The sequence below is a fragment of the Cyprinus carpio genome, chromosome B25 (genome assembly GCF_018340385.1).
Source record: "Cyprinus carpio isolate SPL01 chromosome B25, ASM1834038v1, whole genome shotgun sequence".
Taxonomy (NCBI): domain Eukaryota; kingdom Metazoa; phylum Chordata; class Actinopteri; order Cypriniformes; family Cyprinidae; genus Cyprinus; species Cyprinus carpio.
The window spans coordinates 8385164-8529342 of NC_056621.1; the positions used below are offsets into that span (position 1 = coordinate 8385164).

At 36.5% G+C, this 144179-nt stretch overlaps 4 protein-coding genes, 1 long non-coding RNA gene and 3 pseudogenes across 12 annotated transcripts; 4 read left to right on the forward strand and 4 right to left on the reverse strand.

The window, feature by feature from the left end:
- Positions 1-13431: 13431 nt before the first annotated feature.
- On the reverse strand, positions 13432-25814 carry LOC109063907 (serine/threonine-protein phosphatase 6 regulatory subunit 3-like). Of its 6 annotated transcripts, none has more exons than XM_042753653.1 (26): positions 25609-25814; positions 22887-23062; positions 22517-22750; positions 22229-22415; positions 22016-22153; positions 21733-21798; positions 21146-21258; positions 20895-21008; positions 20683-20812; positions 20251-20403; positions 19981-20139; positions 19817-19881; positions 19588-19703; positions 19423-19508; positions 19209-19295; positions 18872-18918; positions 18467-18521; positions 18234-18364; positions 18029-18150; positions 17758-17932; positions 16369-16466; positions 16098-16281; positions 15771-15788; positions 14806-14913; positions 14097-14183; positions 13432-14018 (listed from the first exon to the last, which is right to left on the reverse strand). In XM_042753653.1, the coding sequence occupies exons 3-26, from the start codon at positions 22741-22743 to the stop codon at positions 13967-13969; spliced, it is 2718 nt and encodes a 905-aa protein (XP_042609587.1). In that variant the 5' UTR covers positions 22744-22750; positions 22887-23062; positions 25609-25814; the 3' UTR covers positions 13432-13966. The 6 variants fall into 6 exon arrangements, with proteins under 6 accessions (XP_042609587.1, XP_042609586.1, XP_042609584.1 ...); XM_042753652.1 differs by having other exon boundaries at positions 18872-18951; XM_042753650.1 differs by having other exon boundaries at positions 18872-18969.
- Positions 25815-28508: 2694 nt separating this feature from the next.
- LOC109078130 (low-density lipoprotein receptor-related protein 5-like) lies at positions 28509-94778 on the reverse strand. Of its 2 annotated transcripts, XM_042753449.1 has the most exons (24): positions 94531-94778; positions 85407-85607; positions 82945-83164; positions 76764-76961; positions 73699-73895; positions 71224-71355; positions 68586-68982; positions 68321-68492; positions 47331-47547; positions 45791-46080; positions 43924-44150; positions 41864-42048; positions 41441-41764; positions 39988-40184; positions 38649-38851; positions 36244-36434; positions 34478-34686; positions 33332-33458; positions 32983-33219; positions 32122-32232; positions 31793-32026; positions 31547-31689; positions 31280-31377; positions 28509-30708 (listed from the first exon to the last, which is right to left on the reverse strand). In XM_042753449.1, exons 1-24 carry the CDS (start codon positions 94610-94612, stop codon positions 30447-30449), a joined length of 4854 nt encoding a protein of 1617 aa, XP_042609383.1. In that variant the 5' UTR covers positions 94613-94778; the 3' UTR covers positions 28509-30446. The 2 variants fall into 2 exon arrangements, with proteins under 2 accessions (XP_042609383.1, XP_042609384.1); XM_042753450.1 differs by lacking the exons at positions 85407-85607; positions 94531-94778 and adding an exon at positions 83485-83621.
- Positions 94779-99003: 4225 nt separating this feature from the next.
- On the reverse strand, positions 99004-107647 carry LOC109062429 (uncharacterized protein C11orf24-like). Of its 2 annotated transcripts, none has more exons than XM_042752651.1 (5): positions 107377-107647; positions 106687-106819; positions 106009-106203; positions 100652-100804; positions 99004-100440 (listed from the first exon to the last, which is right to left on the reverse strand). In XM_042752651.1, exons 2-5 carry the CDS (start codon positions 106736-106738, stop codon positions 99653-99655), a joined length of 1188 nt encoding a protein of 395 aa, XP_042608585.1. In that variant the 5' UTR covers positions 106739-106819; positions 107377-107647; the 3' UTR covers positions 99004-99652. The 2 variants fall into 2 exon arrangements, with proteins under 2 accessions (XP_042608585.1, XP_042608586.1); XM_042752652.1 differs by having other exon boundaries at positions 106779-106819; positions 107377-107646.
- Positions 107648-107834: 187 nt separating this feature from the next.
- Positions 107835-111942, forward strand: LOC109062432 (AP-3 complex subunit sigma-2-like). Its single transcript, XM_019079521.2, has 6 exons — positions 107835-108018; positions 108403-108494; positions 108651-108762; positions 109111-109182; positions 110800-110907; positions 111445-111942. Exons 1-6 carry the CDS (start codon positions 107950-107952, stop codon positions 111568-111570), a joined length of 579 nt encoding a protein of 192 aa, XP_018935066.1. The 5' UTR covers positions 107835-107949; the 3' UTR covers positions 111571-111942.
- Positions 111943-113241: 1299 nt separating this feature from the next.
- Positions 113242-124881, forward strand: LOC109062422 (annotated as a pseudogene).
- A 1131-nt stretch (positions 124882-126012) lies between these two features.
- LOC122142433 lies at positions 126013-137014 on the reverse strand. The gene is made up of 3 exons (XR_006158602.1): positions 136877-137014; positions 127609-127680; positions 126013-126495 (listed from the first exon to the last, which is right to left on the reverse strand). It is a non-coding gene; the product is annotated as an uncharacterized LOC122142433 (long non-coding RNA).
- Positions 133910-140838, forward strand: LOC109062423 (annotated as a pseudogene).
- Positions 140839-141160: 322 nt separating this feature from the next.
- Positions 141161-142901, forward strand: LOC109062424 (annotated as a pseudogene).
- Positions 142902-144179: the final 1278 nt, after the last annotated feature.

Sequence of the window (144179 nt, forward strand, 5' to 3'; positions counted from 1 at the left end):
AGTGACCTCATGATTCTATCCCACTCCAGGTAAACATACCAGCTGGCAATCATGAAAATAACAATTATTCCCAAAATAATGAACAACATGAGAAGAATTCTGATGGCTTTTCTCAAAAGGCTTTGTTCCTTCTGATGGAAAGGACTCTCAGCTTTCTCATTCTGCTTCTCAGTTTCTTGAGAGCTGCGATCTTGATTATCTGGAGGACATTTCTTCTGATGATGTCCCTCACCAATTGGATGGATGACGGAGGCTGTTGACGACGAAGCCCTTGATGAAAATGGAACAGAGTGCATACAGTTCATCAGTTAATACAGCTGTGTATGGTGTGTTATTGTAATCTAGAAAAACACTTTTGCAGGCATTTTAGATGAATAGGCTACAAAATGAGAAATGTATGATATATTCTGTATTAGATCAATATAGCCTATCTAATTAATCTGCACAAGAAAAAGAAGCCTACCTGTAGTCATTTGCAATGTGTTCCTGGTTTAAATCCGGTTTTGGTGTTCTGTTCACATTAATGAGTATTCCAAAAACTGCTCGAGAACGGCAGTGTCCAGGACAGCAGGATTTCTCTAATTTTAGTAAGTTTACTGAGTTCATTGCAGTATTGACCTATGAGACAAACATTTCAATATCATTCCATTTGTCATTCAGTATAGTTTCAGTCATGATGCGAATTATAAAATGATCGTCTCTAGAAATGCATAGTCACTTTGGGCCAATTACAGCTAGCTAACAGTTAAATGTCAAACAGATACCAAAAAGCATTTGTTATATTTTAGATATGTTAATACATTAAGCTGGTACACAATTACAGTAGCCTACTTGTCATGATTAATCGGCGTACAGAATAAAATAAAAGCACTGGAATGGCGTAATGTTTGCTATGGTTACTTGATGTGAAAAATCTGATCTACAAAAATGAGCAAACTTTTGGAAAACTTTGTCATTACTGAAACATTTGAACACTGTTGAACCTATACATACTTTGCACGCTGTTTTTAACTTATTTCATTCAAAATCAAAGGAAATAAAAATAATAATAGTCTAATTAGCCTTAGTTACTGGTCACAATAGTGACTGTAAAAAAACGTTTTCATTAATAAAGCTCTAAAAACCTTACTGACGTTAGATGTTAAAATCTAAAATCTGATTTTAGTGGACTTTCTGCAAATATGGGAAAAATAAAGGGTCTCAATTTAATGTGCAGTTTCACATGGTTAGTGCACATTGTCAGATGACCAGAGCAGTTTATTTCCTGTTTGCACCATGAGAAGATGAAAACTGCATCAAAGCTCCAAAACGAAAGCCTAGTAAAGTATGTTAACATAAAGATATGACAAAGATTTTTGGTGCACATTATCTTTAAGGTGTCTACTATTAATATATGAATTCACATATATTCAGTTTTGTTGAGTGTGGTCATAGAATGAGAAAACATCTTGATGATCACAATAGTGAGCGGTGCATGGGATAACTGAACTTAGGTAGGCCTATATAAATCTGACTGCAGTTGAAAACATCTTGATGATCACAATAGTGAGCGGTGCATGGGATAACTGAACTTAGGTAGGCCTATATAAATGTTGCAATCAGTATCAACAAAAATATTTGCACTAAATTAAAAGTGTCGTTTTCACAATGTAAAATGCTAAAATGTTGCAATGAAAAAATATTGCACTAAATTAAAAAGTTCAAATGTTACAAATTATTTATAATGATAGATGTTTTGATGATATTTTGTTTATATATTATTGTGTGATTTTGTTAGCTGACTCCTGAATTTTTTGATATTCTTCATATTCTGTGTGGTCAGTTCACAGCAGTAATAAAAATTAATAATTTCCAACAAGTTTTATGGGCATTTTTACCTTTTAGCCATTTTCTCTAAAAGTGTGCACCATCTTTTGAGTCAAATTCTTGCATTTGGGTTGTTACCAAGCAAATTAAATCAGTATCAACAAAATCTGTCTTTTCAATGCAGAGGAAACACAGAAGCTGCATTAGAAGTGTCGTTTAGATGCATTTACACACTGTTTAATGCAGCTCTGAGGGACATTCAATACTTTAACCAGCAATTACAAATGCATAAATAATGTTTTGTTTTTTTATTTTTTGAATTTTGATTTTTTGTTTTTTTTATTTTTAAAATGTGAAGGTGTATTAAATTTGATGTTAATAACGCCAGTAGGTGGCAGCATAGAGTCACTCTTCGTTTGTTTGTTACTGAGTGAGAACCATTGTGATTGAACGAATCTGGTATGGAATTTAAATGTTTGATTCATTCAGGAAATGTGAAAACACCGCCATGTTGCTCAGAGACGTCAAAACAGCGCTGTGAAATGTTTTTTTGTTCAGGAGAAAAATAGAGAGCAAAAAACAGGATTTTTTGGTGTAGAGCAACATGTTGCTCAGAGACGCAAAACAGCGCTGTGAAATGATTTTTGTTGGAGAAATAGAGCAAATAAAGTAAGTTTTATTGAAAATGCTCATTCATTTTTCTAACACTTTTTTAGACTGCAGAAATATGTTAATCCAATATAAGTTACACATTATCCCACCAGTCACAGTTGTGACCGAGCATAAAACACAATTTTTCAAACACTTTCCCAAACAATTTTTAAAATAATAATTATTTTAAAAGGTTACTAATGACACACGGTTTGGATATTTTCATGTCTGGGAAAAATGTGGGATTAAACGGATTAATCAAACCCAGTAATTACCTCAACTCCATTCAAGCCCGTCTTCCGTTTCATGTCTGTGTTCTGTGTAACTGCAAAGGGACAAAAACAATTCACCAATTTGACAAACGACCGAGGAACATGTCAACTTGAAATCAGCGGCCTGGTGTTACTATGGTTACCACCTCACGCGAACACGACATTCTCACGTAAGCGTCTACTTTGCGTCAACTGAACGTACCCACGCTTACTTTTCAACGCGGAGAAGCAAGTAAGATTACATTAAAATAATATTTAATAATAGTAGAAACGAGCAGCAAAACGAGCTGCTTTTTAAAATGATGGAAAGCGAATGGTACCAGAAGCCATCCCCATTAAATTTACAAATGGTCGCTTCCGCTCTCACGAGAAAAATAAGGCGGATAAACTTAAATTTGTAATACATTTTTGGGGCTTATTAAAACATTGTTTGATAACAATCACCTTACCAGAACTCCTTCCTAAAATGTAAAGGCATTTTTAACAATATTGTAATTTATTATAAGGTTCTGATTGGTCATCCATCATTCAAACCCATGGAACTAAACGTGTTTTCAGCAGCTAAACCTGTTTCTGAGGGGTTAACTTAGCTGTTCAGGCCTCTATAGTGTGAGCAGCATATCAATTTCAGACTATGTTTCTCATTTATTAACCAAGAACTGAGAGTGTTTAGTTTTTATGTCCTAAATTAGCATGTTAGCATTTTATAGCCATTAATTACAATGCGTCTCTTTGTCCTTAGGCTGATGATGCACGGGGCAACTTTTTTTGGGCACTTTCCCTTTGAGAATGGGTAACGAATTTTTCTTTGGATATTTAAGATCAGTTGTGGGCCCTGTGTCTCACCTGGTGGCCCGGCAACATTGCTCAAAAAGTTGTCCAGTGTATCATCAGAGTTATGGTCATTACACACTTGAGCCCGAAAAATGTGTTATTTTCGTTTTCGTCATCCTTGATATGATTGGTTGAATGGTAAGCTCGCATCTGATTGGCTAAAGAGTACGACAGATCCACGTGGGAAGAGAGCTCTGCCAGGAAAGTCTCAAAAACACACACACACAAATCCGAGTGGATTCGTAGTAAATGACGATTTGTACATTCAGACACTCGTACATTTTAAACATTCAAAGGTTTTTGTGCACAGTTGTATATCTACGAATTGTGTTTTGCATTTGTGAAATGTATTTTATGAATATATAATTTTATTTTGCGCATGTGAATTGCTTTTTATGAATATTTATTTTTTTCACGCACGTGAATTTTTTTTGTGTGTACGTGAATTAGGTTTCATGCATGTGAAATTGTCTACGCATGTGTGAATCGTGTTTTTTGCGTGAATTATATTTGAGACTAATCTGCTTCCATATGTAAGGTCTTATTTATTCTTTAACGTGTTGAGATTTCGGACTCAGAGACCTTTAGAGTCCATTATGAGATCAAAGAAAGCCCTGATTTGACTCATAATGACGCATGATGTCCTGAAGACCACAACTGACTCACAATTTTGTATCAGATCTGCAGTGGACTTTCTTTTCTTTCATTTACAGTGATTCACATCCAGCATCATTTCAGAATACAATGATCATCGGCCTGTTATTCACTGTTAGCCGTTTCAAACGAGCGAAAACAAATTCACTGTTCTCGCCACATATTTGTTCCTTTTATGTGTGTTTAGATGTGTCTCTATGGAGACCAACCTGGTGAGTACCATAAACCTTTTTATTTTAGTAAAATACGTTTATTTTAGAGTCCATTAACTGGCATTTCCTTCTTTTGCGTCATTTAACATTATTGTCACTTTTGATGGATATCACCGTTCCACACAGCTGTCTGTTTCTCACCTCTGCTGAGCATATTTGCTTGCCACATTTCCGATGGATCAAAAGATACGCTCTGCGTTGTGTTTAGCTAGAGTGAGTGGATGAAATTACAAGTGCAAGACAACACTCTTAAAAATAAAGCTTCTTGGCATTTGTGGCTCCATGAATAGCTTTTAACATCCATGGAACCTAAAGGTTCTTTATAGTGGAAAAAAATGTTCTTTAGATCATTAAAATGTCTTTCACACAACAACAACAACAAAAAAATGTTCCTTTTAGGAACTTTTCACCGAAAGGTTATTTGAGGAAACAGAAATTGTTCTTCTATGGCATTTACTATGAAAACTCTTTTATTGGAACAAACAGCTAGGAATAGGTTACCCAAAAATGGAAATTTGCTGAAAATTCAAGATGTATTTTCCATCCAAGATGTAGAGAAATGGTGAATGGGTGCCGTCAGAATGAGAGTCTAAACAGCTGATAAAAACATCACAATAACCCACAAGACTCTAGTCCATCAATTCATGTCTCGTGAAGCCAAAAGCTGTGTGTTTGTAAGAAACAAATCCATCATTAAGGTTTTTTTTCACTTTAAACTGTTACTTCTGACCAAAATATGAGTCCTATATCCATAATAACACTTACTGCAGTATAGTGAGAGCGATGTGCAATGTGCTGTCTGTCTCAGCAGAATATTTTATGGAAAATTGCAATTTATTGCATTAATAACTGTTATTTAGACAAAAGAAAAAAAAAGGACTTTCATAGTTATGCTGCTTTTAGCCTCTAGCATACAGACAAATAATTTAGACATTCATTTGTACCAAATTGGTCTGACTCCAATTTGATTAGGTCGATATGATTAGGTTATACTGTACACAGGGTCAAGAAAAAACTCTTATATGAAACATAACATAATCAGCTGTATAATTTTGTTAGCGGTGAGAAATGGCAATTTAAGTAAAAATTCTTAGCCTCTCCAGATTGTCTGTTTTTTTGAGACAGTACAGTTCAGGTGCACTCAGGAGAACTTACAGCACGAATACTCATTTTTATGCAATATGGGATAAATACCAAGCAATATAAACTTTCTTGCTCTCAGATCATCTAGTCTTCACAATGACTACTTAAAAGTATAGTTGATTTCCCTGAAAATGATGCAATATCCTGTCTCTGTGAAGCAATAAAAAAACTGAAAATCATACTTTTTTGGCACAGAAATTCATAATTTATAAATATCTCTTAAATATTTCATTTGTATGCTGTTTAAGACCTATATAATTTATATTACAAATGTTTTATCTCAAAACTTATTTTTTAAAAAATTTTTTAAATGAATCATAATTTTTTTGTTGTGTGCGTATATATATATATATATATATATATATATATATATATATATATATATATATATACATATATACACACACACATATATATGTATATATATGTATACATATATATATATATATATATATATATATATATATATATATATATATATATACTGTATATAAGATATTTATTGTTAATGTTGATTTCATTTTAGTGTCATTAAAATGCTGCTATTATTATTATTATTATTATTATTATTATTATTATGTAATATGAGATGTTTTTAGTGAACAAATAAAAAACTTAACATTTAAATATTTTTAGATTTCATAAATATTTACATATTTTTGTTGTTAAAAGATATTTCTTGTTCATTTTTATTTAATTTTACAAAAATGGTATAATGATGTAATAATTAGATTGTTTTCGTTTTTTAAACAATATTTAAATATTTTAAATGTGAATATATATTTTGATATTTTATAAATATAAATTTTTTTGTTGTTAATCTTATTATTTTTATTCAAAATTAATTTCATTTATTTTTAATGCCAGAAAATTGGGACATCAGTGGCTCAACTTCAATTTTGCGAAGCTACGAGAATACTTTTTGTGTGCAAAGAAAACAAAAATGAAACTTTATTCAACTTTATTCCCCCGCCCCATAAACAATGCTGATTACGTTCATGCACGCTTTTCCCCCCTAATGTAAACAAATTAAACGCTAAATACATTCTCTCCAAAATGGCAGAAGACTTAACTAATAATTGTTATTTTGTTTTCTTTGCACACAAAAAGTATTCTTGTAGCTTCGCAAAATTGAAGTTGAGCCATTGATGTCACATAGACTGTTTTATCGAGGTCCTTGCTACGTTTCTGTGTCTGGGATGATTTCAGTTGCATTGCTGTCTATGGGAGGATCAGAGAGCTCTCAGATTCCATCAAAAATATTCTGAAGATGAACGAAGGTCTTACGGGTTTGGAACAACATGAGGGTGAGTAATTAATGTCAGAATTTTCATTTTGGGGTGAACTATCCCTTTAAAGCAGTGTTTCCCAACCACGTTCCTGGAGGCCCCACAACACTGCATGTTTTCCATGTCACCTTAATCAAACACACCTGATTCAGATCATCAGCTCATTAGTAGAAACTCAAAGACCTGAAACAGGTGTGTCAGACAAAGGAGAGATGCAAAATGTGCAGTGTTGGGGGGCCTCCAGGTACGTGGTTGGGAACCACTGCATTAAAGAATTAGGTGTTTTTTTGTTTTGTTTTTTTGATCCAAAAATGAGTAATCACCAATGAAGCCCTTAATAAATACAAAATGTGTATTTAACATTTGTTCTATTGACATTTCAGGCGTCAAATGTAACTTTTAAATCATGTAATCGGCTTGATGAGAGTTCTTGATGCCCATAATGAGGGACATTTTTTGGACATACATGGCCATACCATTTCTTCTGTGAGGTGTATGATGACGAGCAAAAAATCTCCAGCATGTCAGGTCACTCTAGCACAGAGTCACTCAGCAATAACAAGCTAAAGCCTGCTGACTTTTAGTGCTTTTAGAGCAATCTCCACCGACGCTGCCATCAAAGGAAATGGGACACATCACAAAATATAAATGATTAGGTCTGTTATAAGGCAAGATGAGGCTTAAGATCAGGAGGGCTGGGTGAATGTACCATCCCATTGTCAGAGGACAAAAACAGCACAGGAACACAGGTGACGTCTGTAAGAACACGGTGGGAGACATTACCTCAAAGCTCCATTTCACTCGGCTGTGCATCTTTTCGGAAGCTACATATTACAGAATTAGCATTTCAATGGTAGAATGGTGACAATCCTTGAGTGGAAGCTATTTGAATAATGGAGCTGGATTAGGGATTTGAAATATGTATTAAAAACTGGATTTCGCCTCAGTGGATGCTCGTGATTCAAGTTAAAGGCAGATGTGACTTTAAGGGTATAGCTGAGGAAGACAACAAGCCTATGTCATGCACACTGCAAGTTTCCTTGAGATCGTCTAGAATGAGTAAAAAAGTGTCAAAGTGTTGACGTTTCACATGATAAGCTGAAAATTGATCTTTTACAGCCTTTATCCGTCCTTAAATATATTTCATTAAATCGATGTCGATGTAATGTCGATTTCTCTTCATTCAGATGATTTGCTATTACATTCTCCAGACATTAAACGGTCAAAGTTTCATGTCTAATGGACAAAACTGAGCCATATAGGTCAATGGGTCACAGAAACAGATTACATTTAATAAAAAATAAAAATAAAATAAAAAATTCAGTAAAATCGGTGAAATAATATATTTTAAATATTACAGTTGTATATAATTATTCTAGCTTATATATTTTCAAAATACATTCATATATTTTGTGAATGATAAAATGCATTTATAATTTCTTAGAAACACTAAATGTTGGTTTTCTGTGACGTGTGTGTCTGCTTGTTTTAGTTAATGAACTGCGCTGCACATTTTAGAACGCAAGGATGTGTGAAATCAATCTCGATGCTTATCATGCAATTTAACAGTTTACAATACTACAGTAGTATGATAGGTAAATCATGATGAGTTTATTTTGTACGTTATGAAGTGTAATGCTTTCAATAAAAAAACAAAATTCAGAAACATGCAAAATGTAGAATAACATATAAAATAAACATACTTAATAAAATAACGAAAGTACAAAAAGATTGTTAGTGTAATTTGGTCTTATTAGTCAGAAATAAACCATATATGGCTGAAGGAAGTAGCGTATATATACTTTCAAACATTGTCATTGAGTCAGGACAATGTACTTGCATGACAAACAGCCTGTGTCTTAAACCTCTTGTTCTGGACTTTAATGAAAGCTTTATTGTGTTTTGTCAGACAGTAATTCTGAGCAAATACCCAAAGTGTGTCTGCATCCTGTCAGCATCGACATAACAGTCTTTACCAATGTGCTTGAAACTTCTGTGCTGTTTTAAATTAGGTTTCAAAGGGTAAAGGTCAAAGTTGCATTTCTAAAGGACAAAAATGAGCTCAGTGAGAGGAAAAAAAGCAAAAAACTAAATTATATATATATATATATATTATAAAAAATTATTTTATGAAACTACCTCAAGCCATCTACTATACACACTCTTTTTTCTTCGTTCAAAGTAAGTGTGCCTAATTTTGTCTGAAGATTTTAGTTTAAATGTAGTCTCAAAGGTAATTATCTTCACATTGAACCATGATAGAAGACATGAAGTATATTAGCAAAAACCATTGACATGTGCAAATTACACTTGATTCATCTGTTATTTACTACCTTAGTAATAAAGGAGCATAACATTAGCAATTTCAAAACATTATAGTGTCACACTGCAATTATGGGTTATTTGAAAAGATAGAGTATAATAGCTGACACGCTCTCTAACACGTTTATCTTAGCCTGTGACATACGCTGAGAAAATGCTGTGCACCTCATAAACTTCTGTGTGGCTGCAATGCCATGGTGATTTATGTCATACTATTGTTCCTACGATGCTTTCAAGATGTCACTTTTTTTTCTTTTTTTCTTTTTTTTACAGCTTTGTTTTTTTTAATGTCACACTGATAAAATCATGTTTTTTTTTCCTTTCACAGACATTAAGTGGCTGTTTCTTTTGGCTCTGTGGACTTTGAGGAATTAAAGGACCCTAAAACACACTCTCGGTAGTTTATTTAATTTGTCTGCTGATATTGTCCAACACACATAAATGCAAAACAAAAAGCTTTTTTTTTTTTGTCTCAATGGAAAAAAGCACTAATTTCCATTAAATTACTATTTATTCTCTGATGGAAATGACTTTTTTTTTTCTAGAATAAAATGGACAACTTGCTCTTCACCAGCACAGGGGGGAATAAAAATAAGTGACAAAATTAATACAAATACATATACCTTATTTTCCCACAATAAATACTGAAATAAAATATTATTTATTTAGATTATTAAAGACATTGATAATCTTATACATTTTATAAATGTAATATTAACATTAAACATTATTGTAATTAATATTTTAATTACAGCATTGCTTTATGCATTTCAGAATATTTTAATGACACTTTTTATAGTTTAGGATTGAAAACCTGTGTCTAGACAAGATAGATAGATAGATAGATAGATAGATAGATAGATTCTCACCAGTTTATCCATGTGTCCTCAGATTATGATATTATAGGTGTCATTCAATAATGTGAAAGTGTGATACACACACACTTTCTCTCTCTCTCTCTCTCTCTCTCTCTCTCTCACACACACACACACATCAAAGAGCTGCTGTCACCCTCTCTCAGCACTGAGCTGATGACACACTCACTGCTGAAAGCAAATAAATGTCTTCAGTGATATCAGCACTGCATCACACTACAATAGTAATGTACTGTAATGCAACTTTACAGTATGTAAAACACAAAACAGTATTATACTGTATTTTTACAGTACTTTGTAGTTTTAACAGTACCTTGTAATACTGTTTTGCTATTGTGTCATATATATATATATATACACACACACACACACACACACACACACTCCTTGTGCATACAAAAATTTCACTGTATTATTACATTAGCAGATTCGGCACATTCACGATAGAAAAGCAGTGCTTTCCAACTACAGTAACTTCAGTATGGTATTACAGCTGTGAAATTACAAACAAAAAATACACATTCTGAGACATGAACTGAAATGAATTGTGAATTTGTTTTCACCTCAAATTTTGGGGAACCTGTATCTTATTCAGCTCAGTACTAAATAAACAATAACATGCATTTGGTATGATAATCCCTCTTATTTTGGTAAAATAATTACAATTTTGCAGATTATGCAAGGTGTATGTAAAGTTTGACTTCAACTGTAAATAAAAATTAAATCAATTTAAAAAAATGCTTACAAAAAACTACTTTGTAAAAAAGTGCCCTTCCCAGGGTGCAAAGACAAGTGGACCACACTGTAGAGCTGCAAGAAATCAAGTAAATTTGATTCAATAATGTGTAAGCCTACTTGTTGACGGGCTAAAATCACAGACTGTTGCCTATAACGTATTTCATACACTCCAACAATACAAAACAATAAAACAAAGTTATTAAAAACAATAATTTTATGCTTGACATTGCTGAAGATTTTGGCATGCATTTTACTTGCCTTTGTTGTCTTTTTATCATTAGTAACTGATAAAAGTAATTGACCATTATCATAATCATTTTTATCAATCACCATGCATGCTACAGAACTGGTCTCCCGTCTAAATATTTAATAACCTGGTAACCTTACCAATATCTCTGACCCCAAACCACATATTTACATCGCAAGTGAAGCTGTATTTCTCAAACATGTCTAAGCAAGTGACTAATTAAAGATGTATCCTACAGTTATTGACCGAGACCGCTGCTGCCGTCTTTTGTGAAGCGGATATAAATATATTTCTGCGCACTGTAAATGTAGCTATGTCTAAAAAAGTGCTCGTTTTTGTCAGCGACAGGCTTGAATCGGACAAAATTATAAAAGGGATTCCTAGAGAGAAAGATAATTGTTTTATCGTAATATCCCTTTTGTTTAAACCCAGACTGCTTTCCTCGATCTCCTCAAACCCAGACAAACATGGCAATTTTAACTCGCACACCATACAGTAAAGCAAGCTTCATTCAAACTCGACAGAAACAAAATAAAACTCCCCAAACCTGTCCGGGTTTGTCTTTCCTCAGTTCAAACAACCATCGACCCTAGTTTTGGCAGAAATAAACCCTAAGCTAATTCACAACGTTAGATGTGAAAATGTCGGAACAGCAGCGGGTGAAAGAGCGTAACTTAACTCGTGGAGTTTTGACTACAACTTCGAGAGAGGAAATTACAACGTTCACTGGCTAAAATTAAGGTTTCACACCACACTAAAAATCATGTACACTAGCATAAAAACATATCATAATCAAATTAACTTACCTAACTTGCATAAATTCTCCAGCAGCTGTGTTGTGACGTCAGGTGGCGCGCTATTTACAGCAATCCTGTATTATTGCCTGGCGTATTACAGTCAGGTTACAGTAACACTAAGCTATACTGTAAAATATTCCCACCAAGTCAAAATTACCCAGAATGCAATATAAATTACAGTAGTTTACTGTAATTAATAAATGTGGTGTTGTACTATAGGTTTTTACAGTAGTGTGCTGTTAAATCTACAGCGATTTCTAACAATTCTGATGGTGTTTGATGCATGTTGCATAACATTTGAGCTGCACTTCAATAATCTGACCACAAAAAACAGACATATTTCTGTATAATAAGTGTCTTTGATGAGAAAGCATAAATGTTGATATTTTGCAAGGCTCATTGAACATTATGATTCAACAAGCCTTGTAAAACTCAATCCTGTGATCGTCTTATTTTTAGCAGTGTTTTCATAATGCTGGCAAAGCAGTCATTACAATAAAAAAGCTTAGAATTAAGGAACATTTGTTTTGTTTTTGGAAGACGTCTCTTATGCTTAGGCTATTAGAACCAAAATCTGTTTGTCTAGTGTTAAAACCCTTACAATTTGAGTCTTTATTTACTGCATTCTGACAATTAGTAAATCCAACATTAGCAATCTGGTTGCTGTTCTTACTGATTTCTTTCATGTTTGTCCTCAGCCCTTTAGATTTGTACATTTTAGGTGTTTCTCTGGACTCCATTCAGGCCATTGTGCCACTAGTAATGAGACCAAGAGACAAACTGAAAAACTAATGAATGACAAATTCTGAGCTTAACCAGTCTGGGAGACTTTACTGCCACCTGTTGGCTTCAAAACATAAAATGTACTGTACTGACCTGCAAACTTGAAGTTTTTAAATAGTCACGCCTTTCAGCCTTTCCACTCAGCAAACTATGGATTTTCGAAATTACCCATTTTAAAAACTCCCTGGTTCACAAGTCTAACTGAAATACGCCTGGCTTATTTGGTAAACTTGTTTTATGAAACAGGCCCCGAGACTCAAGTAGGTCAGGCTTTGCCCAGATGAACAGCATAATCGATTATTGATCAGATGATCAGAAATATGTGCAATTCACAAACAGAACCTTTTCCTTCTTGCTGGCACAGATAGCGTTTTATTACAAAAAGAAAAAAGTTGATGCATGATCGTAGCATTACCAGGAATATGCTGCATTCCCATCACTCTTCAGGTAGAAAGGTTGACTTGTTTGGAGAGGATAATAGTTATAAAAGTTGGGCTGTACTGAATGCAGGCCCACAGGTAAGAATCACTCTTACTAGCTACATGCAAATGGAGACCCATCTGTCCATTCACTCCAGTTTTAAATTTCATCAAGGGGGGCGTGTAAATAACATACCATCTCTCTGAGAATAAATTAAGTTAAAAACTATACCAAAAAGTTTCTTTTGTCCCGATCTTTCTTATGTTGAAAGGATACAAGAAACATTTACAAATAACACCAGTGGCAAAATAAATCATTTCTGAATATCTCAAATCAGTCTCCCCTAACAATAAGCTTAAAAATAAAACAGACCGACATAAGTTGCCAATTTAAGATTCTGTGGTAGCTGTTGCTTTTACTTGGAAATTAAATAGCAGATGTGTGTGGGCAAGAGGAAACTCCTATCAAAAAGACAGCTTATGATTTGGTCACACATTGACGTTCCAATCGGTATATTTCGGTTTTTATCAATCCTCTGTTTCTGTATACATTTGTCTTTTATAAAATATTTTTTTTTTATTCATACAATCATTTTTAACTATAGCAACATTACTATTCACTTTTAAGTGGCAAGATGTCAGACAGATCACCTCATAAGAACAATAGTATATAAACGAATGCAAAAAAAAAAAAAATCATTAGAGTATGTTTCTCTTCATAACAGTTCAAATTTTCTGTACAACTGTCTAATATGAATATTGCTGGTCCTGATCTGGTGGCATCAGTGCAGTGCTGGAGTAAGAGACAGCAGCAGCAGCGGTGATGGTGGTTTCTGGGGGGCTCCAGTCTGGCACTGGCCTCTCCTGGTGGTCCTGGAGGAGGGGTGTGCGTGTGGCAGGAGCTGACTGACAGCACTACTCTCATCATGCCGGACCGTTCACTGCTGCCTCAGGGTTGGCCGTGCGCTGCTCTGATCTGGTTGGGAAAAGGAGAGGGGCTCGGTGTCAGGGGTGGAAGCAACACTAAACTAGATGTGGAGGGCACAGAACTCACTTGGCATCGTCCATAGCGGCTGCATCCTCAAGAGGACCGTTTAGAGCTTTGCAAGTGGCTTTTGCTTTCTCTTCTAAGTGCTTTAGACTGAAGAAAAAAAATTACAATGTTGGTTAAATGGAAAAAAAATAATTTTCCCTATACACAAAAGAATTGGAAACACACCCATTCGTGTGTCCAAACTTTTGACTGGTACTACATATAGAATACAGTATATACATAAACAGAATATATACACATGCACATTTTTTGCAATGATTACTCAAATGTGGTGATCAAACACTTATGATGTGACAAAGACATGTAATGGAGGCAGGGCATTTAAAAATTTAACAAACTTTATTATCCAAAATATGTCTGACATCAGTGCACTGAACAGTAAAGAAAACTGTAAAAATCTCATGAAGTGACTCTCAGAGCAGTGCTGTAGATTGTTTGTGTTCACGTAAACATATTGAGGGAGAAGAGACTGAACACACCGCAAGCATCACGCACGCTTCAGTATTTATATAGTAAATGAAACTGCACATCTGCACCATTCAGTCATACAGACACACGCAGAACAGATGATATTATTTCAATTAACAAAAAATATCTTTATCAATTTTAGTACACAATAACAACTCTGGTCCCTAGACTCTACTAAAAGCAAATGATTCATTTTATATTAATAGCCTACTTTACTGACTTTATAAATAAAGACTCTTACCCTGGTTTCTGACAGTTGCTAGGAGGACAGTTGCTTTTCTCCACTTCCCCACTCTCTGCAAACAATTTTGCAGATGCATCTTCAGAGGTAGATCGTTTCTCTTCCTCACTACAGGACGATCAGAGAGGACAGTGTTTTAAAAAGCTTTCATTGCCACTCTTTTAAAGAATAAAACCCCCTTTTTAAATCCCTGTATAAACATGCAGAATGGAACAAACCACATTAAAAGCAACGGGGCTAAACGGAAATGTTCTGGAATGGGATTTGGCAGACAAGTAAGATGTGAGCATGACATACAGAGACGGGAAGTGATTATGAACCACACAACAGCTGGTTTAGACGATGAACTTGTTTAGTATGTGAGTGTGAAATGGTGGTGTAAAATCAAAGCTAGCAATTTTACAAAGTGATTGCATGCCAGCCAACTTTACCTTTAGGGTGGCATCAGTACAAACAGTCATTTAATTAATTATAACCTCCTCTAAAGCCTCATGCCATGATTTCTGAACAAGGGAAGGTCTACAGAGATGCATCCTCCTTTATCAGACTGATTTACACAAATTAAAGTCCATGCATGGCCCAGATTTTAAAGGGCCAGCTCATACTCATAAATTTAGCCCTGCAAAAGAGCCATGGGGCCTAACCACAGCTGAGGATGAGAAGGGAATCCATAAATCTTCACCTGCGGTGTTGGAAAGACTGGGAAACATATGGGCTTGAAACTTTTGGGATCAGAATGAACTACATCTAAGGATGCATGGGGCATTTCATGCCGTTAACAACCAGCACATCTGATATTAACATGCAAATGGTGATGGATACATTACGGTTTAAAAGAAAACAAACAAACAAACATACTAACGAAGAAACAAAACATGGTTACATATCAAAACGCAGTGGCCAACATGGGAAAAACCAACCAAAAAAAAAAAAACAAGACACGCCCCCTGATTGGCTTTACATACCGATACGATTTCAACACTCTGAAGCCACACGCACACCAAAGAGAGAGAGGAAGCTCATGTTGTAAGAGTTGCAGTTCAAGAAGGACAGATTGTTCTTTTTTTGCGTTCTCAAACAGACAAAACAGATGTTACAAAGCTCTGCATATTAACAGCCCCTGTTTAAGAGAGACACAGTGGGCGGTCCAGGGCCTGGCTGGCTCTAGGTGCAGGAGGAGGAGGATACGTGACAAGATCAGGTCTACATGCAGAGTGAAGTGAAGCTTGTGTCTCAAAAGGGGAGAAGAGGAAATGATGCGAGGCACTGTGTGAGAAACCTGCAGGACTCACCTCTTGAAAACAGCAGTTTCAGTTTTGGCATCTACAGTAAGGCTGACCGTCTCCTTCATAGAGCCGTTGGTGACCGTTTCTGTGATGCGGTCACTGACAGGCTCTTCCTCGGGGTCCGAGCCGTCTCCAACCTTTCCTCTAGGGGAAGCCGGGGTGGTCTCATTGGGAAGCCACTGATCTGTGTCTAAAGAATTAGATTGTCTTATTCTAACCACTGTGTGTTAGAATAATGGACACATGGACAAGAGGAATCTTAAGAGTCTATTCTTACTTTCTTGCTGCATGGGTGCGTTGACTCCCAGAGGGTCCACCGTTTCTATACTGGTCTCCATGGCTACCGGGGAATTGCTCCTCAAAGGATCCTTGGGGCTAAATAAAGGAGAAAAAAATGAACATTAATGAATTTTCCACATTTACTTGTTCAGTGCTGCATTTTGTACATCAGTAGTGCAAGTTGCTTGCCCCTTCTATAATCAATAAACACGCATGACTTAATTTACATATTAAAGGGCACCTATTATGCTAAATCCACTTTTACATGGTGTTTGGACATAAATGTGTGTTGGCAGTGTGTGAACACAACCAACCGACAATGATTTAAAAAAAAAAAAAATAAATAAAAAATTTCGCCATCACCTGCTTTCAAATGGAGCAGCACTTAATAGACAGAGTTGTAGATCACTGACAAGCAAATCGCGGAACCAGATTCACTGACTAAATGCGCATGAACATATCGTTAGATATATCGCACAGCGCGGGGCAAGCTATGCAACATTGTGCCGTTTTGTTCCACTTTCAGAGCATTTTGCTTCCCATATGTACGGCTAAACACCAGTTCTCTAGCTCTCAGTTATGTTGCTTCTACCAGCTGTTTATATGCAATGTAGAGATGTCTACGCTACGCCCTCCTCTGGAGATGGGGGCGGGAATATGCAGCTCATTTGCATTTAAAGCGATACACTCCAAAACAGCTCTTTTTTTAGACACACCCAAAAAAATTACATTTTCCAGCAGTTAAAATAAATGATCTGTTGGGTATTTTGGGCTGAAACTTCAGACACATTCTGGGGACACCAAAGACCAATATTACATCAGGCAAAAAGGGGCATAATAAGTGCCCTTTAATAATGCCATTTTTCTGCAATTTTTCCTGAATCCTCAATTAATTTCGAAACGATGTAAAGATGACATTTTAAGATTTTGTTTAATGCCAATTTTTTACTAAGTACTATGAATGAAGGCAAGTATCGCTGATACCAATACTGATATAAAATCATCTATTAAACTAATCTTTCTTATGAGAAAATTTAATAGGCCTCAGCAAGAAGAAGAAGAAGAAGAAGAAGAAGAAGAAGAAGAAGAAGAAGAAGAAGAAGAAGAAGAAGAAGAAGAAGAGGAGGAGGAGGAGGAGGAGGAGGAGGAGGAGGAGGAGGAGGAGGAGGAGTTAGTAGGGTTTGAAATGAAAAAAAATTTGTTATGATAAAAATCACATTATAGTTTTGATCACATCACAGTGTATTTGTGGGAAAAAAAAAGGCAATAGCTATATATTTAATTATATATTTTGTTTTAAAAATAAATAGTTCTACATCAAAAAAATATATATATATAAAAAAACTGGTGCATTTTAAACATGCATTCAGATGTCAGGTGAATGTACCTGACAGGTGTGAAGCTGGAGAAGTCAGCCCAACCCGACTCTGCATCTGTGTTTGGAGAGTTCCAGCCCGCAGTTTCAGGCACTGCAGCTGGTGAGGTGGACACAGGTGCGCTGGGAGCCATGGAGCTGCCCGTGTCCATAGGGATGTCATCAAAATTTGCCGTCCATACCGTTCCTTAACCAAAGCATGATACAGAACAAGGATGTGTGAACTAACTTACTATAGAAATAAATATTATTAGATATGGCAGCTAATCATTTATATTCTGACCATCCCCAGAGTCCACTTCCATTCTGTCATCAGAGGTGGCATTGGCAGAATCAAACGGGTCTCGCTTCCCATCCTCCTCCTCAGAGTCCGTACTCTCCTCGCTATCTGTACTTCCTGAGCTCCTGCGTAGGAAGAAAGCCATGGAGAATCAACACACCGGCATGATGAAAAATGCTTTAGAAGTCTGTTCCAAGGATTACAATACCTGGTACGTCTCTGAGCTTCTGGAGCAAAAGTGACGTCCTTCTCATCCCAGATATCTTCCTCATCTGATCCAGTGTCTTCAAACTGCTGGATCTTCTCCTTACAGCAGGCCTCAAAGAGCGCCATGTTTGCCTATGAGCACAGCAGGAACAAACTATGAAAACATACCATGAGCTTTTCAATAAATTCAACTAATAATACACATTCATTTGAGCAAATATCTGACATACTTACACTTTCATTTGTATTCAAGGAAAAATTGATGTCTGATATTCTATCAAAAGGAATACTGCAAGATTAAAAAACAAACAGATTTTAGTATGGTTAAGCCCTTAAGACAATGCGCAGCACCCGTCACCCACAACATCACTGACTGTCACCATGTACACCACACCAGTCTATAAAAACATGGATAATCAGAACGGAGACATTTAAGTGATCAGATGAAATCTACACTGTATGATCCATGATTTATCACACACAACCCCCCAAAACAGGCTTTGTGAGTTTATTGAAAAGCAACATAACCCTAAAAATCAACCAAAGCCCCAACTTACAACGCTAAACCTTCCCCAACTGATTTGATACCAGCAGAAAAGGCGGCAAATCTGAAAAGCGTCATGCATGATGGGTACTTACTCCCCGACATCATCCTGATCGGCAAACTCTTCGTCATTGAAGCCAAACTGCTCAATAAAATTGGACGTCATTTGTTGCATCTGATAATCAGAAAAGGCCTGGCAAACCCAGGACCAATGATAATGATATAGTCTTGACACTACAAAGAAGCTTCATTTCAAAACAGCTGATAGCAGTTAAGCGTCTTGCCTCAAAAAGCACTCAAAGGACTAAACAATTATAAATGTAGTCTAAACACAACTAGATATATTTTGTATATTTAGCAGTACCATAAACATAAGCAATCAGATATTACAATAGCAGCAGCTTTTGTGAGCTCATCCTGGCACAGACTTACTTGCTGTAGGGAGGAATCCTGATGAAACCCGCTGTCTTTGAAATCTACCTCATCATCGCTGGATGAGTGTATGTGGTGTGTGTTAACCTGAGAATGTTTAAAAAAAAAAAAAAAAAAAAAAAAAACCTTAGTTTTGATGTCAAACACACATTTATGAGCATTGTAAGACAAAAGCAATTGTTTCAGTAGACAGTGAATAAAACAGCATACTTACTAAGTCTACAGTGTTTTTCTTGTTTGTATCTGCTAGCTGTCCTGAAGTAAACGCTTCCCATCGTTCCTTATCCTCCTCTGGAAGCTCTGAAAGTGAGCAAATATGAGTGGAAATGCCTATAAAAACAGTCTGATTTTTTTTTTTTAAATATGCGTTTAAACAAACCTGAAATGAGCTGCTGAATTTGTGGCCCATTGGGGCCCTTGTCACTGTTATGGACTATAGAGTTTGCTATTCTGGTCAGGTGACCCATGTAACCTCTCCGCCGCCCACCCTCAGCCCTAAGGAAAGAGAGACGGAGGATTTAATAAAGACCTCTCCAGACAAAACCACAGATGTGTAAACAGGATGGTTCCTCTTCACACGTAAGCAATCAGTTTTATAAGTTACTCACTGCTCCTTCTCATTTGATCCCCAGGCATCAAGAATTCTTTGTATTAACTGGCACTTCTGAAAGAGCTGCAGGTCAGAATGGAGAAGAACACATTAAACTTTGATGTGTGAAGCAAACAGCTTGTGTTTCAAAGAGCGAGTGAGCGGAAAGCATGATAAACTCACATGTTTGATAAGGATGTTTTCTCTTATGGGCTCTTGGTCGTTTTCTCTGTTGATTTCAGGAGATTCACTTTGGGTTGAAGGCATCGCTAAGATCATCGCCGTACAGATTTCTACTTGCGTGTGCAGGAAATTATTCCATAAGTATTTGAAGTACATGTCCTTTAGACAAAAGAAACAAATTATTTACTTGAGAACATTTATGGCATTCAAGCACAGATTGTATTGCAAATAGATGTCACACAACTCTTTAATTGTATCTCAGTCACTCACTAGTATGACTCCCAATGTGTTGAGGGCAATGAGCTCCTGGTTGATGATATGCGTGTTGGTCTGAAGAAGGCTGGTCACTAGTCGCACCACATTTAGACGAGTATTTCCCACTGGTGGATCCAACACTCCCCATGTGGTATTCAAAACCGTTTTCTAAACAAAAACAATGAAACAGCAAGATGAGTCTGGATGTTGATTTAACTCTAAAAACAACGATACAGCATATAACAACTATAAAATCAACATTAATTCAACGTATATGGCTGTGTTGGCAAGACAAGCAGCTCTTTAAAAGGACAAGATTCTGCCAGGTTATATTTGTACAGGCACAAAGTGTTCTTGTTGTCCAAAGCTTAATGTAATTAGGAATTTGGAGATTATGGTCTAAGTTAGGTCAGCTGATATAAAATTTAGCCAACACAACGTTTTCACCTTTGGGGGCTCGAGCAAAAGCTGGTGAAAATCTTTCAGCCTGGGTCTGACAGCATCTAGAATACTCTGATTGACAGAGAATGACGGATGGTTCATTCCAGGGGGGCAAATCTCCAGATGACCTTCAAACCTGAAAGGAATAACCAAGGATGATATTCAGATATCAACAAGCACCCAAAAAGGCCAAAAAAAAAAAATTAGAATGCACTTACGCTGGTCTCCGTGTCTCAAAGAGGGTTAGAAGTATCTGGATCACACTGACAATGGCAGAATCATTCTTCTCTTTGTCAAAGATGTTTGACAGCAACTGCTCTACTGTCTCTTGTCTAAAAAGGAAGACAAACAGTCCATTCAGTACTACAGCATTAGCGTGCCTGAAACTAGAGCTCAACTTCAATCCTCCCAAAAATGCCACCTTCCAGAAAGTCACTAGAAAGAACTGTATTGACTTGGACAAACTCACTTCTCCAGTGTGGCCAGCAGAGGGTCAGGCTCCGAGCAGCCCTGCACCTGGAACATTTGATCTCTGCTTAGCCGAATGATCTCACAGAGCGACTGGGACGCGTTTGAGTGCCTCTGTGTGGACGGAACAAGTATTTACTGTTACGGAGCTAGCAAGCAGGAATGGGTCATCAGGACTCAACAATAAGGGCCGGTCAGACATTTAGTTAAATTTTTTTTTTAAATTTAAATTCCAACATTTTCACTAGCTTTAAATCACAAAAATATTATAATTAAACATTTAAAAATATATTATATTTAAAAAAAACAACAATTTATATATTTTTTATTATTGTATTTTAAATCAAATTCACTGTAATACTTCACTGCAAAGGAAAAAAAAAAATTAATATATATATATATATATATATATTATATATATATGAAAAAAAAAAAAAGAATATATATATATATATATATATATATGCTTCAATGATTTGTTTTTTTCTTTTTTTTCCTCTAAATTTTTGAAACATTACATTTAAATAAAATAATTACAAATAAATTAAGTTGTTGTTCTTATTACATTGCTTTACTGGCTACACTTACATCCTCATCTTGTGATGGCTGTACCATGTCAACCAGCCGCTGTATAACTTTCTCTTCATTTAGCCACTGCAAGAGAGATGAAGAGAAAACTTTAATGTTGTTTTACGATGACAGTGAGTGGATTACTTGACTAATCTGTGTTGAATTTCCTGCTGTATTTAAATGAAAACATCCATATCTACAAAACTAAACATTGTGCATGCACAAAGCCAAACTGCTTTTTACCCCAACAAAACAGAGACGCAACATCATGAAATCCTCTCTTGTAGGTATGAAAACTCACATTTAATACATCTTGTCTAAGCTGCTGTGGCTCGATGCAGGTGAGCATCCTGAGCAGGAGGTCCATAATAGCCGAGGTCCCTATGTGCTTGATCATCAGATCCACAAAGTCTTCCCTCTTCCTGAGGAACTCTACAATCTAGATGCAAGTCAGGAGATTTAGTTCACTCTTACGCATCCATAAGGACACAATCCAGTAGGTCTGATGATGTACCTGCTCTGGTTTCCTCCCAATGAGGATGCTCAGGACCTTGCTGAAGAAACTGGCCAGCAGCGGATTGAGGGGAGGCTCGTTCTGTAGGAAGCTGTAGAGTTTCATCAGTAAATTTTCATCTTCACCCAGCCTGTCATTGATCTGGCTAACATCTGAGGTCAGGAGTTCACAGGATATGTTGGGATACCTTTACATAAAAAAGAAACAGTCATGAGGAAGCTTAGCACAACAATTATTTTTTTTTTGGAATAAATGTTTTTGTGCAAGCATCAAACATGTTTTTCTTACTTGTATTTGATCTTCTCCTCCACATCGTCATTGGGCTCCTGAGTGATGTATCCCACAAGATCCTCCATGCACTGTGGCCTCACCAGGAAGTCCACGAGCTTGTGGTTTTGAGCCTTGCACTCCTGTAAGACATCCTCTTCGTCCATCACCTCAGTCAGTGTAACATCTTCCTTCTCCAGGAGCGTGTCAATGTGGGACGTCGTGTGCAGATCAAACTTCCAAAACATGGTGCTGCTGAAGAAAAAACAAATGGGAGTGGTTTTCAGATACATAAACTAAAAACGAAATTAGGTTTTTGGTGAGTTTTGCATGATCATTATGACTGTGAAGACGCTACATTTAAAATGTGACTAATTATGAAAAAGCTTACCTGAGTGAAGCAGAGACCAGAGGGTAAAAACTCTGATTAAAAATAAAATAATGCTTGTGCTCTTTGGGACTTTTGGCCCATTACAGGCACCACAGGCAGTAGAAACTGGACAGACCCTTAAATAAAGGACACATGCAGCAGAAATGTCCTCTGCCACAGCAAAAACACTCAAACACCTGCAACAGAACAAACAGGAAAAAGAGGGTTATACATAACATTACACATTTGTGTATAAAAAAAAAAAAGGGAAGTCAAATATATCTCTCAAAGATCAGCCACTTCTATAAACAGACCTGCTCTTGATCAAATGATCAATACTAGCCACGGCATTACAAACAAATATATGTGTGACCCTGGAGCACAAAACCAGTCGGAGGTCTTTGGTGTATGTTTTTTGTTTTTGGCAATAGTAAATTGTATGTTTTATGATTATAGGTTTTTCTTTTATGCCAAAAATCATTTGGATATTAAGTAAAGATCATGTTCCATGAAGATATTTTGTAAATTTCCTACTGTAAATATATCAAAACTTAATTTTTGATTAGTTATATGCATTGCTAAGAACGTAATTTGAACAAAAGGATGTTTTTCTTAATATTTCAATTTTTTGCACCCTCAGATTTTCAAATAGTTGTAACTCGGCCAAATATTGTCCGATCCTAATAAACCATGCAACAAAGGAAAGCGTATTTATTCGAAAAATTGACCCTTATGACTGGTTTTGTGGTCCAGGGTCACATATTACAAAACACATACTGCTAACAATAACAAGAGACCTTTTCCAGTTCGCCAGGATCTCAAATAGACATCATTCAAACAAACAACTTCCAAATGTTGAATTCTTTCTAATTCTATGAATAGAGCCTGATTTAATACAGAAACAATGCACCAGTTTACAGTGACAAAACAAGCAGTAGTTTTCTTTGTGGGGGAAAAGCAGATGAATGTTTCAAGAAACCCAACCAAGTTCCTTGTTGTGACGTTGACAACCTAGCAACACAACAAATACAGTTGCACTTTCACCAGACTAACTCCGAGTTAGTAATTGTGGTTTCATTTTCTTTTCGTTTGTTCTTCTTACAAGGAAAGTGTGCATAATCTCTAACTTAAGACACTCAGTTATGTTGGGTTTAATCTAAATGTCCATTTGACAGCTCTGGCATCAAATTGTTTTAATTGGAGACAACAACACGCAGCTATGCATTATTAAGAGAATATTTTTCCAGTCGGTGGATGGATGCACACCACTGAGGTGAAAGGTTACCAAGCTGGCAAGCAGCCATCTTGACTTTCATGAATGGCTAAGAGGAAGGAAAGCTTATTAATAGACTAAGGGGGTGGGGCTAGGCTCACCCGAAAGAGCTTTGACATCAGGCTACTTCCATTCACCAGCAAACATGCTTTCCGCCAATTTACACAATTTTAAAAACATTGACAAACAACCCAAAATTCTTCCTAAAAGAGCTCCTGCTGTCAACGTCAGATTTTAAATAACAAGCATTAAAACATCAAACTGCACAATGAGATTAACCTGAAGTCTTATATAGATACAATGATGATCTTTCAATTCAAAAGTATGTGGCCAAATTACTACACAATACTTCTGTAAATCTGTATTACGTTACACACATATGCATAAATAATAATTTTCACAGTATTGGCTTTTTAACTGAATTGATCAAATAAAAATGCAGCCTTTGTGAGCACAAGGGGCTTCTTTCAAAAAAAAAACAAAAAATGTAGTGCATGTCTAAATTGCAGAAGTATAAAAATAAATCAAGGAAACCTAACAATACAGTCCATCAAAGTGATGGATGATTATCTGCAGCACACCCTCGATTCTGAACTCACTAGTCATCAGTGACGCATGTATAGCACTAAAGATGATCTGCCGGAGTGAACCCTAAAAAACGTGCTGCCATGTCAAACCAACCTGACTGTTTACAAGAGCGAGCGATCTGCTCATGCTAACAGTCTTCTAGGAGCTTTCACATGCAATCACATCACACAAAACTAGAAATAAACAGCCAGAAGATTTTAGTGGTGTTTATATGGATGTGCCAAAATAAAGGCAAATACAGAGATCTGTGATACAAACAACTCTGCAGAGATTGAGGACTCTTATCAACACTTGTAATGAAATTACATACTATACTAGAAAAAAATGACATTTTATACCCAAATCAAACCTAAGCATCAATGATCCTTATTAAACACATTAATAACAATCTTATATAACAACAGACAGTCCTGTTTCAAAACAGAATGAACATTTCCAGACGGGGTTTCTGTTGCTGTTTTTGGCTGTCTCAATCCCCAGTGAACTAACGTTACCTACCTAACGTTAGACAGCATTTTGGAGCACCATAAGCGCGTTTGAACATCCCAATACAACCTTCATATGCACTTGCACTGGTCAAAAACGTTGTCTATGTGGACAACTCAATAGGTTTTGCCTTTGTGTCTCACTTTCTGAAGTTTTTCGGCATGTCGGGCCCCGGCATCAGCCGACACTGAGCTTCCGCCGGAACAATATTACAGATTTGACACTTTCTCAGAGTCTGGGTTGGTTTAAATACGTGGTAGTCCCGCTAAATGTGAGAAAAATTCAGTTAAATGAGAGAAAAGGCTGGAAATTTATGCTGTTCTGACTCGGCAAAACAGAGAAGTGGTAACTGGCTAACGCTAGGCTAACAGAGACACACACCACACAAATACGTACCGATTAAGAAAGCGGAATCCTGCCAAAGCCCGGCATGAAGACTGGCGAAGCTTTGAGTAAAACGGTCACCGGAATAAAAAAGAAAACTGGGGCGAGGTATGATAGAATGAGGTGTTTATAACAGATTGTGACAGGCGCGAAAAGAGAGACCATCAGAGTTCACTTTTCAAGATGGCGGCGTTATCAACTTCAACAACCCCAACCCCCACCTGAGCTAGAGGAGCTGTCAATCAAACCCCACTGCTGCGCGCTGATTGGCTACAGTGGGTGTCAATTATAGCTGGCGTGTTTGTTAATCTCGGACTGTGTGGGGTACATTTTTGATTTATAAATTCCACGAAAACGGAGATGATTTTTACAAACGTGTGCCCTTTGTCAGAATTAAATAAATGTCATAATTACACATTTTAGAAGCAATATTTAAGCGAAACCGAATCATTAGACACGCCCACACGGCAGTTAAGCCCAATAGAATTTAGTTGGATTTAAAATACCTCGTCTGATTGGATCACGAGAATGTCAATCAAGTAGCGATTTCTAAACTAAAAAGTATGCTGATATCAAAACCCACATATCGCTTAATCTTACCTTCTTTGTGAGAGCCTGTCCCTTGAACGTATTCCTTAAATTTCAACATATCCGAAACATAAAGACAGCGCGGTTATAGTTCCTTCACAATGTTGCACAAAGCAGCCCGTTCACACTTTCAGAATTGCTTTAACCGGCTCGGTACTTGCAATGCCCTAGCAACAATAAGACGTCACGGTGATTGATATCCCGGTGGTCCAAACAGCTTCGAGTGCATGAACCACATATTACTGAATGGAGCTCCATTAAATATGCATGTTTTTTTTTAAGTTTATGCAAATAAAAACAGCCAGTTTGTCTAAATCTTTTATTTAGAATTATTTATTGGTGAACTATCTCTTAAGGAGAACCTTATATAGTTTGAATTTCTTGTGCCTATTGATAAAACATGGGTCAAGAGGTCCGGGGCGCATCTCTGTGCTCTATAGCCGGCCGGTGCAGACAGGCAATTACGGGTTAAGTGTAGCATGCCAAATAGGATCTGACGTGTGACCCTTATGTTAAATGTGATGCATAAATCTACAGCGTCAGGCTGTGGAACTGATCTGTTACAGCTGATGACGGCTGTATTTCAGACATGCGAGATCTATTCTGTGCTGCGTGTTCCATAAGTATAACAAAATCTGCAGTGGATTCATTGTATAGAGCAAATGCAGCCCGTTGTAATTTTTCTCATATGGGTCAAATTAACCCTATGATTCCACTGTGTTTCTGATTACAGACTGCCATGTGGGTTTCTATGACAAAAACCATGATTTCACTAAAGCGGTTTTGCTCTAGTTAAAAAAAAATGAATCAAACATGTGCATATGATTGTCTAAAAAAAACCTGCCTCTACTAATCAAAGATCATGTCATGAAAAGTGTGTTAACTAAATGTTGTGGGCTTCTGGGGCCGTGCGAAAGATGTTTCTCATGTCATCTTTCATCAGACGGAGGCAGTTATCACGATTGTGGTCCAGTTTTTTTGTTCTCTTTATATATCTGCTGCACGCCATTGTGAAACAAGCAGCTCTCAGATGAACAGCACTCGAAGGAACGAAACAAAGAATTGCATGTTCACACAAGGGAATTAAATAATAAAAAGTAGTTTATCTATTGATTTTATATGTTACTTTCCAAAACCTTTATGCATTTTTAAAAAAAAAATTATTAGACATTATTTATTATGTTTATTAACTGCTCCCCACAATTTTCAGGTTTTCTTGTCTTTATAGGAACCATTGGTCCCCGCACACATGTAGCAACACACTTTTTTTTAAACATATAATCAGAAGATCCAGAATGCTGACGTGCTTTCCCTCCTGACATGTAGAAGCGTGTTTTTAGCTCCTCTACTACACGGATCATAAACAAAGACAGACAGATGGGTACACCGAGGGGTGTCGACATCACCCTCCCTCCCCTCCCCTCCGCCCAATCAGGAGCCTCATAACATGTGTTCACTTCTGTCATGTGCTGAAGACAGGCCTTTAAGATGAAAAATGAGAAAAGAGAATGTACATTTAGTTCCCAACTGCTGTATACAAGCTTCGGGCCCTGGGCCTCTGTGAAGTGACATTTGTGATACATTCATAAAATGCTGAAAGTTACTTTTCAGTGTACTCACTTTATTTGAAACATAGTTTGTTCTGCAGATATCATAATCAAGTTTTTAATAAATGCATGCAAAAACTCATTAAAAAAGGTAATTAACTGCATAAATAATAATGCATTACCGAGTGAATTTTTATCTATCTATCTATCTATCTATCTATCTATAATATATATATAACATATATTATTTATTAATTGAAGTGTCATTTATTTATTTAATATATTCATTTGGGGTGAAAAATGACACTAATACAGGAATAAGGTATTATTATGAGTGGGCCATCCAAACCTCTTTTATAATATTTTTTTGGTTGTTTTTTTCCACATGAGGGCAGCAGAAGACAAAACTCCTGAAACCCCGATCGGACTCCTGGCAATGATCAAACACACATTTATTTTATTACCCGAACATGCAGTTCCACCACAGCAATGTCACGTTCAACAATAACATTTCGTAACGCTCTGTTTAGAGTGATCCAAAGTGTTTCTGCATTCTTGCTCATGTTTGTTGGGTTAACACTGGAGTGAGATGCACCTTGCTCAATTCAATTAACTATAGCTTCATTGAAGCCTATAGGGCTCCTCGTTCACTGTAAGTATGGGATTGGAAATAACACACTTGCTTCCAGCAAGCCATAGGAATCCTAAAATGGAAAGTTGTATGCCTAAATATAAGAATAATGACAAGCACCGTGATGTTAAAAGACGACAATAATATTACATTTCTTAAAATAGAACCTTTATTATATATAAAAATGCTTTTGATACAAAAATTGTCACAAGTGTGCATTATATGAGGCATTTTTGTACACAAAACAAAGACAATGGTGGTGCACCAAAAAGCTAAAAGCTCCTAGGTGTGAGTGGATGGGACGATCCGAACAGATTCAGTCAATCCACTGATCTGCCAAAGTGGTATAAAAATCCAAATAAACTCCATTCAGTCACATTCACAATGTTACCTTGAGGGCAATGTAATGAGATCAACAGCTTGAAACATAATCTGCATCATCTTTTGCATTCGTTTTCTAGAATGGCTATTTTATTTCATCGAATATTTGCCTTTAAAGACACCGTTTTGTGTCTTTTTGCATGGCTAACTGTTAAAACACAACTAATGTAATCAGTCTGAGTTAAGAGGGAAACTCATTTTGTATCTTCTTCTACATCTAGAATTCTACATGCACGTCTAATTTCCGTAAGTGCTCAATTTGGCAAGAAGAAAAACTATTTCAAGATGGTTTTGATCAAACAGACGTACAATGTGTGCTACAAAACCTACTCTTTTGAAATAACATTTGAAAGAGGAAAAGAGTTTGATTCTTCAACTTCGCCAAAAATGGGGGGAAATGAATCTGAATTTCAATTTCAAAACACACTTTTCGTCGAGTTTGTTACCGCATTATCATGGTAAGATTAACCACATATCCTTGTTCAAATCATAGCTTAGTTTTACTGTATTATTATTACCATAATTATTATTTTAGTTTTTTACAAAGCACCTAAAATGAGTTCAGTCCATGAGATGTGATAAAATCCATGTAGTTCACTACAAAGCAGGTGACTTTCTGACCTTTAAAGAGACACTTTGTCATCATTTACTCACCCTCATGTTGTCCCAAACCCTTACGGCCTACTTTCTTTTGTAGGACACAAAATGAGACGTTTAGCAGAATGTCAAAGCTGCTCTACAATAAAACTGAATGGTGACCATTGCTACCTAAGTCAATAGACTTCTTCAGAATATAGTGGAAAAGTCTCATATATGTTGCTTTTTTGACTGGTCACCATCCACTTTTATTATGGAAAAGAGCAGCTTGGACATTCTGCTAAATGTCTCCTTTAATGATTTACAGCAAAAATACAGTCATGCAGGTTTGGAACGACAAGATTTTCATTTTTAGTCAAACTGCCCCTTTAAAACGGAAGTCTAAACAAGACAATATCTCCTTCAAAGTAATGCGTTTCACATGTAGATTCAGATATGACTATATACAACCGAAGCTCTTTTGCTATGAGAGATTAATAACAATTTTAAAATGGTCTATGGTCAGTTCTCATTATATAAACAAAACATTTTAACTGGCTGTTTTCATTTGTCATTATTTACAGATGTATGTACAATAGCAGCAAACACACTTTTGGTAAACAGGACAAACCAAACATATGCTTGGAATCGTATCATATTCACATAGAACAGAATCAAAACAACACCTCGTGGCCGTTATGAACAAAATTAATTATTTACTTAATTACACATATGTACAACTCCTCCGCAGCAGATGATTTTGGTGACATTTTGACACTTTGGTTGGCATCAAAATTCCTTTTTAAGTGGTATTATGAAAAAAGAAAGATGATTAAATCATAACCATATTGAAACAATATGTCCATATTCTGACATATTGAAGAGCTCGTAACATGCTCATGGGGGACACTTATTAAAAAAATATCATAACACAATTCACTCGTGCAAGCACTGTCCTGGCACGACTGCTGTACATATATTCAGGAAGAAAATATCCAGAAAACCCTTTCCCGTTCCTGCCTGAAAAGCTGAAATGTTTCTTGAACAAAGCGTGTGGAAAATAAAATAAAATAAAATCTTTGCTTCTTCTTTTGAAACTATGTACAAAGCGTGGCCGTTGCCGGGTGTCATGAGGAGTCCGTGCAGGGCGAGGGGGGCGGGGGGCACAGGTGGAAGTAGCTGCGTTCGGTGGAGGGCGAGGGGGGGCAGCTCTCCTCCGCTGACATGTACTGGCTGCGTGGGGTGGGGGGTGGAGGGTAGGGGTCAGAGTCTGAATTGAGGTCCATGTAGTACTTGTTGCTTTTCCAGCGGCTGGTGGTGTAGTCGCTGTCACACACATCTGTGCTGCAGGGGGTGGTGGGGGGCGCGACCCCTCGCATCAAATACGGCCTGTGTAGGGCAAACATTTAGAGATCAGGAACTTGTGACATTTGCCTCCTTTAAGTGACTAACAGGTCTATTTTCATTTTGAATACAGAAATATAAAATGATTTCAATAACTGAAATTATACACTAAAAATGAAACTGAAAGTGACTGTCTTTATGAATGGGTAATCATCAATCACTGACTCAACTAGCATTGTTCAAAAACGCACGTTCATGAACGAAACACCGCTGTGTTTGCTTTTAGAGATGCGCAGCGGCTAAGCTGATACTTTATTTGGAACTATTTTCATTGATGAAATAGAGCAAAATCAGGCAGTACTATCTATCTATCTATCTATCTATCTATCTATCTATCTATCTATCTATCTATCTATCTGTCTGAAAGCACATCCAAATATCTACCAAACCATATTTATAAATTGAACTATCTATCTACCCACCTTCCCACTCATTAACATATCTACCCTACCATTTCAGGAATGAGCTGTCGACCTTGGTATGTACCTATCAGCAATCTACCCTACCATAACAGATATTTCATCCATGCATCCAGGATCTCTGGGTTAAAACACACCTGTAAGACCTGGTTGTCGATGGGCTGTTGGATGAATAAAAGACTTCTGCGTTGTAGAGTGAGCGATCTGTGGCTGGTGATGGAGGAGGGTTGAGCATCTATACACAGAAAAGTAAAAAAATTTAAAAATTCAGTTATATGGCATAAACCACAACAAAACAGACAATATAAAATATATGAAGAAGCCTTTAACTTAAAATACAAAAAAAAAAAAAAATTTCTATATGGAATTTAGCAATAACAATAAACTAATGCATAGCACAGTACCTGAGGGTAAAAAGCTCCTTTGGTGCTGGAAGAGCTACTGGATGAAGCTCCCGTCACATGGTTCCTGTCGTAGAGAGGTGCCCCACTGCTGCTGCTGCCCATGAGACTCACTGAGCTCATCATGGACTTCCCACAGGAAATACCTGGGACACAGCGACAGACCCATCACACACAAAAGACTCATCACAGGCAGAGACATTATTCACCTTAAGAGACTGCAGCAGCTATCAAACAGCAGACCTTTACCTGTAAAAGTACCGTGCTGTGAATTTGTGGGTGCGATGAAGTTGAGGGGCACGTGAGGGGTCCCGCTTATGTACTCGTGTGGGAAGCCTCCGTTGGGGCCCTTGTAATGGCGACACACGACTCTCTGACACACAAAACACATGCCTCCCATCACAAAGACAGAGAGGATGATGCCGATGACGGGGCCGATGGTGCTGGTGTGACGTGGAATGTCGTTGGGGGGCAAAGGTAAATCTGTGAAGAAGCCAAACAGGGATAAATATATCATAATTCAAGTTATTGCATGCACGGTCAAACACCTCATGCTTTTTTCGGCATGGTAAACGTACCGCAGAAAAGCTCGTCAGATTTGTCTGTGCAGTCTGCGAAGGAGTCACACTGCTGTTTCTTCAGAATACACTGGTTGTTGCTACATCGGAACTGATTAGGCATGCAAATGGCTAAAGGGAAAAATGCGAGAGGATAGATCAGTGACTGACACAACAATTAGTTAACTGAAAAAAATCTAAATGAAGCAGCATAAATTTATGAATGCAACATGTTGTGGATGTGTATCTGTAACTATACACAGTCATATGAACACCAGTCAGTGATTTAATATCAACACTACAAGGGTTTTCAGCTCACTTCAAGTTGCACATAATAAACTGCGATTAATTATTAATTAAATACTTATTATTATTTGAATAAGTTTGTTTTGAGGACAGCAAATTGACTATGTAGTATTTTGTTCCAACTTATATTTTTCTCTTATTCTCAGGGTTTTGCATACAAGCACATTCACTTTTTTTTCACATTTTTGTCCTTCAAAGTATTTTTAACTACACGCTATTGTACAAATCTTATAATGCATTATCAGTTCACAGAAAGGAGGAAAAGACAGCATTTCACCACATTTGGAACAAAAGAACATTACGAAAAATGGTCAATTACACTTCAGTTGCCTGCCAAAACAATGGCGTAAGGGTTTTCAAGAGACTATAAATGCTGTGTGAAAGTCAAAAACCTTGACTTCATTTGGAGACAAATCTTGTAAGTTTATAGTATTTGCACATACTGTTGAAAAAGAGAGCTGCTTGTCTGACTTGTCACGCTCATAACCTCAAGACTGTGTGTGTTTTTACAGAATCAGTCACAGGTGGAAATTTTGGTAAATCAGCAGGTTTAAACTGCGTAACAGTTGGACGTACTGTCGCAATCCTGTTCATCAGAGCCGTCCGCGCAGTCAGGTTCTCCGTTGCAGCGCATCTGAGAGTCCACGCATTGGCCTTTGTCACACTGAAACTGGAGTTCGGAGCAGATGGGACAGTTCATCTCGTCGCTGTGGTCTGCACACTCTGCGATCCCGTCACAGCGCCACGCCATGGGGATGCAGTCGATCTCGCCAGTAGCGCAGGTGAACTGCTCACTAGAGCAGGTGGGAGGCTCTGAGGGGGGTTGTGGGTAAATATGTGATCAGCACACATGCATGAAAACCAATAGGTGCATTTTTGATTTCATGACACACACATATGTGTGTGTGTATATGTAAAAATGTACCTCCACAGCTGAGCAGATTTTGAAGCAGCACTAGGTGCATGGGACACGAGCAGCGTGGTGTCCCATCACCCTTAGCAATGCAGATGTGGGAGCAACCTCCGTTGTCACGGGAACAAGGGTGGGATGCTGTTAGGAAGATTAAAGGACAATTATACTCTTTAATCACAGGAACTCTGAGGCCACATGGTCTTTAACTATGTAAATTGATTTTGACAACATATGATTTTTGCAACTCAAACAAGGTTAAATGCTGGTTTAAAACACTCAACTACCAGTGTAAATCCGTTTAGATGTTTTTGACTAGTCTGGCAATTCATTTAGGTAGATAAAAAAAGAAGAAACTGGGCTCTTTTTTACAGGTTTCAAGACAAGCAAGCAAAATTTTTTTTTTTTTGCAAAAAAGATTATATATAATGTTAAAATACTGAAATATAATCTGATTAAATATAATTTAGGATATACTATTTTAATTAACTCGATTAATAAACACATTATTTAAAAAAAAACATTAATATAATGTAATCATATATTTACGTTTTTATTAGATGTGATTAATTGCATCCAAAATAAAAGTTTTTGTGTACATAATGTATGTGTGTGTACGGTGTATATTTATTATGCATATATAAATACACACACACGCATCTATATTTATATATAAAATACAAATTATATGAATGTAAATATATAGATGTAAATACATGAAAATAATTTTATGTGTGTGTATGTTGTATATTTATCATTGCCCAGCACTAATTTTTTAAATACATAATAAATATACACAGTACATGCACACATTATATAAACAAAAACTTTTATTTTGGATGCAATTTATTGTTTGAATAAATTTTTATTTTGGATGGTATTTGTAATTTTTATTATTGTAGATTAATTTTTATTTTTGTATATGTTTATAATGAATTAGTTATTATTTAAATAAATAATTTATTACATTCTATACTATAGTAGTTATTTTTTTTATTGTAGTTGTTGAAAGTGGAATTTTTTTTGCTGCCATCCATTTGTAGAATATTATATTGATTTTTTTTATATAATTTATTTATTTAATTTTAATTATAGTTATTTTATTTTGATTTTAGTTTATGTTTTTTTTTTTTAAATATAAGAAACATTTTTTTATTTATTATACTCCTCTGGCTCCATGTACTCCACCGCATGGATGCCGGTCAGGTACTGGAGTCGCCCCTGAATGCGGGTCCTCTTCTCTCCGGTCAGCTTATCCACACATTCGATCATCTGCTGCTGTTTGTCGATCCAGTACAGGTGATCACCCAACACAGTCAGACCGACAGGCTGAAGGATGTTGGAGTCCTGGAGAACGATACGATTGGCCCCTAGGAAGCAAACAAAGAGATCCGCAGATTCATAATTCAAGTTATTTCACTGTGTCACATTATAAATCGTATCTTTTGGGCCTTTGTGTTGGTCATTTGGCTGCAGAGGGGGGTTCTGTTGCGTAAGGAGATTAGCCATGGCTTAAGGTGTGATCATCTGTCTTATGCTAACATCAAACATCAGAGCTCAGCATCTGGAGAGACTTTGCTTTCTGGCAGCTCACTGGCAATAATAAAGCAATAGAGTGATTTTCTGACAAAGGCACTTAAATAACCTCAGAAGAATCAACTAAGATACAGTCCATCAAATTCTTCATTAGAGCTTGTCTATGTATATACCAGGTTAAGACAACTCAGACTATACTGTTTTGATTAGTTTAGACTAGACGGTATTGATAATATACAGTTCAAGTATAGATAGTGCCTGGCCTGTGCTCTCGGCCAGTATTTGTTTGGTTTCCATAGCGATGTCATTTGACATGTTTAGAAGATCAGATCTCATTGGAGAGGTCAGAAAGTTGTCCTTGTTTCATATGGTGTTCCAGAATACTGCAGAACTGATTGCAATCAATTTGCCCACAGGCGATACAATACAAGACAGGGAAAAAAAAAAACATTCTGCGCATTAAATTTCAGAGACATTTATAGTTACGTGTTGAGGGAAAAGACCTTATCTTTCTGGCAAATTTGTGACATCAAAATTGATCTTCGAAATAAATGACTAACACAGAGTTGCATGGGAACATTTAGTTTTTTAAGTCTTGAATCATGACGTTTTGGTATGATATTACAAACAACACGATTTTCGTTATTATGACTGCACAGATCTATTTTACATTACTTTCGTGTTAACAATTCATGTAATTTTTAAAACAAACTCAACTCTATAATTGTTTTACTGATTATTAGGTTTGCACAATATTTTGTTATTTTACTATTATTTATAAACCTTTACTGTATTTATTACTATTCTGAATTAGATTTTTTTTTCCCCAGTGGTCATTTTAATTTTAGCTTAAGTTTTAATAATTGTTTTATGTGCTTTTGCCATTTTTAATAGGTTTATTTTTTTCTTTTAATTTCAAAATATTATTTTATTTTTAATAATAATTATTTCTAACTTATTATTCTTTTATACTTTTTTATTTAAATTTTAGTTTTAGTAATTTTAGTACTTCTTCAGTTTAGACTTCAGTTAGCTGCCAAAGCAGCATTTTTTAATTTTTATTTGTTTTTAAGCTTAAGTTTGAGCGAATATTTTATTTTATTCCAGCTATATTTCAATTAATAAAAACTATTTTCAAAGTTTTAAGTTTTAGTTAAAATAATAACAACAAAGATTCATACAATATTTACATATCGGCAGATTTGAGCAATTTTTTTTTAATAAACATTGTAAATATAGCTTAATTACAAAAAATCTCAAAATGACTATTCACTGTACATTTTAATCTAGTGATTTTAGTTTTTATTTTACAGTGCTCAGACAAAATAGTACAGATATTTTAATAAAGGCCTTAACATGAGATATGCAAGCAAAAATGTATTAGTTTTTACCGGACAGGTCACTGCTCTCAATCCGCTTCAGGTCTGTGTCCACCCAGAACAGTTTGCCGAGCTTGTTGTCCAATGCCAGTGCAACGGGGCGGATCAAGCCGGTTGTGAACAGGGATTCACGCTCCGTCCCATCCAAAGATGCACCTTCGATTTTAGCTGAACGATCCTGGACAGTAGTGAAATACATGTATCTGTGGAAAAAAAAAGTTTGGAAATGACAAACCATTTTCCTAATGGTAAAAATATGCTGTAAAAATGTGACTAAAAATGTGGCTTTAATTGGATTATACAAACATCTTTCAAGATGTTTCAACATTTAATAAAAGTGTTTGTAGTAATTTATGTTATTGCATTGCATAACAAGCACATGATTTGTAGGAATGGATAAACATTCATTTGTTGAACAGAGGGAACATCTTTGATGGGGCCATGTTGTTTTGACTGTGTGGGAGAATTGGTGTATATCTTCACACATCCCAAAAGCCCTTTAGCCCTAATGTTATGTCTAGACTAGTCTGTGATAACTCTCAAAGGTGCGTTTTCTCCTTTGTTTCCAGTTGCTGTCTGGGAAACCCACAATTTGCATCTGTTAGCAATTTTTCTTGGCTTAAAAAAACAGAACGCTGATATTGATATCGTACAGTACAATGTCTTTAAAAATGAGATAAACTATTACAGCAACAAAGCAAACCACTTAAAAACAGTTACCTCCTTTGGGAAACATTTGGGGGATCTGCATTATATGTGATGCATTTCCAATGCTAAGATGGGAACAGAAGAAATGAATAAACCCCAAAATTGTTTTGGCTGATGGATCTGAAGATGCTTTTTCTGAGTCAGAGCACTATGGAGTGATATGTACTTGCTAAACATCTGCCAACGTCTGACTTTAGCGCGAGGAATGTAGCATATTGCGTATTAAATTTCCCACCTGGACGTTAAACAAATCCTTATGTGAACATCTTTGAAGATGTTTTGATCCCGAACGATTTGAAAAACTAGGTAAAGCAATGCTTCATCAATTTTATGACATTTTGAGGTTGTCCGATATGACAGCATTTTGGATCCCGATCAAATGACTAGCTTATGCAAACTTTCAGAGAGGGTCAGCACAATGTCTAGAACAGAACAAATAAGGCACACCTAATGAAATGAGGTAAAAAAAAAAAAAAATTGAAATGTCAGCGCTGATAATCTTGTGGGCAGCGTGCCAAAATACAGCGTGGTTGCGCTACGGGCGTCCAGAGTTTGAATCCAGACTTGAGGACCTTTCCCATTCCAGTTCCTCTCTCTCCCAACTGTCCTAACGTAATCAAAGGCGAAAATGCAAAACATAAATCTTAAAAAAAAAAGGTTAGAAATTAAATAAAATAAACATTTTGCCTTTTTATTTATGATTTATTTTTGGCATTTTCGCCTTTTATTATAATAGGACCGATCATAACTGACAGGAAGCAAAGCAGGAGAGAGAGAGGGGGGCGGGATCGGGAAAGGTCCTCGAGATTCTGTATGTTGGTGCGCTGCCAACAAAGCTATTGGCACCGACTTGCCTTTTTATTTAACTGCATTATATTTATACTGTATTATATTTTTAGTTTTACCTAAAATTACTAAGACTAAAACTGAAATAAAAATAAATGGAAATTAAACAGAAAAAAAAAACCAAATTTTTAAAATGACATAAAAAAACTAATAAAATATGCACATAACTAAATTACTAAAATGTAAAATAAATTAAAACAGCCCATTTAAAATATTAATAAACACTATAAAAATATATAAATAAAATTAAAAAACATGCTGATTCTATTTAGCCATGTCATAAACAAAGCAGCATAATCTGGTCAAAATGTGAGACTAAATATAGGGATAAATGCAATGAGCTTGATCTCAGATATGCCGTTTTTGTGCCATAATTTGTCTGTCCTGTCACTCTTGTGGGAGACGTCCCCTCCACCCCACCCAGACGAGGCTGTGAGGGTGAGACGTAAATAGAAAACCCACTGATGACAGTCACACTAACAATGGGACACACACAATTACAGTGCATGCAGCCAACGCCTGCGTATGGTCGACCCGCGAGCGAGCGCCGCAGCACGGGGACCACAGAGGGCCATCTGTTCCACATATTTGGCTATTGGAGAGGCCTGGATGAAATCAAGAGTTTTCCTACAATATGAAAGATATGGCAAAGCGCCCCGTCATTAGCGTATCCAGTTCTGTGCTGTAATTTCAAGTCCGCCGGCCATAAATCAATAAACATTTGATAAGTTGCTGTTATGTTTACAGAAAGGAGCCAAACCGAAGCTGAATAATAAAATCTGGCCCCGAGGTTATGGATGAACAGTGCAGGTTGTAATGATAATGACATGCCCTATATTTTATTTGCTAATTAATAATCGTACCCTTTCTCAGCGTTCACCACGATGGCGCGTGGCTTGTCCACGTCATCCTTCAGGACCTCCCCGATCACATGTCCGTCCATGCGATGGATGTTGATGGTGTTGGTGGTCTCGCAGGTCCAGTAGACGGTGCGACTGTAAGGGTCCAGACTCAAGTCATGAGGCTGCTTTGGGTGGAGGTTGGTTGGGGTCATCACTGTGGACGCCTGGATAATTCAGATGACATCAATTTAAATTAGGACTGCTAACATACAATTACATGATATGCCGAGTAATTAATCAATTTAATAAAAAAATCCATATCATATCCTATATCTCATGAAAAAAATACCAAAAGTGGATCGATAATGGTCTTAGATAACATATATTGAAATTATTTATTTAAATAATTAATAATAATATTATAACATAATGATGGTCATACAATATTTATTAATAAGAATATTTGTTACTATCAATATACTACTACTAATACTACAAAATATTTCTTAATTCTTTCTTAATTTTGGAATAGTAATTTATATATATATATATATATATATATTATATAATATATATATATATATATATATATATATATATATATATATCTATATATATAAGCTGAATAATTAAATCAAATTACAAATTCACATATCATATCATATAATACAAAAAGTGCATCAGAAATGGTTTTAAATAACAAATATAGAAAAATTTTAATTATTTATTTAATAATAATAATAATAATAAGTATTGTTGTTATTAATATAATAATGTCATATATTAAAATAATGTTATTAATGTTAATAAAAATATTGGTTATTACCAACATACTACTACTACTACTAATAATGCTAAAAAAATATTTCTTAGTAAAAACTGACCCTCTTTTTGTATTATATTAATTTTAGGATAATAATAATATACATAATTACAGAATAAGTGGAATAATTATTATTATTAATAATAATATAAATAATAATAATAATTATTATTATTATTATGATTTACAAGTTAAATATTATTATAATTAATAACAAATAACAACAACAAACAATTTTTTAGTAAACAATGACACACTTTTTGTATTATCTTAATTTTAGGATAATTATAATAATTTACCGTCAACATAATTACACAATAAGCTGAATGATTAATCAGATTAATAACAAATAACAACATGTTTTTATAATAATAATAATGTTTTTAGTTAATAATAATAATAATATATTTTTTTGTTTTATTTTTTTATATTTTTTCTTATTTTATTATTTTAATATATTTATTTAATTAATCAATTAATATATTGATTTTGCTATCATGATCAAGTGACATCAACATTGTTTGAGTGAACAGTCACCTGACTGCCGTCGTCCCGGGCCCTGCGGATGTTTTGTCGGCCATCCACCCAGTAGACCAGGTGTTCCAGAGGGTCAAAGCTGATGGCGCGCAAGTTCTTCATAACGTGGATAGGTAGAATCATGTCTGGACTCTGTTCTCCCAGGACCATTCGACTGATGGAGCTCTTCTGGCTGAAGAGCAGGAAGCTAGAGGGTGCTGTTGAGCAAAACAAGAGGAAGGCTAGAATGAAGGCTCCAAACTCAGTTATAGGAGCACAGGTCAACAATGGACATCTCAGAGCCAGCTCCATTCCTCTGATCAGAAGGTGAAGGTCAGCTAAATGCAATAATATGAACTAAACGCAATCAGCCTTTCCCTCCAGGCCATGAAAGAATGAAGAAACAAGAGGGAGTAAAAACACAAGTAGAAACACATTAGTGTTGCCAAGACCTCTGCACTCTTGGCCAAATGCTCTCACATACTCTCCCTGGCGCACTTGTCTAATCCAAGTTCTGTAATTTTTAAGCTTATAAGGAATTAAATGCATATGACTGAGTTTTGCATGGCCGGGAGCCATTGTTTTCTAACGCCGTTTCAATCTGCCAACAGCATCTTAAAACCCATGACTCACTTTAATGTCGGTAAAACCCAGTGAACTTCATGGCTGGGAGACCATAGATTACTTTACCCCTGATGGCTGCTAAAATCTCCAAACAGTGCATTTTAATAAGGGTTCAGCAATAAGGACAATATTATGGAATAATAACAATAATAATAATAATTATTATTATTAAGAGTAGTATTAGTAGTATAATAAAGTATAAATATATGTTCATACAAAAGTATTAATAATAGTAAATATTACATTTATAATATTTATATTTATATAAATATAAATAACACACACACAAAGACTGTATATATTATATATAATCTCTGTAATAATAATAGTAATCACAACATTATTATTACACTACATATAAACACTAATAAATAATTATTATTATAATACATATAAACATTCAATATATAATAATTATTATTAGTAGTAGTATACATCTGAACCTTACATAATGATTATAATAATAATAAGATTATTATTATTATTGATATATTATTATTATTATTCATTAAAATTATTTAAGAAGGTTGTCCTTATTGCTGAACACTGATAATTCACTGTTGTGATTATCATATTGCAATTATATTTATAATTAATAATAAATTACATAAATTGTAAATAATTCTAATAATTATTAAAATTATTATTATTACTAATAAATTCTGTAAAAATATAGGCAAGGGGGGGAAAAATCTAAATTAACTGCTCATATCGGCCAGAAGAATATTTATTTATTTATTTACTGTTGAGCCATAAAATAATGAGAAGCCAAAGGAGAAACAATGGTACAAAATGCCGTGAATTTGAACACCCTACATTTCCCTTCTAAACCCTCTGCGCCAAAACTCACAGCTGCAGTTGCGTCCGTTTGCCTCCAGGGTGTAGTGGGAAGCGCAGCGGCACTGGGCTCCAGAGGGTGATGCCAGGCAGAGGTGGGCGCAGTTGCCGTTGTTCTGCGAACACTCGTTGGCACCGTCTTGTCTGGAGGAGTGGAAAACCAGGATGTCCATGACATACTCCAGGTGCCCTTGCACCACAGTTCGGTTCAAGCCACTGCGTTTGTCGGCCCGCTCGATGCTGCGCAGGTTCCAGTCGGTCCAGTAGATGTAATCGCGATACTGAGTCAAGCCAAAAGGATGAGGGAGATCGTCAGCCACTATCTCTCTCTGCAAACCTGAGGATGATAAACCAAGAACATTGGAGGGTCTGATATCGCATGGGTTAAGAGGCATTTCTGAGGACTGTGGGGTTTTTAAAACCTATGATTTGTCACCTTGCATGTTTGTGGACTCAATCATGCAGGTGTCCAGGTCTGTCCAGTAGAGTCGCTGGTCGATGAAGTCAATTGTGAGTCCGTTGGCTCGGCCCACTTTGTCCACCAAAGTCACGATGTTACTGCCGTCCATGTGAGCTCGAGCTATCCTGGGTCGACCTCCCCATTCTGTCCAGTACATGTACCTGCAAATCCAAATCATTTACTTGATTACAGTTCTAACAAAACTAGAATGAACTTTACCCATCATCACACTGACAAATATGTGCTAAATGTAGCCAAAACTGCTCATTTTCAACTGCTGTCCTTGGGTAGGTTGATAAAGCAAAAAAAAAAAAAAAAAAAAAAAAAAAAAACATTCTACAAATCATACAGACATTCTTACTAAATATAAAATAAACAATAAATTAATCCGTCATTTCCTATTTAGTTCCTAATTTACTTGCATTAATAAATATTTGATAAATAAGAATATAAATAATATAAAACTGAGAAAACAGTTATTAATAGATACTGAAGTTACTAATATTTATTTACATGCATACAAAATATTTAAAAACATTTTATTACATTTTTAAATACCCTTCTTCATAAAATAGAGTAAATGAATGTTTTATCTAGCTACAGCAAATTAAACTAAATAAATACATGTCCTATTAATTTATTACTCATTTTTATTTGCTATGTAATTTATAAATTATTTATTAATCATATATTAAAACATTTAATTCATAATCATTCATAACAAATAAAAATGATAAAAAGTCTATTTGATTCTGAAGTTACTAATATTTGTTTATTTTTTATATATAACATTTAAATATTATAGTCGTGATATGTATTATTTATAAATAGATCAACATATACATAAAAATATAATGAATTAATAAATGACAAATGAATGTTAAATACACAGTAAAATTAAAAATAAATTAAATAAAAATACAATAAAATAATGTACTAACAATGTACTATTAATTTATTATTCATTTTATTTGCTATGTAATTAATATAGTTATTATATGTATTAACCATCCATTAATTAATACATATTCAATAAATAAGCATTAATAATAAATAAAATTAATAATAAAAATAGTCATATTAGATACTGATGTTACTAATATAAAAAACAATAATTATTGTTTAATTTATAAAATATTTAATAAATAAAGTCAATAAAAGAATGTCTACCTATAGCAAAAAATATATATATATATATTTGCAATATAATACAATATTAATTATGTTGTTTAATCATAATAATAAACTTTTCATTAAGAGGAAGTTACATTAATAACAAAAACAGTTAACAGTTATCATATTTATACATAATATTAAAAAATAAAATTAATATGTATCCGTTTATAAATAAAGTAATTCATAAAAAAAGAAAAAGAATAAAGAATTAATAAATGTTTAGTCTAGCTTCAGCAAAAGCTTGTATGATAGGTCAAAACCTAAAAGATTAGCGAGGCTGAGCTGCCAATGTTAAACAATACAAAAATGTTACTTTTCCCCCCATCGGGTAAGCAAGCAGTGAAAAGCACACCTAACCAGCCCCTCAGCCCACTCAATACACCACTGAGTCAACACCTCTCAGTGTTAAGGTGAGAAGAGACAATGCTGAAGAATGCGTTGGCTAATAGAGGCAGTCGTGCCTCAGAAGCCACAGGAATGCCTGCTGGGCGCTGGAGGACATGACTTCACTCCTCTGAGCCACATGCAGCGGCTGCGGCATGTTGGCACTTGTCTTCTGCCACACATACAACTCGATGCCCTGAGGACACGCTGTAATACCAATGAGTGTGTCTGTGTTGGAGTATGAGGGCGTTAAATCAGATCTTTAACTAGTGGTGATCATTGAGTAGCATACTTCCAGAGGGCTACAAAATGTAGGAAGCCTACGGTTCACCAAAACATAAGCGGATGGGTGAACACGTGAACACTAAACAGTGTGCATGCAACATGGTTAAAGTGATATGCAATGAATTTAAGGGGGGGTGGGGGTGTAGCTAAATGAATCAGACCAGGACGGATTTTAAAGCTAGTGTTCCTACCCACTGGCAGGATCCAGAGCAAGAGAGCGAGGGTTATCCAGGTCTTTGCAGACCAGCACTTGTCGGTACTGGCCGTCCAGACGGGCCACTTCGATACGGTTGGTGCCGGTATCAGCCCAGTAGAGGTTTCGACCCATCCAGTCCACAGCCATACCCTCTGGATAGTCCAGGCCAAACTCAATGACCGGTTCCACCAAACTGCCATTCATGAAGGCTCTGCTGATAGTCTAAACAAGAAAAGCCATCAAGGAAGTGACTAAATACTCAAGCTAAGAGTATTATTAAAAAAATATACACACACACACAATTGTGCAACTGTCACAAACTTTGTAAAAAGCCCAAAAGGCTATTTAAGATTATTAGTTAAGCAAGCTGCTACATGCTACTGCTAAAAATGTAAATCTTATTTGCCACCGGCCCACCGGTGGGCCTGTTGGCGCTCTTTTTTTCATTGTCACATATCTTAGTAATACTCATAACTTACATATCACTTGAAAACCTAAAACCTCAAAATTCATTCTGTGAAAAACATTTTGAAATCGGACATTGCGTTACCATGGAAATGTTATTTTAATATCTTTTGTCAGTCTCCTTCCCCTTAGTGGGTGGAGTCAGGTGTCATATTACAGAATCAAAACTTTTTATAATCTTGACAAAATACATATCGTCGGAAAGGTCTAAGTCTCAAGATTCTCAAGGTTATTTTGTGATATATGTAATATTGACAGAGATATTTAGACATTTGTGACAGAAAAATGCATTTAAAAAATTCAATGGAGTTTTGATGGCACCCGGTGGCTGTTTGTGGTATACCGCCCTGAATAAAATTTCTCAGGAACCTCAATTTTTTATATCAACTTCAAATTTGGAACATAACTTATTTAGACATAAAGCTTTCATTTTATAGCAACTTTGGATTCAAAAATATTAGAAAAATGGTACAGTGCATTTTCTTAACAGTAAATTTAAACTTCTTTAACTTTTTGATACTTTAATATTTTTAAATGATTCCATGTCTGCAATAATCTGCAGATTGATTTCTTAAAAACAGAGTCCAACCTTAGGTCTGTATTCCAAAGTGTCCATGAATTATAACAGTTTAAGTTTGAATAGTGCACTTTCACATCTATATTCAAAAATGGGGGGTGGCACTTAAAGGGTTTATATATACATTTAAATGGCATAAAATAATAAAATGCTTTACAAACATGACATTAAAATATATAACATTAATTAATTATTGTCACAAAATTAAAAAAAAACGGTTAGCCCTTCAGAGCTTTTAAAACTGAAATTAGCCACTAACTGCTAATGTTAAAAGCCTCAATGCTGCTTTGTAACAGATATTTTAGAGCATATTTAAAATGGTTTTCTTGTCTCAGTATCATATAAGAACAGCTCAGAATTTACATGCTGGTCCGACATGGTTTATGCTGGTTAGTGATGATTTAGCTGATGGATTAGTACTGCCATACTGTTCACCAGCCCAACACTTCTAAATATCTTCTTATAACCATTCTTATTGTTTTACAATGAAAGATAATGTTATTTTAAAAGTGCAATACAAATGTAATCATCACAAAAATGGAAGAAGACAGGCTGCTTTAGACCTTTTGAGGTGAAACATCTTGGACTTCTTTCCCACTGACGTTTTAAATCTGAGCGCAACAGCTGCTTTGGGTTAGAAGCTGATGGCATCGTTTTATCATCCTCCAGTGCGGAGGTAAAAATCTACAGCTAAACTTTTCAGAATCCTTGGTTTACTTTTACTTTGATTTTAATGTACAATTGCTCACTCAAAATGTCACAACGTTCTTTTTTCAGATACACTGAAAAAGATCAGGATTGACACAATAGTAGTCGGTACCTTGGTGATGACATCGGTCCAGTAGATCCTGTTTTCCAAAACATCAAAGTCCAATGCGGTGACCTCCTTGACCCCGGTGAGCGGGATGGGCACGTCATTGCTGTTGGTGCCCAGAGAGATGCTGCGTATGTCAGCACGGTTGGTGAAGAGCAGGAACGCTTCTGGAACCACACAAGTGCGCAGATCACTCAGCAACTCCAAGCCCATGGGGCAGGCGCAGCTTAGACCCGGAGGCCGATGGAAACACAGGTGACTGCAGCCGCCGTTGTTTTCTGCACAGCCGTTAGTGCCTGAACACACACAAATGGAGATCTATGGATCAGCTTCATGGACATTGGACATTGATCTCACAGTGATATAGTGTTGCTGTTTGAAGTCCTCCTATTAGTTTTGTGGCAGAAATAATTTTTTATTAAATTAACCTATTTATAAATTAAATATTACACAAATATAATTCTGTCAGGACCACTATGGTCAAAATGATTGACACTTAGCATACAGTTTGGTTTGGTGGTATGTTTCTGTTCTGGGCAAAAACTCCCTGCACATCCATGCAGCCTATCATGAATGAGCAGGGAGAGCAGCAATAATAACCCCGCAAGGGTAAACAGAACAGTACAAAGCAGATATCATTCATGTACTTAATGATATTTAAGTGTAACACATTATTCAAGATAAAAGGAGTCTGATTCAATGAGGAATATCAGAAAGACAAGTCCTGACTGTGGAGAAAGGAGGAGCTGGGGATGGAGGAGGGTAATTTGCTCCTGAGCAAGCAAAAAAGGGTAGATGTGATCAGCTGCATCAGCCGATGCAAGCTTGACTCACGTGACCTGCCAGAACTAATACGCTTAATAAATATTTCCAATATCAAATAATAAAAAAAATCTATTATATCTATTGTAATTTGTATTTATCAGTGTTATTTTAGTACAACTTTTACACTATATACTAGTATTTATTATTTCAGCTTTTTTTTCTTGTTTTTAATAGTTTGAGTACAAGTTATTTAATAAGGTATTTATAAAAAATTTATTAAAATGAATTATTCTAAACACTTTAACATCAATATTTTAAAATAAATGTATTATTATTACAAATATATTTGTTCATAAGTATGAATCAAGTCTAAAATATCAAATACAATCAAATAAATAATTTTTGTTTAACATATCAAATAAATAATAATTGTATTTAGCATATTACATATCTTAGTAAGTAATTTACTAAGATTTCAGGGGTATTTAAAATGAAAACAATTCAAAGGTGTTCCAGGTTTGACAATTTTTGTCCAGATTTCTAGAAGAATCAATAATTAGCAAAGATCACTGGATATGATAAACATATAGTATTTCACAGCTATGCATCTTAATATGTAATCACGCAATTAATAAAAAAAGTAACTAGTTACTAAAAAAGTAAATACATTCTAAAATGTAATCCAGATTACATGTAATCAGTTACTACACAGTACTGCATTCGGTTCTGATTTTCAATGTACCTTTCAGGTCAGAATAGTATTAAAAGTAAGAGGTCTTACCAAAGGTCTCCGAGACTTTTGTGGCTTTGAGACCCATGAGGTCAGGGAGCTGCTCGACGATGACCTCACGTGTGGCGTTGGCGATGTGAACTCTTTCGATGCTCCTCCTCTGCCAATCCGTCCAGTAGATATACTCTCCCAGCAGCGTAAAACCAAAGATATGAGGTAGTTTGTCCTCTAGAATGGTCATCCTATTAGTGCCATCCACATTAATGACCTGTGAAAAAAAAAAAAAAAAAAAAAAAAAAAAAAAAAATCAATAAGGTTTTGTCCCTGGTCACCATTCATCTTCACAGCATGAACATCTCCTTTTGTGTTCCACGTAAGAAAGAAAAGTATTACAATACATTAGGAAGAGAAGTTTTTATGTTTAAATGAAATAGGCCTATCTCTTTAAGAAAATTGACAATTGTAGGTGGTTAGATCAAACAATTTCAATTAACAGCAGAAAACAGGAAACAAATGAACAAATCAGCCTGGATCTGTTTACGTTCGCCAAACAGCTGTACACCACATGCACCATTGGACAGATCTCCAAATACTCAGATATTTGAACTGCCATAATTGCAGTATCCTAATCCAAACCAGCTAGGATTTCCCAATTGTGGAAAAAAAATCCCCAACCAAATATGTAACTGCCAAAAGAGTAGCTATTTTAAGTCATTACAGAGTACGCAAGCTTGAGCATGACTCTTTGAATCTCTACGCTTAGTGTTTTTTTTCACTCAAGAAAGGCTACACAATCATTCCTATTTCAGTGAACGTGACAAAATAAGATTCCAGTCGCAAGGGTTGCATTACAGGGAGGAAAATAACGCAAACTGATATAGGGAGTGGAGCCAGGACATGCCTGAATCTTAAAAAAAAGAGAGGGAGAAAAGCAAGAGAAAGTGACAGATGGGAGGTTGAAACCAAGTGGGTTGCTGGGAATTGAGTTTGTTTCTGAAAAGGTTGCAATTACCGTTTCTGGAAACCGTCCTGACATTACTACTTCTCAAAATAGACGGCTTTCCATTTTTCACATTTAGCGAACGGGTGTCAGTTGCAGAAAATGCTACCCACCTAATCAAATACATTCTGGAAAAAGCTTGAAACGGGCGAAATACTGGAAGGAAAAACCTCGAAAGCTACTAGCTTTATCCAGGCTTATTACGAAGGCCTGCAACTGATCCGAGTTCAAACACTTGCTTTCTCTTTCCAATACCAGAAAGCACCATTCATTGAATTCATGTTGATAAAAGAATTTCATTTTATTATATATTTAATACATGTAATGTACTCATCATGAAGTCATTACTGGAAAGCATCCATGCTTTTTATGTTGCAAAAGCTGTTGGGAGTTTTTGACATCCTATACCTGTGCAATCAGACACTAAGAAATGCAGAAGGCTTTTTTTTTTTTACTATTTTCAAACCGCCTGCAGCCAGATGTCTTTGTTTGCCGAATGAAACCCATGACAAGTTTACTCTATCATGTCTTCTTCCTGAATGATGAATGAGATTATAAACGCTCAAACGAGCGGGTCAAGATTGAGTGACGGGCGTATTAATGCAGCATATTGTTTCTGGGTAAAGTAGCTCTCCGAACAAAGACTTCCTGTGCGCTGTCTTTCCCAACCCAGAGTTCTTCCTGTGAGGACTGGTGGAGGGGGTTTTGGGATTGGAGCGGCTGCCAGGGAAGGGTGTCCACCTGATTTATTTCTGTAATGAAGGCCTGCGGAGTGGCTGACTCTCGGTCTCAGTAAAGAAAGCAAGAAGAGAGACGGAACAGAAATAAGTGCACATTATTTTAAATTGGCACCTTCCTTTCTCAGTAATTTCAGCACTATGGTGGAATCTTGTGGGGGGTTGGGAGGGAAACTGTATATTTGCCACCTCTGAGAAGGCAAAGGCTATGTTGGAAGTAGCATACGACCATACTATGTACAGTATTTTAGCGGAATGTAGTATGCATACTGTGCAAAACCCAGATAACATACTAATTTTGCAAAAAATACTAAATTCAGAGCAGAACCAACTGCATTAAGTACACGCATCCATTTTGAGAGTGACAAATAAACATAAAATATAAAAATGTTCTTCTCAACATTTAACAAGAGATTTTGACAAGTAATGAGGTCAAGCAGAACCAAAACTTTCAATTTTATATTCCATATCTTCTCACACACTATAACAAATATCAGAATATACTCCCTAAATAAACATGAAATGTGTTATTAGTAGGGCTGTGAATTTTTGGGTAGACAGCGATTTGATTCGATTCGATTCACGATTCATAGGTTTTCGATTCAATTCAAGAACGATTTTTGGTCATTTAGAATGATTCAATTCAATTCGATTCGATTATAACGATTCGATTCTGCATTCTTAAACTGCATTCACAGGATTATTTAAATGCTTCCCCTAAATTCTTTAAATGCTTAGCCCCGGGGGAAATTACACAGCAGCCTTTATGGTTACAGAACCATAGGTTAGAGAGAAGGAAAAAAAACACTTTTGTCCATTGCTAGATGCTAGTTTAATGATTCTATGGCATGACATGGCATATGTAAAAAATTATGTGAGCCAAGATTTTAAAAAAGAGCTTTAAAAGTATCATGCATAAGCTAACATTTATATATGTATGTATGTATGTATGTATTATTTTAATTATTATTATTATTTTTTTTACAAGGAATTATTTTCTTATCTATTACTTTGAATTTGCTATAAGAAATCAAATACACTGCTGGATAAAAAAATAAATCATTTGTAATCTATAATTTTTTCCTAATGGCAATTTTATGATTGTGTTATATACTACAAACATTTATTTAAATTTTCTGCACTTAATAATGTTGATTTTATGATTTATAGTTTGGTTGATGTTATAAATGATATGTCAATTAGCACTGCATCATTCATAAATTTAATTTATTTAATTTTTTTTTTTTATTAACGTTTCATCAGTTCCTTCTGCTTTTTATTCAGATTAGCTGCATTTATAGCCTGGCACGTCTATGAGCGGGAAATCACTTCTTTTTTAGTGCGAAAACTTCTTTATCTCATTTTCGTAAAATAAAATGCTATAGTATTTAACTTTTCCTCTCCATCGGCGAACGATGATTCTGAAAGAAAACGCCCCCAATGTCTGTTTGCTAAAGCAACGAACACTACTTTCATGCATCTGATTATCAGATAAACCTTGCGCTCTTATTTCAAGGTTTTTGTTAATGCTGTGGTTATTTTAACAGTTTCCTTCGTAAATTCGGTTCAACAACATTGTTAAAACACATTTATCATTCAATGGAACTGTGCGTATGCTTTAGACACTTACATTTCTCCTCCGTCCATGCAATAAATACGCAGATTTCGACTGCTCAGGTAACGCTGTCGGTAATATGCCGAAAGTAAAACTACTTCACTTCAGCATTACTGGCCACGAGTCCTTAGGAGAGATCACACATCAGCTGCTCAAAAAAGTGCGAGCGGTAAATAGAGGAGCGCGTGAAGGAGAGATGCGAGGCACGAACATTGTTCAAGGTATCCATTAATTCATGCTTGAAGTAATTTAATATGTATATATTTTGAAAGCATTGAATCACTATAGAAATCGTAATTAATTCAATTCTTAGCGTTTTAAATTGATTACAGTCCGAAATCGTCGATTCATGATTCAAAAATCATGTTTCAAGATCGATGCATATGCATCGTCATGGTTTGTAATCGATGCATCGATAAAACGAGTGATATATATAAAATTCTCCCTAAATAAAAAAATATGCTAAAATAATATTATAAAATATCTAACAATCTGTCTGTCTATCTATCTATCTAAAAATTGCATATATATAAATAATAAAAATATATATACATACACGTTTACACATACATAATTAAATTTATTATTTGTGTGTTTTTATACATGTACACAAATTGAAATTTAGATTAAAAATAAAAATGAATAAGAAGGATTGTATTATGTAGTATTTTAGATGTGATGACCTATAAAATAATCATATTAATTTCCACTGCTCAGGGTGTGTGTTCACGGTGTGTTCACTTCTCACTGCTGTGTGTGTACACTTGGATGGGTTAAATGCAGAGCACCAATTTCGAGTATGGGTTACCATACTTGACAAATGTCACGACTTTCACTTCACTTTTAAGATGATATCTGGATTAGAGCTGCACAATTAATCGAATTTCTAATCGCGATTACAAGTATGGATGCCACAATTACGTAATCATTCAAAGTGACAATTAATCGTTCAAAGTCCACTTATGTTATTCTACATGCTGAAGATTCATTTTTTTTCTTTCTACATGTTATCTTAAGGGTGTTTCCCATTATTTTAATTTTAGTTTTAGTATAACATTATAATACCATTCATATTTTAACTTTTAATAATTTAAAGAAACTAATCCGATGTATATACTTGACATTTGAGGCTTAATACTATAGAAAAGCACTAAAAGTTTTTCAGTTAGAGTGTTTTCAGCTTATTTTCATATAAAAATACAGCATGCGGCTGCATCAAACAATGGTATAAACATCATTCAATGTAAATTGTGATAATTGTAATTAATCATCGCAATTACAATTTCAAGGGAATAATCGACAATTATGACATAAATTAACGTTTGTTTCATATTGCACACTGTTTCACATATTACTTAAGATTAATAATAAAAAAGGTTTACTTTTCCAACATTGTGTACATATACTGCTTTTTATTAAAAAAATGGCACACAGTATATACTAGACCTATGCATGCAGATACTACATAAGCATTGCATACTGAACACAAATCACAGATGATTTCTTTAACAGAGAAGGAGGTGTTTTGGTACTTGGAGAAGGGAAAGAGATGTGAAGGGAAGTTGAAGCTGTTGTGAAAACCTCCTCTTTCCTCACAGTTTGAGACAGCGGAGGCGCTGACACTCTGGAGGAATGCTAACAGACACAGACTGTGGGCTGAAACCACAATGGTACATTTTTCTTACACTCCTCCTAACACATAGATGTCTCGAGGGTTTAAACCAGGCGCCTTCCTGCAGGATGCAGACTTTTCTCAACCCTAGAGAAAAGGTTAGAGGCCTACAGCACTGCAGAAGCATGATGAGATTGGCCAGAACTTACACCATTGCTATATCACAGTACCACCACAATACTTTTTTTTCCTAAGGAGAACATGCGTTTCAAGCTGCCTTCTGTCTTCTAAAAAGGCCACAACAGGGTTTTCAACGGAGGAGGGGCCCCAGACAACAAAAGTGTTTGGTTTTTCCCACCTCCTTCACAAAGCCATTGACACATGACGTGACAAAACGGTGTTTCTATGGCACCCATGCAGAGCAGAGACACAAAACACACCCATGGACCTTCCTGGAGGCCTGTCAGCCATCTTGTTTGTTACCAAAAACATAAAAAAATATTAAGCACCACAACTGATAAAAAAGAAATGATTCATGAACACCAAATCACCATATTAGAATGAATGAAAGATCATGTGACACTGAAGACTGGAGTAATGATGCTGAAAATTCAGGTTTGCCATCACAGGAATAAATAATATTTTAAAATCTATTAAAACAGAACACAGTTATTTTAAATTAGAAAAATATTTCACATTTTTACTGCTTGTCTTAACTGCATTTTTGATCAAATAAATGCAGCCCTAGAAAGCAAAATAGACTTATTTAAAAAAATACTACAACCTGACTCTACCGTTTTAAAGGGTTACTCCACCCCAAAATGAAAATTTTGTCATTAATCACTTACCCCCATGTCGTTCCAAACCTGTAAAAGCTTCGTTCATCTTCGGAACACAATTTAAGATATTTTGGATGAAAACCGGGAGGCTTGTGACTGTCCCATTAACTGCCAAGTAAATTACATTGTTGAGGTCCAGAAAAGTATGAAAAGTATCATCAGAATAGTCCATCTGCCATCAGTGGTTCAACCGGAACGTTGCGAAGTGACGACAATACTTTCTGTACGCAAAGAAAACAAAAGTAATGACTTTATTCAACAATTAGTCTCCTCTTTGTCTCTCCGCATCACCGTAGCGCCATTTTGGAGAATATGAGCAGTACGCAGGCAGCGTATGCTCATCTGTGCCAGACGCGAGTTATGTAAATACAAAATAAATATAACTATATTCTGTTACAGTTACTGAGAAAAAAATGTGTCATTAAATTAGTTACTTATGAAAATGTTAACAATTACTAATGGGGTTACATCTGAATATTTTCACACACATACAGATTTCATTTATTTCTTTCTCAAATTGCATGGACTGCTCTAAAATATGAGAAACCAATGTTTCAGGAGTTTAGGACACAGAATAGGCCATGCTTATTTGATTTCAATGAATGATTTTAAATCAGTATTTAACCTCAGAATGATCTCAACGTAAAAAAAAAGAAAAAGCGGTGCTAAAACTGATTTTGTGGTGGCTGTGTTCTAAAATTACATTTTTATCATTTTAATTCAAGTGACAGAGGATTTTGAATGTCTGACAGGAATAAGTGTTGAATACTACTTTAAGGTTAACCCTGCCTGGTTTAAGTGTTTGACTGAAATGAATAATAAAGCAATAAAGTAATTGAAATAGTTACACTACTTATTACATTTTAAATAGGGTAACTTGTGTAACTATTACATTTCCAAAGTAACCTTCCCAGCACTGCTTTTAAGGTTTAGGCCTACATGGTTTTAAACACACATTGTTTTCTCAAGCTTCAGAACAAAAAAGCAAGGTTTGGCCCAATTTTCCCACAGCCGCCTTTAAGTGAAATAGGAATTCTTTCCACTTGTGTAATCAGGAGTTTTATTGGATGGCATACCTTGCCGACATCTGTTTCCCCTTTTCTGCACAGCGTTGGACATTGTTCCTCTTGCACTGACCCCTCCTGTCCACTCCACCACTGCATCCCAGCAGCATTCCTCAAATCCCGTTCTACAAACTCAAACTAGCTTGCTCGTTTCTGCGGGAGTTGAGTGAAAGGGAAAGGGTGGAGTGCTACAAATCTAATTCAATGATCTCTTGCAAAACCATACATGTTTGTTCAAATTCAAGTTCAAGTTTGCAACTGATCAATTTAGAAGCCCAGCGAAGTTTCTGGAGTATTTCTGGAGTGTTTAAGTGGGATGGGACAGTGAAATGAGGGGAAACTGACTGGGGGAAGGTGAGGCCCAAAGAAACGCATGGCTGCCAGTACACACAGAGGCTGTGTGTGTTTAAGGAGCGGCCAGCTGCCGAACCCCCTTTAGAACCCGGCAAACACAGGAAGGTCTCTGGAGGTCACCCAAACACACAAAAGCAGGCACTGGGGGGACTGAAGACTGAGATTTTAGATACAATGCTAAAAACTAGTAGTACATAGAACACTAACAGAGTAGCTGAATGTGCTTGCGGTGTAGCTAACAGGAATGAAGAAGTGCAAAAATAACTAAATCAAGTAGTTAAAATAGTTCTTTATATTTTCTGAAAATATATCTTTTAGTTATTATATATCAATAAGCTTAAATAAACAAATAAACAAATAATTGCACATTATTTATAATAAAAATGATTATGTATAAATACATATATGATAAAAATTGAAATGTAAAAATATTAAGCAGCTTTTTTCAACATGGATATTTATAAATTTTGACAGTAGCTTTTTAAATGAGAATTTTTGTTTGAATTGGTTTTCATGTGACGCTGAAGACTGGGGTAAAGATGCTGAAAATTCAGCTTTACATCACAGGAATAAATTACATTTTAAAATATATTCAAAAAGCAAAGTTATTTTAAAATGTAATATTTTACAACATTACAGTTTTTACTGATTTTTAAATCAAGTGGATGCAGCCTTGTTGAGCAAAAGAGACGTAAAAAACTCTTAAAATTAAACCCAAACTTTTGAAGCAGTTGTGTGTGTATATATGCTAAATAATTAAAATAATATTTTTTTTCAAATAAAAGAATTAAAAAAAAAAACAAATAATGATCCTTGTGGTAATTTCAATATTTTTCACACTCCTAAATTCACAGCCTGTCTAATAAATTGTACCACAAAAACTTGCACTTTGATAGTCCTCCTGTCAGCAGGAGTCTTTCTTCTCGCCTTCAAAAATGCTATTCATTTTTTAGAGAGACAATTAGACATGGCCATCGAAATTGAAAGAGGGTGTGCCTTTTTTCTCTTTGACTGCCTTTTTTCGCTTCACCGAGACTTATGTGCTGAGAAAACAGAGTGCGAACCCTAATTTTTATGAGGAAAAACATAAAAAGTACACAACAAAGACCCCCAAAAAAGTCTCATCAATAACGACAAAAAGTCAAGACGCTGAGTTTTTTTTTTCTTCAAAGCCAGATTGTAAAGAGTGTCCTGGCACCAGGGTGCCATGCAAATTCAATATGAAGGCAAACGAGGTGACAGCATGGCCTCCGAAAACACAGAGCCATTGAAAAAGAGAGAAGGACACAACAGAATTAAATGAAGGCTGAGCTCATCAAAAAAACATTTCTATGTATAATACAGAAATGCTAAACTCATAAAGGCTGTTTAACGCATCAGGATTGCTTTTTGTAACTTTCATGGTGCGAGTGTCCTTTTAAGTGATTTTTAATGGTTTCACTCTATGCCAAAATATTTTATTATATTATTTATTTATTATTATATCAACAGAATAAAATGCATTAAAATTAAAACTATTTAAAAATCTATTTTAAAATGTATAAAATGTAAACATTTTACAAAATGTAGTTTACTAAATATTAAACTATTTTAACTATAATAAAAGTGAATTTATTAAATTACAAATTTTGCATAAATATGAAATATATTTATATAGACTTTATATATTTTGCTTATTATGTGTCAAACAAGACACTATCACTCACAGCAACATATAATTTGAGAAACTCACTGTAGATAAACTAGAATGCATTGTAATTTTGAGATAAGAGAGGGACATCTGTTTTCTTTGTTGTCCGTGGGATTAAAGTGTGTTCATGCATGAAAACAATTGGACAGCGCACGTGAAACCTTGTAACATAGAATATACACATCCACAATATAAAATCCTGCAAAATAACCTCCCCTTTCTGCGTGAGTTTTGAAACATCATACGATTTCACCTGAGGTTTGGCCAGCTCTTCTGACAGGCCGACTCAGCTGTGGATGATATTATCTTTTTATCTGTTTGCTTGTGTAGGCCAAGAACAGCAGAGCCCTAATTCAAACAGAATGATCGGCCGCTGCTTCTCTTTTTTTTTTTTTTTAAACCCAAGAGTCCAAATCCTCATGCCTCTCCGTTCTGCTCAGCGCTGCGTCTGCACTTCCTCTGACTTTGATAGAGCTCGTGGAGACAAGCGCTGAGAGTTTCCGATGAGAAGAGCTGGTGGATCAAAAAGTGAATGAAAGATGCGACTTGACGGTTGTGAAATTGCAAAAATATTGACTCATGTTCCTGCAGGTCATCTGCTCGCTGACGGATCCCACGGACTACTGGAGCCCTGAGAGGGAAGTTATCATTCCCATGGTCTCAACTGACAGCATACAACAGAAATCAGCATGTTAAACAGTCAGTCTCTAATATTTATTATAAGAGCCACATTTGAGACTTTTTTTGGATGTCTTGAGAGATAAAAGCGAAATTTAAATGATATTCTAAATATTTTATCTTGCCAAATAAGCTGTCTGAAGACAAAAACAAAAGATAGACCAATGTAAACAGAAATTTAAATTAAGTTACCATGTCAATTAACATGTTAAACACTAGTTTCATTGAGTCTGCGACGCTTTCAATTTGGACGTAATGCCTCTGAATCTTGCTGGCACCATCTCTGGATTTAAGGAGACACATAGACCAACCCCGCAAAAATGCTGGTATCCTGTTTACTCGATTCATAAACAGGCCAACATAAGTAAATACATCAACATCCGGTGGATATCTGACATGACTTTGAGATGGCCGACGCTTCTTTGGAAGGGAAAAATAATAATAATAAAAAAAAATAAAAAAAACACACACGCCCAGACTCGGGGAGTGGAGCTCTTATGTTTTGACAAAGAGCAGTAAGATGAGAAGGTCAGACAGTAGAGACGAAAGTATTCATCTTACCTAAACTGCCATAAATGCTACATTTCCGTTCATATAAATGTGACAGCAATGAAGCATCAAAAACAAATAAAACTCAATAATATTCTCTTTGCTCACACAAAAAAAGTAGTGAAATACAAATAAGAGATACACTGAGATAAATGTCAATGTTTATATCAGGGGTGGCGAGCTCCGGTCCTGGAGAGCCACAGCCCTGCAGAGTTCAGCTCTAACCCTAATTAAAACTCACCTGCCCGCAGCTTTCTAGTGACCCTTCAGACCTTGATGAGCTTGTTCAGGCGTGTTTGATTAGGGTTGAAGCAAAACTCAGCTCTCCAGGACCGACGCTTGCCGCCCCGGTTTTATATATATATATATATATATATATATATATATATATATATATATATATATATATATATATATATATATATATATATATATATATATATGTATATATATATATATATATATATATATATATATATATACTATATATATATATATATATATATATATATATATATATATAATATATATATATATATATATATATATATATATATGTATATATGTATATATATATATATATATATATATATATATATATATGATATATATATTTATATATATCGATATATATGCCTTTTATTATACAATATATGTATATGTTTTTTTTTTTATTTATTTGTATATGTATATATATATATATATGTATATGTATATATATATATATATATATATATATATATATATATATTATATATATATATATATATATATATATATATATATATATATATTATATATAAATATGAATATAAATATAAATATATTTTAGTGGTCGACCGATATTGTTTTTTTTTGACAGCTGATGCCGATATCATGGAAAGTAGAGGGCCGATAGCCGATATAAAGCCAATATAATATTTTTTATGTATTTTAATTAATATTTAAGAAATTTGAAATCATTTGACAATGGATTAAAAAATAAATGTGTAAAATAAACATACTTATGCTTTAGATGACAAAGTATTCTTCACAACTAGATAAATATTTAATAAAAATATAGTTAAAAAGGAAGTAAACACTGTAACCAAAAGGGCACTCAGTATTCTGGGAAGTTTGTGTGCATTGGGAATCATATTTTTCAATTAAAGCAAACGTAACAGTCATTTTACATTGAGCACACAGAGAAAATGACATGAATTTTAACGACGACAGCCAACAAGAGGGAGAATGTGAGCTGTGTGTGCTCAGACGCTGCCTTTCTCAGCACCGTCAAAATAAAAGTCCAGTCTGCCTCGAACACATCGGCCAAGCATAAAAACTTAGCGGCCGATGCCGATATTTGAAAAATGCCAAATATCGGCCGATACTGTATATCGGCCTTGGCGATATATTGGTCGACCACTAATATATACATATATATTAAATCATATGCGATACAAATTCTTTTGTTATCCACAACCCAACATACAATTCCTCAGTGTATGGAGGGATCATTCACCCGAAAATATAAATTGTGGTTCATCATATAAAGTGATTGTCATATCTCTTCACAATGCATGGATTAAACGGCTTAATACATTTTGGGTTTGGACCTTTTTGGTTATCTAGACTGTTAATAGATAGACTGAAACCTCTCAGGTTATTGTCATTTGTGTTTTGAAGCTCAGCTGAAGTCTTAAAGGGATAGTTCACATAAAAAAAAATGAAAATTCTTTCATTACCTAGACCTATTTACCCTCATGTTGTTCTAAACCTACCAGACCTGCACACAGAAAGTGTTCACGTAGCTTCATAAAATTAAGGTTGAACCACTGATGTCACATGGACCATTTTAACGCTATTCTCTTATAAACTTTTTGGGCCTTGAACATGATAGTAGCATTGCTGTCTATGCAGGGTCAGAAAGATCTTGGATATCATCAAAAATATCTTAATACTTGTTCCGAAGATGAACGAAGGCCTTACGGAAGTGGAATGATTCTTTAATTTTGGGTGAACTAGTGTCTTTCATTAATAGACCGTGGATCACTTTCACAAACCCCTGTGAAGCACCACCCTGACTGAAAGCAATGTGCTTTGACTCACGTAAGCTTTAAATGTTCCCACCCTGATCTGTCTACAGTAGTATGCTGCTCCGCCTGGGACAGCCAAAGGTTTGTCTAACATGACCAGAAAGCTACAAGTTGAAATGGTGTCTCAATTGGCTGTAAATTCGGAAACAATGTGTTTTCTCTGGGGTACATATGTGATGCATTGCAAGCTGACAGCTGCCGGTGACTGCTTACCACAACACTGCTGCAAAAAAAAAAAAAAACGTTAATAATCTGTGAACATCTCCAGAACAGGAGCGGAGAGCTGGGCGTCTTTCCCCTTCACTACCCTCCCGCTGACAGATGTGGGACAGTGGCGAACATCCCTCAGGAAATGAGATGGATTGTGGTGGCAATAACTGAGCTACAGGACAGGAATGACTTGGACAGCTAAGTGAAACCAGGCCGTGGGTGCCAGACACTACACTTTCACAAGTCTCACTTGTAATGTGAGAAAATTTGCATGCGAAAGCATGAAACACTCATATAACATTCTAGGGCAATAATGATAAGTGATAATAAACAGCATTTTGTAGTTGATAAAACAACTGATAGATTTACTTTTTTGTGTTTTAAACCTTTTAGTGTTGCATAAAAGCTTAGAAACTGGGCTTTATAATGTTTACAAGCAGTCTGATCAAATCTTAACTCAGGGAACGATAAAAAAATTTCACTCACAGAGCATGATAATCATTTTAGCAGCAGGCAATAACATCATAAAGATTCAATTGTTATATCATATATGGTTAGAACAGTCAGAAACTGAAAATGGCAGAAACTGACACAGGTGATAGAATTGTTGAATTAAGTCAATATTTTTGTTTTATTTGCACACAAAAAGTATTTTTGTAGCTGAATAAAAGGTTGAGCCACTGATGTACCAAGGACTATATTTTAACGATATATATTTCTTACTACCTTCCTGGGCCTTGAACGTGATAGTAGCGTTGTTGTCTATGGGAGGGTCAGAAAGCTCTCGGATTTCATCAAAAATATCTTAATTTGCGTTCCAAAGATGAATGAAGGTCTTACGGGTTTGGAACGACACGAGGGTGAGTAATTAATGGCAGAATTTCCATTTTTGGGTGAACTATGCCTTCAATATATTTTGAACCTCTAGCAGAAAAGCAAGAGATTTTGGATTTGTTTTTCTATTATTTTCTCCAAGGAGCCAAAACCATCATGGAGGTCTACAAGGTGATGTTATAATAAGTATGGATGCCACAACACTGTAAATCTAGCACTGTGCTCTAAACAAATGCTAATGGTTCTTTTTCAAGGGAAACTGACTTGCTGGTCTTTTAAAATGTAACCGTTAAAACATTTTATACACACGCAACCATCTATTCTACTAATTCATTACGCTTAACAGCAATTTCGAGCGTTTCTGCAGTCCGTCAAAGCCCTGCTGGGCTTTAAAAATCTTACATTTGAGCGTATTCGTTTTCTCAAACAAAATTACTAAAAAAACTGCATGAGTGAAAGAATTGCTGGATAGTGTGCTGGATAGTGTGCTGGCCACAGGAGATGGAAAATATTACGAAAGTCAGGTGTCTTTTATACCCCTATAATTCAAGTGAAACCGTGTATCCTTGGAGCTTGGAACATCAAAGTTTAAGACCTCATGGTGAAACAGCCAGCAACAGCAACAAACTGTTACCAGGCAATTAACTATAGTGCTGTTTGGCTTGGACTACCGCTGGCTGGCTTTGGCCTGCACAGAGGCGCAAACTTGCAATTCTGTTGCGTTTGAGCGAATTCTAGTGAGAAAACTACAGCAGAGACCAGTCGCTGTACCTACATCATGGGCACTGGCTGTATGTTACAGTTTAACAGAAAAAGACATACTGTATGTGTATGTGTGTAACTGAGTTGTACATAATATTCTATTCAAACGTACTATAATATGCCTCCTTCCTGTCTGGGAAGGAAGTTTTCTGAATGTCTGCCAGACTTGTGTGGGACATCCATCACCTGTACGAACCGCATGTAAGCGGAGCAGCATTTGAAGCTCACAGCCTCTTCAAAGCAGCTTATTCTACCACTACCGTCCGAATCAAAACAGCCCTCGCTCTGATGGGCCTTGGATGTGCCACTAACTCATAGACAAAGGAGCTATCATTAGCATGGACAATGTTTTAGCGAGAGGCCCTTCGCTGGAAAAACCCTGCGCAAATCAAGTTTCACGGCTCCTGCTGGCCACAATGTCCCAGAGCCATTGGTGCAAACGCTTTGGGGGGACTTTAGAGAAAAGCATTATTGATCCTCTTCACACTTATGTTTTTTTTGCCAGCATCCATCAGCAGACGAGCCCTCGGCCACCTCACATCGTTCCGCCACAAATAAAGCCCTCTTTCAAGCTGTTGCTTTTCATTGTCATGGTGTTGCCATACTGAAGGGCCATCAAAATGCACTTTAGGATTCATTGTAGTCAAATGGCTTCATTGAGAGGAAAATTAAGACTTTTAGGAAAGGGAAAAAAGGAAGAATGTAGCTATTAAGCAATGTGAATGGACAGAATACAGAATAAATATACTGAAAAATAAATGCACATAAAATGAAAAACAAAGGGCCGACTGGTATACATCATGTATCTATAATTTTTCTGATTTTATTTATAATCTATCTGTCATTACGTTTTTATATTTTATTTTATTTATTGTAAAAAATAAAAGAATAATATGTATACTTATAACAAATTTATAAATATAAACATAATGTAAAAATATGCTATCAATTTATAAATATATATATACACACATACAGTTGTGTGTGTGTGTATATATTATATATATATATAGATATATAGAAGTGCTGTCAAACGATTAATCACATCCAAAATAAAAGTTTTTGTTTACATAATATATGTGTATACTGTGTATATTTGTTGTGCATATATATATATATATATATTTATTTTTCATACATATATGGTATATTTTTGTATATATTTTTATATTTTTTATATTTTTTATATTTTTTTTATTTATATTAATATTATTTATATTATATAAAATTTATATAATATATAAAAATAAAATTTTTCTTAAATATATACATGCACGTGTGTGTATTTATATATGCACAACAAAACACAGTACACGTTCAAAACAACAACAAAAACTTTTATTTTGGACGTGATTAATCATTTGACAGCACTAATATATATATATATATATATATACATACATATATATATATATATATATATATATATATATATATATTAGTGATATATATAATTAATATATACATATATATATATATAAATATAAAATATATATAATTCCCATACTATATATTATATAGGAACACACACACACACATGTATATATTAGTGCTGTCAAATGATTAATATCTACATAATTGCTCCACAAATGAAAAGACCCACAATTCCCATACTGTTTAAGGAAAAAACCTTCCAGTGCAAGTGCCAATATATCAATGTATATATATATTTATTTATTTAATGCCCACAATACAGTTCGAGCAAACTACCCTATGATGATGTCCCCTTCAAACCAGTGTACAAACTGTTTCCCTCAACAATATTTACATCTCTGCTTGAGACGACCCTAAAAAAGCCCTCCTGTTCTGCGCAAGTTCTGCTTCACTCTGTTCTACATATTTGTCTTTATGGGAACCCAGAGGGCACCCATGGCACTTCGCAATCAGGGTCACAAAAGACTCTGTGAAAGCAGAATCTACATAATTGCCCCACAAAGCAGGGGACTTTCTACACAAGGGACAGCACATCAGTCAAATGAGTTATCTTAAACATCTCTACACTGAGGGGGTGAATTGAGGGGGACTGCGGCGACTTCTAAAGGGTTCAAAGGGGTGTGGGGTGAAGAAGGGGGTGAGTTTGACTGCTCGAAAAAGAGGCGAAAACACACGGCGAGAGCGACAGAAATGAAAGCCCCACAATTCCCATACTGTTTAAGGAAAAACCTTTCCAGTGCAAGTGCCAATAATCAAGCCTGCTTTTCAGACGTACGGGACCTGAGATGAAAGGGGATGTTCTTGGCACACATTCAAAATGATCTTTCGGTCATTTAAGAGAACAGGCTGTGAACCTGAAACACCAGTTGGAGCTCGTATCATGAAGGTGAGGACATGTCAGGTGGTTAAACACAAAAGCAAATGTCCATCTATGTAGTGAAACATAAGGATAAAAAAAAATTTTAGTGGCCATTTACACCATTCAAGAAATAGTTTACCTAAAAATGAAGTTTTTGTCATCATTTACTCACATCCACAAATTCTGGAGACTGTGCAGGTCTGTGCACTTACAGTAACTGAAGCTTTTAAGCTACAGAAAGAAGGCAAAAGTACGATAAAAGTATCTTAAAAGTGGTTCATATGATTTATGCACTATATACCAAGTCTTATGAAGTCATACAATAGCTTTGTGTGAGAAACAGAATAATATTTAGATTATTATTTACAGATAATCTTCAGTGAGCTGTTAACTGCTGGACTGCTGAGTGAAATGAACTCGAGAATTGAATCACTGAATTCATTTTTATGAACAAATCATTGTGACAAATGCGAAGTCTTTGAAATGAGACACAGCATTAAAGGGTTAGTTCACCCAAAAATGAAAATTCTGTTATTAATTACTCACCCTCATGAAACAACATTGCAGTTATGTTGCTGTCTATGGGAGGGTCAGAGAGCTCTCGGATTTAATCAAAAATATCTTAATTTGTGTTCCGAAGATGATTTTAGGTTTCTTAAAATGGCATAATAGGGGCAGTGAGTAAATAATGACAGAATTTAAATTTTTGGGTGGACTATCCCTTTAATATATTCAAGATTTTCAGTGAAAAATGACTAAATATTGGTCTGTTTCTCATACAGCTATCAAATGTTTTCAGAAGACTTGGAAGTGGCGCTTTTGCATCTTTTTTGATGTTCAAAAGCTCCCGCCTCTCTTCATTTCTAATTGCATAAAAAAAGTGTGCAGACATTTCTTAATTTCTCCTGTTGTGTGCCACAGAAAGAAAAACTGAGCATTTCATAATGTCTTTGTTAATACTACCATTATTTCAGAAAAAGGAAGTAAATTGTAAGGAAAAAGAAGACAAAAATGAGGGTAAATAACAACATTCAATTGAGGGTTCAACTGAACTTATCCCAATAAAACCAAATATGACAGCCATATACAATAAATAAAAAATCATGTCTCAAAAGCAGGCTGGAGAAACTGCTACATGGTCCTTTCACAAACATGAAAAATTAACAATGGAAATGTCCTCAGCCCCAAATGCAATTCAACTTTTCAAGGAGGAAGGGTAAAAAAGAAGTTTTTTAAGAGGAGTATTATCAGCAGTGTTGTTAAAGGGGGAAAAAAACAAGAAGGCAAGAGGGAGGGAGGAGGGCCTGAAAGCCTCCATTCCTCTATTTATAACCATTCAGGCAGTGAGCAGCCACATTCCAAATGCCAGAAGGCACTTTTCAAAACTCCTCATTTAAAACTTAATGTTGTTTTCAGCTCCTAAAAAAGAGCCGCCCTCCCTCACACCCACCATCGACCAAAAGGAACCAAGCGGGTGAAAAAAAAAGGCAAACAGTAACATGTAAATGTGACTCTGTTCGGAGGCAGTCCAGAATCGGCCTTTTCAAAACAAAAAGGGCAGCTGAAATGAGGTAAGCGTGCATCAGTATGCAAAAAAGAAAATCTTTAATGAGAAATTACTGATGGTCGGGCCGTGCTGCAACTCCAGCGATTAGCACTTCAAGGGCTTTTCTTCCTTTCAGAGGGTAAGTGGGCCAGCTAAAGAATGGCCTCTGCCTTCATTAAGGTGAATCTGAAGAACCCTTGTGAGAAAGGAGAACAGAACACACTTGTCAGCTGCTGGGAGGCTGGGGAATTCGGCGCAGCCACCCAAAAAGTGCATCTGGTACAGGGGTGGGGTGGTGTGCGTGGATGGAGGAGGACCTCCGCGAGATTTCGCCCCTCTATTCTGTGCAGCTTTTGTTCTGGAGTAGGCAGGGGGTCAGCTCTGAACACATGACCACAGGGCTTCCCTCCTCAGCCGGGCAGGAGAAAGAGACACTTCCAAAGGAACAGTAAAATCACAAATGAGGCTTTTTAATATCTCAATTGTTTCTCCTACACAGTAATGAGATTAAATGGAGAGCAAATGAATAAAGTCTTCTGCTGAACAGATTTCTCTCTTTAGAAAAGGACCCTGTCCATTTTAGAGTTTCAGAATTGGTCTCAACAGAGGCTGAGGCTGATGATACACGGGGCAACTTTGGTTAATGTTGCCGTCAACGGGCAACCAGGTGAGACATAGGGCCCACGACTGATCTAAAGTATCCAGATTTTTTTTGTTACCCATTCTCAGTGGGAAAAACAATCCTCAAAAAAAAAAAATTGCCCAGCAAAATTTTTTGTGTTTACACTAAAAAGAACCATTTAAAACAAAGTTTATGTCGTGCAATAACAATGCATCTCTGGGTGATAATCTCAACAGGACAGAACAACCACAAATGAGATTTCTTCAATGTCTCTGTTGTATGTTGTTGGCCAGATGTTTCTCAGTTATAGCAATGAGAGGAAAAAGACCCAGAATTTCAGAGTAGATCTCAACAATGCCTCACTCTGCAGTTGACACTGACATGATACAAAACCAAAATTACAAAACAATTTTTTTGCATGTTGCAATTTTATTTTGTATCTTTGCATTTTTATTTCTCCCCAGGAATTTTAGGGAGAAACATCTTCTTTCATTGAGAAACAACCATGAATACAAGGTTGTAACTCAATAAAATACAACAGAGCTCTTCATTAAATCTCCTGAAGTATGAAAGAACAACCTTTGACCAATACAATGTTCCTGGGTGATGGTAAGTGAAAATTCTGTCTAAATTTCAAATCCGTCCAAATGTTGATTATATATATATATATTTTTTTTTCTTCAGATTTCTATAGCTGGTTGGCTGAACTGACTAAAACACCTACAATGCAAATGTACCAAAGACCACCTTGTACAACTCTCTCTCTTGAGGAAAATGTGAGGACGCTGTCAGTCAATTACACATTTTGATATGAGCAAAAAATACAAAATACAAATACAGCTTTAAAACAGAGTCCCTGTTCTCAGTAGTCCTCCATTGGGATGTTTGGGCGAGGATTATTCTAGAAGGTGTTGCACGTGGACTTCAATGAGCATCTGGCCTTTTACCGAGCTGGATCTGTCAGCAGGAGTGCCCTAATCCTCAACTCATTCAGCCCAGCATTAACACAGGAAAACAACACCTCACTCCTCCCTTTGACGGCCACAGAAAACACCTCTGCATCTCAAAGAGAGTAAAGCAGAGTGCACACAAACAGGGACTCGCTCTGAGTCGTGGTGGTTTTTTAGGTCACCCTTGCCCTGCTGTTCACCCTTGGCCCGCCTGTCCTACTGCCCCTTCTCTTTAAACGCCACAGCAGGGAACCTGGCAGATTAAAAAAAGCCCCGGGTTACAAACAGGTTAGTTGTGATGGCATTTTGGTGGCTGTGACTGTCCGCAAACTCACTGGGAGTTCAGTGCATCAGTAAATAATACCTACCCTTTAAATACACAGTTTGAAAGTTCTTACTTAAACTTGCCACGCACCTAGGTTAATAAGTTTATGAACCTAGACAACACAAGATCAACTGTATTGTTATGCAGTTCTAGTTTAAACCATAAATACATAAATTGACCAATTCGTAAACATTAGTCAATGCATTAGGTCCTCAGCTAACAAACAACATCTTTACAGCATTTATTAATATTAATAATATTAAGGTCAAATAAAAACACATTTGTAACTTCTTTTTCTTCATAGAATAGAAGCGATTATGTCTACATATCAGATATTATTAGTCAAAGTGTAGAAAGATATTGGGAGAGCCAGGTTTTGAAAGGTTGTTGAGAGTCAGCGTGAGAAGAAAAGCAAACGAGCTCGAGAAAATAAGAGGGGGATGTTTCCTTAGCTTCTTTTGTGTTTACACGACAGGCTTTCAGGCATACTGACTGAATGAAAAACCTCTGTATTATGACACCCAGGGACCTGTGCCTACAGGTAGCGTACTAATTACACAATGCCAAAACCACGAAAACGCCCAGACCGCGAAGCCTGTGCCACAAAAGAACAGACACTGAGGAAACAAAAACAGACGTGGAGAAATTACGACAGAAAAAAATCAAGACTTTTGGTCTGAGGCTTGAGTTAGAACGCAAAAACAGAGAAATCCTTTCAAATATACTTGAGGTTTCACAATGGGTAAGTCCTCAAACAAAAACAAAAGTGCGGGAACTGACCGGATGTCTGGTGTCCCGTTTTTTTTTTATAGATTACACAGTCAGTATCAGATTCCAGGAACACTTTACACTGAAACAACAGCTTGATAAACCTCAATGTCAATGAAGAATGTGCACTCAATACACTCTATAGAGTCTCACGGATATCTCAAGACTCTTTATGATGTATATTCATTAAATTCAATGTAGAGTGTCTGATGTATATATTCTGTTTGTTTTCACGGATAAACTGGATAATTTTCGAGAAATGCCCTCCAAAAGGCCATTAGCGAAATACAAATGATGATCACTTCAGAGAAGAACTTGAAGGACTAGCTGCTCACTTTCGACAGTATTCCTCACTTTCGACAAAGACACGGATATCTCAAGACTCTTTGATACTCCTCGAGTCTCAATTCAGCTGTTGTCGAGCATGGAACACCATAAAATTGCACAGCTACTCGTATATGCTTCTGGTGAAAGGAAATGTAATGAGCAAACATTGCAACAAGGTGACACCACCTTACCTCAATTTTGTCCGTTTTGGCATCACCCCAGTAAAGCTTTCCTGCGACGTAGTCAATGGCCAAACCATTGGGCCAACCAAGGGAGGTGTTGAGCAGCACAACCCTGTCAGTTCCATCCAGGTTTGCTCGTTCGATCTTGGGCATCTCTCCCCAGTCAGTCCAGTACATGTATCTGCATAACAGCAAAAAGAGGAAGGTAAATTACATGCTAATTCAGAAGGAATTCCCTTAGAGATTTTAGAAATGAAGTACATAACGTCCATACCCGTTTATGGGATCTAACACGATGGCTCGTGGTTCATCCAGGTTCTCAGATATGAGGATGCGTCGAGAAGTGCCGTTGAGTCTAGTCACCTCAATGCGATCAGTGCCGGTGTCTGTCCAGTAGAGGTTGCGCGCCACCCAGTCCACTGCAATTCCATCGGGATGGTTGATCTCATTGGTGACCAAAGTCTGGGCGTCGCTTCCGTCTATTCGGGCACGGCGGATGGCCCTCACCTCATCATCCGTCCAGTAGACGTATCCTTCCACTGGGTCATAGTCGATGGCAATTGCGTGCCGGATGTCACTGACTTGTAAGACGATGTCCGTGAAGTCAGGTAAATCCAGGGATATCCGCCGAAGGTCAGTGCGGCGAGCCAGTAGAAGCACCTGTTCCGCCCCTGGTAATAAGATTGAGATTTGCTCATATGGTTGAGAACAATGAAGACATCTGCTACTGCAAATGATTCATCACGGACCAGAGATCACTTGGCCTTTGACCTACAATGTCTACTTCAATTAGGAAAGCAGTAATTCAAAAGCAACTCACAAAAAGGTCTACAAATATGTGTATTAAGACTAGTACCGTGCCTAGGGCATAGATTCAACTCGTCAATGAAAACCGAGTCTGACAGTAGCAATTAGTAGCATGAATTGCAGAGTTGTCCCTGCAGACGGTGCACTGCAAGATTGCATTGCTCCATTACAAAAACCACATGCCAGGTTTAAATACCAACAGTAGAATCTGTCTAGAACCAATCTGTGGAAGCAATTAGGTCCAACCTTGTCCTTATTTAATCTCTCTTTGTAACCGAGCATGCTCCAGTACCCACAACACCAGCTGCGGTCCACGGCACCCAATAAGTAGTGACATCCATCAGCACTGACACCAATAAGAAGAGGAAAAAAACAGCTCCTCTAGGGTTTCTTGGGCTTTTTTTTTTTTTACTTCTTTTGCTTTTAATTTGTCCTTCGTTCTGCCTTGCATGTTATCAAAGCGAGTGGACGTCTGACTAAACCAAAACAAATGCCTTCAATTTAGCCATCCAAGCTAAACAAGTATGAGGTGTGGACGTTTGCTCATGCTAATCCTTTGTCCTACTGGAGCAAATCGTGCCCTTGCCGCTAATGAAAGTCCAGTACAATGGGCTATTGTTTGTTCTGATTAGTTGTCAACTTTTCTGGAGAGTTGCTTAATCCTGAGGTCAGTGGGAATATGTTTAATTTGGCCAGACAACCTCCCCTGTCCTCTTCTAATGCAACACTGGACAGCTCCATGTTTCAATTGCGCCACTGGAATGAATGCTTGAAGAATGCTTCTCATTGTTTCCTGGCCTGGGAATACACTGCCTCAGATTTGAAGGAGTTATAAATTCAAGTAGAAAGGCAGAGCAACTTGGGAAGGAGTGAATGAATTTTTCCTAATAAAAGAGCAGTCTGTCATTAGCAGGCTGAGTGCACAGATACAATGTACAAGTCTGTCCTGGAAAGGCTGGGAAATAAAAAAAACCTCAAGCAAGCTAGGGGGTGAAGTCTGATTTTAGAGTAGCCCTTAATGCTTAATGTACGTCCTCATTAAGAATAAAAGTACAAATGTATTCAAATTAAATTAGTCAAATGCATTTTGCTTTTGAACAAGAAAAGTCCTTTTTGGACATACAAATATGCCTGGATTCTTCTGTCGTTCTCAACTTACATTACTACAATTACTACACTCCCCACAAAGTTTCACCAATCAATTTCCGATACTTATTTTTATTAAAGGTTACATTTTTGATTTGAAAGGATCATGTTCATGACTTCTAAAATTTGATCTAATGCAATGACTTTTCCAGACCTGGCAAATGTCATTTTTAAATTCCCTGGAATTTCCAAGAACCCCATAATGACTACCAATTTACAACCAGGAAAGGGGCATTCCTTAAGGAGTCTGGAGATGAGGGAATGTATACAAACCGTGGAGTAATTCAATCAAACTGAACTGGACCCAAACACACAAACATTGGACTGACCCTTTCAGCCCCTAAAAGGCGACCTTGACATGGGACCACCAAAGGTCTACCAGCTCTTCATCTAGACTAAAATTCTCATTACAAAGAGAAAAAGAAGCAAATTCTGTCAGCTGTTCTGGAATAAGGTTATGATTCATGATTGCTGAATCAGAGGAGAGTGATTTTGACTAAATTGTAAACTCAAATGAACCACCATCTGTCAAGCATTAGTCTCTGTCATGGTCTTCTGTGCAGGACGGCATGCAAATGTTTTATAGATGCACAGTACGCCAATCCTCATACCAAGACCAGCCCATGAAAGGCCACAGTTCATAAAAATCTAATTTTACGCTCGAGAGCAAGAACATCATAATAAAATTACAAATGCAACAAAACCATTCCATGCTCTTTATAGAAAAGCAGCCATATCTGTCTATCTGTCTGTCTATCTGTCTGTCTATCTGTCTATCTATCTATCTATCTATCTATCGTATACTTTTTGGGTCTTTTTAAGCATTCAAACTTTTTGGGATCGTTTTTAAGCATCAAAATACATATATTATATATATATATATAATATATATATATATATATATATATATATTATATATATATATATATATATATATATATATATTTTTTTTTTTTTACCTGGTCGACAAGTCTTTCCATCCTCTTTGAGTTTAACCCCTGTTGGACAAGCACAGCTATAGAAGGGCGGCACAGGAGAGAGGAGACACAGGTGGGAACAGCCTCCATTTCTTTCACTGCATGGAGTTTGAACTGTGGAGCAATCACAGGGAAAGAGGAAAGCTATAAAACTGTTGTTTATTAGACATTACTGCAAAGAGCAATGACCTCTTGGTTAAAAAATGACCAGAAAACACAGTGATCTAAAGAGTGGGTGAATGTTTCACCAAATCCCCACCTTAATTTGTTTTTTTAGTTTAGTTAATTTAATTTAATTTGATAGGGTAATTGTTGTTTATGTGTAATAGAACTGAATTATATTGTAAATACAGGTCTGGTATATAAATAACCACGAATGCATTGAATGCATTAAACCTAAACTTTTATTGCTCAGGAAACTTAACATTTAAGTTTTTTGTCTTAGTTATGCTGTATTTAATTTAGGCAAACCTGAAAATCTCAAAAGGTTTATCACCTTAATTTATTAACACTGATGTCTAGGAGATCTAACATGTGATTTTACTTTACTTTTAATTGACCTGACGTGTTATTTTCGAAGTTTTCGAAAACTTCCTTTTCACCTGTGACATGACAGATTAGAAAAGCATTGCTCAGTTCCTAAACAAAAACTGCAACCATTGAACAAAAGCAGGTGGCAGCAAAACATTTTATTTCCTGTAACAGGTTTTTCCATTTCCACCAGGTCACGCTCTGCTCGTCGCAGCCTCTCAGAAAACGCATCTGCTCCATCAGGAAAACATAGGCGGCCCTGACCCAACACTTGTTATCCCCCTCTTCTCCATGCTGCTCGCAGATGTGGTGTCTGCCCAGCACACTGACTGATGACTGGTCCACAGTTCAAGGACACATGAGGAAATTCACAAAATACCAATACAGGCACATTTATGTGGACAAAGTATAATGCTTGTCTATGCAACTGCAATAATATAAATACATGTATATAAAAAATAATTTTTTTTATTATTATCACTGATAAATACTGCTACGAGTCATCCTCACAAAATAATTAATATTAATCATAATCATTTCTTAAATAGTTTTATACATTATCATATTATTCAAATATATAATGCTATACAATTGATTACATTATTAATCAATAATATTATTAAAATAAATAAATGTTCTACAATTAATTACAACATTATTAATTATGATATTCTGCTATGTTATCCAAACATTTTTTAGGATTAAATTAATTTACATTTACACTATTGTTGAAAACTTGAAAAGTTATTTTTTTGTTTGATTTTTTTAAGAAATTCATTATTTTATTCTCCAAGAATGCATTGAATTGATCAAAAGGGACAATATAGGCATTTATATATATATATATATATATATATATATATATATATATATATATATATATATATATATATATATATATTATAAAAGTATATGCACAACTGTTTTTAACAACGTTAATAAGAATAAAAGTTTTATTTTATTATTTCTGAAATATCAAGCAGACTAGAGTAATGCCCGCTGAAAATTCAGATTTGCCATCACAGGAATAAATTACATATTAAAATAGAAACTTTAAAATGCAATAATATTTCACATTATTCTATTACTTACTATAATTTTTGATTCAATAAATGCCGCCTTATTGAGCATAAGAGACTTTATAAAAAACAACAACAACAAAAAAACCTCATAAACAATTTTAACAATTTTTATTTATTTTGTCTTTTTAATTTATCAGCAGTATTATACATATTTTATAATTGCTTTTATCTGTTATATTAGATATTTAGGTTTAACAAAACAAAACATTTTTTCCAAGTGCCCACTGGAACCTGCTTGAACCACCCTGGTTGAAATCACTAGTCTCGATCTTCACTGTTTGTTTGCATGATGATTGATTCATCCTTTCTTTATCATCTTACACAACAAACACTTACCTAGTGGGGTCTCTGCAGGCTGTTAAATGTTTCGGAGCAATCCACACCCACATCCTCACACACACACACAGACTAAGGTGGGGGTGGGATCGTTCTGGGACTGTTCCCCGTCTCCAATGAGGAACTGTATTTATTTGTTCAGAGTGGAATGCGGGACACTTGAAAAATTTCATTCCCTGAGAACTATTCTCCCCAGATTGCCTCACGGGCCAAAAGGCCGACACTTTTAAAAAGAGACAGTACAGTAAGTGCTGAAAGAATGACCTAAAAAATTCAACATGGAATGTGAAGAATCTCTTGAGGGAAACTGACATTGAAGATTACTGATCCTTCACTAACATGGTTTGTGAAAATTTGATGTGTATTAGAGCTTCAAATCAGTCTGAATCTTAGGGCCAGCACTTAAACCTCATGGGTCCTGGGATAAAATGTGTATTTTGTTCTGGTTTGATAAAAACCCAACCATCTATCATCTAGTGTTGTGAGTTCCTGAGGTGAGTACACTCACTGTTGGGCTGCCGCTCTTGGCCCAGCACCTGGATGTCCATCGGCGAGTAAATGCCGCTGAGAATTTCTCTCCGTTTCTCTCCAGTATATTTGTTGCAGGCGTGGATGGATCGGGTCTGCCAGTCTGTCCAGTAAAGAGTCTTTTCATAAAGAGTGAGGGCGAATGGGTGAGTGAGGGAACCCTCCACAATGGCCTCCCTGTAAGCATCAACACATATATGTAAATACACACCCCACTTAAATGATCAACATATGTTGCACTTTGGATGTTAGATGCTTTTTTTTTGGTGATGGACGGCTGATAAAAGTGGTGTGTTTTTTGTTTTGTTAAGGATGGATTAAAGGTGACAAATCATGAAAATCTGACTTTTTCCATGTTTAATTGCTACAATTGGGTCCCTGGTGCATGTACCAACCCAGAAACCATGAACAAGAACAACCCAGTCATTTTTTTTGGTAAGCCTTTTTCTGCAAGCTTGTGAAAAAAAAACAAAAAAAAAAAAAAAACGAGCCGCTCAAACTTCGCTCCACCCATGACGTAGAAAGGGGATCTTATTATAATATTACCACCCCTTAATCTGCACGTTTCCACCCATGGTGCAGCCATTGTGTTTTTGCAAGCGACAACGGTGTAGCAGTCTTTTACAGACATAACCGACTGTTTTTGAAACTCATTTGTTTTTAACATAAACTTGTGTGTTTTTGACAGTTTAAGCGCAATAAGACATGAAAGAGAACTTAGTTTAGTACTCAAATGCTGTGTACCATGCTCTACTTAAAAAAAAAAAACCAATGTTCTTTGAAACGACTATTCATCAAAGAATCTAAAAAAAAAAAACAAAAAAAAAAACGCATCACAGTTTCTTAAAAAAATAAAATAGATCAGTCAGATGGTTTCATGTATTCATAACCACTCTGACTGACCAAAATTCACAAGTTAGACCAGCACTGATGGGTATTAACCAGCCTGGACCAGCTTGGAATGTCTAGTCTTTCAGCAGGGAACACACATTCCAAGCCAGGTTGCTTTATGAATCCTGTCGGAATTCTTTATATGTGAATTAATTCCAGTAAGGGACTCTGGTTGTCCTACATGTCTAAATTTCAAAGACATAAGAGGCCTACAGGTATTACCCTTTCCAAAAGGCATATAGAAAGGGAATTTAAGACCACAACAACAAGCCAACAACATCAACTGAGGACTGAGGTCTTTTTTAGACCCTTCAGGAAATCTGGAGCTCATGCGAAACCGAACCACCCCCACTCCCTTTGGGGGGCCCGTAGGACTTCTTTTCCAAGAAGAGGGGGGAATTAAACAAATCAGGCTGTCATCGACCTGTAAGACTGCATCTGTTTCGGTCGTTAGTAGGGAGTCATCCCGTTCTGTAACGGCACAGCTGCCCTTATTAAGTGAAGTTCCCCCGGAGTCCATCGGAGCACCCCGTGTCGTGTTTGTCTGGCCGAACGGTGGACTTCTGAACCACCGGACATAAATAAACAGGAGCGGATCAAAGCAACAAGTGGTCAGAACCGTAGTGCCGCAGTATTCGGAGAAGCGTGGCTCATCAATCACAGAGCTGTAGTGGGTCGAGAGGGGATAAATTTTCCTGGTTAGGTCGGGGGAGTCGGTGTGCGTGAGCATGCATGGAGGAGTTAGACTTGACATGTTGTTCACCCTCCTGATTTTTAATAGCGTGTGACGAACAGCGGAATGGGGGAGGGGTGATGGAGGGGGGTCAGCACTCTGGAAAGGTAATTACAAACAGATTTTTCACAGCTTTTGAAGCACTCTTGGTAGTGACGGAGATGTTTGAAGCCAACAAACTGAAAAGGCTATTAAACAAAGGTGTCTGGGCTCTTTTATTTGAAAAACAACCGAGTGTAAGTGTTTGAAGAAAAGCGCTAACAAATTTACATCACGACGTGACACTGAGCAGAATCCCTCTAAAGCGTCTATTCTTCAGCCAATTCTGTGTGAGGACAGCAGAACCTTAAGTGTCATTAAGATCTACATATTTACTTTAAGTTCAGCAGAACCCTTCTTAATTTGTTTAATAGACCTTTGACAGAATTACACTAATGCTCTGCACTGTTTTTCAGGTTACAAAACAAATGTGGGCAAAGTATACCCAAGCAAAGTAAATTATTACTTAAGAGTAAACATGAAAACTTTGCGAAAAACAAGCAATAAACAGAAAGACTGAGGATATGACTTGAAAATGAAGGAACCAACTATTAATTAAATAATAATAAAAAATAAAAATAAAATCATACTTTTCAGATTGACTATTGTTATTTTAATATTATAATAAATTAATAAAATTGTTACATATATTAATCTATTTGTTGAAATTCTAAAAATGTAAGTTATAAATGCATTAATTTAACTGTCAATTTAACATTTGAATCAATTTAATAAGTAAAAAAAAAGCTTTTCAGATTGACAACTATAGGAATGTGTATGCCATTAAAAATGCAAGACTCAGTGATTATTACAATTTTATTTAAATTTAATTTTTAACCAAATTGTAAAAAATTGCATCCCTTTTTTGGTATACTAGGAATGACACTTAATTTAATTCAGTTCTACTCTAAAACAATGAAGGAATCAATCGTCACGTCTCCATGATATTCTGGTCTCCAGATATAGGTCAGGTTCCTCCTTCAATGACGTCTGCTGGACTACAGGCTTAGCCAGACCATACGACTCCTGCAGATCGACTAGCAATGCAAATCTTAACATAGCAGAGGGTCCGACATACCTTTCTTTATTGAAGTTGCTACGAAATCCTACACACACAAAAGGAAATGTAACCCTTTGGCTTTGGGGCCCCAATCATACCCATAATGCCAGGCGGGATCGGGTTACAGAGGTATATGGCACGGAGGTCATCTCAAGTTAAGAGTGGGCGGAAATAGGGAGGGGGTCTCAAATTGGGCCTACGTGCAGGGAGTGTTTGGATTGGGCCACAGACTCCATACCATTCGGTTTCAAACCGGACGGGAAATGGAAAGAAATACAAGGAGATGAATTGAGAATAAGTGTGAAAGAATGAGGAAACTGACCGAGCCGTTCCGTCCAAGTTGGCCCTGTGGATGAAGCTGAGCTTGGCATCCGCCCAGTAGAGTTTCTGCTCCTCGAGGTCGATGGTCAGTCCATTGGGCCAGTAGATTTGCTTCTGGACAATGATTTGTCGACTGCTGCCGTCCATTCCCGCCCTTTCTATTCTTGGCTCCTCCCCCCAGTCAGTCCAATACATGTACCTGAGAAGAAAAAAAAAAACAGGCGTCAGTCAGCTGGTTTCCATTATCCCAGAGAAAACAAAGTGAAAACTAGTCATCCAGTCAACCCTCTGACAAGACGATAAAAATATATAGTTTTCACATCCATATATGCAAGCAGTATAACATGTAATCAGTAACAAAGAGCAAACAAACTCAAGTACAATATGACATGGAGACATTTGCAACGGTTTACGTATTGACTGGAAGTTGCTCAAGGTTAGGCAACATGGATTTGGAGTTAGACTAAACAAACGTTTCAAGAGCAGGCTGTTTTCAAAGCAAACCATATCAGTGTTATATTTGCCAGAGCCTGTCTCGCTTGAAACACTTCATATGAGAGAAACACAACACAGCAACCAAACCAAAGCACATGCTTAACAACTCGAAACTTTTTTGTTGGCAAAAAAGCATTTTTGTATCTGTTCAGGAAATACTAGCATCTTTACGCACAAGAAACTCACAATTCATTGTTTTTAGTTTCTCAGAGCAGCTTGGTTTGCAGTACAAGCTGCTCCACACATGAAATACTATGATGAGAATATTTCATAAATATATGCCCTTTACGTTGCAAAAGGTTTAATTTCTAGGGGGAAAAAAATTAACAATGAACCATTTAAATTAATTAAACAATTTAACTACGTGACATTATAATATAAAACCAATACTAAAATGTTCAGAAAAACATCCCTGTTAATGCACAAAGTTCCGGTTTTTGAATTACCATTTTATGTGTTTTATAATAATTTTACAACTTTTAATGTATGCAATAATATAAATCCATTAAACAACAACACCATTTGATCTAAAGTTATCAAACCAACTGTAAAATATACAGAATATTATTCAGTATAATGCACAAGGCATAGTTTTTCAGATTATGCCTTTATTGTTTTTATATACATTATAGAATCCATATTTTTCAACTGTTTTATATACTGTACCCACTTAAATTAATTAAACTCTGACACTGTTTGAGATAAAGGTATCAAACCAACTGTATTATATTCTTTATAATGCACAAGCCTTGGTTTTTTAGATTTTGCTTTTATTGTTTTTATATTGTTTTATTTTATTAAAGGATCCTGCAAGCACTTTAATGTATCCCACTCATACTACACAAAAAGTGGGTCAATGACGTTGAATGTTACCAATGTTGAATGTTATAATGCCTTGCTTACAGTATCGCAGTGAATCGCAGTATATCGTATCGCAAACCCTGTATCATGATACGTATCGTATCGCCAGATTCTTGGCAATACACAGCCCTACAAACAAGCACAGAAACATTGCACAATTTTTAGAAAAAAAAAAATTATATAAAAAAATTAATTAAAATAATATATATATATAAATATATATATATTATAGATAATATATATATATATATGTCTATATATATATATATATATATATATATATATATATATATAAAAAACACAATTCGATTTTTCCGCTCAAATCATATAACCCTACATAAAAAAGAAAGAATGAACAGTGGTGCAACATCAAACCTGGTGCAATGAGTCTTCACTTGCCAAGTCATAAAACATAGCGATTTTCAATGCATAGTTGCTTAAATTTCTGTCTTTTTCTAAGACAATGCTATTTTATAATTTTAGAATGGTTGTTTTGTATGAGTAGTTGATTTATTTTATGTATTTTTCTTGGAATATGGTATTTTTTAATTTTTGATTAAATATCTCCTTTTGTGTACCTCTGAAGAAAAGAGGTGAGAGTGTATAAATTAAGATAATTACACTTTTTGAGTAAACTGCTAATTTAAAAACACCAATACTATTATAGATAAGGGCACACCAAATTCACAAAATGGAATTACTTAAAATGTTGTATTCTAACTTAAGCACAGTTGAGAAACTGTGTTTTTTTCTTGACGACATTTCAGTGAATTGTTAAATGGTATGGACTGCCTTTATCAGCAATGGTTAAGTTGTTTTATGCATTCCTTAACCAGAACAATGCCCTGTTCATGCTATAAAGCATCATGTGTGTGAGTCTAGCTGTTTTTGTAGGTCACGTATAGCCTATTAGCCTATTTATGAGGGAATATGACGCAACTGAAAAATTTTATTACAGCAGTGCAGCTAAACTATATCCATGATATGTGTCAAAACGCCATCCAGTTGTCTAATCAACACAAAAAAAGCAAACCTTTTTTGAATTAAAGGAGAAAAAAATGGAGAATGAAGCCCAAAAAAAGAAAAAAAAAAGAAAATATGCATAAAGGGAAGCATTCGCCCAGGGAAGCCGTGATTACTTGTAGTGTACAAGCTACAACAGCAAGAGTGTCGCCAACGGAAACACTTATCAAATCTCATGCCAGCAGGGAGACCAAGCATGAAAACTCAACCAGCCCTTCCTCCCCTGAGAAGCATCCTATTAGCCTGCCTGTGGCTCCAACCGTTGTGCTGCATTTTTCTCAATTAGGAACTTTAGCATTACACCGCTCACGAAATCTGATGGCTGACAGAACAAAGAGGTGGTTGAACAATGGTTTTGCAGAAGGCCGTAACAAAGACAATAACTCAGAGTGGTCTGCTAATTGACCAACTGTCTAAGAAATGTGAAATGTATAGCCTTTAAAGCACCAGAGCTAGAGAAATCAAATAGGAGATATTATGTGGTATAATTTAATGGCTAAAGATGCACATTTACAATTTTCTTGTGGTTGACCAACAGCAAGTTGCTTGGTTTGAAATTTCACAGAGATTTCACCTCACATCTAGCAGAAGTTAGCACAACGGCTAACACAAAGAGCATAGTATTCCCACTCTTGCCATATTTATAACCAAAATTCTACATATTTTATTGTTTAGAGTACAATTTTGTCCATCTATATGAACATTAAGAAGGCAAAGTAGCTGTACAGTTCTAGAAAACAAACGAAGCTAAGTCTCATTTAGCTGTTGCTACAAAAACCAGATATCACATTAAAGAAAAATTCTCATGCAAAGACGTCAGTGGAGACAAACAACCAGCGTCAGCATCTCTCGAGTTTGTTGTGCTTTTGTCTGTGTTATTCACAGATATAAACCTGACGCTTGGCCACGCAACAGAGAATATCAACTGGAGCCACCCAAAGAAAGGAGATTGTGGAATGTCTACAGAAGATGGCAGAACGTCTCCAAACGTTAAATACCAGGTACATCTTTGCTATATAACTCTTGTCAGATATTTGGATGTGCCATGCCTCTCTGGCTATAAAAACAGTATTTTTTGGTCATACTTTAAAATTCAAGAAGAGTCAGCAAACTTAACACGGCAATAAATAAAAAAGATCAATTCTTTTCATCTGATGGTAAATTCAATCTTTTCACTCCTCCCAGCCTCTTTTGAGAGAATGTGAAAACAATGAATGTGTCCTTGAGAACAGACAAACATAATTCAGGGGGCCGCCTGCACCGCTTGCGGGGTTGCGTGTGCTCTCACTCTGAGGGGGTTGTAAAAACGCAGCAACCTCCTGCAACGAGAGCACCCCTTTCTGTGATCTGAAGCAGGGGCCCGACAGAGGTCTTGGATCTCCACGGTGAATCTCAACTCAAAGCTCTCAGGAGGTGACAATAAGAAAATAAAAGCACATGAAGCTTATATTAAGTATGTCTGCTCAAAAATGCCAGACATTAACTTTCGGATTCCAGTGTAACTGGAGAACGGATCTCTCCATCTGAAAATTTCTTCTAAACGCAACGAACTTCCAAAACAGGCAGCTAATGTTTTGAAAAAAAGCAAGCGGTATGGATTTGTTTCTTTAGGCTACAGGCCAGGAACAGTGTCTGGCTTTATTTTTAATGTCTTCATCATACACCGCACAAAGTGAAATGCATTCTGGGGAAAAACGTCCCAGCTCTTGGGTGTCATAAATACAGAATGAGCTAAAAGCCTTGTGTTCGCAACTAGGTGGATGATAAAAACGTGAAACACACAGTTCAGCAGCAGTGCATATAGCTTTTTTTAACCTCAACTCGGGCTGTCACGACCGTAAACAGACTATCACAGTCGTTTTTGTTCACTTGCAGACTATCACAGTCGTTTTTGTTCACTTGTCTTAAGAGAATCGCGAGGGTTGTGGTGAGGTTCGAGTCTCTGGAGTCGCGGGCCGGCAGGGAATGTGGGTGGGGGGAGTGAATGTACAGCGCTCTCTCCACCCTCAAAACAACGACTTAGGTGCCCTTGAGCCAGCAAGGCACTGAACCCCAACGGCTGCTACCCCCGGGCGCCGCAGCATAATAATGTAAAGCATGGGTGTGCTGCCCACTGCTGAATGGTTCTCGTGGTGTGTGTGTCAAACAACAGTGTTGTGTGTGGTTCACTGCGGCTGTGTGTGTGCACGGCCCCCGTCGGATTGGTTAAATGCAGAGCACAAATTCTGAGTATGGGTCACCATACTTGGCTGAATGTCACGTCACTTTTTTCACTTGTCTTAAGAGTGTATGCTAAATGCATACATACTCTACATATAACATAAAAAAGAAAGGTTGAGGAAATGCAGAGCTAGTATAAATATTATAGTATTAGTATTAGTATATTATTGATGCTTATTATAGTTTTAATGTTGATTTATATTTATAATATTGAAATGAGTGTATACATAAATACACACAAATATGTGAATGTGTGTGTATGTACATATGCACGCACACACACACAAATTGTGAATTGTATGTGACACTGGACATAAATATATTAATAAATATTTATTTTTAACTATTATATTTAGCAATTATTTTAGTAGTTTGTGACATTGTACTTTTTGTAATTTTTTTATTTATTTATATTTATATATTTATGAAATTTATATTTAAATATTTAGTATTATTTATTATATATTGTACTTTATACATCTAATTAATCAGTTTGTTATATATATATATATATATATATATACACACACAAACACATACAGTATATATATTTATACATGATGTGGTGTGTGTGCGATACGATTAATTGCATCCAATTTAAGTTTTTGTTTACATAATATATGTGTATTGTTGCATATATTTATTATTTATATATAGACACACATACAGCATATATTTTGAAAATATTTATGTGTATATTTATATTCATATATAAATATATTTAATATATAAACGTATATTTTCATATTTTCTGAAATATATACATGCATGTGTGTGTATTTATATATACATAATAATATTTAATATATTTATGTGTATTTTTCACACACATACATTATGTAAAAAAAACTTATATATATATATAAAAAGAGAAATATGTATATTATTTCAAAAAATATATAAAGTAAGAATCAAATATAAAATAAAATCTATGCAATTTTTATTATGCAATATTATTATTATTAGTTTATTAATATAATTAATAATATTGTTATTTTGATTACTGATGTTGTTTTATTTGACAGATGACAGGAATTTATTATTGTTAGTTTATTAATATTTTTAAAAATATTGTTGTGAAATTTGATTAGACGATATCATTGTTAAATCTGTTACTATTATCTGTTACTATAAGACGTGTCTGTTACAGTGACTCAAATTTAATAACATGTCTCAAGCCAAATACGTGCGTACAAGCTAAGCCAGGGCTTAAGTAATGCGAGTGAGAGCGATCTCTCAGAACTCAAGTTACACGTTGCATATAAACACGCCGACTCGCCAGCAAAGTCGGAGTGGACACACAATTGGAATCTACTTCGGGCTGGACACGCGGCACCAGAAGAGTAAAGGTTTGTCATGCAGGATCTACACACCGCACAACAACAGGAAACAGCCTGAACGCTACGTTGCATCTCAATCTCCCTTTTGGGGGGGAAGTTCTAATGGCCTATAAATAAACAACCAGGCCACGCATTAATGAACGCTGGGGGTCAAGGGTGGAAGGACGCATGTGAAGACCACCCACTGAATGGAGGATGGGGACGAGAGAAAGAGGAAATGAGAGCAGAGAGGAAGGAACTCACCTATGAGCTGGGTTTAGCGCTATCGCCCTGGGCTGGTCGAGATCTTGCCAGAAGAGCACCTTACGAGAGGTGCCGTCCAAGTTGGCCACTTCGATGCGGTTCGTCTCAGAGTCTGTCCAGTAGAGTTTGCGGCCGAGCCAGTCGCAAGCTAAGCCATCAGGAGAATCCAGACCTGACACCACCACCGTCTGCCCTTTGCCCAGTGTGGCCTCCTTCATAGCTGAGAAACAAGGCCTCCATTCAGTTCCACAACAGTATTATCAGTTTAGGCATTCCTAAAATGTTTCATTCTGCCTCCAGATAATGATACAACATTTTGGCTGTGCTATAGATTGCTGCACACAGAATGAATTAATATTAAAGTCCTACAGGACTGAAAAACTGTGCCAAACGGCATCTCGTTGACCAATCACATGCATAGTTTGAATATGTGGAATATATTTATAAATATAATTGTATTAGATAAATATATTTGATATATATTTTAATTTAGAAAAAAAATTCTGCAGTAATTTCCTCGTCACAAAACACTGATCTTACAGTTAGTAGAGAGGTTGTAGTAAGTCTGTTTGATGGCCTCTTCACTGACGTCTGTCCAGAATATCAGGCCCTCCGAGAAGAGGAAGTCCACTGCGGCCGCATCCTCAAGATCGCTGACAACTACAGTGGACTCCGTCCGGCCGTCTGCATCCACCAGCCGGACGTCCCGTCGGTTGGCGAAGAGCAGCAAGGGAGAACCTGGAGGCAAAAGTCAGATATGACCAAAAAATATGGGCAAGATTTCATTTCAGTTGGTTAAATCATCCATAAAAAATGAGGAACAGACAATAACATTTTCGTTACAAATTATGACTCGGCATTCCTGCTACCAAGGAATCTGCCATTTTCAAAAAAACGTGCTTCGCTTCCACTCCGTCTGTCTGCAGCAACCCAGGCTCCCTGTCCTCTAAATAATCAGTGTTTTTCATGAACTCATCGCACTAAATGAGAGGCACATGTGACACTCTCTGGGGAATGAATAGCAGAGGAAACAAACGGGAAAATGTCTGCCCTTCATTTGGCACCCAGACATCTCTACGGGGGGAACGCCAGGTTGGCACCTCGCACCAGTCCGCATGTGCCAGCAAGTGCCACTCACGTCGCAGTCAATAACTTCCAGGGGGTGAGAGGACATATGCCACAAACATTGTCATTAGATGCACAATGACTATGGTGAGAGTGCTGAGGGTTGGGACGTCCTGCTGTGTGTTACCAGCATGCCACTTTATTAAGAACCTTGTTACCATCGATAAGCAACTGTGGGTTTCTGTTATTCTGGGAGATGCTCATTAATAATAACATGGTAAAAACTCCTCATAGTAAATATATTATCCATAAAAAGTCTAGTGTGTCATATTTGGTAAGCAAATTTTGAAGGGCCTCTAAATTATCAACACGATCAAAAACCCTGTTGTACACAATCTACTACACCGCTTTCTGTCATCTGATTGAGAGTGTTATCATTTTTTATTTACCTTTTAGTATCATTCTAAAAGCTATTCAAAAATCGCATATTTTGATCAGTTGTGGCTCGAGTATAAAACTGAGGTGTTTTCCCTCCACAATTATGAGATCCATATTCTCCTAAATCACATAAAAGCCTGATGTATCAAAAAAAAAGGCTAAAAGGTTTTATTTCGAAAAACAAAGTAAGTTTTAAAATCTCTTAGAAGTAGAAATTAATGACATCTGAGCCATTCATTGCAAGTCTGCAGGATTTTTTTCTCACCCATTTCATCAGACTAGCTATATGTAAAAAAGTCATTTAGCAAAAGTAAACCAAACCACATGATTTCAGACATCATTCATGTCTGTAGCACAAACTTTGCAGGATGAGTTACACGCCAAAGTTTAATACCTGTGAGTAGCAGGTTTGCTTAGTAAGAGGCCAACCTAAAGTATGAGCAAAAGTTAACAGCCAATTCTTGCCTTATTTTAAGATTTTCGCTACGGTCCTAAAGTGGCATTTTCCCATCACGTGTATCGCAGCTTTCTGCCCGGTTCCGGAATCCACTAAGCAAGCAGTCTCACGAGACTAAACTAGTGCACGATATGTTGATTTGGTGTTATCTGAAAAGCAAACACCGCAGCACAATTTTTGGCTTGAGGGTTATTTTATCATGCAACCACCAGGAAGGAAAAATCCAGTCACGTAAAGTGTTCCTGTTTCATTCTGCCTCCAGATAATGATACAACATTTTGGCTGTGCTACAGATTGCTGCACACAGAATGAATTAATATTAAAGTCCTACAGGACTGAAAAACTGTGCCAAACGGCATCTCGTTGACCAATCACATGCATTGTTTGAATATTTGGAATATATTTATAAATATAATTATATTAGATAAATATATTTGATATATATTTTAATTTAGAAAAAAAATTCTGCAGTAATTTCCTCGTCACAAAACACTGATCTTACAGTTAGTAGAGAGGTTGTAGTAAGTCTGTTTGATGGCCTCTTCACTGACGTCTGTCCAGAATATCAGGCCCTCCGAGAAGAGGAAGTCCACTGCGGCCGCATCCTCAAGATCGCTGACAACTACAGTGGACTCCGTCCGGCCCGCCTCTGCATCCACCAGCCGGACGTCCCGTCGGTTGGCGAAGAGCAGCAAGGGAGAACCTGGAGGCAAAAGTCAGATATGACCAAAAAATATGGGCAAGATTTCATTTCAGTTGGTTAAATCATCCATAAAAAATGAGGAACAGACAATAACATTTTCGTTACAAATTATGACTCGGCATTCCTGCTACCAAGGAATCTGCCATTTCAAAAAACGTGCTTCGCTTCCACTCCGTCTGTCTGCAGCAACCCAGGCTCCCTGTCTCTAAATAATCAGTGTTTTTCATGAACTCATCGCACTAAATGAGAGGCACATGTGACACTCTCTGGGGAATGAATAGCAGAGGAAACAACGGAAATGTCTGCCCTTCATTTTGGCACCCAGACATCTCTACGGGGAACGCCAGTTGGCACCTCGCACCAGTCCGCATGTGCCAGCAAGTGCCACTCACGTCGCAGTCAATAACTTCCAGGGGGTGAGAGGACATATGATGTCATTAGATGCACAATGACTATGGTGAGAGTGCTGAGGGTTGGGACGTCCTGCTGTGGTTTACCAGCATGCCACTTTATTAAGAACCTTGTTACCATCGATAAGCAACTGTGGGTTTCTGTTATTCTGGGAGATGCTATTAATAATAACATGTAAAACTCCTCATAGGTAAATATTATCCATAAAAAGTCTAGTGTGTCATATTTGGTAAGCAAATTTTGAAGGCCTCTAAATTATCAACACGATCAAAAACCCTGTTGTACACAATCTACTACACGCTTTCTGTCATCTGATTGAGAGTTTATCATTTTTTACCTTTTAGTATCATTCTAAAGCTATTCAAAAATCGCATATTTTGATCAGTTTGGGCCTCGAGTAAAACTGAGGTGTTTTCCCTCCACAATTATGAGATCCATATTCTCCTAAATCACATAAAAGCCTGATGTATCAAAAAAAATAAAAGGTTTTATTTCAAAGAAAGTAGTTAAAATCTCTTAGAAGTAGAAATTAATTTAATGACATCTTTGATTTTAATTGTGAGTGTGTTTTTTTTTTTTCTCACCCATTTCATCAGATGTTATGTAAAAAGTCATTTAGAAAAGTAAACAAACCACATGATTTCAGACATCATTCATGTCTGTAGCACAAACTTTGCAGGATGAGTTACACGCCAAAGTTTAATACCTGTGATTAGAGGTTTGCTTAGAGGCCAACCTAAAGTATGAGCAAAAGTAACAGCAATTCTTGCCTTATTTTAAGATTTCGACGGTCCTAAAGTGGCATTTTCCATCACGTGATCGCAGCTTTCTGCCCGGCCGGAATCCACTAAGCAAGCAGTCTCACGAGACTAAACAGTGCACGATATTTGATTTGGTGTTATCTGAAAGCAAACACCGCAGCAATTTTTGGCTTGAGGGTTATTTTATCAGCAACCACCAGGAAGGAAAACCAGCACGTAAGTGTCCTGTAAAGCTCTTCTGTAGAAAAAAGTGCTAGCGAACCACCACAGATCTCCTAAATTTAAGAGTCATCAAATTTAACTTTATGAATCACTGGCCAGCTGGGATAACATAACAAGGTCTTTTTTTCAACTATAAATAAGTCATTCATAGATTGAAAGACTGGCACCAAACATTACAAATGAAGATAATTTAAGAATTATTGTGACTGATAAAAAAAGTGGATTCAAAACTAAATATAGTTTGTTTCATAGCCATACTATTATACAATTTATACAATTATTAACCTAATATTATCAAAAAAAGTTTACAAAATGTATATATCCTTAACCATTTGAAAATGCAAAAAAAAAAATAATAATAATACGTACAACACGAAAAACACATTAGGTCAGGATGAATTATTAAATGTGTTCATTTATTTAAAATATATATTAACATTTATTAAAAATGTACTTAAAATAGTCAGATCTATGACATTAGCTTAAAAAGTTAAACCTTAATAAATTTGATGTTAGAAGATCTAACTTTTTTGAGCTAAAAAAAGGCAAAACCTCTGAAGGAACTGAAGGAAGAGGAGATTTATGCCAGATGCTCAGTAGCTAGTCACGTCATTTCAATATCAGTGGCTTCCTGCTTAAGAACACACATAAGAGTTTTGGTCAAAATTTTAAATACACTTTGCAGTACCTGCAAAATTTCACCAAAATAAGAGGAATCATACAAAATGCATATACACACACACACACACACACACACACACACACACATATAGTCCACAAGAGAAATTCAAACAGTTGAATTTATAAAAATGACCCTGTTCAAAAGTTTACATACGCTTGATTCCTAATACTGTTTTTACCTGGATGATCCACAGCTTTTTATCTTCCTTTTTTTTTTTTTTTTGATAGTTTTTCATGAGTTCTTCAGAAAATCCTTCAGGTCCCACAAATTCTTTGGTTTTGAACCCTTTCCAACAATGACTGTATGATTTTGAGATCAATCTTTCCACACTGAGGACAACTCAGGGACTATTACAAAAAGTTCAAGCACTCACTGACGCTCCAGAAGGAAAAACGATGCATTAAGAGTCAGGGGTGTAAGTACATTCTGATTATGCTTAAATATCTTTTTTTTATTATTTAGTACTGCCCGTCAAAATTTGTATAATTAGTAGGACTCGAAGACAAAAAATAATTTCAATTTACCCTGATCTTCAAATTCAGAAAGTTTTCACCTCCAGGCTCTTAATGCATGGTTTTTGGTTCTGGAGCATCAGTGGGCGTATGAACCCTCTGTAATTGCAGAATATGAGTCCCTCAGTGTGAGAAGATGGATCTCAAAATCAGCCAGTTATTACTGGAAAGGGTTCAAATATGCAGATGCTATACTTTAACTGTTCAGGACAAACAAGGGACTCTTGAACAACTATCACAAAAAGGGCACAGGTAACAACACAATATTAAGGATCAAGCATATGTAAACTTTTGAATGGGGTCATTTTTTTTAATTCAACTTATTTTCTCTTGTGGACTGCATTTAAACGTCTTTTGTGTGAAATATCTTTTCTCGGTCAGTACTAAATTCATTTTGATCCCTCTTATTTCAGTAAAATAATTAACATTTTGCAGGTACTGCAAAGTGTATGTAAAATGTTGACCGCAACTGTATGTATATTTAGTCATTTCCACTCTGCGAAGTCAGATTTTATAGACACTTACCTCTATCCTGGGTCATTTAAAACTATTTAAGAACATAATTTCCAAGACAAATTACCAAATGCAAAACCAAACTTTTGAACTCCATTTTTCCTACAGTTATTGCAACCCAAATGCCCAGCTATAACCCCAAGAAGTGTCTTGCAATAATTTGGCAAGTTTAAACGCAACTTTAGCGTGATTTACAGTTGTATACACTTCATCCAAACACAGCACTCCGTCTACTAAACAGTGACAGAGGCGTGAAGTACACATGCTACGTAAGCAACAGACCCCACACATCAAACAATAATCACTCGTCCTCATTCCATCTTGCCCACGGATTGTTTCTTTAATCATTTCGTCCACCTCTTTCACTCCTTTCTTCCATCTTTCCGACTACAAAGACAGATGTACTCAAATCACTGTGAAAAGGAGATGCAGGTCTATTCTTTCTTCTTATCAGCTAGATTCTTCAAGCATGTACATATTACACAGTTTGGTGTGGCTACTGGCAATGTGCATGTCATTTAAGTGGCATAATTGCAGCATATGCTTCCATCTGCACAGAAAAGCCCTTGGAATGGTCCAGTAGAGCCTGGGAGGACTCGGACATCTCCCTTCCCGGCGAGCACAGAGCAGTGGGGATTAAAAAGATAACCTTGTCCCAACAGCTGCACTGTTTTATGAGAGAGACAGCCCTCTGCGGCCCAAATGTGCAAGAAAAAACACCACCACCACCAGCATGATGCAGAAGAACCACAAACTGCCCCCCCCACCACCACAATCTCCCACCCAAATAGACAAGATTACTCACTACAGTTCATTTCAGTTAGTACAACCAAACACATTAGCTGATGGATAGTTCAAGAAAAGTAGATTCTCAGTCTTATGTGTGTTTGGAGATAAATAACATTCTTGATGTTCATTCTAGGTTTTTCAAATTTATTGTTCTGGGTCTTTTAAAAAAAGATAAATACGTTTCATGACATTCACTATGGACAAATCATATTAATCTCCAAAGAATTAATGGATGGATGGATAGAAGGGGTGGAACGGTTCAACTTACTCACGGTTCGGTTTGTATCTCGGTTTTAGAGTCACCGTTTCGGCACGGTTCGGTGTGTGCTATGTTTAGACAAAAAACTATACTGTCAAATAAAAATAAAGAAAATAAGAATAATCTATCTAACTACAAGCAACAGCACTACTAAATACAATAGAGTAAAGATACAATTAAAATAAACAGTGATTTTCAGGTTTTTTAGGTAGGTCTAACTTTAGTTTTTAATTTTTAGTTTTTAGTTTTTAGTTTTTAAGCATGTTCTGAGGCGAGGGTTTGCTTGCTTCGGATGAGCGCACGCACAAATCTTCTCACTGCGCACGCAAGCTCGCGTCTTCTGGCTCTTATACGTTTAAACTGGCAAAGCTTAAATGAGTTTACTTTAAACACAGATATCAATGTGTGCTGTTCAGGTAACACCTGTGCGCGCGCGCTATCAGCATAATGATGGAATAAATGACTGCTCATAATCCAGCATACGACATTCACATTGAACAAGTGTGAATGGTTTGTCCATGTTTATTTCATTTTTTTTTCTTCTCATCGCTGTTGTTGTAATGTACTGGGAAGCCAGAATGTGCATCCATCAACACAAACATACATTAGCTGAATCCTGTTTGTTTTACGTGTTGTTATTTATAACAAACCATAATACACATGCGTTGTCAGAGTTAAGTTGAACCGCGGCCCTAGTGCGTGCCAAACTGTTTGTGGAGAACTGTACAGTTTTTTCCAAGAACCGTTCCACCCCTAATAGATAGATAGATAGACAGACAGACAGACAGATAGACAGATAGATATATAGTAGGGCTGGGCGATATATTGTCACGCACATTTCGTCAGTAAAGCTGGTTCCCTGATTACCGCTACAAGCTATGCAACATCGTGTTCATTATCGCAGATGAATCGCCTTCGATAACGAACGCGATATTGTGCAGCTTGTCAGTGATCTATGGCTCTGTCTATTAAATGCCGCTCCATTTGAAAGCAGGTGATGGCGATTTGGTGGTCATCAGGGAACCGGGTTTACTGACGAAATGCTTGTGACAATCGCATGTGATATATCGCACAGCTCTAATAGATAGGTAGACAGATAGATAGGTAGACAGATAGAAAGATAAACAGACAGACAGACAGACAGACAGACAGATAGATAGATAGATAGATAGATAGATAGATAGATAGATAGATAGATAGATAGATAGATAGATAGATAGATAGATAGATAGATAGAATTGTTTTGACAAACTTTACTTTTCTAGTTCACCTTTTTGCGAATTTCTGTGGTTTTACTGTATAGAAACCTAGAAGCCACTCAAAGGCTCCTGAAAGGAGTTTCTGCAAGTTCACAACTTCTGTGGACACAAATCTTTCTTACAGAGCACATCTGAGCTCACTAAGAGAAAGAAAAGGGAAAACAGATGAACTCCAGCAACTTTGTAATGGTTTTAGAGGCAACGTGCCAGAGATCTAGAGGACAAAAGCAAAGCGAGCCTTGTTTCAACGGACATTTAAACACTGCGGCTTACTAGAGGAAACAGAATCAGTCAAAGTCCAGCAATAAATTTCAGCCACAGCGTGAAGATCGCTAATCTCCCCAAACAGACGTCCCTAGGAGAACTCATATCCAGTGTATACCCGAGCACCCATATGACTTAGGAACTTCCGCTCTTCTCTGACTTTTGTAGTGCCAGGAGGGGGAGTTGAGAGCACCTGGGCCCACCGGGCTCCTCCTTTGTAGAGGAAGAGCACAAAGAAACAGCTGAAGGAGTCTGAGCTTGTCACCAGAATTAACCGTCTTCAGAAGGGAGGAGCACAAAGGAGGCTAGAGGTCTACGAACACGTGAAAAGAGCTTCAAATGAAAAGCTGCTCAGCTCATTCACTATCTCCATTTTCTTCCTCTGTCCTCAATATCCTTTTACCTACCTGATCTGCCTGATTACGATCAAACCCGGTCGCTCACTTCCTCCAACCCTTATCAGCAAGAGACCATACAGTAAAGCGAGAGATTGTGTTAAAGAAAAAACACAAGTATGCAAACATTTTTTTTTTTTTTAAATGTGAACTCTGAGACACCTTTTTATGATCCTAATAAAATAATTCACACCTATCTATCTATCAGGTATAACTTGCCTATAAACTTTTAAAAGAATTTTAAACTGAATTAACAAATCAAAACACAAAAGAAACCTGCAAGTCCCAGATAAAAAAAACAGGGACTGGTTGTTACATTTCCTTCACTTTCCCCCAAAAAAATCCTTTCATTCAAATGCAAAATTGTTTAATTAGCTTAAGAAGTGATTGACATTTTCTTCAACTGCATCAAAAGTTTTGTGGTTTTTGTTATGCTAATATTCAACAAGGCCTTTTGTTGTTCACGTGTGTTGAATTAGCATTACATGCAACAGATTTTAATCCATCGCTTTCATCTCGGAATGCAAACACACAAAAAATTTACAACTTATTAAATTTGCATTAATACTATAGAAAAACTCCAGAGGCAAAGCTCTGACATTTGCAGTGATGCTTGAAGGCAAATATTTCCAACCTTACATAGTGACATGTCAACAAATGAACCACTCGCTACTGACGTTACCTGAATAAAAACGTTTTTTTTTTTCTCATTTAAGAACACCGAGCCCAAACTCCAAAGAGAAATAACATGACAGTCTGTTCTCAACATTGCAATATAATAGCTTGTAATAACTCAACAGCAGCTGCATACACACAATTCAGGCCTGCATTAATTGAAGTACTTCATAATGCCAAAATCAGAACATTTCATCCAAGAAGAAGTATATTTTGTTCCCTCACTCTTAACATTAAAGGTTCTCCAATGGTTCTTTGCACCAGCAAGGTCTTCACATTACAACTTTTCAATTTGGTTTACTGTTCTCTAAAGCACCCATATATAAACGGTTTCCCACAGCACAAGATATTATTAAAGGTTTTCCAATAGAATCAGACTGTAAAACCTTTTTGGATCTAACAGGAACCTTTATTTTTTTAACAGGATTGGATTGAATTCATGTTGTTCTAACAACTTAGTAACACTATATTATAACGTTTAATACGAGTTCAATCACCAGCCATAAAAACTGCTTAACAGAACACAACACAAATTCATGCACAATCAAATCTCTGAAAACATAAATTTAGCATTTCTTACTATTCAACTGCACATTAACTGATTGTCTTGGCATTATTTATGCAAAGACTTCTCGATTAGAATACTTGACTAATCATATTTGCGCTATAAAGTTAGTTTAATTGGTTAAAAGACTAGTCTAAAAGAAACTAATCATCTTAAAGATTATTTATGGAATTAAGTTTGTTGGAATGAGTTAGAAGACTAGCCAAATACAAAATGGACCATGTAGCTGTTGGTAAACATTTAGAATAAAGTTCTGAATAGAAGATAAACAAATATGAGTTAAGGCACATAATATGACTCAATCCATCTGAATTAAACTATTCACACGGTTCTGCTTCCTTGCCCCAGAAATAACACCAAACCAGAGTTCAATCTCTCTCTAGGCGTGAATACAAACATCCCAGCAAACCAATAATGAGTACATGGTGCTAAAATTATAATTATTTAAGCACAGGCCTGTTTGAACGGCAATTTCTCACCAGCAACTGTCACAGGAAAGTTTTCAGTGATGCTTCTCTATAACACTATGAAACTATATGATATTAATCATTTGTGTCCAGGGTTTTTAAAAGAGATATTTCCATTTATACTTATTTCTGCTCATGTAAAGTAGCTATATATACTAGATGATATAATTCATAGAAAATTAAAAAGTGTTTAGCCTTTCTTTTATCATTTTTATGCATTTAGCATTTATTACCTTATGATATTGCAAATGCATATTGCATTTATTATTCTGCAGGTCCATTTTAAATGAACTAGTTAATATAGTGGGAAACTAGAAATGGTGACTAGTTAATGACAGACATAACATCTACATTTTAACCTAAAAAAATAAACACAACCTACCCATACAGGACCCATTAGTAGCTGTCTAACTTTCAAACTAATTACCCTTTAAGCACTACTCATATTTGTTTAGGTTATGAATGTTTTTATAAAGTGTTTCCAAGAAAATCTAGCTTTTTATACTGGGGGTCTTTGAGCTGGCTGAGTCTTTATTTTAATAAACTTCAGCAGTTTTTGTTGAAACTGCAACGTTAGTTTATCCGCCAAATTGTCTGTAACCCTATTCGCATAAAGGTCAGGTAAAACAGCCGTCTTTAAAATAGTTTTAAAAGTCAATTTAATCATTTTGCACTCTTTTTTTCACGCTATTTGACATCCGACACCACCGAGGCCTCCATAACACACAACCAGAGCAGTTTACAAGTCTTCTGAGCTTAAAACCCCCGACCAAACATGTCAAATACGATCAAAAAAAGTTGATTTTTATTTGAATTTTTTTTTTTCAACTCAACTTCCAGAAGTGCACATCTCGGTTAACAAATCCACCGCAGACTATAGTTAAGTTCAAACCAGCTCAACTTTACACAGACTTAAGTTTTCCCTCAAACCTGCAGTTGCATTTCTAAACATGTAAACGATCAAAATACACGCTCGTGCAAAACAAAACAAAACATAATACGCCAAAATTTCGCCGAAGCCGACCGTGCGCAAGTTTGTTTCGCGCTCGTGCGTTTTACTTTGTATCACATTGTTCGCGGTGATATAATGACTTCAACACCTCAGACTCAGAGCCGTAGGAAAAACTCCACAAAAACTATTTTACTCACCACGAATCACCGTCAGAGTACAACAAAGCAGCAGTTCCAGCAATAAAACCTCCATCGCAAGCGCTCCCAGCTTTAATTCCATAATCCCAGCTCCATTTCTTCGAGGTATCGGTGTTAGGAGAAAGTTAGTAGTCCGTAGGTCGACCAGTCGGACTTTTTTTTCGCCCGAGCGTCTCTTCTAGCGATAGTAGAGGAGGCACGAGGAGGGGAATGACTGACAGCGGAAACTGATCGACGTCATCAAGTGGGATTGCCTCTCAGTCCATTGGAATAGCAGAGCGAACAGAAGAAGACGCACAGTGTGTACACTGTAAAAAGTACAATAGCCTACTACTGTAAATGGATAAGTGCAGTCGATAAATAGATAAAATTAGGCTATAGCGAGTATATATATATATATATATATAGGCTATATATATATATATATATATATATATATATATATATATACATGTATTATATATTATATACATAGCCTATATACATTATATTACATTTTACATTATATTATTACATTATATACATATGTGTGTTACCATGATGGTGTTTTATGTTTATGTCTGTATACTCTTTCATTATGTTATTATTGGCTACAGTTGCTGGAGAGGCCAATCTTGATGAACTTTTAGTCATCATGTGGGCAGCCAAAGCTGTTATCAGAACATTTTACAGTAACAAACCGATTTGAATCACTCAAGCAGGTTGCAATATTAACATTATAAGATTTATTGATATATACTGTTAGGAGACACCAAAAAATATAGTCAATTTACATCAACGCTGTCAAATAACGTTCGAAATGTCTTATTGCTTTTGTGTAACCAAGACATTAGGTTTGTGTCTATAAAGAAATTGGCTGTTAGAAATAAACCGACTCAGGAAAAAATGTTCATTGGAATAAAAAAAAAAAGTGTGACAACTTGGCCTGTTAATGTAAACAGAGCAGGACAGAGTTGTTAAACTGCCAATTCTGACATGTGCTGACTTTAAATCAGTGCGTTCAACTTTTTATTATTTAGATTTAATAATGTACAATGCTTAATTGTGATGTTTTAAATCATAGGACCATCTACATATACACCATGGGTTGTCAACAGGGAAGGGTCCTGGTGAAGGGGGCCCACTATAGGTTCACTATGGTATAGCATACTCATCAACCTCAGTGGAAGGTGAGGGACATGATATGAACGTTCTAAAAGTTTCATTTCTGTGTTTTGTTTTCTAAAAAAGGGGGGTGGGGGATTCAAAGTTGTGTCATTTCACTGGAATGGAAGTTATGTTCTATATGTAATTTATGGTTGATACTAACAGTCTTGAAACTAAGACAGACTTCCAGTTTCATATACTCAGAACTTCTGCGGCTTTACTGTATATTCTGGTATTTCAGGGGATCTTCAGTACAAGCAACCATCAATGTATAAATGATAATAATAATAAAAATCAGACATTTAAAATGAGACCAATATGATTCAATTGTTAACATGCAGTAAGTTTACAGAGCTGTAAAATTCGGTGTTGGGAGAACATTAGGAGACAAATGTGAGTTTAGTGTCTTTGAGATTCTCAGGAGAACAATCTGAAAGGCAGGAGAAATAACTGAGAAATTAAAATATTTTTAAAATATCTGAGTTCTCCGATAACAGACTGTCAAATGAGTTCTGACATATTAAGAGACGATAGTGTCTTCTCAAGTGTATTTTTAAATAGAAAAATCTGAAAAGCAGGAGAAATGATTGAAATATTAAAGAGATCTTATTTGGTCTTGAAAGAACTTGATGAGACATTTGAGTTCTCTGATTGCAGGTTCTCAAATATGAGTTCTCAAACATTATGATATAAATGTAAAATTAGTGTTTTAGTCTTTTTTTTTCTCAGGAGAACAATCTGAAAAGCAGGAGAAATGATTGAGATATTAGACATGTCATTTGGTCTTCAGAGAACTTGATGAGACATATTTGAGTTCTCTGAATGCAGAGTTCTGAAACAATGATACTTATTCAAATTAGTGTCTTCTGCGGTCTTTTCCTCAGAAGAACAATCTGAGAAACAACTGAGATATTAAAAAGACATTGCTTTGTTAGGCAGAGATAAAAGCTTTAATATGCATACAATCTGCTTTGTAAGTGAATGACAGATTAAGTCTTCTTTGTACTTCAAAAAACATCAGCTTGGCACAGTTTCTCCTGTTTGTTGATAGTCTGTTATGTTTCTTCATGCTTGTTTGAAAGCTTATGTTAAAAAAGGGTGCAATACAATATGCAAATTCTTTTTTGGCCTCTTTCATGAGTCCTGAGGTGCTGTAAACATGAAGGATCAAACTGAAACCCCCGGCGGACTAAAAACACTCATTGGGCTGGATGGTAAAGTTCTGCAACCAACTCCAAATCCAAAGTGAAAGCATATGTGCGCGGTAGTGCGTGTGAGCGGAGCAGGCAGTAATTCCCGGGCCTAGAGAAATATGCTGTAATGAAACCTGCCTTTACAGTCACCTGTGCAATATAGCTCTCGGCGTTCTCTTTGATCTGCCGAGCACTGCACGTAAATAAAAAAAAAAACACTTTCTCCACTGCCCGTTGTTACTTTTGAATATGAGCCTTTGTATTAATGCATCCAAGACCTAATGCAAGACATATTTTGCACGTAACAGATGCCATCTGGAACAAGTCCTCTTAAAACAAAGGGTTTATAGAGGCATGTCAATGTGCTTTGCACTAACCCTGTTGCTTGCTACCTACTTCTCACTGGACATTCATAGTCAGGATTACATAGTCGAGCTGAAGCCGTGGTGAAATATGTGTCTGCCACTTAGTTACACAACCAAGGAAAACAAGGATATTCTGTTGAAAGTTGTTGCAAATAAACGGCTAATAGCTAGTATCAATACCAAACCGTCAAAACAAATGAGAGGTCCACTGTTTTGTTTGGAGAGCGGAGTTAACGTTTTTATTGGAAATTTGTCGGCGTTGTTTCTGTTCTGGCAAGAAGTAAAAATCTAGGATGTCAAATGGCAAAAGAAAGCGAGAGATTGGGAAATTTTGAGGCCTGAGACAATTCCTTTGGAAATAATAGAAATGCAGCACTCGACAAGAAATGTGGTAATCATAGGTTGTGAAAATGTTATTTTTTTAGGCCACATCAGGTCAGCAACTAGTTTCACAACCAACTGCAGAAGATAACAACGAACTCCAAACCCCGTTCTGTGCTTCTCTAATAAAATCCACATTTCACATAACTCTTGTTGTTTCTCCCCAAAACAAAACCGTCCCCTGGTGAGCTTGTTGTAAAGGTGTCGGCCCACCTTCCTTCCAACTCGTTATTTTCCTCCTTGCCAATTAAACTTACAGACCTTTAAAATTAGACAATGTGCATCGCACGTTTCCAAGGTGCAATTATTGGCCGACAGATGTGGCTTGTTTATGTGTGGCATCTTGTTTACTCCAAAGAGTGATTGATATGCACTACTCATAAAACACTTTGAAACCATGGGACACCTGGGGCCCACTGGCTCCAAAAGTGAGGCGATGGACCCCTTGAACTTACACATCCTTTTCTGTTTGGTCATCAACAGTTTTTTTTTAAATTTTCCAATCTGATTTGGAATAACCATTATAAATATGGTTAAATGTGTTAAAAAGTGTGGAGAGGATCAGCTAAAAGCATTAAGTTTAAAGAATTTACTCATTAACGAATAAAAATTACTCACACGACCCCAAATTGCTACTAAAATGGTCGAAAATACAACAAAAAAAGTAAATAACCATTTAAAATGTAACCTGGGAGGCTGTTTGCGTTCATGTTTTTAAGTATCATAGCGACAACGAATGAACTAAATGTAAGCGGTGATGGCTGATTCACAAACTGGTTCTTTTTTAACTAGTACTTTAAAAATATTCACCAAACAGTCTCCATATCAGACGCACAGATCTGTGAATCATTTGTATTTGTTAGTGAGTTCATATTTGACTCCCTCACTTAACCAAGAGTCATTTATCAGTTAGGCCTATGTCCGATTCAACTGAGATCCACTCATTACTGTAAACTGATGTAGCTACTACTTCAGGTTCGCGAGACTGGTTGTTCATGATAAAGTGTATACATATTAACAATGTTTTGTTGCAGTCAATTCATAATTGTCTTAATAAATAAAACATTGAAATATTTTATAAATATATTAGCTATTGTTTAGTACAAGGTTGTAAATTTTTTATTTGGCTCCTAAATGTTTCATTTTAGTTTAAATTTTTTCAGAGCCCTGTCACATTTGTTAATGGCTAGTTAAATGCAGACCATTTTATTTTGGGGGGTGAACTTTAATAAATTAAGAGAAGTGAAAGACATAGAAGCTCCATGATGATGAAAGTTCAAATTTCCGTGGAAACCAGATGCACAGATTACCGTCAGCCTACCATGGATCAAAGTTATGTAAACATCTAGTAGAGACAGACTTCACACGCAATAAAATAACACAGAGTGCAAAGTGAGTTTTTTCTTTATTATATATCTTTTTAACAGTGCAGCTATTAAGACTTACAAAATCAATTTGGCACATATCAAACTATCATATTTCATCCCTTCCTCTGATCTGTTCTTTGTTCCAGACACTAAATACACAATGGCTGAGTTATTCCCTTGGCTTTACAATAATGTGCTTCTGTGCCACAATCCTTGATTTGGCATTTATTCCACACACACACACAAAACAAAAAGGCATTAATTCATAAAACAATTCTTTGAATGTTCCTGAACCGTTCCCACAAACATAAAAAAGGCAATTACTGCAGCCAACTCATCAGCTGCAGATGAAACACTGGACATGACAGATTAGACAAAACATTTCCATGTATTGCACTATGAATCCCTTATAATGACATTCGTTGAACGAAGGTTGAGGGCTATGTTAATACTAAGGCTTCAGCCCCATGTGCCAAGAATTACGTGGAAGCTAAATCTGCATAGAAACAATAGATACACATCATACCAACTGGCTCGAGCACCATCTCGTATCTAGAAGTCGTACAGGGATCGAGCGTTTGAATGCTACCAAGGGGTCTCAAAGCAAAGTCAATCTGCTACCAACCTTTGAAAATGGAAATATACAGAAATGTAAACCACACAATCCCGGTCAGACCCCCGAATCGGAGTACATTCCATTGATGAGATAGTCGACCTGAGTGTAGTCCTTCCGCTTGTAACTCTCGTATGCTTGTTTGAGAAACAGCGCCACCGTGACCACGAAGAAGAGGAGGCCAAACAGAAGAACGGCCAACAAGGAGCTTGTGTTCAACAGGTGGCTGGTCAAAGGGTCTCCGGCCACCTCAATCATGGGTTGGTCCCCTTTGGGAATGTCCTTAGCCAGTGCAGACACCACTACTGAGGGGCTCAATGAGGTTTTTGGCATGGTCTGTGATGGCTTGTTCTCTTCTGATGATGCTGCAGAAGTTTGGATCGGTTTTATGGAAGGAGTGAATGAAGGTGTTGTAGGCACTGATGGTGAGATGCTGGCAGACATATTGGTCCCTGATGGTGATTGTGAAGGCGGTTGTTTTGGAATTATGGTTTGTGCAACTGTTGTGGTTGTGCTGGTAGTTGTTGGAAAGGGTTTAGGGCTGGTTATGGTTGGTTTAGGTGTAGTTGTGGTGGTGGATGTCTCGGCTGGTGTTGTCAGAGTGGTTGTGGTGATCGCTGGTTTTGTGGAGGCTTTCTTTGTTGGGGATGTCTGCAGGTTGGTGGTCAATATAGTCGTTAAGTTGATTTGTAAAGTGGCCGGATCTGTGGTAGTGGAAGTCCTGGAGATCGAGACGTTAGGTTCAGTTGCCAAATGCTGTGTTACATTAGGTGAAGAGTTGTTGCCAGCAGACTGATGGGGAAGCGCTGATTTATCAATCTGATTTTTGCTCACATGGATAGAGTCTGCAAAAACAAAGTTTGGCCTGGTAAATGGTGACATCTGGATGATATACTGGAACACGTTATTGCAGTAATGTCACAATTTAACCTCACAATTTTGTATCAGTGTGACAAATAATGGTAAGAGGTAAAGTTAATGAATGAAACCAATACAAACATACTTGCAAAAGCACAAACACAAAAAAAATGCAGGAAAATGGAGGAGCGGTATTACCATTTGTGATCACACCAAGTTCCGCCAACAGGTCGTTGAAATTTGTGAAATTTTCACAAGAAAAATTCTGGGTATTATTCGGGCAGCTGATCAGAAAACACAGAGATTGTGTTGTATTAACAACAGCCTTCCAACAGACTTCATCTTTAGGACCTGAAAAATGAAAAACAAAGGAATCAACAGGATGTTCTCTTCAAAAAAAAAAAAAAAAAAAAAAAAAAAAAAAAAAAAAAAAAAAAAAAAAAAAAAAAAAAAATTCTAATATTGTTACTTGAAATAAACCTTGTTTGTAGTGAATTTCGATGGACTTCAAAACCACATAAGATTGTTGAATAGACACAGGTGCTAATGAATCAGAATTGTGATAGTTGCAGACCGAATTAACTGTGCTGAGCTAAAAAGACAACCATTCAAATCTGATTTAAAAAAAAAAATGAGCAAGTTCTGAATGAGTCGTTTAAAAAGTAAGTTTAAATCAATCTGAATCCTGACAAAATAGGGGTTAAAGTTACTGAACAAAACAAAATTGAATACAAATATTCAAGGTACAAATATATATTACACCAATATTACGTCAATTTGGACATACAATACAAAAAGATTGAGCCATCATCAAAATTTCCAATCCATAAATCAACACATTGCAAAACTGGACACTTTGTGCAGCCATAAACCAAATTTAAGAGAACAAATAACCCAAACCCAAGTTTCTAAAGGTTGTTTTTAGAGTGTCATGGCCAAATATATTTTACAGCTCGCTCTAAAATATGAAATAAAACGAACAGTGCAATCTGTGACTCGTCAACTTGGGTTGTTTTCATTGGGACAGAGACGTTCCCTGAATGCTCATTACTGGATGTCAAACTGTATATCCTGAGCTCTGCAGTCTTCAGGAACGAGGCACGTCTGGGAGGAAAAACAGGCCTTGCCGCACCTCTCTTTGATCCCCTACCAGCAGCCATGTGTGCATTAGGTACAGCACACCTCAACCTCCACATCCGTCTCCACTCTTTCCCTTATTCCCACTTCCCTTGATTACTTAACCAGGTGGCTGCAGCACGGCAGGACCAAACGGGGCTATAAAGTATTTGCTTGTGCTGGCACTGCAGAATGCTCCAAAATGCCCCCATTTCCCTTTTTGGACCTTGCCAATGGACAATCATCCAGTGTTTAAAAGCTCCAGGTGAATCAATAATCAACCTCGGTGAAGTGAAAACCCCCGGTTGAATCATCTCTTGGTCAGCGTTGACACACTAAATCGAGAGGCCAGCTGCATCGTGTGCATTTTTTCTCCTTTTAAACACTTCTCCAGCTGTTTAAAGCAGAAAAAGCACAAAACCAAAGGTGAAAGAAGAGCGGTGTGGCAGTAGAGGACCTGGCCTGATTTTTGCAGTCACCACAGGTTGCCCTGTAGTACGTTTAGTCTTTGACGTGTCCAAAACACACCGTTCCCTGCAGTGGAATGTGGAATGCTTATGTATTTATAGCTTGCCATCATTCCAAACATTTCAGACTTCCAGATGACGGTGGTGATTCTGACCTAGCTTTCCATCTCCGTACAGTTAACGTGATGGAAACTCAATACCGACAACATACGTGCATGTTATCAGGCGGGGGCAGGGCCAGTCGCTCTACCCCGAACACAAAACCAGCACGCCTCGGGGTCATTTCAGCTGTCTGCGTGTTTACAGAGGTGGCGAGGTAGTCAAGTGCAACGTGTGTGGTCAAAGTGAAAGAGGAAAAAAGAAAGCGATTTAATTAGAAAAAGAGCATGTCTTGACGAAGACTGTAGAAGGGTATGGCCCGCTGAAGCAGAGCCTGGCGCATAAGCAGAACAGCCAGCCCAGGCTTCCCTTTCATCTTAAATGTGAAACACATGGCCTTCTTTGAAAGTGCACGTCCTTCAAGGGAAAAACGTGATGTATAAAAGACAAAACAACATATGGCTTTACTTTAAAAAAAAAATAAATAAAAATAATATGATATTCTGCAGGTACCCTGTTTTATCTCTGAAGGTAGCACACAGATTGCATTTCGTTCTCAAGCCCTCAAAGAAACATAGAAAAAGAAAAACAGGCTGGTTTAACTCTTAGAAATAGTGGAAAATAATCAAACAATTATGTTTGTGCAGGGTTAAACAATAAGGATGGCCTGTGTGAGAGCGTTTCAGGCCAGTTGATGGGACTGTCAAAACAAGCACATACTTAGTCATCATTTACCCAGACTCATGTCATTCCAAAACATGTATAACACTTTGAACATCATATCAATGTGTTTTCTTTTTTTTTTTTTAGTCCATACAATTTAAGTCAGTGGTGTCCAATGTTGTTTGGCTCCTCAATCTTTTTTTTTTGTATTCAACAGAAGGTTCTGAATAGTGTTGTCAAACAAATAAATCGCATCCAAAATAAGTTTTTCATTACATAATGTGTGTGTACTGTGTATATATATAAATAAATAAATACACACACGCGCATGTGTGTGTATATATATATATATATATATATATATATATATATATATATATATATATATATATATATATATATATATATAAATAAGAAAAATGTTAGGTTTATTTTAAATATTTATATACATAATATAAATTATATGAATATAAATATATACACATGTAAATATTTTCAAAATATATACTGTAAATACACACAGGCATATATTATGTAAACAAAAACTTATTTTGGATGTGATTAATCTCCATTAATTATTTGACAGCACTAGTTCTGAATGACATGAGGGGGGAGTAAATTAAATGGTTAACTCACCCAAAAATGAAAATTAGGCCATAAATTACTCACCCTCAAGGCATCCTAAGTGTATATGACTTTCTTCTTTCAGACGAATCCAGTCGGAGTTACATTAAAAACTGTCTTTGATCTTTCAAGCTGTTTACTGGCACTCAGCGGGTGTTGCATTGCTTCAGTCCAAAAGAAGTTAAATAAAAAAAGTGCCCATCCTTAATAAAAAGTGTCTCACACGGCTCCGGGGGGTGAACAAAGGCCTTCTGTAGCAAATCGATGCATTTTTGTAAGAAAAATATCCATATTCAAAAAGTAATAGTCACTTTAATGTAGCTTGCGCCAATAGTTGTACACGGAAGCAGCTCCAGGAGGATGACGTATGGGGTCAGCTTTGCGTATGCGCCAGTGAGTCTCGTGAAAAACAACATTTGTTTACAGGAGCAAAGGAAGCAAAGTTTCCTTAATTTAGCAAAGGAAAACCAGTCTCCTCTTGGCTTATATAGAAATTCACCGACATTCTTTTTTTACAAATCCTAATTTTGTACTTCTAATTTGTGACTGTTATTATGTTTGTGTGTTATGTATGATCTCTCCACTGCGTTTCCATGTGCGTCACTTCTGAGTGGCGCAAAGCCGACTTCCATACGCCATCCGCCTGGAACTGCTTCCGTGTACAACAGTGAGTGCAAGCTACATTAAAGTGATTACGTTTTGAATATGGATATATTTCGCTACAGGAGGCATTTGTTCACCCCCCGGAGCCATGTGAGACACTTTTTAATAAGGATGGGCACTTTTTATTTAACTTCTTTTGGACTGAAGCACTGCAACACCCGCTGGCATTAAACAGCTTAAAAGATCAAAGACAATTTTTAATGTAACTCCGACTGGATTCGTCTGAAAGTCATATACACCCAGGATGCCATGAGGGTGAGTAATTTATGGCCTAAATTTCATTTTTGGGTAAACTAACCCTTTAAGACAATTTTAAGACCAATCACAAAGGACTGTGCTATCTGACCAATCACAGCAGTGAGGGCTCACGGAAAGAAGGGGTTTAGAGAGACTGATTCTTTGAACTGCTTCGCACGAGTCGTTTATGAATCATTTAGATATGAGGTAAAATTAAATCTATTTTCTCAAACTAACATGTTTTTTGACCTTGCATGCACGTACACTCAAACAATATTAGCAACCTTGAAAATGGCATAATAGGGGCACTTTAAATTAAAATTAATCTGATGTATTGAATATTGCGAAATTCTGCTAATGAAGATAACACAAAGGTATCAAGACGAGTTGCTTAGATAAGGTTTTGTGCTAATTTTTTTTTCCATGTAATATATTTATTGCATTGTATATTACAATATATAAAAAATAAACAATTTATGCAATGGTCCCATCGTATTTTGCATAATATAATTATTAATATTTAAATAGTTTCTTTATGTTAAAAAAAGTTGACATTAAATTACAAGTATAAATATAAACTAGTGCTGTCAAATGATTAATCGCGATTAATCACATTCAAAATAAAGGTTTTTGTTTACATAACGTGTGGGTACTGTGTATATTTATTATTTATCAATTTGCACTGGCTACCAACAGCTGCTCGCATAAAATTCAAGGCATTAACGTTTGCCAAAAAAACCACCACTGGCTCTGCACCCCTTTACCTAAGTTCATTACTTCAGAGTTATGTGCCTCTAGAAGCTTGCATTCTGCAAATGTTCACTTTGTGTATAGAGGCACAAAATCACTTTCACAGACTTTTAAATTAAATGTTCCCTCCTGGAGGAATGACCTGCCCAACTCAATCCGAGCAGGTGAGTCCTTAGCCATCTTCAAGAAACGGCGAAAAACACATCTCTTCCATTTTTATTTGACCCTCTAACTCTAGCACTCTCTATTCTAATTCTATTCTTAAAAAACAAAAACAAACAAAAAAAACTTGTCCCTTAGACTTGACCTCTACTCATTTACTGCTCGTTTTCTAAAAAAAAAAAAAAAAAAAAAAAAAACCTAACACTAGCTTTTCTAACTTATTTGTATTCTATTTTTCTATTCTTTTTCTATTCTATCTGTTTTCTTTTTATTATATAATTAAAAAAAAAAAAAACTTGATACGTGTACTGCGTTAAGCTAACTGAGACTTGTTATAGCACTTGCATTTCATTACTCTTTTGTTGATTTTGATTGCTTTCATTGTCCTCATTTGTAAGTCGCTTTGGATAAAAGCGTAAATGTAATGTAAATGTATTTAGCATATATAAATACACACATATGCATGCATATGTTAAAGAAAAATTTTAAGTTCATATATTAAATAACAAATTATATAAATATAAATGTATACATGTAAATAATTTCTAAATATATATTGTATGTGTGTATTCATATAAACATAATAAATATACACAGTACACACACATTTATTATGTAAACATATTATGTAACTTAGTTTGGATGTGATTAATGGTGATTAATTATTTGACAGCACTAATAAAAACCTATTAGTAAATATTAGTGAAATTTGTGAAAGGCAATTTAAAGGAATCAATCAAAAGGATATTTGAGGCGCAGTAGAGATAGACTTACAATATTTTAGATCACATTCCCCGGGTTTGTCCACAGTCCCATTAGCCACTATCCTGAGGACATTCATCAATGGCAAGGGTGCACATGGAAGCACAAGGAGCCCCAGAATGGGCAGCAGGACCAGGACGGGATGGACAGTCATTATCACATGAGTGGTTGAGACCATAATGAGAGAGAGGGTCACATCCCCAACACCTGTGAGATATATAAAAACAACAAAACTGTTACTTGACTCAAATCAAATACATTTCTTTTTTTAAATACATTAGATGATAGAAAGATAGATAGATGTGAATTGCATCAGAGAAGGAAGTGAGAATGAACATAAATGTGATTCAATTGCGCCACCTAGTACAAATTCCAAAACACTACAAGGAAAAGTTTCGAAATTTCATCTGCTCTACCTGCAAAACAGCTGTTTCAATCCTGTTCAACTAAGACTAGACCACAAGTGCTATAAAATACGAATGCATAATATAAAGTTACCTTTTATGTTTTCACATTAGAAGCTCCCATTTTAAAGTAACATAAGCCCTAACCTCTTCTTAAGTGCTTTGAACTTGAGTTGAACCTGCAGTTATAAAGGCTTTGTTGCTTATAAGGAAGTTTCAGAAGTGAATAAATAGGTCTTGGGTGAAGCACATAAATGTCTGCCACACCCCTCCGAACAACACTCACTGCAAACAGCACTGAAGGGCTCACTAAACCCGTTCCAGGATGTACTGATCATATGACTTTCATCAAGGCTTGAACAAAGGAATGAAACTCACTAAGAGATGAAGCAGATTATTTACGGATGGTCCGTCCAGAGCTGGAATTCAAAACAGAAAAGAAATAAAGCAGTTTGTTATATATATATATATATATATATATATATATATATATATATATATATATATAAATAAATAAAGAGAGACTATGATAATCACTTCCATTGAAACATCAGCAAAGAATGCCAATGCATTATTGCATTATTTTTCTTAACCTATAAAGGGTTAATTAAGACCCACATGATACACATTACTAAAAGTTGTTGATTTTCTATTAGTTTTATTTTTAATTAAAGAACAATAGACAAAATACTTATCTGAGAGTATTATTATGGTTACTGAGTGCGATTGCAAATACAACTATTATATAGTGAGTATTATATAGTATAACTCACTTACAATTGGATTTATTTTCCGTAGAGACACTTTTACAGTATAAATAACATAAAATATGCAGATTAATTGCACTAAGTACAAGTTTATTTAATTAAATGGCAACAATAAAATTATGATACAAAAATGGTGTCAACTATAAAGCAATAAAGCATTGAATAAACAACAACAACAACGATACAAAGGCTCACGAGGATGCACTTACCAACAAATACAACGCGTCCTTTCACAATAAAATGTTCAGTTTGTATGCATGTAAACAGCAGCGTTTCCCAAACACTTTCTTTCCTGCAGTTTACAAGCATAAACACACGAATACCGTCTCATTACTCATACAGCGCGTGGTTATTGTCACTCGCCTGTCAAGTGTTTCATATTTTAATAAAGGGTTGTTTATATAAGTAGCAGCTAGCTGACAAACACGACACGCGAGTGACGCGACACGCGGAAACACAGGACTTCCGGGTCACGCAGCGGACCGTGAACGCGTCAAAATAAACGTCCTCAGCTCATCAATTCGACTTAATTGAACGCAGGTGAAAATCAATTACAAAAATTACCACGGTAGTCACAGTTTGTGAAATATAATGGGATTATATGTAAAAGTGATTTTTATATGAATACTAGTAAATACCGCCAAATGTTTCAATGCACAACGGACTTTTATAATGCAAAAGTCACGTGACACTGAAGTACCTAGAGTCGTGTTTTATTGACAAGCTGAAGCTTAGCTAAAAAAAAAAAAGAGTAACCACATAAAAATAATCAAGCGGAAAGGATGATCAAGGCTATTCTCATTTTTAACAATCATGGGAAACCCAGGCTCATCAGATTCTACCAGTATTTTGTAAGATAAGCGCATTAAATACACTGAAGCTGCATTTTTTCCCCAGCTATTGCCATTCTTACTATTGAGACCACCAGCAGATTCATTTAATTTGTGTCTTTTATTCAATATATCATAGTTGAACATGCAGCTTCAGATAAAACATCTGTGTACAAATAAAATGGTTTGTGATATGGAATGTTATTTTTGTCTGATTGTTTTTGCTTGTTTATTATACATGCATATGGTCATTTATATAAATACACTAATTTATATTACGTTCATAGTAATCGTTGTTCTATAATGTTAAACCACTAATGTTTCTTTTGGTCCTCTGTTTATTTAAATGCGTATGTGGTCATTTAAATTCAAGGTAAAATGAATTTATCATGTTTCTTTTCACAGGCAGAAGACATGCAGCAACAGATCATTAGGGAGACCTTTCATCTGGTGTCCAAAAGAGATGACAATGTCTGCAATTTTCTGGAGGGCGGAAGGTGACATAATCTGCATAATAATGTCACACATATAATGTTACGGCATATCTCTGCATCTAGTACTGTGTGAGAATGGAAATCTCCAAAGTTATTTTGAGGTGCTCAATAAAACTCAAAAGGGATTTACTTTACTGTGGTTTTGCTCTTCACTTTTAGTTTGATCGGAGGCTCTGACTACAAGCTGATCTACAGACACTATGCCACCCTGTACTTTGTGTTTTGTGTGGACTCATCAGAGAGCGAGCTGGGGATTCTAGATCTCATTCAGGTGAACATACTGCATTTTACATGCTGTAGTTCTGGTCTACAGCCACAAGAGGGTAGTTAATGTGTCTCATATTGCATTCAGGTATCAACTTTTTACTGCAGGTGTACATAAAGACAAGGCAGAGTTTGTCTCATATTGCATTCAGGTTTAATTTTTTTTTTGCTGTTGTTGTTATGTAAAAGGCATTGTTTTAGTATGGTGTTTTAATGCCATGGAACCTTTTTGTGCATGAGTAGTTAATTTGCTTCGTTTTTGGTGTGTGTAACCCGAAACGTTACTTGAGCCTTTCGAAAATCTCACTGAAAGAACATGTTGTTATTCACAATTGTGTGTAATTTTGTCAAGCAGGTCTTTGTGGAAACCCTGGACAAATGTTTTGAGAATGTGTGTGAACTGGACTTAATCTTTCACATGGACAAGGTCAGTTTTCAAAGTTATTATCATTAACGAAATCTAAAATGAAACTAAAACCATAAAATAAAATAACATAAATGTTAACTGAAATAAAAGAAAATATTCAAAAAAATTAAACATATTTCAGCAAGGCATCATTAATGTAGAAAAAATGAATTTATCTTTTAGTAAAATAACAAAAATGAGTAAGAACTATATAGATATAACAAATGTTATAACTATGTTATAACAAAGAAATCTAATACAAACTTTAATAGTGTATCATAATACTAAGGGTGCTTTCACACTAGCACTTTTGGTGTGCACCTGGGTTCGGTTCGCTTGGATGATGTGAACGCTGTCTTCCGAACTTGGGTGCGCACCGGCGAACCATACCCGAGTGAGTTCGCTTAAAAAGGGTGGTCTGGGGTACAGTTCATGTGAACTCCAGTATGGTTCGCTGCTGATGTGGATGCAGTAGTACCAAATCGTGGATGTGATCTGCTATTAATGATGTATTATTTAATAAAAATGTGTGTTTGTGTGTGTGTGGTACGGTTCTTTTGTGATTTGGTTGAAGTGTTTGTTTATCGTGGCATTTCTGTTCACCTTAAGTGTTCTTTAGATCATTTGCAGTACATCCGTAAGATAAGTGCGGTTATGTACCGAACCTTTGTAAACAAAACGAACGGTTCAAAAACGTAAATATATAAAAGTGCAGAGAGCAATGTTATGCATTTGCCGCCTTCTCCTGCATCGCCGCTACTAAGCAATGGGATAAACAGCTGCTGGCTTGATGACGCAAATGAACCCGGGACCCAAATAACATAATATGAACGATGTGTTATGCATTTGCTGGCTTGTTGTGGATAATGAACCCGGGACCCAAATAACATAATACAAGTGTGAAAGCACCCTAAAATAACCTTGGTTCCTATCATAATTACTCATAAAACTTCTTATCTCCCTAGTTACATAACATAATATGATTGTGCTGTTAAATGTTCATCAGGGCATGATTAATGGGCAGTGATCGTAATTGATCCATTATATACGGGAAAGGTTATATGGAGGTCACTATACTCTTTCTGATAATTGCCTGTTGGATTATGGCACCACTGTAAAACCTGTTCATGATAGAAGTGTACACTATATTGCTTTTGTTAGTTATCTAATCAGTAAAAATGTTTTATGAGTGGAGCAAATTACTTGGAAATGGCAATGTATGGCTTTATGGTTACTTGTCTGAGTACGTCATATGTAACATATTTGATAATTCGCATCAGTAGTCCTGTGCATGTGTGTATTTTTAGGGTTATGGTCTCAGTCTCAGTTTAATGCTCTGATTCGGTCAGCTGAACTGTTTGTCTTAAAGTATTGATTTTATGAATCGCTTTATGCATCTGATTCACAAACAAATGGTTCCTATGAAGAAGTTACAGTTAATTAAAACATACAGGTGAACTAGATTCCTGAACAAGTGACTCCTATGAACTGGTTCTTTTTAGTAAATATATTTTAAATATTTACTATAATATACCCCAATAAAACAGAATCAAATTGTGAAATGTGTTTTGTTATTTTTTTTAAGTTACTAATGAAAAACAAAGGTTTGAAGGTTGTCGTTTTTGTTGTTTATTCCAGGTTCATTACATTCTCCAGGAAGTTGTCATGGGTGGGATGGTTCTGGAAACTAACATGAATGAAATAGTCGCCCAAGTGGAGCTGCAGAACAGAATGGAGAAATCGGAGGTGAGTTCACATTGACAGAGTAACCCAGTCGTTCCACAGAATGGAGAAATCGGAGAGGCAATTGATAATGTTTGACAACACTCTTATGTATACATGGAAGGGGTTAAAATGAGGAAATGTTACATAAGACAATACAACACAAACATTAAAGAGAACCAAAGCAATGTCCATCCACAACATTTGGTTAAAGACAGTAGAAACTGGATGGTGGTGGTTCATAAACTCTATCGTACTTTGACAACAAAATGCAGTGTTTAACAGTTCTGTTGAGGTCAGGCCGGGTCATGTAGTTTTTCTTGTATAACTTTGAGTCTGTGTTTGTAATTTTGTCGTTTTTTAATTGTATCATATTTCGTTTTGGGCTGGGTTTAGCCTTCAATTTTTCACTGGACTTATAAGAGAAGGTTACAGAATATTGTTCATAGGCCAAGTTTGGGCTTCAGTTTAATGCTGAATAAATCCAGTATGATATAAACTAGAATTTTGAGGTTAATAACAGTAATAAAATATTTTTGTGTGTGTGTGTGTTTTTGGCAGGGTGGTCTGTCTGGCGCACCAGCACGAGCTGTTTCTGCTGTGAAAAATATGAACCTTCCTGAAATACCCCGTAACATCAATATCGGGGACATCAATATAAAAGTGCCCAGTCTCTCCCCGTTTTGAGATTGCATGTTGATCATTGTGGTTTTTTTTTTGTGTGTTGTTACTGTGTTGACGTTCAGTGCCATAGATACTGTAGTAGATATTGCCAATTATGGACTTAAGACTGACCATCACCTGAGGACACTTAAAAGTCCGAAGAACACTACTGGGTCCAGTCATTTACAATGTACCTTTTCGATTTCAGACTTTGGTTTGCAGACAAACTGTTTCCATGTTTGATTTTAGTGTTGTTTTTGTATTTTGCTTGTGATGTAGCAAAATTCCACAATACTGTACTAACGTGTCATTTATGCCAACAGACCAACTACTAATGTTACACATTAATAATTTATATTAAATGTTACTTGGTCATTAAAAATGTGTTTGTCCAAATTCAAGTCTTACTTTTTTAAAAAGGTTTTATTAATTACTTAATAAATGAAAAGGGTTCTTCACGGTTGTAAATGTCTTAGTTACATTGCATTTGAGACTTGTATGAGCTTGATTCCTGACCTTCTCCACATTTACAAACTAAAACATTATATAAAGGCCGTAATTTTGTGTTAAAAAAACACACATTTTATTGTCACAAAGAATCTGCAGTGTCCCCAGATCTAATTTAGAATATGATTTTGTGCACTTACTGCCTCTAAAAATGGTCAACAATCATGGGGTAAGATCGGTTTCATACATGAGAGTATGTCAGCAAATTTTTGACAAATCATGGTTGCACAACCAAAACAACAATAGCGCATCTAGAAATCTCTGATACTGCATGTTATCTTTGAAGATAGAGGTCTATCAAAGGTTCAGAGCCTTTAGTTGACGTCAGGAAGTCATGAACTCCATCTCTTCTGACTTTAAAGATGCAGAATATCTAATAACAAAACCTGATATCATTTTAATCAATTAAAAAAAAAAAAACAAGATGACTTTTATAAAAAGTGGAAATCACTGCTGACGTACTGGGAGCCTTTAGATTTAGTGAGGTAAATACTGCACAAAATGAAATATTTCTTGTTTTAAAGGTGAGTTTTATGGAGTCTGGTGATTCTGTTGAACATATAATTTATAGCTGATATGGGTTAATAAAATGAGGGTAGGATACTGTAAAGTCTGATAATCATTACACCCATGCATTTCCAAATGAATGGTCCATCTTGTGCTATTGGCTATATTTTCTGAGATACTTATCTAAATAATAAACATCATGCCTGATACAATGTTCCTCCATAAAATAAACATATTCCAAAGGCCAAATCTTCATATTACTTTCATCTATTATTTGACATTTTTGGACATGCTAATCCTGACCTTTGCTCCTGGTAAACATTAGGTAATTTAGTTAAACTGTTTAGGTAAACTGTAGTTTCGTACATGTCTGCAAATGAAATTCAGCTTGAATGGATTAACAACAGTGCATGTTTTTTAAATATGCAAAATGGCTATTTATCAAGAAAATATTTATATGAATATATTATGTATATGCACTGATTAGCCACAACATTAAAACCACCTGCCTCTGTATGTGTCCTGTATCTGGCACTAAGTACATTAGCAGCAGATTTTTTAAGTCCTGCAAGCAGCGAGATGAGGTCTACACTGGAGCTGTGATGTTTTAATTGATGAACCATTAATTCATGTGGGAGGAGAATCTTCCCAAGTCTTAAATAAAACGTTGTGCAGATGTCAGTTTCTCTCATCTCATCCTGTCATTGATGTAACATGGGGAAGGGTTTCTACATCAGCAAAACTGTTGGGATAGTAGGGATTGTGTTAGCTGCTGGAGCGCTAGCCACAATCACAGCTCTCCCGGTGGCCTGCTCCCAAGAGAAGTCCAAGAACAATGAGGTTAAATCCACAGATCCAACAATGGCACCATCTAATGAACCATGGGACCAGTGGCGCCTTCCACAGACTCTTAGTCCACAAACCTACAATGTCACTTTGTGGCCACGGCTCCAGCTGGACACAACTGGACTCTACATCTTCAGCGGGCTATCCAGCGTGGTCTTCAGATGTGTGGAAAAGACAAACCTCATCCTCATTCACTCCAACAAGCTGAACATGACAAAGCATCCCACCTTGATTGGACTTGGAAGCAAGCCAGCTCCTACCATTGAATCAATTGTGATGCACACAAAAACACAGTATATGGCGATTCATCTAAAAGAAGAATTAACTGCTGGGGAAAGCTACGAGCTCTACACAGAATTTTTAGGAGAGCTTTCAGATGACTTGGGAGGCTTCTACCGAAGTGAATACTATGAGAATGGAGTGAAGAAGTAAGACGTTTCTTTGACTTGTCAGTTCCTCCTATTCTTCAAAAGGCCTTTCATGTACAGGTGCATCTCAATAAATTAGAATGTCATGCAAAAGTTCATTTATTTCAGTAATTCAACTCAAATTGTGAAACTCAGGTATTACATAAATTTAATGGACACAGACTGAAGTAGTTTAAGTCTTTGGTTCTTTTAATTGTGATGATTACTGCTCCGGGTGTGTGTTCACAGTGTGTGTGTGTGTGTGCACTTTGGATGGGTTAAATGCAGAGCACGAATTCTGAGTATGGGTCACCATACTTGGTTGGTCACCATACCTTGCTTCACTTTCAAAAGATGCACAACCAACCGAGAGAACCGCAGCCTTATTAGGATTGTCAAGCAAAATCGATTCAAGAATTTGAGTGAACTTCACATGGAATGGACTGAGGCTGGGGTCAAGGCATCAAGAGCCGCCACCACACTTCAATTTCAAGGAATTTGGCTACAGTTGTCGTATTCCTCTTTTTCAGCCACTCCTGAACCACAGACAACGTCAGAGGCGTCTTACATGGGCGAAGGAGAAGAAGAACTGGACTGTTGCCATTGGTCCAAAGTCTTCTTTTCAGATGAGAGTAAGTTTTGAATTTCATTTGGAAACCAAGGTTTCAGAGTCAGGAGGAAGCTCGTAGCCCAAGTTGCTTGAAGTCCAGTGTTAAGTTTCCACAGTCTGTGATGATTTGGGGTGCAATGTCATCTGCTGGTGCTGGTCCATTGTGTTTTTTGAAAATCAAAGTCACTGCACCCATTTACCAAGAAATTTTGGAGCACTTCATGCTTCCTTCTGCTGACCAGCTTTTTGAAGATGCTGATTTCATTTTCCAGCAGGATTTGGCACCTGCCGACACTGTCAAAAGCACCAAAAGTTGGTTAAATGACCATGGTGTTGGTGTGCTTGACTGGCCAGCAAACTCACCAGACCTGAACCCAACAGAGAATCTATGGGGTATTGTCAAGAGGAAAATGAGAAACAAGAGACCAAAAAATGCAGATGAGCTGAAGGCCACTGTCAAAAAAACCTGGGCTTCCATACCACCTCATCAGTGCCACAAACTGATCACCTCCATGCCATAACGAATTGAGGCAGTAATTAAAGCAAAAGGAGCCCCTACCAAGTATTGAGTACATGTACAGTAAATGAACATACTTTCCAGAAGGCCAACAATTCACTAAAAGGCAGTATTTTTTTTATTATTGGTCTTATGAAGTATTCTAATTTGTTGAAATAGTGAATTGGTGGTTTTTTTTGTGAGCCAAAATCATCACAATTAAAAGAACCAAAGACTTAAACTACTTCAGTTGGTGTGCATTTTATTTATTTAATACACAAGTTTCACAATTTGAGTTGAATTACAGAAATAAATGAACTTTTTCACGACATTCTAATTTATTGAGATGCACCTGTATATGTATATGTATCTCTTTGTTCTTTTTTAGAGTGGTCGCCACAACCCAGATGCAGGCAACAGATGCCAGGAAGGCATTCCCTTGCTTTGATGAACCTGCAATGAAAGCAGTATTCCACATTACTCTTTACCATGATCCAGCAACCGTAGCCCTCTCCAATGGTGTTGTGATAGGTAAATTAACACTTTATTCTGTACAGGAGCAGTGTTGGGTAACTGCTTTGAAAGTGTAGCTTACCAAGCAACAAGTTAATCATAATTTAAAAAGGTTAAACCTGTTTCATCAGCCAGTGTCTCTTTTTGACTTTCAGACGAGGTTGACATCACCGTGGATGACACTCTTGTAACCAGAACGACATTTGCACCAACAGAAGTAATGTCCACATATTTGTTGGCATTTATTGTCAGCGATTTCGTCTTCATTGAACAAAACATTGAAAATCTGCAGGTAACTTATCTTTTCAAAGATCTTCAGACAAAATTCCACCAATTTAACAATGAAACATAGTGCTCTATGCCCTACCTTATTTAGTGAAGATTAGAAAACAGCATGTGTTCATATACCAAAACACTCCATTCTATAATTTATACAGATTAGAATTTTTGCCCGTCAAGAAGCCATAAATGCAGGACAAGGGCAGTATGCGCTCAGTGTGACTGGACCAATTCTCAAATTCTTCGAGAAGTATTACAATGTCCCCTATCCACTGCCCAAATCAGGTAAGAACCTATGATATATATTTTATGAGGCAATTAAATGTTTTTATTATCAAAATAACAATTTAAGTAATATTTGGGTTAGAACTTAAAATTTGTAGGCCATTTTAGAAGTTTTACTAATATCTCAAAATATTGCACAGATCAAATTGCTTTGCCAGACTTCAACACTGGAGCAATGTTAATCACATACAGAGAGACGGCCCTGCTGTACAATGAAGAAATATCGTCAAATGAAAACAAAGAGAGAATCATTACTGTTATCTCCCATGAACTTGCCCATCAGGTATAATCAGGAGTCCTTTTTTATAATTTGAACTTTTTTTTATCAACCTCACAACAGTACAGTTTACAACCCCTGTAATTCACCTATTCACTACCTTTTTCAGTGGTTTGGAAACCTTGTGACTATCAGGTGGTGGAATGATCTGTGGCTCAATGAAGGTTTTGCAACTTACGTAGAATATCTTGGGGCAGATGAAGCTGAGCCGGATTGGAATATTGTAAGTGTTTGAAGCAAAAGCCAGAGCAATAAATGGTAAATGCAAAAAGCTATCACTAAGAGCATATGAAATCATAACTGACTCTATTTCTATCCCACAGAAAGATCTGATCGTCCTAAATGATGTACACAAAGTTTTCGCCATAGATGCATTGGCCTCGTCTCACCCCTTGTCGTCTAAAGAAGAGGAGATCCAAAGACCAGAGCAAATTAGTGAAATGTTTGATACGATTTCCTACAGTAAGGTATTGTGGGAACTGTTTTCTACTTTGACTGTAATGTCTAATAATGAACAACATACAGACTACATGTGGTTTTTCTGGTAATGTCTCTTCCTCTAGGGGGCATCTGTACTTAGGATGTTATCTACTTTCCTGACTGAGAAAGTGTTTACTCAAGGCCTCCAGGTAAAAACCCTTTGTACATTGATCCTTGTTGTGCTGTACAGTAAAAATTTAATATGCTTGTATATTTACAACAATTTGTTTCAACAGACTTACCTGGATCATTTCAAATTCAGCAACACAGTATACACAGACCTTTGGGAGCATCTTCAAAAGGTATGTTGCAATTAAATAAGGCTGTTCAACCATGCCATTACCTGTTCCCTATTGATACTTTACTCATACTACGTCTGCTAAAGATGCTATTGGAAAAACAAATTTCTCTTAGATGACAGAAGCCTTTTCAATAACGCAGTGTAACTGCATGGCCATTGGTTTGTGCAGTGAATTAAAAACGAACCAATGGCTCAGCAGCGGAGCTGCATGAGACTATGGCGACGAAGCCTGTCAGAATGTGTGGGGCCATCTGGCTATATAAGCGGGCATTTCGCCATAGGATCCTCAGATTTCTTCTTCTTCAGCGACTACTCCAAGATCTTCACTCTATGAGACTCAAGCCTTCGCCGGGAACAAGCCTCGCAGCGGATCGAGACCCCTTCCTGCCCGGCTGAATTTGCCATTCCCCAGCCGCCTTCAGCGTCTGCAGCAGCTGCGGTCTTCAGGTCCCCTGCTGCCATCCTGCGATTGGGGTCTTTAGGTGTCTTGATGAGATCCCACTGATGGTCACGGCGAGTGCGTTTCATGCTGTCATGAGATTTGTTCAGGGCTCTCCTGCTCTCATGCTGTCCTCCATGTCAAGGTAGACCAGGCCTGCATAGCAGCTCTGGCCCCTTTTGTATGGACAGACGTTTCAAACACAGGTTGGGGAGCGCTGTGCGACGGCAAAACGGTTTTTGGCCACTGGTCAAAAGAGGAGGGTTGGCTTCACATCAACTGCCTGGAAATGCTGGCAGTATGTCTGGGCCTTCATACCTTTCTGCCGGACCTAAGGGAAAAGCACGTTTTAGTCCGCTCTGACAGCTTGATGGTGGTGTCATAAATAAATCACTAGGGTGGTCTCTCCTCCAAATGCCTCTTCAAAGAGCACCTCTTGAAATGGGCTCAGCTCAACTTGCATTTGCTGAGAGCAGCGAATGTGCCAGGCAGGTTGAACCAAGGATCAGACATGCTATCTCAGAGCAATGTCCCCTCAGAAGAGTAGATGCTCCACCCACAAATGTTTCAAAGAATCTGGGAGATTTTCGGCAGGGCAGAGGTTGACCTCTTCTCCTTTCATTGGCCAACTTATTTTTTGAAGGACAGGGGTGCGTTGGCCCAAGACTGGCCCATCCTCCTCCTTTATGCTTTTCTCCCGATCGCCCGATCCTGCAGGTAATCAGGTCAAAGAAACACAAGGTTCTGTTAGTGACCCCGCTCTGGAGGAAACAACACTGGTCCACAGAGCTGTCTTGGCCCATTCCCCTGAGATCTCCTCTCTCAGACAAACAGAACGATATGGCACCCTCAGCCCGAGTTGTGGGCTCTGGACCTTTGGCCTCTCAATGGGAGCCTGCAGACTTCCCCGAGAGCATACTACATACATTCTCTCAGGCTAGATTTCCGTCTACGAGACGACTCTATGCCCTTAAATTGTCTGTCTTCTCCACCTGGTGTACAGCCTACAGCACAGACTCAATTTCCTGCAACATATCTCTGATATTGTCCTTCCTGCAAGAGCTGTTGGATAAGGGTCGTTCCCTTTCCACGCTCAAGGTCTATGTAGCAGCCATAGCGGCCTCTTACGCTCCTATAGCTGGCCAATTGGTGGGCAGGAAAAACCTAGTTGTCCGTTTTTTGAAGGGGTCAAGAAGGCTCAACCCGCATCGCCCCATCACCGTCCCTACATGAGATCTGCCCATGGTGTTGAGGGCTCTGAAGAGCCCTCCTTTTGAGCTGCTACAGTCCATTGACTTTCATTCCCTGACGCTAAAACCCGCTCTGCTACTAGTGTTTCCATTGGTAAAGCATATGGGAGATCTGCAGGTGCTCTCTGTGAGCTCCCCTGCCTCGAATTTGGGCCCAGCGACTCTAATGTAACCCCGAAGCCTTGGCATGGTTACATACCTAAAGTGCTCTCAACTCCGTTCAGAGTGCAGATAATAAATGTATCAGAGCTTCCTCCTTTGGAGCAAGACCAAGAGTTGAATTTACTCTACCCCATCAGGGCATTGAAAGTTGCTGCCATGCTATGTAGCTGTACAACTCAGTCGTTGCTTCAATCAAAATAACCTCAGGATCCTATGGTGAAATACCTGCTTATATAGCAAGAGGGCCCTGCCCATTCGGGTGGGCTCTGGCAGGCTTCTCGCCATAGTATGCTGTTGTGATTTAACTGCTTTTATTTTATGTCATTTCTTTACACTGGATTATTATTGAAAAGGCTTCAGTCATATGTGAAAAAGGAGTTTTTCCCATAGTGTCTTAAGCAGATGCAGTACTCATTCCCGTATCTCAAGGAACCGAGGTTATATTAGTAACCGATTACGATTTGTTGCCACAAAACACATGTGCTCGTATCTGAAATGTTGTAGGCTGTGGACAGCAGTGGTACCACTCTTCCCAAAACTGTGCAAGAGATTATGGACCGCTGGATTCTTCAAATGGGCTTTCCTGTGGTCACTATTAACACTGCAACTGGCCAGATCACACAGGAACACTTCCTCCTGGACCCTGAAACTAAACCAGACAGGCCATCAGAATTTAAGTATGTCAAAAAATATTTTGAGAAAAAAACAAAACAAAAAAAAAACTGTTTATCACATATTATTGAGTTCAATCAAAGCACAGTTTACTAGATATGAAACTAAAGTATTTTCTTCCATATTGTGACATAAATATGAGTAAAACAAACAATCAAAAAAAAAAAAAAAAAATGGGGATTTGGTCTTGTTTATATGTTTTTTTTTTTGGGGGGGGGGATTTTTTTTTTTTGAGATTGCAGTCGATTGTAAGAAAGGGGCAGGGTTAAACAGACTACACTCTTAAAAATAAATGTGCTTCACGATTCCATAGAAGGACCTTTTTGTCTGAATGGTTCTGTAAAGAAACTTTAACTTCTGAAGTACCTTTCTGTTTCACAAAAGGTTCTTTATGGCAAAAGAAGGTTCTTCAGATTATAAAAAAGGTAAGAAAGAGATGGTTCTTTAAAGAACCTTTGAGTGCCTTTCGCACCGCTTTAGTTCCAGAACTAAATGTACAGTACTAAAGTACTGGGATGATTTTGTGCTAACTGTTTCCCAGTACCATTTAAAGGGTTGCATTCGCACGTGTGTACTAGGACGTGACGTAACCGGGAAGTGACATTCTGTCATATGTGCGCGGCTTTCAACAACGTTAACAAAGAAGAACAATGTTAACAACAGGAGGATGGAGGATGCTGTGATTGGAGCTGTGTTTTTTTTGTGTCTCGCAGGTTTTACAATAATGGACATGAATTGTCGACGTATAAGTAAAGCAATTGAATGATCGGAAAGGAGGATTAAGAATCTCCAACAACAACTGGCAAGGCTACATTTGCTACAAGTGCCTGCACTTCAGCATCCATATATTTATTGCTGTTCTTCATACTTGTGAAATAAGTTGACAATGTTTACAGTATGTTACACGGCGTTTTAAATCATGGCGGGTGAGGGCGTTTCCGAACGTGTCTGGCCAATCAATGTCTACTTACGTTATGGGTAATACCAGTTGTGCTGGTTAGACCCTGCTCCGGAGTAGGAGCTAATTTGGTTCTCGAAAAAGGCAGTCCGGTACTAAAATCGCACCCAGTTCCTGCGGTGCAAAAACTCCCAAAAGTGGGTAATTCCACAATTAGTTCTGGTACTATGAAAAGGTTCCTGTGGTGCAAAAGGCCCTAATGGTTCATGGTGGAACCAACAATGGTTCTTCTATGGCATCGCTTGAAGAATCTATTGAAGCACCTTTATTTTTAAGAGTCTAAATAATTGGAAAAGTCTGGCATACATCACTGGAGAGAAGTTTGTAGTATCACTGAAATGAATTATATGCACAGATGAATTGTTCACAATTAGATCAATAACATATATTTAGATTGATTTGCTTCTTTCATACCAGTTTATTACATATATCCCACTTGTGGAATTAATGTATCACAAAATATATATTTTTTCCAGTTATGAGTGGTTTGTACCAATTTCATGGACAAAGAAAGAAGCAATACAATCCCTATACTGGCTGCTACAGAAAACTGGTGAGTTTAAATATGACAGTGACAATAATGTTCACAGTTATATTTACAGTGGAAGTGATAGGTCATCAAAAAATGACACATTCACATTCATGTTGTTCCAAATCCTTATGACTTTGTTTCTTATGTGGAACTCCAAAGAAAAAATAAAAAAGCAAAATAAAAGTAGTGCATAATATTTGTATACTATATTTCAAATCTTCTGAAAAAATAAATAATGTATATAAATTTTATTCTAAATTTTTTTATATCATATTGCAGATATTTTTAAAATATTTTTTATCTTTTTTAGGTCTTTGCTTGTAATTATATTTACAAATTCTCATTGGATGTCAATAAAGGGTAAAACTGTATTTGCTTTAACAAATCCATGTATTTCGGCTCTTCTTTTCTAATTTAGACCAAGTGGATCAGATGAAAATTAGTGGTGATGAGTGGGTTCTGGCCAACATCAACGTGACAGGATACTACAGGGTTAACTATGATAATGAAAACTGGCGACGCCTACTTAATGTTCTCCAGACTTCCAGACAGGTAAGAAGAATTACATTTATTAAAACGGATTTGGATTGTTGGATTTCTTTTCATTCAGTATAATAACGAATTTTTTTTTTTTTTTTTTTTTTTTTTTAATTTGATTTCATTTAGAGCATTCCAGTTATTAACCGGGCACAGATAATTGACGATGCATTTAACCTGGCCAAGTAAGATCTGAACTTCATTCTTCAAAGTTATGAGGCTAATTTCCAGTCAGTCCAAGTACTAAAAGCATCTTTTTCCTTTACAGAGCAGGAATTATTGAAACGACATTGGCTCTAAGAACCACACTCTTCCTAGCCTCTGAAACCGAGTACATGCCGTGGGAGTCTGCTCTGGATAACCTGGACTACTTTTACCTCATGTTTGATCGCACAGAGGTGTACGGCCCCATGCAGGTAAGTTTGTCTTGAATATTTCATAATGTCAACTCAACTGAGCTTGAATTCTAACTTCACATTATTTCATACCTGCAGACATACGTTGGAAATCAGGTGGAAGGTTTGTTTGACTACTTCACAAGGCTTACAAATTGAGAAACCGTGCCTCCAGGACATACTGACCAGTAAGTCATGTAAATATATAGTAGTGACGATAACTGCTCAGATTAGCTCTCAAGCATCTATTCATTGTATTCACATCTTTGTATCTGCAGATATAATCAAGTAAATGCACTCAGAGTTGCTTGCAGCACTGGTCTTGAAGCCTGTACGACTCTCGTCAAAACATGGTTCCAGCAGTGGATGGAAAATCCAAACGTCAACCCGTGAGTTATACTCAATAGAAATCTTAGAGAGTATCTGATCATGTTTCCTGAGTGCATCACAGTTAAAATGTATATTGATGCAGACTATTTAATTGTAAGCTTATTACCTTAAATTAAAAGGATATTTCACTCAAAAATGAAAATTCTGTGGATAATTACTCACCCTCATGCTGTTCCAAACCAGTAAGACCTTCGTTCATCTTCTGATCACAAATTAAAGGTGCAGTAGGAGATCTTGGAAAATGCTAACTTTAGCCTGATAGCACTGAATGCGAACATCCCACCCTCCCTGCAAATTGCCATCCAAAGCCACGCCCCTGAACGCATATATGCTCACAGATTAGATTATCAGAGACAACATTACTACAATACATCATGTGTCATTCACCGGTGAGAAAACTTTATATCACAGTTAGTAAAAGTACTGTAACGGAGGCCAGCCAGCAGGTGCTATCCAGGTAAACCTAACTCCCCTGATCTCAAGAGGCGCACTTGCGTCTGACGCTAGTGGCTGCAGTCTTCAGCCTCCTTGTCAGTGCACACGCCCTCAGAACAAGCGTTTTAATTGGATGAACATTTCTTGGTCCTACACCCCCCACAGAATATATAAACACAGATAAATACATTTAGACCACTTAACTTAATGAATGTTCTCGGAATGCGAAGAGACTTTCAACCAGCATAACAAAAAATTCTGAAGACAATCACCTATTGCACCTTTAAGATATTTTTCATGAAATCCGAGAGCTGACCCTGCATGGAAATGTTTAGATCCAGAAAAGTAGTAAGGACATCGGTAAAACAGTCCATGTGACATCAGTGGTTCAACTGTAATTTTATGAAGAATTGTTGAATAAAGTCGTTATTTTTGTTTTCTTTGCACACAAAAAGTATTCTCATAGCTTAATAACATTACAGTTGAACCACTGATTTGTAATTAAATTTGTATTCCGAAGATGAATGAAGGTCTTATAGGTTTGGAATGGCACGAGAGTGAGTGATTAATGACAGAATTTTCATTCTTGTGTGAACAATCCCATTGATTGATTACCATTTAACTGTAATTTTTACATTTTCTCACTGCTTCAGTATTAAGGCCAACTTGAGGTCTGCAGTGTACTGCAGTGCCATTGCTGGAGGTGGTGAGAAGGAGTGGAACTTTGCTTGGGAGATGTTTGAAAAAGCCACTGTTGCTTCAGAGAAAGATAAACGTAGATCTGCAATGGCATGTGCCTCCGAGCCCTGGTTACTGAACAGGTGAGCTCACTGCAGGTTAATGCTGACAAATACACACAGCTCTCACTGTATTAAGCTAAATACATGTGCTTCGATTTATGCTGTAGGTATCTCAAATACACTTTGGATTCAAACAAAATTCGGAAACAAGATGCCACCTCTACCATCATCAGCATTGCAAGCAATGTGGTCGGCCAACCGCTGGCCTGGGATTTTGTTAGAGCCAACTGGGAGTACATTTTCAATGAGTAAGAAAAAATACTGGGGGACACTGTTTGATTAACAATGCAGATAGCAGTTTTCTATAACTAAATATTCACTTATTTTATTTTACAATTAGGTATGGTGGTAAATCTTACTTATTCCCCAATCTGATCATTGGGGTTACAAACAGATTCTCCACTCCATTTGAATTGGAACAGGTATGTGATCTCCCCGAAAACTTCTATATTTATTTGACTGGTATCTTGTATAGCAGATACTTACATTTAAATGTTTCTTAATCTACTTTCCTGTTTTAAAAACACAGCTGATACAGTTCAGAGATGACAACGCTCACATAGGTTTCGGTTCAGGAACCCTAGCCATTCAGCAATCCATCGAGAGGACTACCGCCAACATCAAATGGGTCGAAAAGAACCAAGAAGCAGTCTTAGAATGGTTTATAAATCCATTGTAACTCTAAAAAAAAAAAAAACACATACTGTAGTTTGTTTGCTCTGAGGAGGAGAGGAGCACTGGGATATTGTTTTGCTTGGCCTAGATGAGCAATAAAGGAAATGCTTATTTATAATTGATGATGTTCTAAATCTCAATATTTTCCAGAGCTGCTTTCTTCATGATAATGTATACGACATGCAAATATCTTTATTTAAAGTGTGCCTTGGTATAATTGTCTGGTTTCCCTTTGATTTAAAAAAAAATAAATTGTATAACGATAAAATAATTTTGCTGAATGAAACAGAATTTTGACATTTGAAAATAAAAACCTCAATACATGAATTAATTTGTAGTTTTCTAACAATTTTCAACTTTTGTACTATTTTACAGTATTGTACAGATGGTAAACAATAACCATTATTATTATTCTTTTTGTAGTATACCATTAGAGTCATAAGGTGATGATGTCTGATAATGCCTCACAAAGTTTTCCAGATGGTTGTCAATAGCGATTTACTGTCAACATTTTTTTTTTTTATATCATTTCAATCTTGGTCTGGAGCCCTGTTTATTAGGTATGATTTAACAACTAACAACTAATAAAAACTTAAACAGTTACACTGACTGAACACATTCTGATTAAAATTGGTGATGATTTCATAGCTGTGATGCTGCCATGCTTGTTTTTCTGATCAGGTTTAAAAAAACTTTTTAGGTCATCTAGGGTGACCATATTTTAGTTTTCCAAAAAGAGGACAGTAGGGGGCGGGCTTGTGGGTGGGGGCAGGAGGCGGGGTTTCGCCAAAAGTTTGTTTGTTTGCTTGAAAACAAGTATATAGAATAGAAAAAGAATAGGAAATGCTAGTGTTAGAGGCTTATTTTTAAATAGAAATAAAACAAGTCAGTAGAACAGAAAAATAATATATAATGTTTGTGTTAGAAGGTCATTATTTATAATAATAAATAAAAAGAAAATAGGTAGAAAGAATAAAGAAAGAATAGAGAATGCTAAGGCTCTTTTCTTTTTAAATAAAACAAGTAGTTAGAATAGAAATAGAATAGAGAGTGCTAGAGTTAGAGGGTCAAATGAAGAGATGTATTTTCAGCCGTTTCTTGAAGGACTCAGTTGCTTGGAATTAGTTGGGCAGGTCATTCCACCAGGAGGAAACAGTTAATGAAAAAGTCCATGAAAATTTGATCACAGATTGAATGCAAAATTTTTTAGGCATTTCAGACAAATGTATTTTCTGCAATATTTCAAACCTTTAACCCACTTTTGAAAATCAACCCATGGCATTCTGCGGAAAAAGCGCAGACTTAACCCTTAATCCGAAAAGCTGCAGGAGTCTGATTTGACTGATTACAGCCAGGTCAAGAAAAAGGAGAGAAGACTGACAAGACCATGCTGGAGTATTTGCTGCTTAACAGATCCTGAGCTCACTGACAAATATCTTAACTTTCTTAACATTGAAGTGCGATTGTGTCACAGTGTCATGACCTAAGCTGTCCCAATTCAGGATGATCTTAACTTTCTTAACATTGAAGTGCGATTAAACAAACAACGTCAAACTGCCTCCCAGAAAAATGAAGTGTACCTTTTCTGAGCCTCTTCAGGGAGGGTGAATTATTTGGTGGCGAATGTACACTGACCTCTGTCAGCAGAGCACTCGGTGGTTATGCACCGACCCGGGCCAGCCCACGTAGGTGTCAATGAGCAGATGGACAGCCTGCAGGATTATAGATGGGAACAGTTTCCTGTACCTGTAGCACTGACCATCAAGGCCGCTTGGTGGCTTGATGCGGACATGGCAGTCGTTGATTGCTCCAGCAGTTTTCATGAAAGCTCTGTGTCTTGCCAGCCCTGCAAACCCACAACTGCCTCCAGGTCTTCTGAGGTCTTCAGGAGGTGAATTATTTGGTGGCAAATGGCCAGCACCTCTTCAGCGACTCGGTGGACAATGTGGTGACAGTGGAACGAGGCATGTCAAACACTCTAGAGACCAAACTGTATGATATACCACTGGCCAGCCAGAATAGAAACAGGGTCTCAATTGTAGCACCCTATCCGTGTTGCCGTTCACTTCTCAGAAGATCCAGCAGCACTGTCAGGGCCTCCCTGCTCAGCCAAAAATCAGGACGTGTGTCACTGTCATTGAAAAACCTTTCCAGCACTGGGACATTGAGGTTTATCCTGCAGTACAGGGGTCTGGTCTGATTTAGGGAAAGAAGAAAAAGAGAAATTGTTTAGAGCTATCACAAAGTAATTAGTAGAAGAAATATTGAGATTGAGTTTAGGACACTACTCTTAGTACTAATACCACATTGAGGAAATGTACAAGTCATATTTAAAACCTTAGCTGAAGGGATAGTTCACCCAAAAATGAAAATTCAGTCATCATTTTGCCCCCCACTGACAACCATAATATTTTTTTTCCTATGGTAGTCAATGGGGGCAAGATGATCTGTTTGGTTACAAACATTGTTTCAGATATCTTCCTTTGTGCACAGCAGAACAAAGAAATGTATACAAGTTTGGAAGAACTTGAGGGTGATTAAATGATCGAATTTTCATTTCTGGATAAACAGTCCCTTTAAGTATTATCTTGCATACTGACATATACTTAAGGTATGGTGAGTAAAAGAGAAGGTATGTATGCATGTTCTGAAAAAGACTACAATGCCGGCTGTTCTGACTCTGTAAGTACGTCTGTAAGTACGTTTACATATTTAAGACTACTGCCACTGATGATTCAAAAGGGAGTTTTGAGCAGTGTAGAGTAGCGCTTTGTTTGTCGTTTCTCCGATCACAAATGCAGACATGGTTTTATGTTTATGCGGCGAAATGCAACACAACGAAATGCGTAAAAACACAGTATAAGTCATTATAATTTGTAATTATATCCCACTGGATGCAAACAAATGGCACATTTTTAATGAGTTTTAATGTTTTTGTCTTGTCTCGCTGGTGTTCATTGATCGGGACACCGCTCACAGTATGTTAAGGGGTGTAACAATTCTGTCACACGCTTAAGGTATTCAGCCAATCACAACACACTGGATAGCTCGCCAATCAGAGCACATCTCACTTTTCAGAACGATGAGCTTTGTAAAAAACAATGCGTTTCAGAAAGGCGGGGAAATGAGGAGATACAATAATGTGTAGTATGTTGGATATAAATGTGTTTTTTTTGCCTTAAACCACATAAACACTTTTCATCACACCAAATACACAAAATATGTTCTTTTAAGCAACATCATATGACCCCTTATACCTGCATTTAAAGTTGTAATTCGGCAAGGACACAGCAAAACAATGTAACTTACCTGGCCTCAGTCTTGGCTAAGCCTGAGGTACATCACCTGGCGCTGCCGGGGGTGAAACATTCCCACCATCTCCTTTATTACAACATAAAATATAAAACAAACATTATAAAATGCTTGCTCCATAACTTTTATAAATGTGTCAGGATGGCAGCTCTCCTCTCACATATTTTCTTTGTGATAAAGCGGTAATCGGAAACACCTGGTGGCGGAATTAGGAAATCCTGCGAAGGCGGAGTATCTCACACACTTCGAAGGGCCCTTCGTGCGCTTCGGAGGCCTGGCCTTTTTTAAGTGTGCGCACTTAACTTTGGGACACAGCTGGTATATTCCATGCTCACATTGACTTTTGTTGCTGCACTATTGAACCTGTTACGTTTTGTTTTTCTGTTTCATTATTTTCTTGGAGTTTGCTTTGTGGATTACCTTGTGTTTTTGCCCTTGCCTTGTTTTTGGATCTTTGTGTGACAATGAACAAAGCTGCACTTGGATCTACTATTTTGTCTTTGAGATTCCGTGACAGTAGAAGGCTTCAGACAAATGTGAAAGAAGAAGTCAAGGCCTGTTAGTGGTGCAAAGGTTACCTATCAGAAGCATTATTTTATAATGACTAGCTAAGTAGAAGCGGTGAAGGTCAGTGAACAATCACTAACTACCTATGCTGTATAAGGGTGGAACGAGACAAATATTTCAAATTTTATATAGTATGTTAGCAATATGAACAAAATTCTTCAGATTTTTCTGCTTTTACCTCCAATAGCTGCTCCAAAAGGTAAGATCTTAAAAAACTTAAAAATAAATAAATAAATAAATAAAATCCTGTAGCAACTTTAATTACAATTTGCTTACACTTTGAACTGCAAATATTTCCTGAAAACAAGTTTCTCTCCTGCTTCTTCATGGTACTTTAACTACAGCATTAGCAATGACAGTAGCAAAAAGTATTTTAAGCATGTGAAGACTTTTATTTTTCAGTCCTGTCTTCTTTATGTATGTACCTGTATTTATTTCTATAGATTTGTCAGCTAAGACTTTGACTAAATAAAAATATGTTATGAAACATCAGTACACTTGGTTTGTTTCGTTGATTTTGAGATAACCTGCACATCTGCATTATTTCCTGGTTACATACAGTAGCAACTGCTGATTCCAAAAAAGAACTTAATGGAACACATATCAGTTGTTTAACATATGACAGTTTTGTTAATTGTGCAAATTTTGTGTTACTACATCACAGGCTTTAATTCTTTGTGTTTGCTTGCAACATACATTAAAAGACTAATGCCATTTCCTGAATTTAGCTATGTAGCATTGCCAGATGATGACAGAATTATATACTATAACCAGTGTTGAGGAGTAACTAGTTACATATAACAGTATTCTGTAATTTAATTACAAAATAAATGTAACCTTAATCAGTTACAGTTACTGAGAAAAAATATGGAATTAAATCACAGTTATGAAAATGTTAACAATTACAAAGGGGGTTACATCTGAATTGTTTCACTCATACACTGCTCTAAAATATGAGACACCAATGTTTAATGAGTTTAGGACAGATGCTTATTTGATAACTGTTTTATTTCCTATTTGGGTTTATGTATATGCTTTACTTTTTTTTAAGATTAACAGTTTGTTTGGTTCCAAGGCATTGTTAGATGCCAGTATTTTCTGTCATAGCTATGCAAAAGTTTTATTTCAAAAACAGTTTCTATTAAACTACTATCTTGTTATGATTGTAAATCTGTATTTAACCTCAGAACGATCTCAAAGTAAAATGAGGTGCTGAAGTCTGATTTTGTAGTGGCTTTGCTTTAAAATTTAATAATAGTTCTTATTAGTTTTTTATAGTAAAATGAGGTGCTGAAGTCTGATTTTGTAGTGGCTTTGCTTTCTGTAATGTTAAAAATGAGGTGCTGAAGTCTGATTTTGTAGTGGCTTTGCTTTAAAATTTTTTATGAATGTTTTAAATTTTTATAGTTTTTTTTAGTTGAGTAATTGAAATAGTTACACTACTTATTACATTTTATATTGCTCTGTAATACCTAAAATCTATTAGAATCCTAGACCAAACAAATGCTTTAAAAACTGGCAGAATCTCTTGACCATGTACAATTTTGTTTCTTCTTGTGTTATGCCAAATTTTGCTTGACCCACCAAGAAATAAATTAACTGACATTTATTTTTTGCTTCTAGCTATAACCAGCACCCACAATAAACTTACATTAAGTATATTCCTCTCCACATTAGGCAAAAAAATAAATAAAATAAAATAAAACCAATGGCATTATTCTTACACTACAATTCAAAGAGCCTTCTATTAGACTCATATTCCAAAATTATGTTTTAAAACTCCACAAGGAGTCCATCAATACCAGAAGTCATCCCACACTTCATATCTTTAAGGGCATTTAGAAGTTCCAGATTAGACAAGGGTCTTTCCAGCTGTGGCTTTGAGTCTTAAGCAACATTGGGCAATCCTTCATAAAAACTGGCAGATAGCAAGTCATTTTCTTCTTATTCACTCTTAAACAGTTCATCATAACTTTACAGCTCTCTGACCTACAGTATTTGACCATTTTCAGACCATAAAGTGTGAATACCTGCATTGGCCATTTTTTTCTCTCCAGACTGAAGAAAATATTATGTATTTGTTTTGGCCACATTTAATCATTTAGCAGACGCTTTTATCCAAAGCGACTTACAAATGAGAACAGTGAAAAACAATCAGATCAACGAGAAACAACAACGGTATACAAGTGCTATGACAAGTCTCAGTTAGTCTAGTACAGAGCACACGTAGCCAGAGGTTTTTTTTTTTTTTTTTTTTTTGGGAATATGATAGAAAAGAAAAAAGGTAAGTACTAGTATTAGTTGGTTAAGTGCAGGCGAAAATGAAGAAAATATTTTTGAGTTATGCTCTGGTACCTTGATCTTACCAAAGCTCCTTGTGTCTTTATCCCAAGCATATTGTCAAAAATATATATATTTTTAACTTTAATGCCTCAGCTTTTCTTGATTATATTTTAACATCAGCCAAGGCTTTTAAATTTGCTATTTCGGATTCCAATTTTCTCATAGTTTGAGTTATAGCTTGAGAAAGTACTGTTGACAAAGTAATTTTATTTCAATCTTTCCATAATCCCACCATTGTCTCTAATCACTGATACATTGATTTCTTAATTTAAATCGACTCTAAAAGAAACAAAACACTTCATTAAAATTCAAGTCATCTAACAATCATGTTTTAAAATGCCAAAATGCACTTTTAATCTTAGTTTTTGCAATAAAACCTGACATAAAACTAAAGAATAATCAGTAAACCCAATTGGCACAATTTCAAATTTCCTTAATAATTCTGCCAATAATAAATCAGCCTTTATGAGAGGAGGAATATTCTTCCTTGCTGGCTGAACCAAACGCATTACTGGGGTAAAAGTATCTTTTGTTATTACCCCACTTTGAACAACACTATTCAATTTTTCTACAGTGTCGAGAAAAATAACGACAGCACTATTCATTCTTGACACTGACAAGATACTCTCAAATCCGGCAGCCTTTCCAACAGCCAAACTACATTCTTCAACCGAGCAATTCGTCACTGGAAAGATTTTAATTCTGTGTCTCCATGAAAGATGCTCAAACGATGCATTACCTGAAGGCACCGCCGCAGCCTCCATGCCCGGCCAGCAAACATTGACGAGTACATTCCCAACTTTTTACTTTGCAGAAAGTTGTTTTTTCTACACAACAACTTGACCCTTTAAAATACTATCAACAAACTAAAAAAAACTGACACAAATAAAGGAAAGTTTTTAGAAAGAGGAGACAGAAACTCGCTCCTGCTGCACCCGACTCTCACGCCAACTCCGCCCACTCACTCACAACATCCACTCAAAGAAAATGAGAGAGAGAGTGTCATGGTCAGAATTACTGGCACCCTTGGTAAAAATTATCAAGGAAAAATGTTAAGAAAAAATATTAAACCTTTCAATAAAATCACATTATGAAAATATTTTTTCTCTAATATTGGCCAGAATTATTAGTACAGTGTACCTCTAGAAATTATTATGAGCAAAATATCTCTAAAACATATTACCAGTCATATTTACATTTTTAGCACATCAGGGTGACTAGGACATTGACATTATCCAGCCATGACTTCCTGTTTCACAGGACTATAAACATGGGGTAACATAAGCCAAATTCCCTTAAGTGACAGTGACATACAGCCAAGTATGGTGACCCATACTCAGAATTCGTGCTCTGCATTTAACCCATCCAAAGTGCACACACACAGCTGTGAACACACACACCCGGAGCAGTGGGCATCCATTTATGCTGCGGCGCCCGGGGAGCAGTTGGGGGTTCAGTGCCTTGCTCAAGGGCACCTCAGTCGTGGTATTGCCGACCCGAGACTCAAACCCACAACCTTAGGGTTAGGAGTCAAACTCTCTAACCACTAGGCCAAAACTTGTGTCTTTATCCCAAGCATATTGTCCAAAACATATTTTTTTAACTTTAGTGCCTCAGCTTTTCTTGATTATATTTTAACATCAGCCAAGGCTTTTAAATTTGCTATTTCGGATTCCAATTTAATTTTACATGTTCAACATTTTATTGTCACAAAGAATCTGCAGCATCTTCAGTTCTAATATATAAATATCATTTTGTGCATTTATTGCCTCAATAAATGTCAACAATCATGGGGCAAGACCTGATACATATGTAACAATACATCAGCAAGTTTTTGACAAATCATGGTTACACACACACAAAAAAAGACAGCATATCTAGAATCTCTGATACTATGTTATCTTTGAAGATAGCGGTCTATCAAGGTCAAGAGCCACCAGATGACATCTGAAGTCATCAACTCCATCTCTTTTGACTTTAAAGATGCAGAATATTTAATAGCAAGATGTCATTTTAATAAAAAAAAATAGATAAATGAAATATTTATTGTGTTCGGGAAATTAAAATGATATCTTGTCCTGTTAAAAATAATTTATGACATCTTTGAGTTTGCTAAGGTGAGTTTTATGGAGTCTGGTGACTTTGTTGAACACCTAATTTATAGCTGATATGGGTTAATATGATGAGGGTGGGATACTGTAAAGTCTGATAATCATTACACACATTTTCAAACGTGTTGTCTATCTTGTGTTATTGGCTATTTTGTGAGATACTAATCTAAATGATAAACGTCATCCCTGGTACAATGTTCCACCATAAAAAATACATATATTCCAAAGGCCAAATCAGTGTATTGCTTTCATCTTTTATTTTAGTTTTGACATGTCCAATTTCAAAGTCCAGCTTGACGACCACACAGAGTGGTATTTTTACAAGTTCAATTGTTACTAACCCTGTCCTTTGCTCCTACGCAAGGTTATTTAGCTAAATTAAGGTTAAACTGTATTTTTTCACTCAAAGAGTATAGTTGTATGGCAGTGACGTTTAGTTATCCTTTAACAATTATGCCAGCAATTAACTGTCTGTACCAGCTGTTACACAAACTGATGCTTCTGAGGACATGTCTTTTTTGTAAAGTGCACATTTATGTCAGCAAATGAGATTCAGCTTGAATGGATTTACAACAGTGCACTTAGATTCTCTTTCAAAAATGGCTATATATCAAGAAAATATATTAATATAAATATATTATGCATATGCACTGATCAGCCACAACATTAAAACCACCTGCCTAAAATACACTCCACAAGAGCTCTGAACATGTCCTGTTGTATCTGTCACCGAGACATTAGCAGCAGATCCTTCAAGTCCTGCGAGCTACGGCCAGCACATCCCATAGATGGTCAACTGGACTGTGATCTTAGAAATTTGGAAGCCAAGGCAACACATTGGAATTTTTGTTATTTTCTACAAACCATTCCTGAACAAATTTTGCATTGTGCCAGGGTGCATTATCTTTCTGAATAAGCCTCTATCAGGGAATACCATTGCCATCAGGGTGTGTGTGGACTGCAACAATCTTAAGTAGGTGGTATGTGTCAAAATAACATCCACATCCAACATCCACAAGATCTCCCAGCAGAATATTGCCCAGATCATAACCAGATCCTGCCAGCCTGCCTTCATCCCATAGTGCATTAATTGTATCTTCAAAACAGAACATGTGGCCTTACCACATTTGGATAACATGGGTATCAATGACCCTCTGAAACCTGAGGTTCAAAAGATGCCCTTTTGTACACTGGAGCTGTGATGTGTTAATGGATCAACCATTAATTCATGTGGGAGGAGAATCTTCCCATGCCTTTAAATAAAACGTGCAGATGTCAGTTTCTCTCATCTCATCCTGTCATTGCTGAAACATGGGAAAGGGCTTCTTTATCCGTAAAACCGTCGGGATAGTAGGGATTGTGTTAGCCGCTGGAGCAATAGCCACAATCATCGCACTCTCGGTGGTCTACTCCCAAGAGAAATCCAAGAACAACGAAAATGAGGTTAAACCCACAGGTGCAGTAACAACACCAGTTCCAACAACAGAACCATCTAATGAACCATGGGACCAGTGGCGCCTTCCACAGACTCTTAGTCCACAAACCTACAATGTCACTCTGTGGCCACGGCTCCAGCCGGACGCAACTGGACTCTACATCTTCAGAGGGCTATCCAGTGTGGTCTTCAGATGTGTGGAAAAGACAAACCTCATCCTCATTCACTCCAATAAGCTGAACATGACACTGCAACCCACCTTGACAGCACTTGGAAGCAAGCCAGCTCCTATCATTGAATCAATTGTGATGCACACAAAAACACAGTATATGGCGATTCATCTAAAAGAAGAATTAACTGCTGGGGAAAGCTACGAGCTCTACACAGAATTTGTAGGCGAGCTTGCGGATGACTTGGGAGGCTTCTACAGAAGTGAATACTATGAGAATGGAGTGAAGAAGTAAGAAGTTGATTTAACTTTTCAGTTCCTCCTATTCTACAAAAGGCCTTTCGTGTATAGTTAAATCTCCTTGTTCTTTTTTAGAGTGGTCGCCACAACCCAGATGCAGGCAACAGATGCCAGGAAGGCTTTCCCTTGCTTTGATGAACCTGCAATGAAAGCAGTATTCCACATTACTCTTTACCATGATCCAGCAACCGTAGCCCTCTCCAATGGTGTTGTGATAGGTAAATGAACACTTTATTCTGTACAGAAGCAGTTTGAGCAAATTGCATTGAAAGTATAGCTTGCCAAGCTTCAAGTAAATCATAATTTGAAAAAGTTAAACTACAGTGAAGTAGCTACTTTGAAAAAGTAGTTAGCTATCAGCTAAAAACAAAAAGTTTCTTATTTCTTAAGCTTAAAAACAGCAATGTAGCATTTGGTTGCCCTACACAAGTACTCATTTGATAAAGTAGTTTAATTTCTTTAGTTTAGTAACCATATGGTATTATTTTGTTGGACTTAAAGTGTATTCATTTTATAAATTTTTTCTTATCATGTGTTCCTGGGGAATCGAACCCCCAACCTTGCACTTGGTAACGCAATGCTCTACCACTTGAGCTACAGGAGCACTACACAGATGTTAATTAATTATTATTACTAAAGTAGTTTAATTCTGATAAATAATTTTGCTTTATTCCTTCAAACTGATTTCAAGAAAAATAGATGTTCAATGTTTCTTTTTGGCTTTCAGACGAGGTTAACATCACCGTCGATGACACTTTTGTCACAAGAACAACATTTGCACCAACAGAAGTAATGTCCACATATTTGTTGGCATTTATTGTCAGCGATTTTGGCTTCATTGAACAAAACATTGACAAGCTGCAGGTAATAGATCTCTTCACAGGATCTTTAGACAAAACTGGACCAATTTAATAATGAAACCTACTGTACAATTTCTCAAAGAGTTGAAAACAGCATGTGTTCATCTACTAAAGTACTACATATTGTAATTTATACAAACAGATTCGAATTTTTGCCCGTCAAGAAGCCATAAATGCAGGACAAGGGGAGTATGCGCTCAGTGTGACTGGAACAATTCTCAAATTCTTTGAGGATTATTACAATGTCCCCTATCCTCTGCCCAAATCAGGTAAGAACCTATGATATAACCTATAATTTATGAGGCATTTCAATGGTTCTATTATCAAAATGACAATTTACGCAAGACTAGGTTGATACTTAAACATTTTAAGCCGTTTTTAGATGTTTCACTCATTCCTTAAAATATTGCACAGATCAAATCGCTCTGCCAGACTTCAACGCTGGAGCAATGGAAAACTGGGGTTTAATCACATACAGAGAGACAGCCCTGCTGTACGATGAAGAAATATCCTCAAATGGAAACAAAGAGAGAATCGTTACTATTATTGCCCATGAACTTGCTCATCAGGTACAATCAGGAGTCCTTTTTTCCAATTTGAAACTTAAATAGGAAATGCTTTAAAGAAGTTACTTTTATCAACTTCACAACTATAAAATTTATATCCCCTGTAATTCACCTTTTCACCACCTTCCTCTTTCTTTTTTAGTGGTTTGGAAACCTTGTGACTATCAGGTGGTGGAATGATCTGTGGCTCAATGAAGGTTTTGCGTCTTACGTAGAATATCTTGGGGCAGATAAAGCTGAGCCGACTTGGAACATTGTAAGTGTTTGAAGCAAAAGCCCGAGCAATAAAGGGTAAAATAAATAAAGGGTAGAGGGTAGAGTGAATTAATTACAGATTATTGTTTTTTTTTTTTATATAAAGATTTGATATTTGTTAGTGATTTGTGATGTGTTTTTGGTTTTTGTGATTTGTGCATTGGCCTCGTCTCACCCCTTGTCATCTAAAGAAGAGGAGATCCAAAGACCAGAGCAAATTAGCGAAGTGTTTGATACGATTTCCTATAGTAAGGTAGTTTGGGAACTGATTTCTATGTTGATTATAATATCTAATAATGAACAACATACAGACTACATGTGGTTTTTCTGGTAATGTGGAGTCTCTTTCTCTAGGGGGCATCTGTACTTAGGATGTTATCTGATTTTCTGACTGAGACGGTGTTTACTCAAGGCCTCCAGGTAAGACCCTTCGTACACTATTCCTTGTTGTACTGTACAAAAAAAATCGAATATGCTTTTGTGATGGAGAATGCTTTTGTATATTCACAACCAATTTTCTTCAACAGACTTACCTGGATCATTTCAAATTCAACAACACAGTATACACAGACCTTTGGGAGCATCTTCAAAGGGTATGTTGCAATTAACAATGCCGTTCAGCCATATCATTACCTGATTTGTTGCCCACAAACACGTACCTGACACGTATCTGAAATGTTGTAGGCTGTGGACAGCAGCAGTAGCACTCCTCCCAGATCTGTGCAAGACATTATGGACCGCTGGGTTCTTCAGATGGGCTTTCCTGTGGTCACTATTAACACTGAAACTGGCCAGATCACACAGGAACACTTCCTCCTGGACCCTGAAACTAAACCAGACAGGCCATCAGAATTTAAGTATGTCAAAAAGTATCTTGAAAAAAAAAAAACTATCACAAAGCACCTATAACATATTTCAATCACAGCACAGTTTACTAGATACTTTAAAGTCTTCTATTTTTCTATAATGTGACATTATACATTTGAGTAAAACAGACAACTGGTTGTTGATTGGATGGAGGCAGATTAGCTAAATATGAGATTGCAGTTGATTGTAAGAAAGGGGTGGGGTTAAAACAGACTAAATGATTGGATAAGTCTGGCATACATCATAAGAGAGAAGTCTGGACGATTGAGCTGACATTCTGATTAAAAATTACAAAATAATTTTTTTAATGAAATATGGAGAGATGAATTGTTCATAATTAGATCAATAACATGCATTTAGAATGAATTCTCTTTTCATACCAACTTACATATATCCTACTTGATAGGTTCTGTTTGATAAGTAATGTGGAATTACAATATCAAAATATTCTTCATTTTTCAGTTATGAGTGGTTTGTACCAATTTCATGGACAAAGAAAGAAGCAGCACAACCCCTATATTGGCTGTTGCAGAAAACTAGTGAGTTTTAAGATGACAGTGATGATAATGTTTGCATTATATTTATTGTGGAAGTGATAGAATTAAAATGATAATTCTGTCATTACATATTCATGTTGTTCCAAATCGTTATGACTTTGTTTCTTATGTGGAATGCCAAAGGAGAAGTCTAGCAGAATGGCCAAACTCTTCCATTTCATACAATGACAGTGAATGGAGTCCTGGGGCTGTCAAGCTCCAAAATAGCGAAATAGAAGTAGTCCATACTTTTTGTATACTAATACTATATTCTAAATCTTCTGAAACAAGTTAAACAAATATGGACATTCTGCTAGATTTGTTCCACAGAGAAAAGAAAGCCATGACGATGAGTAAATGATGACAGGTTTTTCATGTTTTGGTGAACTTATCATTTGATGTTAATAAAGCACAACTCTGTATTTGCTTTAACAAATTCATGTATTTCTGCTCTGCATTTCTAATTTAGACCAAGTGGATCAGATGAAAATTAGTGGTGATGAGTGGGTTCTGGCCAACATCAACGTGACAGGATACTACAGGGTTAACTATGATAATGAAAACTGGGAACGCCTACTTAATGTTCTCCAGACTTCCAGACAGGTAAGAAGAATTACATTTATTAAATTAGAAGGTGTTACGAGCCCCTGCTCTTTCTTTCCTTTTTCCTTTCCTGAGTGCAGCTGCTAATTGGATGGGGGCGGAGATTCAATATTGTTGAAGATACTTAAAACAAGATTTGGATTGTTTTTTAGCATAATAATTTGATTTCAATTTGATTTCATTTAGAGCATTCCAGTTATTAACCGGGCACAGATAATTGATGATGCATTTAACCTGGCCAAGTAAGATCTGAACTTCATTCTTCAAAGTTATGAGGCTAATTTCCAGTCAATCAAAATACTAAAAGCATCTTTCCCCTTTACAGAGCAGGAATTATTGAAACGACATTGGCTCTAAGAACCACACTCTTCCTAGCCTCTGAAACCGAGTACATGCCGTGGGAGTCTGCTCTGGATAACCTGGACTACTTTTACCTCATGTTTGATCGCACAGAGGTGTACGGCCCCATGCAGGTAAGTTTGTCTTGAATATTTCATAATGTCAGCTCAACTGAGCTTGAATTCTAACTTCACATTATTTCATACCTGCAGACATACGTTGGAAATAAGGTGGAAGGTTTGTTTGACTACTTCACAAGGCTTACAAATTGGGAAAACTTGCCTCCAGGACATACTGACCAGTAAGTCATGTAAATATATAGTAGTGATGATAACTCTCAAGCTCTCAAGCATCTATTCATTGTATTGATGCCTTTGTATCTGCAGATATAATCAAGTAAATGCCCTCAGAGTTGCCTGCAGCACTGGCAATGAAAACTGTACGACTCTCGTCAAAACATGGTTCGAACAGTGGATGGAAAATCCAAACGTCAACCCGTGAGTGATCCTCAATAAATATCTTAGAGAGTATCTTAGAGAGTGCATCATAGTTAAAAGGTATATTGTTACAGACTATTTACTTCTTAGTTTTTATAAGATTATTATTATAAATGTTGCTGATGTTTATAATAATCACAGATATTATATATTTAATCTTATTGGCAGTTTTATTTTATCCAGTTTTGTCCATAGTTGCCCCAAAAAGTATTTGAATACTTTAGTTGCATTTAAAAATGCGTCAATGTCATTGCGTTAGATACAGGATAAACTTCGCAAAACAAAAGATTTTAAATGGTTAGGTTTTAAAACATAAAGCAATAAATATGTTAAAAAATATTTTAAAATGTAATACAAATAGTATTTAGTTACATTTTGGTTGTCAAACATTATTAGAGGATGACTTTAGTGTGATTTATACTTGAATTATACTCAGAAAAGTTTTCAGAAACAGTTTGAATCATTTTGGACACTTGGTACATTTAAATAAATTCAGTACTTTTATACATAGATTGTAAGCTTATTACCTTAAATGAATAAATTACCATTTAAATTTTCTCACTGCTTCAGTATTAAGGCCAACTTGAGGTCTGCAGTGTACTGCAGTGCCATTGCTGCAGGTGGTGAGAAGGAGTGGAACTTTGCTTGGGAGATGTTTGAAAAAGCCACTGTTGCTTCAGAGAAAGATAAACTGAGAGCTGCAATGGCATGTGCCTCCGAGCCCTGGTTACTGAACAGGTGAGCTCACTGCAGGTTAATGCTGACAAATACACACAGCTGTCATTGTATTTAGCTAAATACATGTGCTTCGATTTATGCTGTAGGTATCTCAAATACACTTTGGATTCAAACAAAATTCGGAAACAAGATGCCACCTCTACCATCATCAGCATTGCAAGCAATGTGGTCGGCCAACCGCTGGCCTGGGATTTTGTTAGAGCCAACTGGGAGTACATTTTCAAACAGTAAGAAAAAATACTTGGGGACTGTGCTATTATTTGCTAAAAAAATACAGATGCAGTTTTCTATAACTGCATATCCACTTCTTTTATTCTCTATTAGGTATGGAGGTGGATCTTTCTCTTTCTCCAATCTGATCAATGGCATCACAAAGAGATTCTCAACTGAATTTGAACTGCAACAGGTATGTGATCTTCCCCAGAACTGCTTTATTTTTTTTGACTGTCATCTTGTACAGCAGAAACTTATATTTGAATGTTTCTTAATCTACTTTCCTGTTTTAAAAACACAGCTGATACAGTTCAGAGATGACAACGCTCACATAGGTTTCGGTTCAGGAAACCTAGCCATTCAGCAATCCATCGAGAGGACAACCGCCAACATCAAATGGGTCAAAAATAACCAAGAAACAGTCTTAGAATGGTTTATAAATCCATTGTAACGCTAAAAAAAAAGCACATACTGTAGTTTGTTTGCTCTGAGGAGGAGAGGAGCACTGGGACATTGTATTGCTTGGCCTAGATGAGCAATAAAGGAAATGAATATTTACTGTGGATAATGCTGAATCCCAGTATATTCCAGAGCTACTTTCTTCCTATGATGATGTACAGTATACAAATATATTTCCTTAAGGCGTGCCTTATGTTATAATTATATGTTTTCCCTTTGATTTTTTTGTAAACACATTTATTATATAATGATAAAATAACTTTGTAAAATAAAACAGAACTGAATATGCAAAAATAGTACAGAACTCATGGTACAGTATTTATCATTTTGATATTTTGTCTAATGAAAATAAAATCCTCAATCCATGAACTAATTTGTATTTTTTTTTTTAGCCAATTTTCAACTTGTGAACTATAGTACTTTTTATGTTACAGTATCCTACAGATGGTAAACAATAACAAACCTTTTTTGTCTCTTTTTGTATACCTTTATTATTTTTATATTGTGTGAATATGTATCTTTAATTGCAGTCAGTGAATAGCCTTGCCTTAAGAAACCTATCAAGTAACAGTTTCCCATTTTCATAATCTGAATTTAATATTAGACAAAAAAATTTAACCTTGTGTTTCAGTCAGTTGTAATTTCTGTAAAGCTCTAAATGATTGAGACTGAGTGAGACAAGCCGCTACCGCTAAAGTGAATTCAAGGCAGTTATGTGAATCTTTCAGACTTTTCAGTCAATTGTTAGTGAGTTATGTGATTATGTCTGATAATACCTCACAATGTTTTCCAGATGGTTGCCAATGGCGATTTTAAATTATTGTCAATATTTTTTTATAATTTTAATATTGGTCTGGAGCCTAGTTTATTTCAGAATATGGCTTAACATCTAATACAAACATAAAATTACAATGATTGAAAGTATTTTGGATTACATTGATTTTATGGCTGTGTTATGGCGCGAGCCTAAACAGCTCGACATTGATACCAGAAATACACTATCCCTTATCAATCACTGTTTATGTTGAATCTAACAAAATCAGAAGAATCATTCTCGTGTTTCGATGTTTTACTGGTTATTTTTTGTCACTTAAGTTTTAATTAGGCAATTTGTCCGGTCGGGCAAAAAATTCTGGAGCCATTTTTCAGTGAACTTGCATTTAAACTAGCTAGGAGGCTGGTCAGCAAACTGTAGCATGCAGTAACTACAGCGGGGGAAAAAAATCTGTCTGTCCAATGATTGTAAACAGTCACTGGGTCCTTCAGAATGGAAAAAACTGCAAAACATTTTTTGCAGTAATGGGACTGAAAATATTTAAGACCCATCGAATCTGAGTTTAAGACATTTTAAGACTTTTTAATCCCTTTTATTAGGAAAACTTTAAGACATTTTAAGACTTGGACCCGCGGCCACCCTGGTTTGGTCTGATCTTTACTAATCTGTGGTGAAGGGGAACATGGTGAGAATCCATTTTAGTGCAATGTGTGTTGGATGCACTTTCGTATGGAAGGCATCACTGGCCATCATTGTTGAGTTGTGGACCGTTCAGCTCCTTCCTTCTACAGAAGCTCCTGTTGAGTCCTGGAACGAGTATCGTCTACCAGACACTCTGGTTCCAGACTACTACAACATCACTCTCTGGACTCGACTCCAACTGAACATTCATGGCCTCTTTGTATTCACTGGAAATTCCAGCGTGGTCTTCAAATGTCTGAGGGAGACCAGCCTCATTCTCATTCACTCCAATAAGCTGAACCTGACCTCAATAGATGGATATCTGGCAAAACTCTCTGCGTTTGGTACCTCAATGGCGCCCTCAATTCATAAAACCTGGATGCAGATACAGGGCAAGCTGAAAGCTGGAGAGTTTTAGCTTTACACAGAGTTTGTGGGAGAACTTGCTGATGACCTGGCAGGGTTCTACCGAAGTGAATATGATGAGAATGGAGAGAAAAAGTAAGTCCAACTATAATTTTTAAGATCCACAGATCTTCAATAAAACCAGTCAGGAACTCTAATGGATGAAAAATCAAAGCTATCAAGATCAGCATCAAGGTTCTTGCCGTTGGCAGGTCACATGTTTGTTAGATAAGTCTCTTGGGAGCTTTATGCCTGTTTAACCTTTGTACTGTCATAAACATGGAAGATTACTTCCTGGATCCATAAAGCAATTTATATGTGTGCGTCTGAGCACTACATAACATCCACAAGATTTTTCAGGTGTGGGAGATTCACTCATCATGTAAACACTGTTTGGACAGAGAAAATACATACAGTTTCCCAAAACCATTGGCGTTAGGAACACTATATTTGTGATATAACAATAATCACTTCCTCCAGCAGCCAGATGCATCCCACACATGCTCGCAAGATCTTTCCATGTTTCGAAGAGCCTGCAATGAAAGCGGGTTTCTACATCTCTCATCCATAACAGAGGAACCGTGGCCCTGTCGAATGGAATGGAAATCGGTCAGTTCTACCAAAAACAGTTTTGTTTCACACACAATGAATTATGTTAAATATTGTAATGTGAACACTGGGTTTAATAATTCGGGGCCCTAGAGCATCTGTAGATAAATTTCAGACAAAAAAGAAAAGAAAAACTACATTGACTTTACATAAATAGATAGACAGATAGACAAACAGATAGACATATAATAAAACAGAATCTAATTTACAGCTTGTTTTCTTCATTCAGAGAAAGTGGACACTGTGCTTGATGAACAACCTGTTACGTGGCAACATTTGAATCCACAAAAAACATGTCCTCCTATCTATTGGCACTGGTTGTCAGTGACTACACAAATGTTACATCAGCAAATGACACTTTGGTACGACCATCATTCATCTTTCATGAGCTGTAGAGCTGTTTAAAAAGATAAAAATCTCACATTTATTGACCACAAAATGTGCCTTGCAGCATATTTACTCATGGTGCATATGACCAAAGTATGTTTGCTCTGAACAGATATGAATATGGGCTCGTAAGAAAGCCATCGAGGACGGCCATGGTGATTATGCCTTGAATATAACTGAGCCAATCCTCAGGTTTTTTAAAAAAATATTACAGTGTTTCATATCCACTCTCTAAATCAGCTATGTTTAAACCATCTTTTGAAGATTACTGCAAGGGGAAAATAATATGTAAGGATTTTTAATTCTCTAACTTGGAGACCAGATTGCCCTGCCTGATTTTTACTTTGGGGCGATGGAGAATTGGGGGCTGGTGACGTACAGGGAGACAAACCTTCTATATGATCCAGTCATCTCCTCTAATGCAAACAGAGAGAGAACAGCCACCATTATAGCCCATGAACTAGCACACATGCTACCTGCATTTATAAAAATATGATATAATAGGTTTTAAATGGCTATAATATGTGTAATACAAAAATAATATGACTTGTTTGTCTTCTTGGTCAGTGGTTTGGCAACCTAGTGACTAAAGTGGTGGAATGAAGTTTTGTTAAATGAAGGTTTTGCGTCTTCTCTTGGTGCAGACTTTGCTGAACCATCCTGGAGAGTGTTCACAAACTAATGAACTTTTAACGTTCTTACTGCACCTGCCAATAGTTGGTGAACTAAAACAACATTTACCAGTCATAAACTTTTATTTACATCTTTTAAAGTGTATTGTTTATTATACCATTAAACTAATTTCATGTTCATATGACGTTTAGCAGTTTGCCTGAATATTTGAAGAAAAAAA

Excerpts from the sequence above, each read along its gene's own strand:
- LOC109063907 (XM_042753650.1), bottom strand. The coding sequence starts at position 22,743 with ATGTTTTGGAAGTTTGATCTGCACACGACGTCCCACATTGACACGCTC. Across the intron at positions 22,416-22,516 it reads GAGGAGAAGATCAAATACAA|GTATCCCAACATATCCTGTG; the intron begins GTAAGAAAAACA and ends TTTTATGTAAAG. Across the intron at positions 14,019-14,096 it reads GCCGCTATGGACGATGCCAA|ATCAGAGCAGCGCACGGCCA; the intron begins GTGAGTTCTGTG and ends TTTCCCAACCAG.
- LOC109078130 (XM_042753449.1), bottom strand. The coding sequence starts at position 94,612 with ATGGAATTAAAGCTGGGAGCGCTTGCGATGGAGGTTTTATTGCTGGAA. Across the intron at positions 36,435-38,648 it reads GTGGTGAACGCTGAGAAAGG|ATACATGTATTTCACTACTG; the intron begins GTACGATTATTA and ends TTTTTTCCACAG. Across the intron at positions 33,220-33,331 it reads AAATCTGCTCAGCTGTGGAG|AGCCTCCCACCTGCTCTAGT; the intron begins GTACATTTTTAC and ends AACCCCCCTCAG.
- LOC109062429 (XM_042752651.1), bottom strand. The coding sequence starts at position 106,738 with ATGATCAGTACATCCTGGAACGGGTTTAGTGAGCCCTTCAGTGCTGTT. Across the intron at positions 106,204-106,686 it reads GCCCTTCAGTGCTGTTTGCA|GTGTTGGGGATGTGACCCTC; the intron begins GTGAGTGTTGTT and ends TATATCTCACAG. Across the intron at positions 100,441-100,651 it reads ACTTGGTGTGATCACAAATG|ACTCTATCCATGTGAGCAAA; the intron begins GTAATACCGCTC and ends TTGTTTTTGCAG.
- LOC109062432 (XM_019079521.2), top strand. The coding sequence starts at position 107,950 with ATGATCAAGGCTATTCTCATTTTTAACAATCATGGGAAACCCAGGCTC. Across the intron at positions 108,763-109,110 it reads GGATTCTAGATCTCATTCAG|GTCTTTGTGGAAACCCTGGA; the intron begins GTGAACATACTG and ends TTTGTCAAGCAG. Across the intron at positions 110,908-111,444 it reads ACAGAATGGAGAAATCGGAG|GGTGGTCTGTCTGGCGCACC; the intron begins GTGAGTTCACAT and ends TGTTTTTGGCAG.